Genomic DNA, 121,326 nt, shown 5'->3' with positions numbered 1-121,326 from the left:
TTGGTGGAGGTTACCGCCACCATTGAATGATTTAAACCTGCAAACAGGTTGCTGACACTTGTTTTGTGGGACTGTAGTTGTGTGTAGGCCTACATCAACGGGTTTTCAACCTAAGCAAACAAGCTCCCGTCCACTGGAGATCGTATGCTGATTGGTTGACAAGTGGGCCGGAACAAGGAAGAGTGTGACACTGCTCTGTGTGTTACCATGAACACGACTAGTGTGAACAAAAACGTTGAAGATCAAAATTATTTCAAACAATTATTACATATCAATGTGATCATGAAAAGGACAAGAAGGAGAATGATTCTAGTCCTGTTATTCAGAAATAGTCATGGCTAGCTTATAATTGAGTTACACTCAGGAGGTAGATGTACAGTAAGCTATATAACAAACATGCACAAAGCAGCTACAAAAGGGTTTCAAGTTTTGGTAATGGATTCCTAACAAGTCACTTTTCTCAGTCAGCAGCATTACTAGTATATTATTACAAGAATCATCACTCAGCGTGCATGAGCCCAATGTCAGACTCCTTCATTTACAGGAATATAGAACATGTTTGGGATATTAGTGTAAGTTAACTCATTAGAAAAAAAAACTACCAAGGTTAGCTGCTAATATTTAACAAAATACATGAAATAGCACAGGCGGGGGGGAAAGCGCTGACATCAGGATAATGAGTCGTAAGGGTGTGTGAGTGCATGAGTGGATAGCATGGTGTTGAATGCATTGCGTGACATGAAACAAAGATGCACGTGAAAGAAGAACTCCCAAAGGTCTGAGGAAAGGTTGGGTTTTATTGGGGAAATACTGGGCCGCTGCTTCTCCAATTAACCTGATGAATCTGCTCCACCCGTCTACTACAGCGGAAAACAGAACATTCAGACAAGTTAGGCAAGCAAGCAGTCATCGCACTGACAGCCGATGATGACGTACAACTGATAAGACTCATTATCCTAACCAACAAATAAAAAATTCAGAGAATAGTCCCTATTGCACATCAAAAAAATCCACATTTAATTTGGGTTTTTCTCTACCTGAAAGCCACCTCATGGATCTCTACCTCACTTCCTTGCTGTTTTTAGATTGCTCCCTGGAAGTCTCTTTCTGCCACAAAGCAAAACCTGCAGCAATTCCAGGATGCAGGGTTTCATAATCCATATCATTCACTTTACCTGATAGTAGCTGTAACATGATGGCTGACTGGTGACAGATATGGGATCATGAAACACAACAGAAAACTAGAAGATGGACCCAAAGTTGTTCTCCTCATTTGTCACAACACGGTTATTTTAACTGGATTGTGCCATGTTCATTATCTCCAGTAGTGACAGGATATTTAATAATTAAGCCTGCCCCAGTCAGCACTTTTCAGTGTCCATCTGTTTGGAATCTTAAGGGACACTTGGGAAATACATCATGCAAGTGGGCACCTGACTGCCAGTTGGGCTGCAGGTGTAGTGCCTGAGTCAGAAAGTATGCAGTCTACTTTTCACCCAATGATGGTGTAAAATCCAAAGCCATGATTAACCAAAAGGCACCAGACTTCATCTTAAGAGTGGTAAGTGCTTCTGCAGTACGTGTGAACGTCACGGTGGGATCTAAGGGAAACTTACAACATCAGGATCAGTGAACAGTGTGTGCAAACCACATTGCTATACATGGTACACTTATGTGACCTGTGATGTATTGTTTATTTAAGCAAATGGTGAAACATTCATACATCCTGTTCTCCAAGCTTTATGCCAATGGCAGTTGAACCATTGTCAGCAATAATCACTCTTCCTTTATAATAGTGAGGTTTTTCTTACATGCTGCAGCTGATTGGGTAATACCTCTGACGCACCCACCACACAGAATAAACCCTCCTCAAGTCCACACCCTTACACACTTTAAAGGAGCCATCCCTCATGTTCAAGGATTCAGCGGTTTTTGTTTTTCATTCCAGCGCATGTTTTCACATGAGGTGAAATTTTATTCTTCATTAAGGTCACATTAGTATTTGGGGGAGTGGGGCTGCATTGCAAAGTATCCTAATCTCCTTTGATAATTCCTAGTTTTGGAAGGGGCAACAGTGAAGATGTTGGTTTGGAGAAAATTGTAAAAAAAAAAAAATTATTTCAGAAATGGTAAATGGCCTGCATTTGTATAGCGCTTTTCTAGTCCATAGGACCCCAAAGCGCTTCACACTACATTCAGTCATCCACCCATTCACACACACATTCACACACTGGCGATAGCAAGCTACATTGTAGCCACAGCTGCCCTGGGGCGCACTGACAGAGGCGAGGCTGCCGGACATAGGCGCCACCAGGCCCTCTGACCACCACCAGTAGGCAAACATGGGGTTAGTATCTTGCCCAAGGATATTTGACATGCAGCCAGGATGCAGCCTGGGATCGAACCACCGACCTTCTGATTAGTGGCTGACCTGCTCTGCCACCTGAGCTACAGCCACCCCATATAAAGTTATAGTCTTTCAGCATATAATTAAAAAGCATAATTGTAAAATGTGTACTGCGTACTGTCTCAAAATTACCCTGAAGGTACTTGTATTAGTTTTAAAAAAGGTCGTTAGTTATTTGTTTCTAGTTGTTCTGCTGTACCGATTTGGAAGTGCTCTTTGAAGTCTTGAGCTAGTTTGGTTAAAATGTAACCAATATCAATAGGACAATCTCAGAAAATATTCAATTTGGAATGGGCCTTTTTTTAAAAAAAAGATAAGATGTTTTCCTGATATTATTGTCAAATAAATTATTTTAAAATTCCTGTTTTGCTGTGCATTTTTGTCCCAGCTTTTTTTTTTGAGAAATGGGATTGTAGATGTCCAAGGTCAAACAGGCTTTGAGAATATTATGTATTTCACACAGAAATAATTCTTCCCTACACAACACTGCACATGTGGTAAATGGTGCGAAGACAGAGAGAAAAAAGTAATTTGTCACTCATAACCTCCTAATGAGCTACATTATTTTCATCCCACACACCTATTTATACTCATATACCCAGATCAGCTCAGATTTGTTTCTGATGCTACTTTTGTTCCTTAAAGTGATTCTCCTCTGTGCTTCACTCTGGCATTTACTGGGCTGCTAGTATACCTTGTTTTAATGCTTTATAACAGCCATCATTCACCTCCAAGCCTGAATCAACTAATAATATAAAAATATCTCTGCGGCAAAAATGAACTTGAACTTTCTTTCCTAAATTTACCCCCAAAATAAGTCCTTTTCATCCCAACAACTTCATTCATGTTCTACCTTTCCTTAGTTCAGTTCAGGAAATCTTTATTAATGTAAAAGAAAATACAAAATCAAATTCCCGTCTTATTTTATATCGTCATTTAAGTGGGGGGCAAATGTATGTGTAAGGCGTGCTCTGCTTCTCCCCTGAAATCCACATTTATGGCTGTGACTATATTAACCACAGACACCGTGTTCACGGTGACTCAAGCAACTTTCAAGTCTCTGCATGTTGAATTTCAAAATGTACTGAGAGGAAGCCTGAAAGGAAGGTGAAGTATGTTCAGATATCTCTGGAAATCAGCCAGCAGAGTGCAAAACATGTAGAATATATACAAAATGGTTGATGAAGGACAGACTAGGGGAAGAAAAAACAGCATATATGTGTGGAAATTAATTTAGAAGCCGTGTTTTCTGGTGAACAAAGTACAGTGTGTTCTCTGCAGTTTTGCTGAATGCGACTTCCAAACTACGTCAGCATGTTAGGGACTTTGTGACCTTTTAACCAGAAAGGTGGAAGTTGTAGAGATTGGAGACCTAAGAAAGTGCATTTACATGAATAAGTGTTTGTGTGTGAGCATGTGTGCTTCTCTACTGAGGACTAGATTGTTATGATAAGCAAATTACAAGTTGTTGCCACATTACTGCTGGTTCCTCATATTTTAGGTCATTTGCTGGCTTAAAATAAAAGTACCATGTAATACAAACAGGGTGGTCTCCTGCACTTGACTGAGTGTGGTGAGTTTCTTTTAATCTCCTATAGAGCCGTGCATCATTAAAACACCATGAAATCCTCTGCAATAGGTCTTGGCTGCTGGGGGATTCCCATGATGCATTGAGTCTTCAGTCACCTTTTTCATTCACCAAGTGTTTATAGGGAGGTCCTTTTCCATTAGGTGGAGAGCAGCTAAAAAAATATAAATAAATGAACGGGTACGGGAGCCAAGAAGTTCAAAACTCATTTAGAAGATGCATTAAATAACATTGAGTTACAATATATGCACAGGTGCAGCAGTCTTGAAATGGATGTTCTAGCACCAACCATCACAGAAATCCCTCTTTTCACTGGTTGTGTCTCGCTGAAAAAGGCCTTCTTACTGCATACAACTCCTCCGCCATATCCGTCAACCGGTTCTACGGACAATTCCAGGGCCAGTCTCTTTGGAGTCTGTCTTTCTCGATCCCGTTGGTCTGCCGAAGCTCTGCAGTCATCATGCTTGTGCCAGTTGTGTACATGCTCCATGACTCCTCTCCTCTGACTGCTCTCACCTCCCTACTTTTATGCAGCGTGAGCAGGTCTGGAGAATTCCTTTGATAAGGTGTGGGTTGGAAGTAAAAAAATACTTCGAGATAAAAGCATGCAAAATATATTCAAACATGTATAAAACCATACTATAACACCAAACCAATAAAAGACAGAACAAAGCATTAAAACTACTTCTTCCCCAAAACACATACACGTCTGCATTTAATTATTAGTTATACTGGCTTTCTTCAGAGCATGTTTTTGTCCTGTCTTCCTCCCCTAACTCTACGCCTGGTTCTGCTGGAGGTGTCTTCCTGTTAAAAGGGAGTTTTTCCTTCCCACTGTGGCCAAAGCGCTTGCTCATAGAGGTCATCTGATGGTTGGGTTTTCTCTGTTTTCTTTGTATTATTGAAGGATGTTTACCTTACAATATAAAGCACCTCGAGGCGACTGCTGTTGTGATTCGGCACTATATGAATAAAACTGAATTGAATTGAACTCTTAGCATGTCCCTGCTGCAACTTGCAGTCTTTTACTGCAATCAAAGTTTTTATTATCTAATATGTGCATGATTGTTTCAAGAGATTGGATGCTGTATAAAATGTAAGAATATAATAGTCCTTGTTTATCATGTAGAAAGAGGAGCCCAAATGTTTTCCCCACATGTACTACAATTACTAAACTTTCTAGACATCGCCTCATCAGGCATTAAACATTAACCTGCCAGCTCCATGTTACAAATTTAGCATCTGGCATATCTGATTGCACTCATGTGAGAACAGAACAGGTAACTCTCTGGTAAGTTCACGCTGAATGAGCGCACGTCATGTGTCCTGCCCACTGTGTGCTGTACCCAGGCAGCACCCACTCCTAGACCAAATACAGTATTTTCAGTAGTTCTAACATATCTGAGGATGGCTCTTGTCACACACTACATGTCAACTTAACAATGATCAAGAAAATAATACCCAATTCAGAATACAGGCAACAGAATAGTCTGATCCTAAAGACATGTGGTGTTGGGGCCGGGCATTAAAATGGATGTTTTTAAACCTATTTACTGTCACAATATCTGAAACACTTTGGAATTCCTGACAAAAAGGCTAACATATAAGATACTGATTTTCCCTTTTCACTGATTTGATGAAGTAATACAGAAAGACAACTTGCACTGCCTTCTTGGTGAGACCCATCAACAAGTGCAGTTTTGTGAGGCTTTCTCCAAATCAGTGTCATACCAACAACTCCCTGATGCTCAGTCACAAATAGATGTTCAGTCTATCATGGCCTCTGGACAACAGGTTATGTGTATTCATGAAATCTGACTGTCTGATTGTGCAGTGAGAGCTAAGATAAAATAAAATAACATAAGAAAAGATAAGATAAGAAAACTTATAGTTTGTTTATCCCAGATTTGGGAAATTGTGAGACGCTATCTTTAGCTTTATCACCAATTAAACACCAGACTCTGGTACGGCAGTTGACTCAAGACAGACAAACAAGATGCAGCAGGAAAACACACACACACGTTTTGCTTTTCATTACAATTATAGAGATATATGTTCAATAATGTGCAGCTCAAAGACTATTTCAAAGGATTTCATACTGTTGGATGTCAGTCCTGATTCACACATATGCACAATCGTGGACATTAAGTCTGTTTGATCTGGTGACTGAATAGTATCTAACAAAGCATGCAATAGATTGTGGCCTGTCTACAGTTATCTGTATCACTCTTATCCAATGGATGATTGTGTCCCTAATCAATAGTTTGTGAGTCCCTGATGTGTAAAATATGAGGAGCATTTGCTTGCCTAGATCCCTCACCCAGAACAGGGAGATGAAGAAGTTGTGAATGTGTAAAAATAATATAAATAAGTCTGTAAAGATTACAGCAATACACATATACATTCAGGTATTTTTCTAACCTACACCTTCACCTAAATATTATATAAATGATTAGAAGAATTTAAAGTTGTTCACAATGATAAACATTAGGGCACATACCCCAAAACCTTCTAATTTTTTTAGAATCTTATCTTAGGTTTCTAACCGAGTTTATGCTTTCCATTGTTTGTTTGTTTTAAATAAAAATGCATTTAAAATATATATTTAAAAATACGCCTAATTTCTACGGTTTTATTCAGAAGCTCCTTTTCTAAATGACGCCCCAGTTATTTTTTTCCATCCCCTAATGAGAACTTACGGGCACGGCCGGGTCAGTGACCGCGCACGCTGCCTGTTTATCTGTATGAGAGGTCCTCGGGAGCGCGCCCCCCCTGGCCGAGGAAGGTGAGCGAGTGTCTGGAGGGGAGGACTCGGGAGCGCGACCAGCCGAGGGATCGATCGGATTAAACTCGATTTGAGTGAAATTAACACAAAGGAGAGAAGAGCAACGCACAGTAGTCGGCGAGGTCGCGGATGCGAGATACGCCGGAGAAATAATTCATGAAAAACACGAAACTTGAACTTTTTTCCCTCTGTTTATTTATATTTCAAACTGAAAAGGACCACCGTGGATTTTTTTCAAGCAAGCGGAGATACTAACCCTACTAACGAGGAGTTGATTTGATAAAGAGCCCGAAGTGACCGAGCTTGTTGGGTAAGCTAACAAATGTCCCTTTTCACTGAGTGCATTTAAGAAAAAATTCGAACAGATTTTGGCACAAGTGCAATGCTTCCATAATAACACAGGGTCCTGAATTAAAATCGTTTATATTCTTTCTGAATAGCAAGTTTTCCATACTTTTTCAGCACAATCGGACTCTTTAATCCGCCCAGTGAGTTGTGGTTTTTAGACCGACGAGCATTTCTTTCAGGGCAAACTCGCGGGGAAGGTTCTGTTTTAGACTGCAGGTTTATTTCGCATCTGTTTTATTTTTTTCTTTCAGTAGAAAGTCATTGAAGGTCCGTGTAGCTGCCATGCCGACATGCTAACAATAGCAAGTTTAGCTTTGCCACCCGCAGCATCGCTCACTCACACAGACGCACAACAGTCCCATTAGTTAGTTGAAAAGTGGAAAGAAAAATGTCCAGCACAACACTGAGAGCCTCGTAGTTTCTGAGTCAGTTCCTCAGACAACTTATCGTCCTGTGTAATATAAAACTTGAACTTAGTTCATTTTTAAAGTGTGTGTGTTAGCCCTGTTAGCTAATTGTGTTGAAGCTTCTAGGAGACACGAGGTGGCTCGAGCGTAGAGGTGAGTCACTAGCCGACTGAATGAGCGGAGCACCGAGGGAGATTCCCAGCGGAGAATACTTGGCAGAAATCTCCAAAAACGCCGCACACTGGCTCAATTGCACCATTTAACAATGAAAGTATAAATAATAGTTTGATTTCAATAGAATTGTAGTGTTTTGTGGTTAAGGGGACAGTGTTAAGAATGTGTAGTAGTCGGTAGTTTTATTGGACGAAAGGGACAGAGCAGTGGAGGAGAGGAGGGGGGAAGCTGTGAGGCCAGGCGGTCATTCCATACAACCGTGTTTTTCTTGTTGTTTTTACCATGCCTTGTGTTATCAAAACACTTTGGAATGTGCTGAAAAAATTGTCCTACTCGTGTACAGCTTTGGAGTGGCGGAGAAAGTATTTTACTTTAACAAAAAAAACGAGATGAGCGAATCGTTCCCTGGTCCGAAACGACGTGCGAAATACCGCTGATAGGCTAATTAGCTTTGCTAGCCGCTGGAGGTTGGCCCAGCGCTAGGACACAGAAGTTCAGCTAGCCTGCTAGCCAGCTCTCATCCTCATTGTGTACGGGCAAAGACCACTTATTAGCCCCACCGGGCTAGCTACTAACCTGCTCGAAACGGTTATCGATCAGTGCATAGCTCTTGGGCAAGGGAATTAACTTTGCTTCTTTTTTCACTTCACTTTTTGACGAGGTAAAAATGCAAAGTTACATTACAGATCCTCCTTAGGTCTTTCCGCCTTTCGGCTTTTGTTAGGAGCACTTGTTTGTTGTGTTACATTGTATCCGGCGACCGAAGTTTGGTTACACTTACGACTCCACTTGTTACTCGATGTGGAAGGGGGGAAAGGCAGTCCTAAACACCTGCCCTTGTAGTTCCACTGACACATCTTTACCATATACTAAAACCGTATTTTTTTCTTTGTACAGTCTTAACTTAATTGCGTGTGTTTCTTGCGCTATCCTGTTCTCTTTCCCCATTATGTGTTCTGTAATCGGCCAACTTGCATAATGGTCACCCTGCCGCTCTCACGCAACTCTGGCACTAAATCTCTGGAAAATAACCGAGCTTGGTCCCCCCTCAGAAACACGCGCTCGTTTTCTATTCGTTTTTACTTTGTGGTTTTAGTCAGTGCGACACATTTCAGTAGATTTGTGCTGGGTCTTTATGTTTTTTCCTCCCGTTTCCCATAGAGGCAGGAGCTGCTATACCCCCACCACTACCACCTTGTGTCTTTGAGCCAAGATGGCAGCTAGTCATGTTTAGCGGGCCACAGAGGGAGAGATAAGAGGCCCTGACCACACACACACACACACACAACAGATGCTCAGCACTATTTGGTCTCTCTCCCCTCTCTCTCACTGCCCTTTTTTGTGGTAAAATTTGAGCCCCCCTCCCAGCTGCAAGGCTGACTTAGTTTGCTAGAGACAGTTAGTCTTGGCTAACCTGAGACTTTTACATAAAGTTAGATTCCCCTCCCTTTGACAACGTGTGCAGAGGTGAATTTTTTAATTTTGCACATATTTAGATTGATTTACTAAAGTAGACACAATGGTTGCTATTTTTTTAGAGTAGCCCTTTCCCCCCGTTTAAATAGTTCTGACTTAAGTTTGAAGTATGTGGAAGTCATGCTGATTACCCTCGAGTTGTCTTAATTTTGGCTGGTGAGTGTGCATTATTCACTCAAAGAGCCAAATAATACAACCATTAACATTTGAAACTTCATGAAGCAAGTTGCCGGTAAATCTGTTTGTCGCGTTGTCATAAACTCTTTGTTCCACTAAAAACACAAAGCAGAATCTGCCCTCTTGTCTCATTTTTAACTCTAAAAGATGGGGATTCTGTGAGATTGAGGAGTTTTTCTGTTTCCTATTTTTGGTGGTGGTCCCAGCATGGCCACATCTAGGGAAATCCCTGCCACCTTACAGTGGGGCTAAGATTGGGGCATACACCACACATACAGTGAAATGCAATTTTAAGATAGCTCTGCTCAGAATGATGCAATCAAATTTCCGTGCTTATAGCTGTACACTGATGCTCATTGTCGCCATGTATGCCCTCCCCCATTATCTATATTCAGTGATTTTTAATGAACATCTGTCTGTGCAACTTTACCCTGATCCATTATTTTAACTTTGACACTTTCTTTGGAGCAGGTGCCCATCAGTTTGTCATGATTTTGAATAAGCCTACTCCCTGTTGTTGTGGTCTATGAATCATTAGTGTGGTCAGTGTTGGTTATCTGGACATTTCACTTTTGGTGTGCAGTCATCTGATGACCTTTTCACCAGCTCTTGCTACTTTCATGCTGTGAAGAATAGTTCAGATTAATATGGCTAAACTTACACAAGTGTACGCAAAAATGACAGATGAGGAGAAACTAAAGACAAACGAGAGGAGAAATCAGAAGTAAACTTGTTGGCATGTGGGAGAACACTGACATTTTTGTATTATGCTGGTTAAAGTGACATTTGTTAACATGTTGGGCCTTCCTCTCTCAGTTTAATGTACACATGATTATTGAGAGGATGGGAAATCTGGATGTAACAAGTTCATAATTTCTCAGCCTCATTTCTCAAAATGCTAAAAAGCAACTTTAATATCAAAGGCGCATTTTCACTTTCAGCATTGCACCTACTGCCCCGAAGTGATTTTTGTGTCTGACTTAATGCATTAGCACCCACTCTCTTGGTCTGTCGAAGTGTTGAAGTTATCTTACACACTCAGTGGGGTTAACAGTGCAAATAAAGTATTGACCACAAAAAGGAAGTGCTAGATTCTTGCCTGTGTTGCAATTAAATCTGAGTGCGAAGCAGAGTGACTTGTCTGGAGGGTGATCTTGATTTGGCACGTGGGGTGCTCTTCAGTGGTTAGGCTCTTTAAAAGCTCTGTAAATGCATTTTAGTGTGAACGTTCCTCCCTGTCTTGATTTGTGTTCACCTGCCTGCAGGTTGGCCAGGTGATCTATGAAGCTGCCTCTGCAGACTCACTCGTCCCACACTCACAGACTCCCATTGTAACCAGTAACTGGTTTATCTAAGCCTCTTTTCCACTAGTACTGCCTCGACTCTACTCGGTTTTTGGTTGTTTTCCACTTCAGTAGAGTACCACCTAACGTGGTCTATGCAGCTGAAAGTTCCAAGATGCCATTTGTCACATTTTCCGATCTACTCAGCTCACTTGGAACCCCAGCAAAGCAGGTACTAAAAAAGTACCTGGTACCAGGTAATACTACCAAATGGAAAACCACAATAGCTGACTAGGTACTAGTGAGAAAGGGCTCCTAGTGAACTGAAAATGTTTTAAGGGACTCACTGGAGAGGCAGCCGAATGACAGAAAGGACCAGGCCAGCTTGAAGGTAGGGAAACATCAGATAGCGTGGGCTTAGCTGGTTAGCAGCACCTGAACTTTAAAAACAGAATACTTCATAAATAAATTATAGTGAGATACAAAAACACAGATTTCAAACAGAAGATGGTGCAGAGAATAGTATCAAGTAGACCAGCATCATAAAAGATGTTTTAGTGGGAGATATGCAAGTCACTCCAGTTGGTCAGCACTTTCAGAATAAAATCAGTAGATAGTGGAAGCAGAAATTTGTCATTTGCCACCTTTAGTCCTGAGATAAGTTGTAATGCCCCAGCTGATGTTTTTCTGGACAGTAGTGTTAAATGGAATAATAATGAGAAATCAAAAAGAAAATTGTTACATTATTTTAAGAGAGCTGACTTGCAGTTAGTAAACAATGGGTCCTGAAACCTTCTAAAATGTTTCTTCTGGATTTTAACCTATGCTCGCAGGAGACGCTCCATGAGGAGCTAGTCTTTCTGTAAGTTTCAGTGAACAGCCTCCAGTTAAGCTCTATAGACACGCTGCGTAGTACAGATAACCTCTGGTTGAACTGTAACAAAAGAAAAATGTATACAATGTTTCTGATGTAGATATGATTTATAACTGAAGATAGGTTATCTTCACAACGTCTTTGTAGAAGTGGAGCTTACGAGAAAAATAACTTTTTCTCATGTATTAAAGAACAGCTGCTTGTTTATGGGAACGTCTGTGGCGTTAAGAGCTGATGCATTGCAGGCATTTTTGAAATCCATTTGAGGTCAGCGGAGGTTTCGCTGTAGTTATGTAGTTGAAAGTAATGATGAAAAGCACTCACTCTCTCTCACTGGACACACAAGCGCACATAAGATGGATGACACTGATTGCCCGGCCAAAACTGAACTGAGTGGATTGTCTGCAGGTTAGCTAGCAGCAGGTAATGCAGCGCACTGGACAATCTGGTGCTGAAAGGTTGCTGTTGGGTGTCTGAATCAGATTACTGTTGTTTGTTAGGGGGGCCATTTTGTCTCCTATCATCATGTGTCATAGATGGCACTTCTGTTAGTGGGGATGAGAAGTGGTGCTGTTGTTTGCCTCCATCTCTTTCATCTTCGCTATCTATTGCTCCACCTCCACCCCTCAGCCACCCACCCACTCCCTTTCTGCCCCCCTCTGCATAAGCCTACCTCCTTTTTTTTCTAGTCTTCTTTCTCACCCTTTGCATCTCTCTTTCTCACTCTCCATCTTTGCCTGGCTGTCTGTTTTCTCCCCCGCCCTCCGTCCAGCGCTCTCATTTCCAGCCAAAAGGTTAGCGGGGGTCTTTAGCACTGTGGTGACATTCAAAACTGAGTGTCATCACTGTGTCTACTGCTTTCTCTCATCCTTCCCTCTCACCTGTCTCTCCCTCTGCCCCCTCCTTCTCTTCTGCGCCTGCCTCCCCCATCCTCCTCCTGCAGCGAGGGCCTTCTGGACCAAGTGCTGTGCCTAGGAGAGAGGCTGGCATTAATACAGCTCTCAAGTGTTTGTGTGTGGGCTGTACGTGTGTTCTGTATGTGCTGGAGGAGACGGCCTGTCAAGTATGGGCCTTTTAGTCTGTTGTTGACCTCTGCTGCTGTATATACTTTTGGAATATCCCGTTTCCCCTCTTCAGCTCTTTGCTAACATGGGAAGAAAATAAGCAAAGCTAAATCCAAGGCCTTTCCACTGGTAATATGTGGGAGTTTTGTGTCATCAGCTGCTGATGAATCCTATTGCTGAAAAGCTCCGTCAGCGCCATGCAAAAATCTCATCAGTTTCCCGGCGCTTGCTGTGGTTTAATGGCACTCTTGTGGCATCCACGCATCCTTCTTGCTCATCTTCGATCACCATTTCTCCTCGGTGATTCACGTTGCTGATGAAAGATTAAGTGCTGCTTGCTTTTGGAATCAGCATCCAGTTAGGGAGATGGAATGAAAACAGGATGATGTTAACTACACGTGAAAGAGATTTCAACCAGTAAAGACACTTTCGTAAGAGGTACATAGATCTTTGTTTTTGGCAGATAATATTGGAATTTCCTGAACATGTAAATGACTGATCCTCCGTGAGCCTGGAGGTTTCTTCTTCTTAGAAGGGAGTTCTTCACTGTTGCAAAGTGCTGATCGTAGGACATCATCAGATTGTAGGAGTTCACCTTTTATATGTAGGGTCTTGAACTTTTATAAATATAGATTATAAACCACCCTGACACATTACTGTTGTTGACTAGTTCCATCTACTGTTGGAGTAGGAGTTGGAGTAGACTCTGGAAGTCTTAGCACCTGGGCAGGTGGGGCAAGAAGTGTAGCTATCCAGGCTCAGGGGATTTGGTTCAGACCTGGCTGTCCCATTGGTTGAAAAGGACATGTCGATAGCAGTGACTGACTGAGCAGCAGTGGGGGTTGCATTCTGGAGAGCCTGTTTATCATCAGTGTGTGAGCCTTCCTGTTTGCTCTTGCATAAAGGGATACCTAAGCATTTTGACTTTCATGGGGAATTCACCATGAAAGCCTTTCTTTGGAAGCCTGTGTATTCATGTTTTCTACAAAAATGAAAATCTAGACCGAGAGTCAGGAAAGTACTGCCTGTGATGTTCTTGTTGCTCAGAAGTATTTCCAAAGCTTCGTTTTTGTTTTTTTTTTGGTTTTTTTTTTTTGGTCTGAACAGGTATGACAAATCTCTCAACAGCCCCAAAACCACTGGTGGTTTTCTTTCAGCAAGCTGATCTGACTCCCTGCTACTGACAAATCCTGTAGTTTTTGAAAAGACTACTGCTTTTGAACACTTGCAGGGTTTTCCCCAAAGCCTGTAATAGTGGCAGTGTAACACTATGATAAGTCATTTGCATTACCAAGCTACAATTTCCCCCTCACCTGCAGCCGTTTGATCTCCGAACTTCATATCAGCTTATGCCTGCTGCTCTGACTTTCTGATCAAGATTCAAACAACACTGGAATATTCATATTAATGAAGTGGTTTGTTTTAGACACAGGGGACGCCTGTCTCCTTCGGCTCTGAATGCCTACAGCTACAGACTCTGAGGGGTGGTAGGGGAAATACCAGCATTAACTACAGCGCTCATCCTGAAAGCGTCGGTACATGTCGTCTGACTGGGCATTGTGACCTGCCTCCTGATCTGAACTCAATGTGGGTCAGATGCTACAAGTCAAATATTAGTTCAGCCTACTGTATGTATTAAGGTCAGATAAGACACTTAATCTGGTCCCAGTCTATGGCAGAAGTTTTGGAAACTCATTCATCCCTAGAGTTTTAGTACTGCAGAGGACAGGCTGTAGAGTACTTTTAGGAGCTGCAGAGATCTTTTAAAGATGCATCCCTCTGGCTTAATTTATAAATTTGAGACATTTGCTTTATAGGAAAAAAGATACTCCAATGACCTTATTGCATGTGAGGGCCTATCACAATTTAAACCAGCATAAGTCTTTCTTGATTTGCATAAGCTCTTTCCACAGATTCTAAATGCATTCTACAACCATATATATCCAGTGACCTTCTAAGTAGATGAGTGGAGGAAACCCGTCAGCTAAGCACAAATGAAACATTCAGGTTCTTAGGAAGCATTTCTCAGCAGTCTGTTGAAAAAGATTCAAGTCTTTGTCTAAACCTTTGTTCTTGGTTGTGTTTTCCTGTTTGTAGTAAGTGACACAAAGTGTAGAAAAGAAGACTGAGAATCAGTCTAGTCTATTTTGACATCCTACATTTGACATTTGGTTTTGATTTGCTTCACTCTGCTGTTGAGTTTTGATGACTAGAATCTACAGAATTTAGGAATGCCAGTTTCTGTTCAGAAGAAATGTTAACATATAATTACCAATGACTGATACTTGTTGTAAACAGTGTTTTGTACTCATGTAATGGAGTATTATCTCACTATCAGCTGAGATAATGCTAATCGCTAATTCCGCAGTGACACAGACAGAACAGCTTGTGTGTAGCGCTGTGCACGGGAACAGAGAGGAGGGAGCTGGGACGACACACTGTCAAGTTTATTTCCTAGCTCCAGCATGAAGAGAAAGTAATGCATGTAACAGATGGAGAACAAATCATACTTAACCTCATTTACATACACCAATGAATGATTGAGACTCGCCGAATCAGTGAGCACAAATGGATGGATATAAGCTGAACAGGTAAACCGGCACTGAGTCATAGCATTTGCCTGCTTCTTCAGTCCTGTTTTTTAACTTACAAAAATGTCTTTTTAATGCCTTAAAAGGGATTAACAGGAGCTTCAGGGCGATATATAAGGGTTGCAGGGTTAGGTACTTATTTGTTGCGAAGCCAGTACCGTGTTTGTCTCCACCCTTCAGCTCTTACTAGTGGTTGATGTTCATGACTCATAACAACACGTTGTAAGGAGTTCAAAGAGGTCGGTAGAGTTCTCGTTTCAGCAACATTACAGTATTAAACAGTTCTCATAAATGTTAACCTGGCTATTGATTATTTAATTCTCAAATCAGGAGAACCGTGTAAGATATGTTACCTAAATCAATGGTTGGAACTTTTGAGCTGACCATCAGTGTGATGGTTCCCCACCCTGGTAATGTGCTGGCAGAAACCCTGGTATTGGCAACAGATTGGTGTCTCGAAAAATTTGGAAGCTTCAGTTATAGCTTTGGTTTAAAGAACTCAAAAATCCTGTTTAGGCCCGAAAACCTACTAAACCCACTAGAATCTTTAAACTATTTGGCCAATATTTCTGGGCATATATGTGTCACTTTTTAAATAGGCTTGCTTAAACCAGTGATTTTCAGGGAGCATATAGCTTCACAAACCACATGACAGGTTCTTTAGCTCAGTGAGCACAGAGACATGCACTCTTTCTCTCTTAGCAGGTTCCTTGGCTACCCCCTGTGGCCTACTTCTTTCTCTCCCTCCCTCTCCTGTGTCTGTCTCTCAGCCTCTGTCTTCTGGGATCAGACTGAGAGCCGGCCAGTGGTTTTTCCTACCACATGGTAAAGGCAGGGAACAGATTGGATAAACACAGCCCTTTCCTGCTGACCCACCGCCACCACCCACCCCCTTCTCCAGTCTCTCTCACACACACAAACGCAAACCAACACACACAGTGTCCATTAACAAAGCAGCCGTGCGTAAAATAACCAGATTTTCTTTAGCTTCACTGCTTCTTTCTCTTTTCGCCTTGCTCTCTTGGCCCCCCTCATCGCCACCCCGTCAACCCCCACCTCCTCTTCTTTCTTCCTTCCTTCCGGCCCTCAAATCCCAGCCCCAAACACACGGCCATGCATCCCCTCACTTGAGCGTAATTACACACACAGCTAGCCAGCTCTTGCACGCTGTCCTCCATTTGGGAACAAAGGTATAAATTATAGTGGCTTAGATCCTGGTGGTAATGGGAGGTGGGTGGGTGCACACGTGTCCTGCAGATGAAGAGGGAGATCATTTGCTTTTTAAAAAAAAAAAAAAAAAATCCCCCCCACCCCGGAGGTGTTTAGTGAAGTTGCGCTTGCTAAGGCACTGGTGTAGTTTACTCTTTGGCTTGGTTTTATTTGTCTGTACCTGTCTGTGCCTCAGAGGAAACATGGTGTTGTTGACATGGCAGAGATTTCCTGTAGTAAAGCCTGGAGGCTACAGACAGTTTAGCTGCCAAACTGTCGACGGCACAGACAGAACTGTATTGAGCCACTGTTGGCTAATCTCCCTCCCTCACACCCCTCCTTCACCGCAGGCTGACGCTGCATGCACCAAGTGATTTGCAGTCATTTTGGTCAAGTGTAATAGATGTTAACAAATAAAAACCAGCAAGTGTCTATAATAGTGGAGAGGAAAAAGAGTAGAGGAAACCACTAAAATGAGGCCTGTGGATCGAGAAGGTGACAGCCCCATGCAAATCGTCAACATCTCGAGATTTCTCTGGAGTGTTTAAAATGACAACTTCAATAGGTGTTCAGAAATGTTTACAGAGCAGGAAAAAGGTGAGGTGTGCCTGCTGCCTGCGGGTTTTCATTCCAGCCCAGTTTACACCAGGTGACGTCACTCCCAAACATGCCTTCACACCGACGAGAAGAACATATCAGTTAGATCACCTGACGTGGGTGATTGTCTGCACTGAAAACTTGGAGACTTGTCACGCTGTGTTTTGTTAAATGGACAACAGATATATGATATGTGTAAAATGCTCAATATACAGAAATTGTAAAAAATAAAGTGGGCATTTCTGATTGGGCCTGGCTGCCAGTCTTTTCTTAGAGTTCCTGTTTGGGGTTGTTGTTAAATGAAAGCCCATCTCTAATGCATTACAGTGAAAGGCTGTGTAATGCCTCCGGCAGCCAGAGAAGGCCATTCAGTTGCACTAACTTGGCAGTGATATTCTGCGGTTTCGGCTTGGCTGAATGGGTGGCCTCAATAATTGTGGTTTGACAGAGCTGCACAGTCAGTGTGAATTCCTGAGCCTGGCTGGTGATTGCATGTGTATTTTTCAAGTTGGCTGAAACTCATGCATGTATAGTTGGTTAAAACTATACGTACACGAGCCTTTCAGTTGTGTTTTCAGGTGAGGTGGAGCTGGTAATTACGTTATTTGCCTCACAGGCCCGTGCACTCCTCTGACAGTGCCCGAACCAAACCCTTGTCATATTGCTTCTAGCTGTGTGTAAACTGGAGTGTCTGCTGCTTCAAGGTCAGTGTCTTGATACAGTATCTTAGGTTTTATTTTGGGACACGGTTTGCTTGGAGTTGCAACACAAAGAAATGCAAAGGAAAGGCCCTTTCTCTCCCATCCTGACCCTGTCTTAGCTGCCTCCAGTGCTTTCTTTACACTGCACAGAAATTACTAATAAAACCCAGCATTTGTGTGCTGTAGATCATTTTTCACACAAGTTCTCATATTTGACAATGAATTGTTTTAATGACGACTGTTAGATTTGTTGATTTTGTAATTGTCAGTATGGTGAAATTAATCAAACATTAGCCAATATATATAAAATTATAAATATATTTGCAGATAAACATCAGTTAATCTTGTGATAGTGGTAATCAGCCAGGCACATATCGGCTGATAGCGCATTTTGTTGTGCTCTTTTACGTCTCCTTCAGCATTTTATGTCATTTTGTAGATTTGACATTTATCCAAACGCGGTCGAGTTTATCCAGTTTTGATGCTGTTACGCCAGCACATCCTCCAACTCTATATATGAGCAATTAGTGACAGACTGGAGCTAAAATAACATATTTAAGCTGCTCAAAATAGATTTCTCCACTAGTTTCACTTGCCACTTTCTGCTCAGTATGTTTTGTAATTATATTACTCTTGTAATATAATTGATTGATATTCTGGATTTTTGCAGTGTCTTGTGACATGAAAGTGGATCACTTTCTTGTCGTCTTTTTTTCCCATGAAATCTGTTACTGACATTTAATAACATGACAGCAACTAAAAAGGATGTTTACCTTGTTCATCACCATCAATGTTTTTGACTAATGTTTTTCTCTAATACTGAAGTTTTGTTTATCTGAGTCATCCGCCTTCAAACTGACCCCTGTTGTTAAAACCTACATTGACTGTCACCTCTGAAAATGCTGATAACCATCAGTGTGGTGGTGTGAAGCCACATTAAGTGAGCATGAGCTTTCGGCTGTGTTAGTACCTTTCTTTTTTTATGTCACTGGATGGCTGAGTAAATTTGTTGGATAGGAGGTTGAAGTGCCTACCATACTGCCGATAGCACACAGACTACTTATCAACAGCTTGCCCTGCATCATAAAAATGAGAGGTCTATGTTGTTGTATGTGAGCTGCTAAGGATACTTGCTGTTGAGGGTCAAGCATGAAGGCTCATCACATGCCAAGATACTGATTTGCATAGCTGGGAAGGGACAAAGTGTTTGCTGCTTCATGCTAAACATTGACTGGTATGTATTCAGTTGGCTCAGATGACAGCTTGCTTGTTTGTTTTTATGGGGTTTTTGTTGTTGTTGTTTTTTTAAACGGATACATCTGTGGTGTTCAGTATGGATATATCTGAATTTCTACTTGGCTCCTCAGCATAAGTGTGGTACGGCAGGAGGAGCATAGGGGCCTAAAAGCCTCATCCTTTGATGAGATTTGGCATTTAAAGTGGCACACTGGTCGCTCACCTAATTCCCTGTGCAATGACAGCTGGGCCAAACTGTGCACGTGTTTTCATATATGTATGTCACTGTGTGATCTCTGCAAGAACTCAAGTTTGGGCTAAAACTGCAAAGAAAGTGGTACAGAAAGTTTAAATCAAGAGAACAAGGAGTTTGTCTTTTCCATGACTGAAGCAGGTTTCACAGAGGGATGAACAGATACGCTAGAGAGATGGAGGATGAAATAAAGAGCAAGACGAAGTGTATCCTGCTCCATCCACTCGTTGCAGACGAGTGTTATCTTGTGGGAGGCTAAGTTCTAAATGCCAGACAAGAAATGAGGAGGATGAGTGGAGCAAAGGAGCCTCGAGACACACACACACACGTGCAACTGCGCTGTTCTCTCACACACACATAGATGGCTCAAGTAAGTGCTTATATAGCTACATTTATTTAGTAATGTGGGATTCACTCATATGTAGAGTGTGTGTGACAGGAAATCAGTTACCCTCACACTAGTTTGCTGCAAAGGATGTGACATTACACTCAATTACTCTCACCTGAGACACAGACACAAGTAGAAAGCTTTCCTTCCTGTAGTGACTGAAATGCACTGCGTTTCCGAGCTGCTGTATTCTTGGTAATCTAGTAGCTGAACACAATTTTTTTTTTTCTTCTTCTAATGCAACACTTGATGTGCTGCTTTAAGAACACGCAGCACATTGGCCTTAGCTGCCATGCAATGTTTGAATGACTTATACAAAAGCAACTAGACATGGCATAATATCTTTTCCTTATTTTCTGTCATAGTGTTACATTGGTGGAGACTCATTTTAAACACGGACAATTTTTCAAAGGAGTTTAATCTATGTACAATTAATCCTAGTGAGTCAGATGCTTATGATTCACACTGCTCTACTCAGAGGAGATATCCTACTTTGGTCTTCTCAGGCACACAGCCCTGCCCCTCTTAAACTTGCGGTTTAAGAGGGGCAGCCAATCAAATGTTGACTTGAAGTGTACGAAGCTGTAGAGGTTGCTTCCCAAATATGAAATGAATAAGGATCATTTTGACCTGTGTATCATGCATAGCTAACGGTTCAAGAACAAAATTGGACACACAAATGTACGTTCACTCTCTGGTTATTGAGTTTGAAGTTTGAACCTGCTGAACTTCAGTGTGCACCAGCAGGCATGTCCATGTTTACTGTTTATAGTAATGCCCTACTGGAGCTAGCAAAAATATAGCTGACCGAGTGAAAAGCTTTTATAGGTGTTTCTACTTCTTTATGGAAACACATCTCAACCAGGGATCTTAAAAAGGGGCAAAGGGCGTGTCTGAGTTTTGTGCAAAGTTAGCAAATTCTACAAGAAAAGTGCTGTCAGCTTGACACAAACAGTATCAGATCTCCTTTATAGACCAAGGTCAGTGAATTCCCCATTTATCATTGGTCCTGTCCAGTATATGATACTGATAACTGATGTGTATTTAGAATCAAGTTTCCAAGTTCTTATTTGTAATCCAGAGGCCCTGTCTCAACACATGCATGTCAAATTTATTTTCATTCCTGTTCCCTCTGACTAACACTCTGCTGTGTAAGTCACAACTGTACAGTTTTGCCATTAGGACAACGTGCAGATATTTGGAGACTCCATCCAGGTGTGGCAGAATAAGTTGCGTTACTGGCAGAAGAGTGAAATAATTAATTCAGATGAATTGTTATCCTTGTAAATTAAATTCACATGTTCAGAAGTCTAAATTACCAATTAGTGATTTTTAATTGATGATTAAACTAGTTTTCAGGAACACGGGGAAAAAACACATTACATCAACCCTGCATGAAAAGTCAACTGTGCTTGAGACGAGCTTAAATGTGCTTATTTTATATATAGTTATAGAAATATATAGCTATAATTTCAGAAGAGGAGGAGACTCGGATTGTAAACAAACATGTTACTGTCTGTAAAGCCATTCAGGTGTTAGCAGCTCTCCTCCCTGCAATTCAGTCACTTAATACTAAAAACCAACTGACCAAGACTAACAGATTTCCTGCTTTACAGGACAGATATAGTATTTTTGTCACTGGCGACTGGCACTTTGTCAGAAATGGCTCCAGGTAAAGCAGTGAAAATGTTCTCAATATAAAGTTAAACTCTTGTTGACGAAACTACCACTAGTTTAAGTCTTGGATGCCTTTGCATTTTGCCGTAATAAGCTCTTTGTTCGTACAGGCAGCTTGTTTACGGCTCATAGGTATGGAGGAAAGGACTCTTAATGCTATTTACACAACAAGAGTGGATGCTCCCAGCTGGCATCTTGGAGTTTTGCAACAGAAAGGCTCAAGGCTTAGAGGAGAGCTTTTTCACTGTAGCGCTGTGTCATGCTAATGTCATGTTACTTAGTGAATGGCTTTAGTTTATAAGGGTATTGTCACCCAAAAAGCAGACATTAAAGAGTATGCAAAGAGACTTTGAGGAATCACATCTGGTTACAAATAACTTGTGCTTGTTAGTCTCAAACGTTAACTTTTAGATTCTTGAAACTTTTCAAACAAAAAAAGTCTTGGATTAGTTTAAAAGTATCACTTTGACTTCTGTGTTTTAACTGAGTAGAACGTGGTAGTTTTTACAGCATTCAGAGTTTCTGGCAATAGCAGATGGTGGGAGCAGTGAAAGGATGTTGGACCAATCAGTTCTAACAGTTTTATCCTCTCGAGTAAAGCTGAAGAGAAAACATCTGCCTGGTGACAGGAAGCAGCAGGCTTTATGTGAAGTGTGGTCATATTTTTGACAAAACAGTAGCAGAAGTGCTGCTTCTCTGCCATGCAGACTGCACCAAATGTAGGCCCAGCTCTGTGATAGGCACGTGAGCCAGTCCAGGATGCACCCCATGCTGTGATAGACCTCAGCAGGCTGTATGCTCAGACCTAGTTAGCCCGCAGTGAGAGGTGCTTCACTAAATCTGACGATTTGGAATGTCAGTTGCCTACTTTGATTATTTGTGTGGGCACGAGGAGTTTTACAGTGCCAAATATTTATTAAGAAGGAAAACTTGCTAATGCTTGTGTGCTACTTTACGTGAGTGGAAATAATGACACGTTTTATCCCCGATACCTGCCGAGCTCTATAATGAACCAATATGTGGGAGGGAGGAGTGGAGGAGGATAGAAATGGGGCGAAGGAGTTTGGGGGGGTGGGGAACTCTGTAGCGGCTGGCTGTTGGTTTTTGCAGCGCATAGAAGCAACAAGCAAACCTCCCCCAGTCCTCTCTATCTCCACTACACACACACACACACTTCAAGCATGCTCAGATCCACCTACCTCCATCCTCTCACTCACACTCACTCGCTTGTTACATTGGCCTCTAAGCTTCTCAGATTCCTAATTTTATCACACAAATAATGCTGAGTTCTTAGCAATAAGTTTCCCATACGCATTTTAATCTAGTTTTTTATACAGAGGGAAAGGGAAGCCCACAGGTAGCAGGTGGCTAATTCCCGTACCTTCAAACATCTGCCAGGACTGACTGGTTAGTTAGCCAGCTGAATGAGTTGCTGACTGAAAAGCTAACCACTGACTGACTGGTGTATGGGCAGGCTCTGTGGCCTGTTGGCTTGCTGTTTTCTGGCTGGCTGGATGGCAGCTGCTGCTGTTCAAACAGAGCTGCATCTGCTGGGTCCTTTGTTCTAACACACACACACACACACACACACACACACACACACACACACACACACACACACACACACACACACACTCTCTCTCAATGACTCCAAGTGTGTGTTGGAAAAGAAAGAAGTTCTTTGTTTAGTAAAAATGGAGGTGGGGGATGGTCTCTTGGGGGTGGGGTGATATAGAAAAGTTTGATTCAGTGGTTGCCTTTTAAAAAAAATAATTTTTAACATCTTCGTGTTTTACCTCACCGGATAAACAAATCTTTACGAGTGAGGCCATCATACCATAGTTAATAAAGATGGCAGTTCAGTTCTGCATGCAGAAGAAAAGCATTTTCTAAGAATGGAAAAAGAATCAAAATAAATTGTGTTCTTGGCTTTTACTCCTGAATTCAAAAAGCTACCTTTGTAGAAAATGTCCCTACAAGAAATGTCTAACTTTATACGATACCAACCACGGAGGAGAAAAAATGGTTTTCATGCTCATCTGATTACCCGTTGCTGATCAATACATCTTAGATGCTAGCTTAAACTAAACTGTGTTGTCTCTTTGTACAGGTGATCAGCACCATCAGTACTCCGGTTTATGATATGATTATGTTGTTGCGTGTCCATCAGCAAAAGTTACTGTAGTCTCAGGGGGTTGGGGTTGGGTTGTGTCCTTGGGCAAGACACTTCACCCTACCGCCTACTGGTGTAGGCGATATGGCAGCCTCGCTTCTGTCAGTCTGCCCCAGGGCAGCTGTGGCTACAACCGTAGCTTGCCTCCACCAGTGTGTGAATGCGAGAGTGAATGAATAGTGGCATTGTAAAGCGCTTTGGGTGCCTTGAAAAAGCGCTATATAAATCCTTTTTTTTTTTAATACATAAATCCAATCCATTATTATTATTATTATTATTATTATTATTATTATTAGTGTAACTAGCCTCTAAATCAGTTGCTTTTCCAGTGAGTCTCCACGTCCGTGTGTTGGACTGCAGCTGATGGCTGTACTCCTTGCTCTGCTCTCCACCCTCTGTGAGCTTGGTGTAGCTGAAAATGAACCAGCTCTCCACCTGTTGTAGGTTCTGCTTAGAGCTGCCCTGGAGCAGAGCAGAACAAGGGTTCGTTGACCAGCTGCAGCCTAATATAGTCTAGTTGGAGCAAACCAGATAAGATGCTCTCTAGGTGAGCTGCTGAAGGATGCTGGGGACTCTCACAGCTTTTTAGCAGTGACTAATCATTGGAAATAAGAGTGAGGAGGACTGAGTAATTGTGGATGAAGTCATTCACTCATATTCATCAAAAAATGATAAAACAACTTGCTGAATATAAAGTTAATATGAGAAACTGGTATATTATATTGTTACTGGCATATGGAGTCCTATACCTGTTAATAGTATCACACTACATGAGTAGATTAAGTTAGGTGGCTGTGGATTTACTATGTAAACACTTTATTAATACAGAACTATTGAAGACTAGTTCTGTATCAATTAACAAAGGCAGCATGTGACAGTTCATCGGGGGACTGTTAAAGTAATTTATTTTCATAGTGAAGCATCCAGGAGCTCTTTGCCCTTCTCTGAATACCTGCATTAATTCCACTGTTTCTTTTTCTCTTCCTGTCTCACCAGAAACCTTCATGAGGACCATGGTGGAAAGCTTCAAATTAGCAGCTATCTGATTAGCTTCTCACCGCACAACAAATCTCCCTCCATCCAGTCCCCGCCATCTGTGGGGCCTCCATCCAGTCATGGCGGACCCTGGGATGTTGAGCTTATTCGGGGACGACCCAGGGCTGTTCTCAGATGGGTTGGATGGTTTAGGAGACTGCTTTCCTCAGCAGTCGGTCCCAGGCCAGTCTGCTCCTCTTGCCCAGCAGACAAATTCCGCTCTGAACCATGAACACCAGGGAAGCAGGGGATACCACCAGGGGATGATGCATGGGAGTGGGCCTACCCCAGCACAGCCTAAATTGGGGCAAATGTACGACCATGGCCCGTATACAGGCTATGATCAAGCCGGCACCCCTGGAGGACGAATGATGGCTCAGAATGGCCCCAGCCAGGGTCCCCCAAATGTGAACACGGCTATGAATGGCATGACCTCCCACTACCACAGTAACCCAGCTAACGCTAGCAACCCCCACCATGGGTACCAGGGTGATACTGGAGGAGGAGGAGGAGGTGGGGGAGTTTGGGGCCAGCAGCAGCAGCAGACCAGACCAGCTTATCCACAGGCTCCAGCACAACCAGGGGCTACTCCCAACCAGATGGGAAGCTACCAAATGTCTCAAGGCAATTATGGTGGGATTCAAGGTCCACCCACATCTAATGCAGCCCGCATGAATCAACACTACCCTCCACAGAGCATGGCACCCCCTCCTGCTCAGGACACATCTCACTACTTGGGACATGTTGGAATCGGGGGTAACCAGATGAGACACCCTCAGCCTCAGGCACAATCCCAAGGCTATCCCAATATGGGACACACATCCCGATATCCACACTCCCCATCCAGACAGCCGCCGCACCCCCACCACCAACAAGGCATGGGAGGGTTTGGGGGTACTCAGTACTCTGGCTATCAGCCCCAGTATGGTGCCATAGGACCTGGGATGGGCCAGGCTCCTAATACTAATGTCAGTGCTAATGCCAGCCAGCCCATGGGATCAGGGCAGCTTGGCCAGAGGTTTAACCAGGGAACAGGCCCGGCAGCAGGGCAGCAGGGACAACGATACCCCCCTGGACCACCACACCAAGCCCATCAGACTCATTCTGCCCCAATGCAGCAGCAGGCAGGGCAGCAGAGCCAGCCTATGCACCCCCTAAACCACCCGCAAAATATGTCCCAACCCCAAAACCAAGCCCAGTCCCATCTTGCCCCCCCAGCTCAGGGAACCTACTCCTCTCCTTCATCCATGTCCCCAATGCGGGTTTTGGGAGCCCCGACCCCTCCTCCCGCCCAACAGGGCAGACCTCCTAGCACAGGGCTAGCTGGGCCCCCAGAGGTTGCAGGATACACAGCAATGCATTCTCCACCCAGTGCTATGGCCCATCCACAGAGGACTCCACAAACCCCGCTGCCTGCCCCACACCCTCAACACCAGCAACCCCATAGCATGGCCCCCAGTGCGGGGCAGATGTATCCTGGTATGGGGCCACAGCGTGGTGCACAAATGGGACCAAACAGGCCTCAGCTCCAGCAGCAGCAGGGTAAGCAGTGTTCTGTTCACGGGCTTCACTTTGATCCTTTATTGGCGATCAAGATCAGTTTCTTCAATTTACAAAAGGACAGAACTAGAAACTAAAGCCATCTCCATCATGGTTGTATTGGCTAAATACTGAGTAAAGCTTAAACAGGCACATGATTTGATGCCATGATACTTGAAATGTGACTTTTGTTTAAGAGAAATGATCAAAATATGGAAAAGTAAGAGTATGTCCACATCTGTTTGGGGGGGGGGCATCAAAGTGTTCAGATGAATTTCATTATCAAACACAGGGTAAAAAGGAATACTGCCTTGATTCCATCTAAATAGTTGACAAGGGTGACACGACGATAATGATTCTTTTTTTTGTTTGTTTGTTTTTTCCTTTTTTGTCCTGTTGCTTTATCCAGGGCACGAAGCCCCCGCAAGCCAGGGCGGAGACCAGCGTCTACTCCAGACCCAGCAGCAGGCCTCTCGAAGTGGGCAGCATATGCAGCCGGCACCCATGAGTTTTCAGGGACCGCCTGTTGGTCAACATGGAATCCCGGCTCCAAACCAGGGCCTTGGGCCACCCACTCAGAGCCCTCAGACGCAGCACACACACCTGCCCTCACACCCTCATCACTTGCAGAGCACGCCCCCTCCCCCCAACCAGGCCTCCCACCCGTGGGCACCTCCACCTTCTGCCTCCCACCCACTCTCCTCACCCCCTCTTACCCCACAGAAAGTGCCTCACATACAGGTGAGTCTCCGTCAAACAGACACTTTGATGTGGTAGCAAGGCTGAGTATGTGTGAGTGAGATCAAGACTATGTGCATTTGTTTTCATGTGTGGGTGTATTTTATGTGAATGTTTATTTTTCATGTGGGTGGGGGAATGTGTGTATTTGGAGTGTAAGGGAAGTGTGTATGTGTGTGCAGGAGTGTGTGTGTGTGTCTGTACATGACATTTGAGAACACAGCGGTGCATTGGGCACTGGCTCACTGGGGTTTTGTGTATGTTTGTTCATGTTTTTTTTTTTTTCCTTTTGTGTGTTCTGCTGCGGGCCTTGTGCACGGTGGTTGTGTTTCCGTGTGTGTGGTGGGGGGAGGGGGTATGGATTTTTGCAGCCGCTTATTTCCTGTGAGCTGCATATCCTGCGACACGCGTGCACACGCATGCACAGAGGCGCCACTAGCATAATTTCTCCTCCCCCTTGCTTCCACTATCCCCCTCCTCTGTAGAGGAAACCTCCCTTCCTGTCTCTCTCCTCCCAGTCTCCTCTCTTTCCGCTCTCCCTGTCTGTCTTACTATTTGTCCTCTCCTTTTCAGGGGTGCCATCATTAAGTTAATGTTGTGTAGCCGGATGTGCAGAGAGACAGTTTGGACAACAGGGAGACCGTGAGGATGGGGTGTGATTAAGTGATTTGGAGTGAGAGAAAAAAAACATTAAGAGGAAAGAAGTGAAAAACCGAAAGAAAATCTCAAGTGAAGGGAGGACAGGAATGGTGGGAAGACATTCTCAGTGGCGACCAGCACGTTTGTGGGTTTGAGTGCCGCCTGCCACCATTGCTGCCTGCGTCACGTGTCCTCGCCTTCCATTAGCTTGTTTTGTTGCTCAAAGCCCCCTTTCTCCACTGACCCATTCACACACAATAGCAGCCCTATGGACATACACACCCAAAGATCCAGTCCCCATTTTCTCTTCCACCCCCACGCCTCCCCACCTCCCCACTTCCAAGCCTACATCGCTGTGTTCAGTGGTTGACATTTCAGCCGTCACACTTAATTTATCCAGCACTCCTGACCTACATGCCAGGTTGACTGGTGAGCCTTGCTCCTCACTGGGGCATGCACTGCATGTGCCGTTCTGCCATTCTGGCTCTAGCTGCAGGCCCAGCAGCCCCCGTCATTACACACACACCAACGGTGCTCTGGAACGGAATAGTGAATGTGCCTTGAGAAATGGGATAGCCTAACTAGAGGAGTTAGAGTAGCGTGTGCATGTGGCCCGGGAAGCAAGGTTTCTGTGCGCCTCATGATGCACTTGTTAGAAAGAGCCCCACACACAGACACACACACCAAGCTGGTCAGTCAGTCATGATGACTGCATGTCTGGTACTCTAAGCTCCATCTGTTCACTAAGCATGGTTATTACACATGCACGCACACATGCACGCGTGCCTTCGTCAGCAGCTCAAGGTCAAAGCTCTGGCAGAGTGCTGGGGTGTGACCTTTATTCTACATCTCACGCACACTATGTTGTGTGCAGCACTCTAGTTGACATATAACGCGCCTGTCTTACCCCTCCCCCTGCTCTGCTATACATCTAGCTTACTGGGGTTCTGTAGCTTTGAGGAAATGCTGCTTTGATATGAAGACGCCGGGTGCTCGTTTTTTCGAAGTTCGGCGAATGAAAATATTCTGCAGCTGACTGCTTACTCAACACACGAGCACAGTTCATTTTTCATTGATTTTTCTCTTGGTAAAGTTGAAATTTATCCCATCTGAACTGTCTGTCTATAATAATAGATGGATGCTGGGATGGACACTTGTCTTCTGGATTCACTGGACACACAAAGTCAAACTAAGTGAAAATGATCAATGGAGATTGACAGCAGATAGTATGACTTTGTACTTGTTACATATATATATGTCTATACAAGTTATAGGCATATATACTTTATAACAACATAGACATGTTAGAGGTTAAGGAAAAAAGTGTTTTGTTCTAGTACCTCTTCGGGCAGTACAGTTGTTCCTGATATCTCCTCATTGGTGCTTTGATTATGTTGTTGGATAGCACTGCCTTACATGACAGTCCAAAGTCTCCTAAAGCTGTTTATCTGTGTTATACTGGTGACTGAGAAGGCCACAGTATGATTCACATCCTTTTATACTCATAAAACCAGTGAGTCAGTGAGCCCTTGTGCTATAGGTGGGAAACCGGTTCCATCAGGATAGAAATTTGTTTGTATTGAATCTTCTCTCTAAAAAGAACATGTTCCCCATCTTACACATAAAGTGTCAACAAAAGCAAGCAAAGTTTATGTTATTAGAATAATATAACAAAGTGGTGTGCAGTATTTATCCCCTCAGCATATGGCTCACTTGACCTTTGCTTAAGTTGTCAAACTCAGGACTATGTTTTAAGTGTAAGCATCCAGGTTTTCTTGCATTATATTTTAAACTGAAATTTCCAGATCACCAGTGTTCATATCTGTGAAAGAAATGCACCATTTTTCTTTTTTAAGGAATTTCTGGTGTTAAAAATTCCTTAAACCTCCTAAAACCCAAACTCTTCCACGGCATGCATTTTTAATTTCTTTGATATTTGGGCTGATTGGGACCTGATGAATGTAAAAACAAAGAATTACTAATTTATTTTTTATTTTTTTTACCTAATTTTTGTTTCTGAGAAAAATGAGAGCCACTTATGAGGATAGTCGTTTAAAATTTCGATAGAACAGTAGCAGTATAATGTCCTCGTAAGTGGATATCAGGCCCTTGTAGAGCAAAATTGAGTATTTTGGTCTAAATAACCCAAAATGTGATATCCACATATGTGGACGCCAGGTCCTAGGAGGTTAAGAAGCATGTGTCCTTTTAGAGGCATTGACACCATCTTAGCCACAGTCACCTTGTCCCAAAAGGTGACAATTCAGGCTGAGAGTTGCTAACATTTGCAAATTTTTACATTATAGTCTAGTGCAGGGGTGGGCAATCTCAGTCCACGAGGGCCGGTGTCCCTGCAGGTTTTAGATCTCACCTTGGGGTCAACACACAGAACTTCAGGACATGTTGAGGAGCTAATTTAGCCATTTAAATCGGCTGTGTTGGTTCGAGGACACATCTAAAACCTGCAGGGACACCAGTCCTCGTGGACTGAGATTGCCCACCCCTGGTCTAGTGACTGCCATTGATCTAACCAATTAGATATGATTAGGGCTGGGCTATATGGCCTAAAATCCATATTGTGGTATAATTTGAAACATGCTCCGGTGCGCCTTATGTATGAATTCTGGTTGTGCTTACTGACCTTGAACCGATTTTATGTGGTGCACGGCGCTCAAAAATCTGTCAAAATGTTTTAGTATGACTTTGGTAAGCTACGAAGCCGCACCGCTTGATGGATTGTTGGAGCATTACGGCTACTGTAGTCAGGAGCCTCGCGGAGTAATCTGGGTGCAAAACTCCGTCTGCTTCAGGTCCTAAAGTGAAACGATCACTGTGGCATCACTGAGAGTTAAAAACTGCCTAAATTCGTTCATCTTTAATAAAATGATCAGTGTTGCTGCTTTACCAGGTTTAACAATTAAGTTTAACATCCAGACATCCATGAAAACAGAATTTATTAAATTTAACCGAGTTAATAGTTAGCAGGAAGTTAGCTCGCTAGTTTCCACCTGAACATGACATACCATGTTCTGACCAGTGTTGGTCAAGTTACTTGAAAAAAGTAATCAGTAACTAATTACTGATTACTTTCCCAAAAAAGTAATCCCGTTACTTTACTGATTACTTATTTTCAAAAGTAATTAATTACTTAGTTACTTTTAAAAACACGATTTACAACCTGAATAGGTGATAAAGCGATAGATCTTTCAACCCAATTCTACTTTTTCTGCATAATCCATCATACAAAATGTAATCAAATGGAAAAGTCTCTCTTTTTTTTTTTTAAACTTGTTTTATCAGTTTTAATCTTTTAACTTTATGCGTCAAGCAAAAATTAAATTATATGCACCATTCTCTGACTTGAAGAAATTAGTTTAACATTTAAACCTATTTTCTGCACGTTCCAGCACATAAAATAAAATATTTTTTGTGTTTACACTCAGTCTTTCAAATAGATGCAAGTAAAACACAGCAGAAAGTAAATAAAATCAAAGACTAGCAGTCCTCTTGCTCTATTTTCACCTGTAAAGCAGGAGTGGGGTAGGTGGAGGTGTGCTCTAGTGCAGGTGTGGCGCAGCGGTCAGTGGAAGAATCCGCGAGTTTCTCTGTGAATTTCCCATTACGACGTTGCGCACTCGGAGCTTGTTTAGGGGGTTTTTTTTTTTTGGGGGGGGGGGGGGGGGGTTCGGAGTAAAAATAAGTTTTCTTCCCACACACAACGGACACTAATGTTTTTGTCACTTTTTATGGAATCAAACTCCAAGTAAGGTCAGTACTTCCACGCTTTAAACGCTGCATGCTCATATATGATCCATTGTTGATCTGCAGACAGCTGTTGTCACGAACGTCGCACTCGCTTACGTCACTGTCGTGAGACATTCTCGCAAAAAAATCACGGTTTTAGTAACGCAGTAACGCAGCATTCCTACGGGAAAGTAACGGTAATCTAATTACCATTTTTGCAATAGTAATCCCTTACTTTACTCGTTACTTGAAAAAAGTAAACAGATTACAGTAACGCGTTACTGCCCATCTCTGGTTCTGACTGAGAGATTTCTGAAAAATTCAAACGTACAGCTCTGCTATCACTTCCAACATGAATGAAGACCGAAAATAAAGAGCAGTGACTTTTGTAGGGTTACTGAAGTTGGACTAGCTGGTATATAATGATGTGCTACGTAATCGCTAGCGACACAGCTATGTTAGCATAAGCTGAAGGATGAACGCTAACTTTTTTCCACTTGATAAAAGTTAACGTGAGGGTTCCCGATGGTTAGGGACAAATGCAATCGCATGGCAGGATGCTGTAAAAGGACCAAACTTCAGTCAGGAGAATAACTGAGATAATCCATCCATAATACGAGGTTAGTCATTCATATACTGCAACAACATGGGAATAGAGCAGCTGCCAGAGAATTCAACATTAGTCAGTGGTACGGAAGTAGAGGAAGCGCAGTTTTCGGCTTTCCTCATATTCCAGAACATGCTTTTCTCTTCACTATTACTGTCGCCCGACATAATTTGCAGATGATATTGCTTGCAGCTGCTGCAATGCTTTCGACCAAAACGGGCGCAGCTTGATGACACCATCAACATGCGCTATCGCGGTGGAGCGGTATAGTCTAAATCTCTACCATTGGCCAAATTCATATTGTTTCTACCATATACCGTTTATACCGCCCAATCCTAGATATGATATAGAGATATAGATACAGATATAATTAGAATGTGAATCCTTTCTCCCCTTTTTAACCAGTTGGGCCGATTCTCTTGAGTTAATCAGGTGAATCTGGGATTTGTTCAGAAATTTACATTTTAATAAAGATTCTCAGATTCTAAAAAGTTAACCTCATACCCAGTACATTAAGCTTACGCAACCATTTCTGTGTGAGAACTAACTGATCAAAGCTTGTGCTTCAATGTTGCTCTAATAATTATCAGAATATAATCACTGTGATTAAATTTTGATCTTGTAATTTCTGTTTTATACCATAGTCACAAAACGTGACAAATGTTGGACACTGTTCAGTTTTCTTCTGATATTTTGACTTATTACTGACGAGTTGTCAATGAGGTCAATTAGAACAAAGTTGGCTTAATGGAGAATGAGCTTAAACTGTTTTAGATGGAGGATAAATGGAGGGGCTGCACCACATCCCAGGATATTATAACCGATTTTCCAGGATTCTTTCAGTTGTTAATCAAATGTGTAGTCTGCCACAGTGTGATAAAGATTTTGAACTGTGAATCAAGAAGTGCAGCTTTAGTGGAGTCAAACAATAAAAACATGGAGCAAGATGTGAGCGTAATAGGTGTATATTAAGTGCTTCTGCCTGGTTGATTTAACCATGGCACTATTCTCTCCTCTCACTCACCTTCATCCTCACACTCTCCCCTCCTGTCCTCCCCTCTGTTCGCTGAGAGCTGACACTTGACGCTCTTCACCTACTGAATCTGTTACATTAGCCATGCAGCTCTTCTGTTGGTGGTCTTTTAAGGATTTTCCCCCCTTTTATGAAATCCAATTATTGGGTATGATATTACAATCTGTTTTGGAAGTGAATGGAGATCATGTCTCAGAAAAGAACAATAAAACGTTCCATTGTTGATGGAAACACTGGATTTAAACCAGTACCTGTGGAAATGGCAGATGAATTCACCCTGCAGAACGCCAAACCTGACGCAGCACTCGAACATGTGTGTTTGTGTACACACTGTGTGTGTCTCCATTGTCATTCCTGTGATTGATTATCTAGGAAGCTTGGCAGGAGGACAGATTTATCTCTTGGCACCACATCCCCCCTCGCCATCTCTCCCTCTTTCTCTCGATCCCTCACTCCCCTCCTGTTTGTGTGCCTAAAAGGCTCAGTTTACGTGTGTGTCAGCAGGTGTTTGTGTGCATGTGTGTAGAGGTTTGTGTGATGTGACCTTGCAGTAGTTAGGTGTGTGTGTGTGTGTGTGTGTGTGTGTGTGTGTGTGTGTGTGTGTGTGTCCGCACACACATATTTGCATTCTCCTGATGGAAGTGGACTTGCAGTGATAGCAAGCGCTTCCTCCTCCAAGTGAACAAGCTGTGTGTGTGCGCTGCTGAGGCATTTTGCTGTAAACTTGCTGATGCTCATACACTTCATTGAAACACACACAACTGCACACATGTGTTACACATGCACGCACAAACACACACTCTCAAAGGCTTGGTCTCTTGCTCTCATATGACACACACACACACGCTCCCTCGCTGCGCCTTTTTGAAGTATGGAGATAATTTATTCGTGTCATGATGCCTGATTTCCCATCTGCTACTGGGACCCTGAGCAGCTGGAGGGAGAGAAAGGGGGGAGGGATGGAAGAGAGAGAGGGAGAAAGAGGAGAGGCAGTTGGAAAGGCTCCCAACAGCTGGTAACCAGTTTCCTGTCACAGAAAGCTTACTTGGGAGCAAAGAAGTGGTGGTGGTGGTGGAGGGGAGAAGGAGCAAGGAGATGGGATTTAGTCTGCTGGAGACAGGAGGAAAGATGAAGTGTCAGCCAGTTTGTTTACTAAGGTTAGGCTGCTGGAGTCGAGGCAGGAGGGGGCGGAAGCTGCAGCAACAGGGAGTTGAAGGGAGGGAGGAGGTGGCAGCCGTGTTCATGGATGGATGATTGAGTCCCTTCTCCCCCTCTGCTCTGGTCTGCCATTACTGACAGATTCATACCCCACCCTGCAGAATTTATATCAGTATTGATTGACAGGTGAACCAGCAGTGAAGCCAGTCCGCATTTGAGATTATTCGTTTTAGAGTTTAAATGATTAGTAGATTTATAATCAGTAATCCAAAAATAATAAATTGGTTTGTTTTTTTTGGGTTTTTTTTGTTTTTTTCGCCTGTCCCATTTGGTTCTTTAGCCATCAGAATTGTTGTCTGAAGACCAACAAGGATACCCAATGGATTTACTTTGCCAAATGGATCATCGTGGCATTGCCGTATTGGTCCATTTGGTCGATCTTTGTTTTTATTATTTATTATATTTTATTTTCAGATGTTACAGACGGGACAGACATGAGTGAGGGATAGGAAAGGGAGAAAGAAAGAGGAAGGAAAGGAAAAACAGAAGGGGAGAGGGACAGTAAGAAAGGGGGGGAGAAAAAAAAATAAAAATCTCCTGGATCACCTGTTGAGAGAAGAATAGAAAACAAGCAAAAAAAGACAAAAAAAAAAGAAACAAAGCAACATACTAAACACAACACCATCGCATTAATCTAGCTAAGTGTAAACAGCAGTAAATACTAAATATTCAATGTTGTTGTGCAGCACGCAGGACAGATGTGCTTCGAAGTAGCAGCCAAGAAAGGTGTAATTTGGGTCTACGAGCAGTGAACACCCGTGTGCATACCTGTGTGGATCAGCGCGCTTGTATTCCAAAGGTTTCTCCGTGTAACGATCTGCTAGGGAGTGTGGGGGGGCCACAGCCCCGTCCTCCAGGGTGTGAAGCAGGTATGGAGGAGATCAAAACTCCAGACATCCAGAGGCCCCCAGAACACAAGAGACCATGGAAGACCAACAGAGGGGCAGCCGCGCCACTGTCCCAGTAAGAGCTGAGGAGAGTCCCAGATGAGGGTTCACTCAGCAGCCGCGGAGCAGAAGCCAGGGGGAGTTGCAGTGATGCGCCCGTGAGCTCCGCCGGCCGCCAGCTGTGCCTGAGTGACCGAGCCCCAAGCCGAGAGGCCGGGGGCACCCCACCCCCGAAGGGGCCCGAGCGAGCCCCAGGCTCCAGGCCCCGATAAGCGGCCGCCAAGGAGTGAGCCGGTGTGTACCTGGACGCCCACCCCCAGACACAAAGAACCACCAACGCACCGACACCTGAGGGAGTCCACCACTGGCAGGGGAAGTGGTGGTGGGTGGAGATAGGCCTCCAAACCTTGGAGGGCCTGAGGTGTCCCCAGAGAGGTGGCGTCTGATACCCAACCTGACATATAGACACAGACATGCAGGCACACAAAGACACAAACATCCATTCCCACCCTCATGCTCTCATATGCACTCACTCCACACTCAACCAACGTGGAGACAGACATAAAGAGACGCTGTACACACAATCACACTCCCCAAGCGTACTCTACAAACCGGGTCTAGGTACCCTTGCCCCTGGAGGGGGGAACTGCACCCAGACCCAGGTGGTGTTACCCTTTTCCCTGCGGTGGGGAGAGGCAGACCACCCCGACTCCGTAGCAGCAGGGAGGCCCCACACTCCAGACCGCAGTCGGACGGCCAACTCCACCTAGCCCTCCCGCTCCAGCAGGCCACAGAGAATGGGGGTGGGAAAAGACTCCAAACCTCCCTCCACCCGCTCATTGTAGTGTTGATGCATGTGTGTTCTAAGGTGCAATTAAAACCCAGGAGGGCATGGAGCTACCTGCCAAGGAGCAGCAGGTAAGCGCATAGTCCCTCCTGATAGCCCTCAATGTCTAAGTGTATTTAAAATTGAGAGGTGGGCAACGACGCCAGGGGTGGGGTGTACACCCTGATGGTAATTTGGACTCCGTGATTGTGCCCACCCCCAAGATCCTATATGTATGTGTAGTGAGAGTGTGAATAATGTGAATGTCTAAGTTGTGGAATAAAATTGAGGCAGAGGCAGCCAGAAGGGGACAGAGGGGGGGGTAGCCTCCTCTGCACCCTGGTGACATACCCCTACTCCAAGGCCCTGCATGTGTGGGTGGTTGTGGTGGAGCGGGAAGAGAGAGGCAGCTGGAGATGGGGAGGGAAGGAAGGGAGGGGCAGGTAACCCCTCCCTGGGGCCAGCTCCCCCGCTGACCCCAGTAGGCACTCCCACACTCCGCGACCCGCCAGGGAAAGGGGGCCCAGGCCCATCTAGACCGGATGGGTTAATTAAACTGATAAGGTTGATTAACCACCGAGGTCATTTTAAACAAAAAAACAAAAATTCTTTCATTTGAGAATTTACAATTTTATATTTGTCTGCAGGCAGAACACGATCATATGGTAGAGTAATCAGTGTTTGAGCCCCAGTTTTTTTGTTTTTGTTTTTCTGCTTCTGTGGTATATTTATGCTGTAGTTAGATTTTAACTCTGAAACTCTGCACTGATGTGGTACACCTTTTTGTTATTGGCCTGTTCAGGTACTCCTGTGTATTTCTGGGTACTTTTTTGCCACAGTTTTTGAATGAATCAGTGAGAAAATAATAATCATAGCCTCAATAAAAGATCCCTCACATGTCAGCAAATTGAGATTGTTGGAATAAATGGTAAATTGTTATATAGCGCTTTTCTTCTCTCCTGGAGCATTCGAAGCGCTTTATTGCCTCATTCACACAAACACTTTGTTCTATTAAGTGCTTCCTATCTGTCAATCACAGACATTCTTACTCCGATGGATGTATTGGAGAGCAACTTGGAGTTGGTATCTTGACAATAATGTTTGGCATGCAGACTGGAGCAGCCAGGGATTGAACCACCAACCTTCCTAATCAGTAGATGAACTGCTCTACTTCCTGAGAGCATCCCAATATATGTAAATATATTTGAGGGAATGACCAGAGGTAGGGAGAGCAAGCGTAAGACCTCAGCAGAGAACAGGCATCAATAATAACTGATAAGACACTAAACTAGATGCAGCATGAAAGCGGAAGACTGGGTGGAGGTGGACTGTAAAGCTGCTTGTAGATGCACAGAAAATGGGGCCCTGCTAAGGCAACATGAATGGCGCACACTATATAACATTGCATACATCTTGTTTGCATTGAGATCAGCTGATCTCCTGGCAGCGGCTTTGCACCATTCCTGGACTGTCTACATTAATGCTATGTTCAGTTTCTCTGTAATTTGTTATAGTAAATGTATGTATTATTCTCTCAGTGCCTCTAATTTTCAATTGACGAGTAACTTGCATGTCTTTCTCCTTCCTGTTAGCATTCCCCCACGGACCCGTCAGGTGACGTTTTGATGGCGGTTCCTGACAGGCCAACAGTTGGTGCCGGTGCCCCCGGTCAGCCTATCAGCACAGAGAAGCCCAACGACCAGGAGACCAAGCCAAAAAAGAAGAAGAAGAAGAAGGCAAAAGTAGTGGATGGAGAGGAAGAAGGTACAGGGAAGAAAGCGGGAGAAGGACGCGAGGAAGACGTAAAGTCTGAATTTCCAGGAACAGGAAGTGATGGTGGTGAACACATTACTGGCACAGAACTTTTAGAGGGAAGTTCACCACCGGTGGAAGAGAAGAAAAAACGGAAAAAGAAACCAAAGGAGAAGACTGAGGGCAAAGAGCCCAAGACCCCGAAGACGCCCAAAACACCCAAGACCCCCAAAGAGCCCAAGGAGAAGAAGGCCAAGAGCTCCACACCCAAGCCCAAGACTCCCAAAAAAACCAGGTAGGACTAATGCACTATTACGGTCACTGTGTGTGTCATAGTTGGTGTTGAGTGGGACGTCACTGTAGTAAACCAGATTAAAGTGTCAGGTAACAGGTGAAAGGGCTTATTTCTCATCAGCTGTAAAGAGCTCATGTCCAGAGCGTCCCAACGGTGCATTTGGCACCATTAACCACTAAGTGGAACTGTGAAGATTTCAGTTCCACATGAAAACAGAAGCAGATCAATTTGAGGAGGGTAGCTCGGGCAGTCTCGGGTCATGTGGGTAACATTTCAAGTGCTGAAGTTCAGCATGCTGGAGATATCTCGATTTTAATGTCAAATGCTGAAGCTGTCTTGAGTGTAGATGCAATGCACAAAAATAGTATGTGCAGATACAGACAGACATCTCTAGGCCCATCATGGGCAAGCACGGGGAACCAAAAGGGTCACAACTCCTGAGCAGTGAGCCGCTGCACCCTGTGTACAAGTGTGAGTTAGTGATCAAAGGCCTGCTAATGGGCACATCTGAGGATCAGTTGCATTTACCGCTAATATTAAAACAGAGTCAGGCTTCGTTTTTAAACAAAGAGAAGAGCCAAGAACTCGTTTTTGGTTTTTAGTCGAAAGTCTCTGAAGAACAACACGAATAACATTTTTGTTAATGTTATTAATAAAAATTAAACTGCCACCGTTTTTAACATTCAGTATTACACATTTAATTCTGGAGGAAGAGTGAGGGCCTGTTTAAACTTCCTGTACAAGGTTATAGATGAGTAACTTCCAGCACCTATCAGCGATTGCCGATATCACCTTCAGTTCACTTTGTTTACTCTGTAGTCTTATCCCTGCCTTTTCACACCCTTCCTCTCTCATTTATCACATCCCCTTTTTCACTTTCCCTAAGAAATACACGTTTAAACAGCTGTTTTTCTGAATCGGTGGCTACTCTTTCCCTTGGTTTCTTCCAGTCAGTCAGAGAGCCTTCCTGGGCAAGAAGAGCTCAGGGTGTTTGCGTATGAGAGTATCAGCAGCGGTTTCATTGTGAAGGTGGAAACTCGATCGGTCTGAGGAATGTGTCAGGATGGCCCCCCATTTCTCTCTCCTTCTTCCGTAGTCCGTGGCCCATCTCTCTTTCCTCTTGGAGTCTTTTATCCCAAGGAAGAGGGAGGGCCAAAGCAGCAAGTGGGGTCAACACTGGGGGAGGTGTGTGTGCATGCACCGGCCACTGGAAAAGAGTTTGGGCATGTGGAAAGAGGGGGGAGGCAGCTGGAGCGAGTGTGTGTGTAATGTGGGGGTGGTGGGCAGTGTGTGTGTGTGTGTGTGTGTGTGTGTGTGTGTGTGTGTGTGTGTGTGTGTGTGTGTGTGTGTGTGTGTGTGTGTGGGCGAATGCATGTGTTGGGGGAGGGGCCATTGCTAATCTTTGTGGCAGAAAATTGCGTCTAATGGTAATGAAGGCCATGCTGCTGACCAATCCACACCCTGAGCTCAACACTGTGTGAGTGTGAGGGCAGTGGGAAATGTGGGGGTGAGGAGTCCATTCTCAACTCTGTGTGTGTGTGTGTGTGTGTGTGTGTGTGTGTGTGTGTGTGTTGGTAAACTAGCTCTTATCTGTTGTCAGGCTTTCCTCCATCTTGAGTGGCGGCCTGGAGCTCCCAGGTTAATTTAGCATAATAATGGCTGCTGGCCATTCACTGCTGCTCTAAAATGGTGGACCTCTGCAATCACCCAACTATCTTCTGTTTTATTCTTTCTTCTCGTTTCCCTTCTCCTCCCTCCAGTCCCACCCCTTCCTGACAAAGAGGAGTGTATCCTTTCATCTTTTCCTCTTCACTGCCCTCCCCTTGTTCCCCCTTCCTTTGTCTTTCTAATTTAAGCCGAGGACTGAGGAGTGAAGTTTTGAGCACATGAGCAAGGCAACAGTAAATCTCCATATTTTGAGAAGAAGTTTGTCATTGCTTTCATTAAGTTGAGCTCTTCACAAGTCATGGTTTCTTGCAAACCATGACTTGTGAACATGGTTTTTGCAACTCAAAGTGTCTATTAGAAAATTTGTATTATGAGTTCCTGAAAGAAATGGGTCTTGCTGACTAGATGCTGGTCCTGTAGGTGCTTTTCCGAAAGCAAGCACTTCTTCCTTTGGTCTGAAAAGAATGATACCTTCATTTGCATGTTACCTTTATGCAGTTATTACCCAACTCCTACTGCATTTCTTATCAGTGAAATACATCTTGTACATGTATTTTTTCCGGTGCTTGTATATGTCGTCCTTCTGCTGCGTCTAAGGCTATACGAGAAGACTTGTGGGCGCATGCTGCCCCCTTCAGTTATCAAAGACTGGCTGATACAGCGGTATGAGGCAGCGTATTTAAAAAATAAAAAGTAAAAATAGTACCTTTTGTTTTACGGATTGAAAGGTATTGTAAGCATTAGTTCTGGTGACATCCCTAGAATCCTTCAAATATAATTTTGCGCCACCTGAGTGGTAAGCTAAGGTTAGCCAGCTCGCTGCCAGCTGTGGATAAAATCATATCTACAATTATCTAATCACCTGGGGCTTGCTGGCTTGCTGTCAGTTGTTTTGAAATTAAAAAAAGTTAATGCTATGAGTTAACTGTCACTAGTTACCCACAGCAAAATGTAACTAGCCATCTGGGGTGGGTGAGTGGGCCGTCAGTGGATTGATCCTCATCAGTCAGATTGAACTGAGTGTGAGTGGATTTGAAGAATGAGACTTGTACAAGAAAGAGCTTTGAGTGCTTAAATTGAGTGGAAAAGCAATATATACCACTCCATTTACCATTCACCTAACCATATCTTGTCTGCTAAAGTTATCTCCAGCAAAACTGCCTGCCTGTTTATTTCAACAGACGTATTATAATTTTTAACAATCAGTAAATTATTTAATGATGAGGAGCAAAGATGTGTAACAAGGCTTTCTGTAGTAGTTATTGGATCAGCCAGCTGGCTGTAATGTAAGTATATAGCTTGTATTGATTGTCACTGAGGAGTTTTACACTGGTCTCTCACTTGTTGTATCACAGTTGTATCTATATGACAAGTAGATACAACTGTGCAACATACCATTAATTTTAATGGTATGTTTTTAATTGCATTCTAATCTTAAGGCTTTTATAAATTTGAGCTTTCATTTTTTTTTGTGTGTTGTCTTTTTCAAGGGGCTGGAATTCCTTTCTAAACCTGATGAAATGTACCCATTAGTGCTAAACTTTTTGATCTAAAGCCAACTTTGACAAGGCTCTGCAAGGCCACTAGCACATATGTTCCGTTACATTTTGGGGGGATTTATGTGAGATTTCCACCAGTGGGTAGAGAAATAATCTTCAAAGCTCAAGGGTTTTTCTTGTGGCCCATACCATACTACAGTATGTTTTCTCTCTGCTGTGTGTATTTGCATCTCCTTACGAACAAATAAACCACCACAGGAGCAGACTGAAGTCTTTGCTTAATCAGTGTAACCAAGATGTTCCGCTGTGCTGTTTAACCCTTTGAACACAAGTGGTTTTCATTTGGTTCTTGCTCTTTTATTTACAGGTTTGTGGCATTGTCACAAGCTGTGCCTATACGTTAGGCTCATGATGCTTGCCAGCATCTTACATTGATGGATAGATACTCGGTTGTAAGCTAAATTGAGTTTAGTTAGGCAAGTTTTATCCTGTATTAGATGATTGCAGTACCTGTTGACACAAGTTTTTTTTTTTTTTTTTTTTTGCTGGATATCTTGATGGTTATTCAGTTTTTAACACCGGAGAGCATGAATAAGTTCCTCCAATTGCAGCTGTTTTGCTTGAAAAGGTTAAAAATTTGCCCCACAAATTTGTGCAGGCCAACTGGATCCTAATGAGCAGACAAAATAAATGAAAATTGAAGATGGTCTCAGCTGTTCAGGACGGTCTGAGTGTGTGCTTATGTGAGCGAAGCCGGGAGAATCAGGTGGTTTACTCGTCCAGTCAGCTCACTCCTCTCCTTTGACCTTGCCTTGTCTCTCCATCCTCTTTTTCCCTTGCTCGCATGCGCTCCCTCTCTGAGGAAGTACATCTATAAATAACACAGCTCTCAGCGCCACACCCTTCCCTCGATGTGTGTGCATATATGCGTGTACGTGTGCATGCACAAGGGTGATTTGTTTGCTGTACACACAAAGAAGGCAGACATGCATGCAGACACCTTGTGTGCAAATACAGCACTTTCTGAACACACACAGAAGCGTATGTGCATTGCCTTCTGGACTTTTTGTGTGGATCTGTGTATGGGGGTTCAGTGGTATGACTCATCACAGCAGCAGGTGTCTGTTCCACTCCGCCCTTCTTCTTCGGTTTCGTTTTGTATCCCAATATTTTACTCCACTGCTCGGCTTCCTGTCTTTCCTTTATCCCGGTCTGAAAGGAGCATATTAGCTCCTCACTGACACACACAGCAGGTTACTTCAGTGAAGGTGTGCATAAGTAAATTACCACATTATTTACAAAAACAAAACCCTAACAGTGTTTTACGTTACTTTTATTAAGTAAACCTAAAATGATGGACGACATTGCAGTCTATTAATGTAATCTTCAGGTGACTACAATTTGTGCAGTGTTGTAAGCATAGATGGGGCTGATGAACTTGGTTAGGCCAAGTTTGAATGTGAACTCTTCAGTGATAATCTGTTGTGAATCATGCCCAAAACAAGGGTGGTTGTTGCCATTTGTTCCCATGTTTTGTCTCCATTGGCCCATGGTAACGGCACATCATACAAACAAGTCTGCTGCCACAACTACTTCTTTGTTGCAATCCCAAACAATTTGTTTTATATTGTATTTTCCTTCTTTGTTTTTGTTTTTTTGTTTGTTTTCTTTTTGTTTTCAGCAAATTAACAGTGTAATTTCATGCTTCATTCTTATCGGTTAGCCAGTAGACACAGCTCATAGCAGCAGTCCCATTGTGAGATTTGTGGCACTGTTGGTCTTATCACAGGCTGTCGTTGGTGGAGCCCTGACCAAATACATCACCACAGTTCTTTCATGTTGGTTTTATTTGCTTTGGGGGGGGGGGGGGAAGCATACATTTTGTATAAAAATATATTCCACATTATGGGGACAACAAAACCATTGTGGGTGCCTGAAATGGAAATTAAAAAAAATGAGGAAAGTGGTAAATGAAAACAGAATTGATATTGTTGGCTTAAAAATTACTCAAATAACTCAAAAAAACAAACAAACCCCTAGATAAAATATTGGAAGTGCCTGAAGTTCTAGTCTTTGTTACTTCCAGACGGATGTGAGGCTTTCCGATTCATATTTGACTTGTAATGTCTCTTCTGAATATCCTGAACGTTTCCCCTGATGAATGGCCTCCATATTGTAATAATTGAAGATACTAACTTTCATAACTAATAAAACACATTTCAAACAAAATGAACTAAAAACCACTTTTGCAACTAACTGCGCTAATACCGAAGTGAAAACAAAAACTAAAAAACAAATACAAAACTATTAATAACTGCCCTCGGTTTCAGTGTCAGATCTAATTATTGCTCACTTGAGGCTTCAAAATGCCAAAGCCTAGATTACACTCTGTTGTGGAAATGGACAGCTGGAGGCCTGATGGCCATGTATTCCTTCCTGTTATACTTTGTTTTGGATTTTTGTTTTTTGTTTTTTTGGAGTCTGCGTACTTGGTGCGTTGCAACGTCCTCTTGCTAACCAGTGAATGACGTAACCGTAGCTGCGTGAATCTTTTATGTTAGGTTTATGCTGTAATAGGTGGCTTAGGTCAAGTTCCTTAAAGAGATGAGTTGATAACAGAGTGTCTTGTTTGCAGCCAGCGGGAGCAGGCAGGGATATAGAAGCAAGAAAAGAATCTACACTATCTTACAAGATTTGTTTGACTCATTTATTCCTTTTTAGGAACTTGATGGGTTTTGTTCATGTAAACACAGTTGTAGCGATGTCATAATGCATTCAAGTATATGCTTGCACCACAGGCATACTGGAATAGTAGAGTACACTATATTCTAAAGTCACATTTTCAGGTAAACATTTGTTTCAAGCAAAAGTTGCTTTAGCCCTTTTATAAAGTAAATGTTGATATATATATTCTTTGCTAATTAAACTGGACAGAAAATCAGATCTTTAGAAGAGTGTTGAAACGATGAAAGACGATGGATTGAGCATGAAAAGCTGCAGAGAGGTGAGGGTGCGATTAAGAAGTGGGGCCGTGACGAAGCTAGGAGGAAGAGAGAGAAGGCAGCCAAGTGGAGAAGTGTGTTTGTGTGCGTGCTTGTGTGTGTGGCCAGATGGCTCCAGCGTGTGGCGACCAGCCAGAGGAACAGGTGCAGGTCACATGACCAGCCGTTACCACGGAGATGGTGATTGCTCTTGGCGTGAGGATGAAAGGAGAAGGGCCCCAGGGACAGAGAGGGGGTGAGAGATGTAGAGGGAGGGTGAGTGAGCGAGCAGGAGGGAAGGAGGGAGAGAGGCACCAAGCAGGAAAGGGGACGAGCGACACAGGCACAGAGCAGAGAAAGGAGATCGGCCATACACTACAGGCAGCAACACAAATGGTTATGTTCTGTTTCATAGTAGGTTAGTTAGTGGAACAAATTGCTGTTGCCTGATGGCCTGACATAACTTTTACTCTGAAATAAATCAACATGTTGTAAAGTGGAGTGTAAAGCTTGGTTTAGATAGTCAGTTTGATTGTGGATCCAGTTCCATGTTTGCAAATTAGCTGGATTTGCTAATCCCCGCTGCCAGCTAATCACTTATGAAACCTTTTAACAGTACTTTTTTTGTCTTTTATCAACATGCAGTGTCCTTAGCCTTCAAATTTTTGCCAGCATTGACTTTTTATTTAAAATCATGGATTCCATCTGTAGCCAGTTATTTCAAAAGTAACTTTTATGTAACAACATATTTTAAAAAAAACAACTATCCACTGCAAAGTTCTCTTTGCAGGCAGGTGTCAGCCACTTTGTCATAGAATACCATTGTACATTTCCATTGCTGCAGATTGTAACTTGTGGGTCAAGTCTTCCAGTAACTGTTAATTGAAGCTTTATGCAGTATTTCTGATTGTTTGCTCTATATAAGCCATGTAGTGTCTCAAAGGTGAGGTCTCAAGTGGAGTGATGAAAGCAATCTAAGAAGATAACGTTGTTCACTCTGTGTTTATCGTGAAAAGTATAAAATTATGCACCTACCAAGAATCAGGTGATCCTGATCCTGTTTGAAACAAGTATGAATGATACCTCCTAGGTTTCTAGCAAATAAAGTTGCTGTAGTTTTGTTTGTTTGTTTTTTCGGACTGTTTCAAAACCCACAAATATTCAACCCTAAGTCAGTCGTGGGACCATTTTCCTTCCAAAGTACTACTGAAGACCTAAATTATTGCTTGCAATTTTCATGCAAAAATAAATGGCACACTCTTGCTGCCTACAAATTAGGTTTTTTTGTAATATATGATGGATTCAGATGAAACTAGGTTTTCTCACAACTGATGCACAAAATGCAGAATGATGCAGAAGCCTGGCGAGCGGCAAAAAGTTGAAAATACTTTGACCCTGTGCTCAAAGTATTGTTAGATCATGTTGGAGTTACACTACCAAACTTATGTGTGTGTTGTGTTACAGACATTTGTTCATAGTTTCATATGCCCAAACAGTATTTCAACTTTGAGTGTTGTCTCACTTTTAGACTTTTCTCCCATTCAATAAACTAGTAAAGTAGTTGCCAGGAAAACACCATCACTGGGTAGTGTACAACAATGTTTATTACACAGCTTCAAAGTATTTCCAACTTTGTGTCACTCAACAGCCATTTGCATCAGTGTGCGTCTTTGCATTTTATCAACTATGAGGAGAAAATGCATTTTGTTTTCATCTGAACCCTTCATTAGGATTCCACAGTGGGTGTAAAAGTGAAATCTGTGGTGATGCTTTAGGTTACATTAACACGAAAACTATGTGATCATGACCAGAGTTGCTTTGTGTTTCTGAGTGTTTTTGGTGCGCACAGCTGTAAAAAGTAAGGTGTGATACTGTTTTCTCAGTATTCTGTCATCTGATTTTTAGATTGCAGGTGCAGAGTAGTTAAAGGCTAATAAGCTCGGACTGGTTTGAAAGATTGGGCTTTTCGTTGTCAGATTTTCAGAATACATCTAGTTTTGAAACTGAAACCCAGAAAGGAAAAAATTAACATTTGAAAATTAACTAGTCAGTAGTGTGATCCCTGCCTCAGCATGACCTCTCCATTGTTGTACAAGGTCTCTGTACCTGCTAAAATAAAACAGTTTACTGGGCTCAGCTCAACAGCCTCCAGGCTCTGTTGAAGAAAGGACAACTTTTTGGGGGTGTTGGATGGGATTCCCGCATATCTTATGTGAATTCATAGTCTTTGGCACTTTAGAGATGAATGGTTCAGACAGAGGTGTCACTCAACCTGCATCGTACAAACATCTGCCGTTTGGAAGGGGTAGAAATGCGAGGCTGCGTGCCAGACAGAAGAAGGATGCCGAGTGTCCTCTCACCTCTGTGGTGTGAATGCACACAAGCTCTCAGACAGAGCCAGCTCCTCTTTCTTTCCATGCCATAGATTGGAAGAAGCCTGGGGTCCCCTCAGCCCCTCCCCCTTCCTCTCACAGGCCTTGCTCTCCCCCTCCCTCTCTCTTTCTGTCTGCCTGTCTCTCTCTCCCTCCCTCCCTCCTTTTGGGTCTTTCTTTCTGCCCTCCACCCCACCCCCTCTCTTTCTTGCTCCCTCTCTCCCTGTGCCTCCATGCAGTCTTTCATCACATTAACCCCCTGTGTGCCAGAGCCTGAGGCACACTAATGATTTCTAAATGGGTAAATCAAACATGGCGATTGCCTTGGGACAGACAAGGGCGCGCACATGTAAAAGAGGTAGTACTTTGAATAATGGCTTTATTTTGTGGTTAGACACTTTTTTCTTTTTTTTTGATGAGCTCATTCTAACTTGGGTTTTTTCTCTCTCTCTCTTCTTTCCATTGTATCCTGTAACAGTAAAAAAGTGGAGTCAGAGGGTGGGGCCAGTGCTGCTAAGAAGGATTCAAAGAGAAAGAGAGAGTTCTCGGTCAACGATGATGCTGAGGTGAAGTCTCCACCTCTGTCTCCACCCGAGGAAGAGGATGATGATGGCGTACAGGTATGAAAAGGAAAGCTGTCGTAGAAAGTTTTGCAATGCCATAAAAGCAGGACTAAAACACATGTACAGAGTAATTTAAAAAAGCAGGAGGTCATGAAAACCTTTGCAGATCTGTGTCACGGCCTGTAGAGATAGACGGCACTGAGCCAGCAGGCGTCTGCTGTTTGTGTTGTAAACCAGCCATGTTGACAGACCAAGCAGATAAGCCCTCCTGTCAAGTTGACATCATGCATCATCAGCAACTTTTCAGCTGCTGCATTCATTTTCTTTTTTCTTTTTTTTTTTAATTTTACATTTCAAGTGTGGTGTAGTTTCTCTACCAGGCTGCAGAGAATAGTTGAAAATATACTTTTAAGTACTGGTTTAGAATTTGGAACGCGTCCATGAACCCATAAACAGATTCATGAAATTATGTGCAGATATAATTATGTGGATCTTGAAGAGAGTAGCATCTGGCTATTAGCTGTATGAAGAGTTGTAGCTCTAATTCAAACAGGAAAGCACTTTAGCAGCTGTATGTCCCCTTAAACATGTCCTCTCCAGGCTGCTACCCTAGTTTGTTTTCGCACTCTTATGTTGAAACATTCTGAGCCCCTTGAATTGTAAAGGTTTTGGTTTTTTAAATATGGATAACATGCTGGGCGATATGGTACAGAATAGTGAATAATAAATAATAATGCCTGGTGAATGATGACGTACAGCCCTTCATTTTCCGCTTACCAGTGCAGATTTGGTAGGATATTATATTCATCCCAAAAGTTGGGATAGCAGCCTAAATGCAGCCAGTAAACGCATACAACAACAATGAAATCTGTGTTATATATCTAAGAAAGTAGAATAGAATTAAATTAGTGAAGTAGAAAAATATTCTGCACAATAAATAATAAATTAAAAGACTAAAAAGAACCACAATAAAATGCTAAATAAAAATGTAATAAATGTACAAAGCAAAATCGAATCAAAAAATGACACTAAAACAAAACGGCTGGATAAAATAAGTAAAATAGGTGAAGTCCCCACCTGTCTCCACCTGAGGAAGAGGAGTAAATATAGTAGAACCACTACAGCAAGTGGCAGTGAAGTGGCTCACTTTGTACAGCATGTAGTAAAGTGTAGTGAAGCATAGAAAAAGGAGGAAATATACAATACAATGAGTGTCATCAGAATTTTTAAGTTAATTTGCTGTACAGTTAGTGGAAGGAGGAAGGCAAAAATCACTGAGATCTCGCAGATGACTAAGGCTACACACTGCAGGCGAAAGTGCATCAAATCCGACTTTGCTATGACAGTTTGAACAGCACAAATCCAATATTTTCAAATCTGACCTGGGTCACTTTCGTATGTGTTACTGAATCCGATACATACTGATGTTTTCGAAAGTGACTGCTGTTTTTTTGCTCTTTTACGTCACTGACATAAGACAGATGCCAATTATCAGCACCGGAGAAGACAAACAAGAAAGCATGGTGGCCATTGTTAAAGCACGGGCTCTCTTTTTTCTCAGTGTCCTTTCTCTAATTAATTTGTCAAAATTCTGTCGGTTACGACTGTGCAGAAATTGATAGACTGCTGCAACAACACCTACTAGCTCTGTAGCCGCCATTTTTTTCTTCCGTAAACACGCTTTGTGTGTGACGTCTTCTTTTGCGCATGTGGGCTGCTTTGAGAGCCGTGAACCGTTCACCCTAGAGCGCGTTTACGGTCACATTTTATTTGTAGTGTGAACAAACAGACAAAAATAAATCAGATTTGATCAAAAATAGCATTAAGACGTCCAGTGTGAACGTAGCCTAAATGTTCTTACTCTCCCTCTGTTTATCAGAAGCGTCGGTCTAGCCGTCAGGTGAAGAGGAAGAGGTACACAGAGGATCTGGAGTTCAGGATCTCTGAAGACGATGACAGCGGAGACGACTCGCCATCGCCAAAGTCTCCATCGTCCTCATCGCAGCAACAGGTGCAGCCAAGATTTCAGTTTTTGGTTTGTCTTCAGTGAACCACTTGTCAGAAGCTAAATGACGCGATTGAATGATGCTGTTTGTCATATTTGCCCGTTTGGAATAACATGTGTAAGGCTGCATTTGAACATTGATGTACTGAAATGTGGAACGAAGCTGGCAAGAGACACATGAAGTGAAATCATTGTAATCAAGTTGTTGACAATGTCCATGTACTTATGTTACCATAAGTGGAGTGATGAATATATTAAGAGTGAGCTTTGCATTCATCTCGAATCATTTGATTGGTTTGCAGCTAGTTCAACAACTACAGCAAATATAGGAAGTAAACGTTGTTGAAGCAGGCAGTTAGGAGGAAATGCATCCAAATTGACAACGCTTTGCTGTCAGCTTCCTTCATGTTGTGTTGGATTGCAACCAGTGCACTTCTGCTAACATGTGGTGTAGTAAACGCACAGCATTGAACATAACAGATTGGCCTGATGTAACTAATACCCGAGCTAGATTTTTATTATTTTTTTAAATCCAGATCAGACCAGTATCCAATCCAGACATCACATGAAACAATCCAGCACGGTGAATGAATTTGCTTGTTCTGTGTTTCCAGGATGTGGCTGAAGCTGAAGGACCAGTTGTAGAGAAGATCATGGGCATGCGCACCTCCAAAAAACAAGTGAGCTGCACAGATCCACACCCTAATGACACTAACACAATACACAGATCCACAGGGTGGCCAGAGTCGTGGTTTGCGTCATGTGATTAGCCTTCCCACAGTTGACATAAGCACATTACACATACATACGTTGCTTATGCAGCATGTTTTCACTTGGAAAGCAGATTCCTTATATTTCAGCATGTGTATGCTCTGAGCTCTGTGTGCGCCTGCGATTGACTGTGTGTAGGTGTCGGCCTTGCTTTGTTTTCTACGCCTTGTCTAAAGAGAGATCATCCCTGAGCCAACACAAGCGCACACACACAATCGCCAGCCAACTCTCCTTTGCTAGCCAGCTGCCAATGGGTTATCCCCCCCACCCCCTCGCCCACCACCACAACACACTCCCGTGCACAAGCACACTCACACCACTCTTTTTCTCTTGCAGCTCTGTTCAGAGTTGACCTCGGGCTTGGCACACAGCCAAAACCGCAATACTAGCTACACCAGACGCCAAACTAGCGTTTCCTCAGGCAGGGTGTGTGTGTGATTGATGATTCATGGCATTACAGTAGTAGTAGCATGGTAGAGGGTGTGTGTGCAGTAGTAATGGTGAATGAAAGTGGACAGCCTTGCTTGAAAGAGCTACTGTTTTGGTATTTCCCCTTTTTATGCATTTATGAAACAAAATGCTCAGTCACACAGATTTTAGCAGTTGAATTTGTTCAAGTATTTCCTGTTAAAACCCATTAAAACTTCTTCAACAGCCTTATTTATTTTTGATCAGCATGTTGTAGCCAAAATGTTAAATAGGTGCAAGGCTGCTTACACATTACATGAAGGGCACCCCTTTCTCTCAGTTTGAGACAGTTTACTGTTGAATGACGTGTCAGAGTGAAACTCACGTGCAGGCTCCTTCACTACTTCGACCACATGTTGTATAATAATGTTGAGCCACTTCTGCAGCTGCTGTATTTGCTGTGATTATGATCCCTTTTTTGTATTGTTTTTCTTTTCAGCGGGAGTCGGGGGAGGAAGTGGAGGTGGAGGAGTTCTACGTCAAGTTCAAGGGCTTGTGAGTAGTAGCTTGGCTTTTTTTTGGTTTTTTTGCTCTTTTTCTTTCACATCAGAGCTGCCTCGTTCTTCTTTTTTCTATTTATTTAAAGACCTATTTCAGTGAACACAGGGACATTTTTAAGTATGTGATCCAGATCCTCTCTCACATTATTAACAAAACTGGTGCAGTTGCATCCTATCACAATGATAAGCACATGGAATGCTTTTCATTCATTAGATACCTGTGTCATTTCTGTCTCTTGCTGTGTGAAATGTAAAAATGCATTTTACAAAAACAATTTAAAGTTGCTTGTTCTCTAAGCAAATTTGACCCCAACATGCAAATAATGTAGTTTTCAGTCCCCCCAGCATTTAACATAAATAAAGTGTGCTTAATTCCTGATTCGCTTCAGCTTTGATTTTAGCACCTGGCAGTTTAAAGAATTAACCCTCCTTTGGACAGGGATACAACTAATACTGGATCAATTATTTTCTCAATAATAATTAAGTCTATGATATGCCGGAAACAATACATTTTTCATGAGTTTGGAGAGCTTCTACTGTCTGATTCAGAGTCCGAAATACTTTGAGCTCACAGCCATAGAAGGCAAGGAGAGCTGATATATGTAGACATTGAAGTAGATTTAATTTGGATGTTTGGGGGACACATCTGCACAAAAACACTGGTGTCAAATCGGAGGTGATGGACTTTACCAGACTTTTGACTAAGCAGTCCAGAACAGAGATACAAATGTCTTTAATCCGTGAGACACAGTTTCTGTAAGAAGTACTCTAGCTGATAGACTTGGAGATCTCCCTACGACAGCACATACGATTTTCTTCCTCTAGTTTATAGCATCCAATTCTTTGAAATGACTGATGTGAAATTTATTTTGTGCTTCTCAGTTCATACCTCCACTGTCGCTGGGCTGACCTGGAGGAACTAGAAAAGGACAAGAGGATACACCAGAAGGTCAAGAGGTTTAAGGCCAAGCAACAACTCAACACCTTTATAACTGAGGTAAGACCAAAACGCTGCACCACAAACCAGACCTTCTGCTGCATGGAAGTAACCACTCACAAGGAGTGCTTCTGAATGGAATGTGTCAAGAAATGTTGCTGGCTATAAAATTGTTTTCCCCCCCCCCCAGAGTTTTGCTTTATACAGACACTGACTTGAGTTTCATATAGAGCTGTTAAATAGAAAAGCTGGGTAGATAAAACTAAGAACACATTTCATACAGAGGAGTTTACTCTGCAAGGCCTCATTATTTCATATTCAGTGTATCTTAAAACTCCACTTCTTTTCTCTGCAGATGGATGATGAGCCTTTTAACCCTGACTATGTGGAGGTGGACCGTGTCCTGGACGTTTCAGAGAGCACAGATGAAAATGGAGAGGTGCTTTGATCTCTTTCATTGGGCTTGAGCCTCTCTTTTTTTTCTCTACACCCACACTCACCAAAGCGCCCTGTGTTTTATGTGTGCAGACGGTGACCTTATATCTGGTGAAGTGGTGCAGTCTGCCTTATGAAGACTCCACCTGGGAGCTGAAGGCCGACATCGACCAGTCCAAGATAGACGAATTTGAGCGTATCGGAGCACGCACGCCCAACACTAAGAGAGTGGTGAGTGGCTGTGCTTTGGGTGCTGTCTGTCTCCTAGTCTCCTCCTTATAGGCGTGTTCGTGTGTATTGGCCTGCTGTCTGCTCCTTCCTCTTCCAGATTTACAGCTCCCTTAACTGCTCTCCACAGGGCCACGTTTTTGCGGTCTTACACACTCGCACACATACGCCCTGCTCTTGTGGCCAAGCCAAACCACTAACAGTGTGTTTAATGCTGAACAGAAGCAGCTGACTGGCTGTGGTCTCTCCTTCCATCACTCTTTCCTCAGCCTGCATCCATCTATTTTAACTCCTGCCTACTGTTTCTCCTTAAGGGCCGTGCTCGTAATGCTCCATCATATAGTGGCAGCATTGGGAGGCAGTTTTTAGCCTCATTTGCAGTGTGGACCAAGGGCCTTTTCCCCAGAGGATGAATTCCATCAATTTAGTTGGTCAAAAAATCCTTAATAACCCAACATCAGTTTCATTTGTAATATGTGGTTTAAAAAGTGAGGCATCCTAAGGCTGCTGACAGAAACCATGTGTGAAAGATATAACCCTTTCATTTATTAGAATGGATCCAGTCTGTCAGTGCAGCGGGGTACTAACACTGGGGTTTTTTTTGTTTTTTTTTGTCAGCAAGGTCTCCTGCCAAAAAACCCTGGGTCATCTAGCCAAAAAGTTGAATTAGGTTAAACTTTTCCTGCAATGTGACTTTGTCCTGCGAGCTAATCAAACACGTGTACAGCTCACTCGCTAAAATACCTGCCACCAATGGCTACAACCAGTTGTAAAGTTCTGTATTAAAAGCTGTGCAGTATTATCACATTAATTTGTCCAAGTGTGCATCCTGGATTGTATTTCATTGTCTCAACAGCACGGTGCTGCTAATGCCTTTAGCTAATTTGGGACTGAAACTTTACTTACCCAGAAAGGGGCGCTGTTTAGTGTAAACACAACTGAAATCAGGGTGTTATGTAACAGAAAACAAACACTGAATGTATTAAAAGAAAAGAAAAGCTTGTCATGCTCATGACCAGTTGTCATGTTTTCCGTACTGGCTGGCTCCTGTCTGGCCATCCCTGTTCTTTGGCTGGATTAAAGGATCTCCACCTGCAGTTGGATGCCTTCTAACATCTTGTCATCAGTGAGCCCAAGGGTCCGTGCAGACGTCCGCATACCTGTAGGCGTTTTTGTTTTTTCCATGACCAGCCATACTTGTTCATGGAGACTGCCAAGTAGCAGACTTGAGTAGATTACCAAGAAGTAAAACTGGAATGACTACTCTGCCGTCGTGTCTCCATCTACCTACACAATACAAGCAATGCTCAACTCCACCATTTTGGACTGTAGTTGTCATTCTGTTCTGAAGATGCTCTGCATAACTTCAAGACTGCAAAACAGAACAAGGGGCAGTATTGCCTTCAGTAGTTCTGGAGTTACACTCCCAGGACGAAGACTCACAGGAGAGGCAGTTGGGGTTCAGTTATTTGCCGCAAAGGGTTTGGGCGAAAAAAGTGTTTGCAAAGGAAAACTTGTGAAGGGTGAAAGCTTTTAGTGAGCAAAAGCACCCAGAGCAACACACATAATCCTAACCCCTCAAACACACAAACAGTATCTGCATCTTTATGAAACACTGCAGTCATTAACACTGACTGTTTTTTAATAACCCTATCTGTTTTATTGTTGTGTCCAGGATCGGCCTCCTGCAGCTGACTGGAAAAAGCTGGAGGGCTCCAGGGAATACAGGAACGGCAACGCACTCAGGGAATACCAGCTAGAAGGCCTCAACTGGCTAACTTTCAACTGGTACAACTCGTAAGTCACCATTAATTGCATTTTCTTTGAATTAGTCTCCTAACTGCTTCTGTCAGTCTGCACATGTGATATCACCTTACTTAATATTCTTAAGTGGGCATTAAAGTGAATATTAAATAGCCCTGTGGTGCACTGCTGTTTAAGCCTTCCCATTGGCGTCATCATCTGTGCCTGAAATCACACCGCCAAAGTGTTCAGGAAGGCAGCTCGACACAAATGGAATTGAAATGACTGTTTTAAACTGGAGCTGTTGTGTTCTTCATATTTTTCTGTGGTGCTCAATTCAGGGTTGTTGTTTTTTAATATAGCGCCAAATCACAGCAACAGTTCCCTCAAGGCACTTTATACTTTTAAGCTAAAGAGTTCTCAGAACTCTACAGTGTTCTGGAGAAAACCCCGACAAACAATCCCCTATTAGCGAGCGTTTTGCGGTGCTGAGATAGAAGAACTCCCCTCCAGCAGAACCAGGCTCAGGGAGAGGCAGCAATGAGCAGTTGGTTAGGTCAAAGAGAAGAAGAGAGAGAGCATAGGGAGACAGATGATCACATCAGTGTATGCACACATAATCCCTGTCAGGTGAAAGCTTAGCCTCCAAACTGGTCAGGAAGTTCTGTTCGACACAGTTTTTCCTACTCTAGGCCCTGCACTCGGAAAGAGTAGTTATCTCTAATATGGAGGTCACAGGCACATCAAGAAGGGGAAAAACTGAGGGGCTGGATCAAAGACCAGTATAGCATAAAAGTTGATTATTGTGAGCTGTAGAGCACAAGAATAAATACTTTGAGCTAGAAATAAGCAGATCTCCTTTAGACCTCTGTTGTGCTTTTATGTGCACCAATGTGAATAATTGTCATTTCAGTCAAATCCAACAGGAGAGCTAACACCCAAATATTTTCCAGCTTTTTTTGTCATTAGAACACTGATTTGGAAAACAGATTTTCCAAAGGGGTGAAGCAATGTAATAAGCAAAGAGCTTATGGAAGACTGTTTAAGAAATTTGTGGTCAGTGTGCGCAAATACAGGTGATATAAAAGGCGTCTGTCTGCCTTTGTCCCCCCACAGACGTAACTGTATCTTGGCTGATGAGATGGGTCTGGGGAAGACCATCCAGTCGATTACATTCCTCTATGAGATTTACATGAAGGGCATTGAAGGGCCGTTTCTGGTCATTGCACCGCTCTCCACCATTCCCAACTGGGAGAGAGAGTTCAGAACCTGGACTGAGCTCAACGTGGTGGTCTACCATGGCAGTCAGGCCAGCCGGAAGACCATCCAGGCCTATGAGATGTACTACAGAGATGCACAGGTGAGAGGGAATTAAACATTTAAATATCAAATACCTTTTCCCCTTTAATACATTTGCCTTGTACTATAAAGCAAACCTATTCAAACATATTCGGGGTATCCTCCTGAGCTGGATAAATGTTCACACACAGCTAGTTATCTATTCAATAAGTTATCCCCGGGTTTCCTCTGGGTTTGACATTAGGGGTGCAATTAACAGCATCATACCAGTAACAATTATGGAGACGTGTACTAGTAATAGAGTTGCTTATGTTTACCTTTAAATCTTTAAATCCTGCTTCATAGTATAGGCTTTAAAGTCAAATATTTCATTACGCAGCTAACATATTTGTGACCGCTTGTATGAGGAAAAATGAGAAGGATCATAGAGGTGTAGATTAGGGAGGCAGAAACAGGATGCTGCTGTGTGAGAAGGTCTCTAGGTCTGAACACCACCTCAGCTAGCTGGGGATGGACAGCGCTCCTCTGCTGCATAAGCTCTTTTAGTCCTCTAGCTTTAAGCCGGAAACTGTAAGCTCTTTTTGTGCAATGCTGCTAACAGCTTTTAGTGTAACCTGTGTCACAGCAAGCCTGCGAAGCAGCATTTTAGTGTGCTTGCCTAGCTTCTTGTTCATAATCCAGACTGGGGTAATCCTCAAGGTCGTGCGGAGCCTATCTGCTTTCTCACATGCACCAAATGCTTGGGACTTTTCCAGGTAGATCTTTACAGATTATGATAGCAAGAGGAGGTTTTGGGGCGTTTGACCTGGTTTGAATTAAAAGCTGCATAACAACTAGAAATACTCAAGAAACAACACCGAAACCAGATGCTCAGGTGAAGACATCAGAGCGTTAATGTCCAGACTTTTTCTGTTTCAAAGTCTGTCTTTGACTCGCGTTTGCAACAAATGGTGACTGTTTTGTTGACCTTCATGCTTTTCCTCTCTTTTTTTAATCACTTCTCCAGGGTAAAATAATAAAGGGAGTGTATCGGTTCCATGCGGTGATAACAACTTTCGAGATGATTCTGGCTGACTGTCCAGAGCTGCGCAGCATCCCGTGGCGCTGTGTGGTGATAGATGAAGCCCACCGTCTCAAAAACCGAAACTGCAAACTACTGGAGGGACTCAAAATGATGGACATGGTGAGTGGCAGATGTATGTGGTTGTAATTTTCTTTGATTCACAGGACCAAAGGACAAATGTGATTTTCTTCAGTGGGTTAAAGCTCTGTCAACATTTCCTGCTTGCATTTTTAGAAACTCTAAATCTTTCTTCACCGTCTCTCTAGGAGCACAAAGTTCTGTTGACAGGAACTCCTCTCCAGAATACTGTGGAGGAGCTCTTCAGCTTACTGAACTTTCTGGAGCCGGAGAGATTCCCATCTGAACAAACATTCATGACTGAATTTGGAGACCTTAAGACTGAAGAACAGGTAACGGGGATACTCTGCTGTAGGACGACTTTTCATGTTTGCTGAATTCTCACTGCAGTGACATGTCCTTTGTGTATATCAGGTTCAAAAACTGCAGGGCATTCTGAAGCCCATGATGCTCAGAAGACTGAAGGAGGATGTGGAAAAGAACCTGGCCCCGAAGGAGGAGACCATAATTGAGGTAGAACCCTTTTACCAGAACAGCAGTGATTCTGCAGTTGCTAAACAAAGCAAATATAATAAAAGGGGGGGAAACATTAAGCCCACTTCAGTCCTGGCAACACTGGAGTTTGGAATTAAAATGATTTGAATAAATGACTTTTTGTTTTGTTAGGTGGAGCTTACCAACATCCAGAAGAAATACTATCGGGCCATTCTGGAGAAGAACTTCTCTTTCCTGTCCAAAGGAGGGGCTGGAGGGGCTGGAGGCGGAGGAGCCAGTGTCCCCAACCTCCTCAACACCATGATGGAATTGAGGAAATGCTGCAACCACCCTTACCTCATTAATGGTACATACTCAGCTCCCCAAAATGAAAGAATGACTTTGTAATTCTCAATGTTTGTAACTGTAAACTTGTTTGTTGCACAGGAGCGGAAGAAAAAATCATTGAGGAGTTCAGGGACTCCCATAGTTGTGGGGCAGATATGCCAGACATGGCCCTCCAAGCCATGATTCAGGCTGCCGGAAAGCTGGTGCTCATTGACAAGCTGCTTCCCAAACTCAAAGCTGGCGGTCACAGAGTCCTGGTGTTCAGTCAGATGGTCCGCTGTCTGGACATCCTGGAGGACTACCTCATCCAGAAACGGTGAGAAGTTTGCGGAAGTTAAATATCAAGTTTTTGTCAGCATGGTTGTATCCAATACTCGATTTACCCAAAAGTAACTCACTGAACTAATTGCGGATGCTCGTGTTAAACATGACTAAAGTGTCAGATGATAAGGTTCGACTGCTCTAAGCACTCGTGTCATGCAGATATCTCTAACTTAATGAACTCGAGTACAGACATCTCGCTTTGACTCGTACTGGAATGCTCACATGTGCAGTGAAATGCAGACCGAGAAACAAAATGGAGCGTCACTTTTCAACATCAGCTTTCGGCAGAGCAGAACAAAGAGAGGATCTGCATTCCATCAGGTTTATTTTAGCTGCGATGAGCCATTAAAATATGGTCAGACTGGCATTGCAGGCCGCTTGAGACAACTTCTGCTTCTGCTACAAAACTTGTACTGCTGTGTGCAATTCCACTTTAACTGTAATTGTGACCGGTTGTCTTGCTCCGTGTCCAGATATCCATATGAACGTATAGATGGTAGAGTTCGTGGTAACCTGCGGCAGGCAGCCATCGACCGCTTCTCTAGACCAGACTCGGATCGTTTTGTCTTCCTGCTGTGCACGAGAGCTGGAGGACTCGGCATCAACTTGACTGCAGCAGATACCTGCATTATCTTTGACTCTGACTGGAATCCCCAGAATGACCTCCAGGTACACCCCCACCCCCGATGTGTGCTCTGAAATAAATCTGCGCTGCATCTTCAATCATCTCCAAATGAATAGTGTCCTTGAGAATCAACAGAAAAAAGCAGAAATGTGTTTACAACTCTAAATGCGTCTTCTTCCAGGCCCAGGCAAGGTGTCATCGTATTGGCCAGTCCAAGTCTGTCAAGATCTACCGCCTAATCACCAGGAACAGTTATGAGAGGGAGATGTTTGACAAGGCCAGCCTGAAGCTGGGACTTGACAAGGCCGTTCTCCAGAGCATGAGTGGACGAGAGAATGCCAACAGCGGGGTGAGACCTCACACCAGCGGATATATCCACACATAACAGCATCAGTCCACTTTAAAGTTCATCCTTCAGATTATCATATCCTTCTTCTTTGGGTTAAGCACCTGACCCTTTAGAAAGAGAGAGGAAATAAATATTTTCCGTCATTGTCCAGGTCCAGCAGTTGTCAAAGAAAGAAATCGAGGACCTGCTGAGAAAGGGAGCGTACGGAGCTCTTATGGACGAGGAAGACGAAGGCTCAAAATTCTGCGAGGAAGACATTGACCAGATCCTCCAGAGACGAACGCACACCATCACCATTGAGTCCGAGGGCAAGGGCTCCACTTTTGCTAAGGTGACAAAAAAAATTACAGTGAGGGCGGGGGGGGGAAAGAATCTGTATATGAAAAATAAATCGCTAACAAGTGTTCCTCTGTCTGCAGGCTAGTTTTGTTGCAACAGGCAACCGAACAGACATTTCCCTGGAGGATCCAGACTTCTGGCAGAAATGGGCAAAGAAGGCTGAGCTAGACTTGGATGCCATCAATGGACGGGTACTACACACATGTGGCAAACACAAGTACCTGGCGTCTAACACACCACACAGGAACATGCAGTGTAGCCATAAATCCACAGAGAACCGTCACACCATGTATCTAAATACTTCACAAAGTTGAGGACACAAAGCTCTGGGCTGAGTTCTGTTATTTAAAGGGGGTTACAATAGTTATTGGTAGTTAAATAATGTGAGACGGCTGGAGAGTGAGACAGTCGGGACAGAAGGGAGGTACAGAGAGGGGGGAGAGAGATTAATATTGACAGTTGGGAATCTCCTCTCTTCCTTAATTACCCATGTTTCCCTGCTCGTGTGTGTGTGTGTGTGTGTGTGTGTGTGTGTGTGTGTGTGTGTGTGTGTGTGTGTTTGAGCGAGAGAGAGTAAGCTGCTTAGCTCCACTTAACAGAGCACAGATGCCTGGAGGGTACAGAGATATCACTTAGGCTCGTGCTCACACATACACGCACAGAGACACAACCTCCGTCACATTCTTGCACACACACACACACACTGAGCGCTCTGCTAACTGGCAGCTTTATATTCCTGCGTTCCTTCGCTCTCTATATCATTGGCCTTTTTTTTTTTTTTTATTACACCCCCTTCCCCCTCGTGTGCGTTTCTCCCTCCTGACGACTTCTTCTCCGTGCTCCCTTACTGCCTCTCTTGTGGAGGACCCTCCACTGGAACACTTAATCCAGCTCTACGAGCATGAATACAGGCCTCTCCCCTGGGATTTCTTATTGTACCGTGTTAAAATGGAAATGACTGCAGCTCTGTGATAATTGTGGAACTAACTACTGCCCTGTTTGTGCATATTAATGGGATTGCAAGTGGGTGGGGGTGGTTCAAATTAATTGAACAAAAATGTAATTCATTAGACAACATAATTAATGCCAGTTTATGTTTGAGCTAGGCAGCAAATTTCTCAGTATCATGTATGAAACGTGGGGCCAAATATCCAATTATTCAGATTTGGTTCAGGGGGATGCCATGTATTCAGGAATTGGAGAAGTCAGAATATACACGAAATGTACAAATGGGGCCATTTTCATGGGAATAAAGCAGACAGTGCTCTTCATATTTCAGGCCAGCTGTAACTGAACATAGGTTTTTAATAAAGTGACAAAAATTATTCAAACAAAACTCTTTTGTCTCCAGAACACGCTGGTTATCGACACACCCAGAGTGAGGAAGCAGACACGGCACTTCAGCAGCGTCAAAGAGGAAGAGATGCTGGAGTTCTCAGAGTTGGAGAGCGATGAAGATGAGCCCAGCAAACCCTCATCCAAACCACGGCGGCCCCAAGACAAAACGCAGGGCTACCCTCGATCAGAGTGCTTCAGAGTGGAGAAGAACCTGCTGGTCTATGGGTCTGTCACATCTTCATGTTTCTTGTTGACTAAGTTCAATGGTAGCTGCTCTTTAGCGTTCTGTTAGCGCTCCCTGCTACACTGCTTTCACATAAATATGTAGTGGACCTTGGCACTCCCCTTGATCTAAAACAAACAGCTTTAGCTTTTGGGTCCAAGTTTTTAGCAGCAACTAGTAGATTGCATATCCCTCTCTCTGTGACAGGAAATTGTAAAAAAAAAAAAAAAAAAAAGAACAATAACCAGGTTATTGTGGAGTATTGCTGAAAATAAATGGCTGGATGTAGGCTGTGTCAGCATAAACTGAGGCATAACCACATCTTGCATAGGGAAGGGAATAAGGGCTGCTTGAGTATACACTGCTGTGCAAACTAACCTTATCTTACGTGTGCGGTATTAAACAAGGCATAAAGTACCACACATGTCAGCAACATTTTAAATATGATTTGATGATGGTAGCTGTGGTTCATGAGGCAGAGCAGGTTGTCTGGTAATGCACATGGAGTGGAGAAGACAGAAATCAGTGAAGTCAAGGCCATTGGATCTGCTAATCAGTGCCACAAACAACCATGCACATACCAAACATTCTTATTCTGCTGCACACAGTGTCCTGTGTTCACTCAACTTTAACCTCGACTGTATTCAACAACGGTCTGTAAAGTCACATATATGAGAGCAGAATACTACACAGTGAGACTGACATACTTACCATGGAGACTGATTATCTGGCAAGCCCTTCCATTTTCATGCCTGACTTGAATAGTCAGTGTGTGTGTGTGTGTGTGTGTGTGTGTGTGTGTGTGTGTGTGTGTGTGTGCATGCATGCAATGAACAGTGGTGCTAGTGAGATGTCAGCGTTGTTATTGTTACAGTCTAGTCTCGTGGCCTGAGGCTGTAGGACACACAAACACACTGTCTGACTGGGCCAGTCGTCTCTGCTCGCCGCTCTGTTGTCTTTTCCCATCATCCGTCTCTCTCGCTCGTTGTCACCCACCATTTTCCCTCTTTTTTTAAAAGGCTTCAGATGTAGGCTGGTGCACATGGTTCATTGAATATTGGGAAGCAGCAGCAGTGGAAAAATTTTTTTCAGTTGAGAATAAGAGTCTGAGCATTCCCGGCCACCACATCAGCCATTAGGTTGGTTCCACTGTGGAAGTGGGGGGAGATACACTGTGGTCCATGAAAACACTGTGATGTCTGCGTTACACTAGTTGGATGCCAGTAATGGTTAAGTAAGCAGAATGGTAGGAGGTACAGCATAACGGGAACCCAGCAGTCATTTGTGTGTGTTATGCTCAAATGGGAACCTTATAATTACTGCACTAAGCCCTGGGGGGGCAAAATTGAGGTCTCAATGGCTACAAGCTGCTTTTTGAGGGTTAAACCGTAGTGTTTGAATGAGGTTAGTGTAACACATTTGGGATGGTTAGGGTAAGGGGCTAGTGAAAATATGTCAACGAGTGCCTCCGCAGGGATAGTGGCTGTGTGACTGACAGAAGCGTGTTGAGGACTTGTCTGTACGTTGAATTCATGATGGATCGTGGGAGCCACAGAATAGTGTAGCACTTAATTATGAACGGTTTGAGTTTTAGTAAAAAACAAATGAAATAAAATTAAAATTCAACAAATGAACGTATTTATTTGCACTTAAATTTCTGACCAAATAAAAGTACCATTTTAAAAACGCTCAAGTTTCAATCAGTATTTTTTCATCCCATTGTTGGTGGGAGGGGTTGGTCTCCCCCAGAATACCTGCTCCCACATCCAAGAAGTCAAGTTCATTTTCACAGAGCAATAGTGATGTCTGCATTTAAACTAATGTTGGCCATTAAATATTGCATATGAAAGACTGGCATAGATACTGACAGAGTGGTGGCATTCATATTTCCCTTCAATGTCTCCAGTTGGGGTAGATGGAGCGACATTCTGGCTCACGGCCGCTTCAAGCGCCCGCTGAAGGAGAGCGATGTGGAAACAATCTGCAGAGCCCTCCTGGCCTACTGTCTGTTACATTACCGTGGAGATGAAAACATCAAAAGTTTCATCTGGGACCTGATCACTCCGAGCGAAGATGGGACCACAAGGACGCTTACCAACCACTCTGGTAACACACGCCTTACTCTCAGCCCTGATTGCACTAAATATACACTGTAGGCAGTTTTAGGGCCTGCTCGGTGGTTACTCGAGCGCCCTGAGAATTCCGGGTCTGGGGAAGGAGAAGGAAAAAGAGAGGCCAAGAACAACAAGTGGAAACAAACAGACTGCAGTTGCAAAATGCTGTCATGTTTTCTGTATGAAACTGTGCTGACTTGTTAACAATGTATCATAAAAGTTGAGAGGTCGTTATTTGTAGACGCCCCTGACTATTGCCTCACCATCTTCTGTCTTTCCCTTTAGGTCTCTCAACCCCTGTGCCCAGGGGCAGGAAGGGCAAAAAGGGGAAGCCCCAGGCCCCACCTCCACAGACTCCGCGTGCTGATTGGCTGGCTAGCTGTAATCCTGACCACTTACTGCAAGAGGATAGCTACAAGAGACACCTGAAACATCATTGTAACAAGTTAGTCCGTTTTTATGCTTGTCACATGACAACTTTCCACATCATATCCTGTGTTATGATGTTGACAGACACAATCTTTGTGGCGTGTCGGCTAGTCATGCACCTCTTGATTTTTGTAAGTTGATGGCACGGCCGTCGCTGCTGGGTTGAAGACACAAGTGTACGATGTGGCAAATGTTTGAAAACTAGAGTTTGTGGAAAGAACTTTGGGGGGGGGAAAAAAACACTGCTGCTCCTGATCAGTGCGTATGACGCAAAATGGTCAGAGCAGCAGCACCTATTGTTTAGGAGAATAGTGCAGAGGCTATAAATGGCTGCATCTATGCGATAATGAAGCGACCCCTGCGGAGGGTGTATTGGCACTTCCCAGACATCTAAAGGCACGTGGCACATCAGGGCAGCTAGTGGCCAACTTATGTTGCCAGCAGCACGAAGGCATTGTTGTGGGTAATGTTCATTTAGATGGAAAGTTAGTGGATGGTACTGTGGCTTTAAAAACAAAATGAAGATGAAAAACAAAACTTTAACGGATGTAGCAGTCTCATGACTTCCCTGTCGCACACACACTGAGTCATTTGTGTGTGGTCAGCTCTCTCTCCTGTTGTCAGGGAGATATGCTTCCTTGGCCTCACGATTCAATTCCAAGGGTTTTTTTTTTTTTTTTTTTTGTCTACAGGGGAAGTTTGTGTGTGCATGTGCATGTGTGTGTTTTTCTGGCTGCATGCCAGGCCAGGTGCTAGGCAGGCAGACCTGTTGGAAGTGGGTGAAAGACACACATAAACACAGACACGCACACATACACACACTTGGGGGTGATTATGTGGTGCCATCTGCTAGGCTGGAGCACAGCGTTGTGTGGCTAATCAGACCTGGCACATTGATGGATGAGCACACACAGCCTGCCAACAAACACACACACTCTGCAACTTGTGATGCCATTGATGCACAAACACACAGACATGCTGCAGAATGAGTTGCAAATGACTGTCTTCATACACCAACCCCCCCCCCCCCCCCCTCACCACACACACACACTCACACACACTCTTCGCTGCCTCTCCAAACTTTGCGTTAACTCCCCTTTCAGCATTCCTCAGTCCTTTCAATCCATCTCCTCTCTGCACCAACCAACCTAACCTGGCTGTCCTCCCCTTGTGTCCTGCTCCAAACATCCTTACTGGCATTAAATCCTGGTGACAAATCTTGTGACAAATGTTTACAGTGAGCCAGATCTCCCAGATAGCAGCATTTCCAGTGTCAGGAGATCAAATCTGATTCACAGTGTTTGGCTAAACTGATTCATGTTACATGTTAAGGCGTTCAAAGCTAATTATCATACGGAACACGTTTCATTCTTTTCCAGAGATGACCATAATTATTTTGTCCTTAGTGGTAGCAAATGCATAGGAACTATATTTTATATTGAAACATTTGAATTGTATTTTCAAAAGAGAGAACATTGTAACGCAAAATGTGAACCATACTAAATCTCTTAAAAGATCCTTTATTTAATACCAGTTAACTACAGAAGATGATTCAGTTTAATTTCTTGATCTTATATGACATTGTCTTGTTCTTGTTTGTCACATATTTATTGCTTCTTTTCTAGGGTTTACATTATTTTTGTATCTGAAGCCTCATGTTCAGGAAAAACAAGCAATTTGAAAATGTCATGGGAAACTGAGGCATTGTGATGACATTTAATATGGTTGTTAATGGCTATTTAAAGTTTTGAAAATAAATCACTATCAGGCCAACTGAGTGTTGAGGTGATGGCTTTTTACTAGAAAATAGCACACAACAAAATGTATCTTCATCCATGCTCGGTTGGTGATGCACTTTTGGTGCACGCTGTCTTGGCTGCAGTGCTGTCTGTGCATTTAAATCCTCATTTTAAAGCTTTGTAGGCACATTGTCAATGCTGCCATGTATGTATTAGCTTAATGAAACCTCGCTAGCCACCATTTGGCAGATGTGCCATTCTATAATGATCCTTCACTTCACAGACCATCCAAAAATCTGCTGCCGTTTTAACTTGTTTAAAGAGTTTTTTGTTTTTTAAGTACTTACCATCTCATCTTTTGATAAACAAGCTTTTGTTGCCTCTCCACCTCTGATTAATGCCTGGATCCTATGTTTGCTTTCAGAGCTTGGGTTCACAGTGTCATTCACATCATATCATTGCATTGGGAGACTAGGAATATTGGTTGTTTATAACGGTCACTGGTGCCTCTGTTTGTTTTCCTTTAAAACTGAAGAAGCATTTGGATCCAGAAATCCCATCAAACACTTGAATAATGGAAAAAGCAATTAATAGAGGGTTTGAAAATGTTGCCTCATTACGAGTTTTTTTTTTTTTTTTTTCTCCACCAGTACATCACAAAGCCTCATTGCTAACTCTGTCCTCCTCGTCCTCAGGGTCCTGCTGAGAGTGAGAATGCTGTATTATCTGCGACAGGAAGTCATAGGTGACCAGGCTGAGCGCATCCTGGAAGGTGCAGACTCCAGGTCAGTAGACTTTCTCAGTGCTATTTTCTAATTCTTCACTTTATTGGACAATATCTTTACACACTACAGAAGACTGATTTGCACGCACAAATCTTTGTTTTGTGTCTTTTGTTGCTCTCACGAGCCCGTTCTAAACTATTTTGGCATTGTAAATAGTCTCTCAAAAGTTCAGGGATCTTGAGCCTGATCCGTGATCAAATTTAATTAAAATGCTGTAATTGACATAAAAGACACACCCAAGGCCCTCTGCCTTTGTGAAATCTTGCTTTTCCTGCATTTTCTCATGAGGATGTTGGATGCGAGTCAAAGGAAATAAACACAATAAATACCCTGTGCATGAGAGTATTATTCCTAGAAGAACTTTGAGAGGAATGGAGAGGCTTCAAGTATTGGATGCATTATGAAAGTGAGATGAGAGGCGGATATTTATATGAACTTGTGATGAATTATTACTCAAGTATATTTCAGGCTGTTCTAGTGGCCTCTTTGGCAGGGTTCTTTCTATTCTGACAGACACAACACTCAGTTACTTTATCAGGGGACCGGTCCTTTTATCACACTTTGACCCATTTAGAAGTTTTTTGACAAGCTGTTGCCTATTATGATTTGGCACAAGGCCTCATGGTGCAGAGGTGTGGATGTGAAGGTTAGATATGCTGCTCACCTCAGCAGTCGGCTTCATCTTACTCTGACAGCTCCTTCATGGCTTCCTCCTTTCTTTTCTGTCATACTACCCTTTCCTTGCCATCTGTCCATCCCTGCCTTTTTCTGAAGTGCACTTTAGTCTCTCATCAGCTCCCATCCCCCTTCCATCACGCTGCCACCCAGATGTGAATGCATTTATAATGTGGAACACATGCACTCCATGTTGATCTCTCTCACCCCCTCTTCTCTGTCCCTCCCCCTTCAGTGGCTACTGTGACTACCGTGTGTGTGTGTGTGTTTGTGTGTATCAGCGCGTGCCAGACGTGAGCATACGGGGTGCCATCGTGCCAACATATGCCAGGGGGATTTAGCATGCCAGTCTTGGTGTGTGTGTGTGTGTGTGTGTGTGTGTTGCCAAGGCTGGGAATGCTGCTGTTTGCAGAGATAAGGGACCATTTCCCCAGGTTTTTTTTGTTTGTTTTTTTTTTATATCCTCCTGTCATGCTCTGTCTTTCTGCTCCATTGTGTATTGTACCCTTTTCTCTCTGTAACTAGCTGGAAACGCCATTTTCTTTCCATAATGGATGCATTTTATTTATTTATTTTTTGTTTTGGCGCTACAACATAGAAGAGCTAAGAGTAATTGAAAGTATTCAGCTTATTTACAGGCATGGACAAACCAGATGTCTCAGTCTGGTTGGGGGGGAAATGGATTTAACCCACCCCGCCTCCCTCGCATGGTCTAAGGCTGAGTTTAGGCACCGTGATGGTAGCATCAGTATGTTGTTGTTCAGTTGTATCAGGGTATCTTAGTTGAGTAAAATGAACCTACATACAGCTTTACTGTGTTTTAATGCCTGCTTACAGCTGATCGAGCTTCAATGGTCTATCGTCTCAACCTCAGCCTTTTTCTCATGCTCTGTTTAAAATTGAAATAAAGATTGATTCAGTACCAGATCAAACTAAGCCTGCAGAGTTTATTTAGTTGACATTGTTTATCTCTGCCACAGTGTTTTGGACATCTGGATCCCCCAGCCGTTTCATGCTGAGGTGCCGGCTGACTGGTGGGACAGTGAAGCTGACAAATCCCTGCTCATCGGCGTCTTCAAACACGGTAGCTTTTTTTCACGTTGCCTATACACACAGATCCACACCCTCCAACATGGCAGCCATGAGACTCTCAGATAACATGTCAGCACCTACAGACAAACTCCTGCTGCATCCAGGCACAGTGAGCATCACAGAAGCACACACGCGCATGCACGCACACAAACAAACACTACTGTCGAAAGTATTCGTCCCTCCCACTTCTGCTGCCACCAGTTGACTGGTGTTGCTATAGTGATAGCTGTACGCAGCTGGCCGGCTTGGTGTGCTGTTGGGAGTGTGATTGATGGCTACTTTCGCTACTGACTGTGTGTGTGTGTGTGTGTGTGTGTGTGTGTGTGTGTGTGTGTGTGTGTGTGTGTGTGTGTGTGTGTGTGTGTGCGCGCGTCTGCATGCTCTGTCTTAGTCTAGTTTTAGAGTTTCAATAAGAAAACCTCAGTTAACTGTGGAACTGGTTGTTTAGTGCATCATTAATTGACCAGTGGGCCAATGTTAGGTGCAGACTGCGTGTGTGAGTGTCAGAGACTGACGGGGAAGAGTTAAGCGTGTGTGCACGTTGTGGATGGAGACCCTCATTCATATTAATTTGGCATAATTCTCATAATTTTTCCATCATTGCCACCTTCTATGATTCAATTAGGACACTCACACACAGGAATACAAAAGGGCTCACCCGTAGTTAATCATAATCCTCATTCACTCAGGAGGGCCTTCGGGGGGGGGGGATATAAAACACACACAGGTTTGTATGCAGACACAGATTGTGCCACACAAGACAATGTTACACATATGCACAGAAAGAGTGATAGCCTATAAAGACCCCAATGATTAAGTTTGGCTGCGGGCACAGAGGTGTGTGTGTGACAGAGATTGGGAACAATGTGTGACATCTCTCCTAATTGAAATGTGGTGGAAAGAGAAGGAATAAGGGATAAGCGAAGAGGTGGTGCGGTTGTTACTGCAAGCCTCCTCTTCATGCTCCTCCCTCCCTCCCACCCTCCACCCCACTCTTCTGTATTTTCCTCTCATTCCTTCCATTTTTCTCACCCGTCTTTCTCTCTCCTTCCTGATGTGTCTCGGTAGGATCTGCACATTCTAATCTGTTCTGCCTGAACGCTCCTAACGGACAAACACGCACAGTTTCTCACACTCACTAGCTCACTTTCACAGACTCCACGACACACACACACACACACACACACACACACATACACACACTCTCTTCTCTCCTTCTCCTTTCCATCCCTCCTTGCTCCCCCCCCCCCCCCCGTTCCCCCTCTGACACAAATGAGCACCTGCAGGCTCACTTGGATAAGCACACACACACGGGCAGAACATGGGCAAGTGTACACACTCAGAAACATGCACACACGGACACACAGACTGTCTTGTCAGCAGCTGGCTCCTGGGGTCTGCCCTTCTGCTGCTGTTTTTGTCTATTCCTTCATTTAATATGAAGTGTGTGTGGGGGGCATTCTGCCTGTTTAGTATTGAGCTAGAAAGCACAACTTCTCTCTCACCCACCCTTGTAGGAGTTTGCCCGTAGCTGGGTGTGTCTTGAAGGGAAAACCTTTTAGTTATTCTTTTCCAGTTTTGACTATTCTAATCTCTATCCTCCCACACCTGCAGGCGTCGATTTCTGGTGTCTGTATTTCTCATGCCTTTCTCTTCCTCTTCAGGCTATGAGAAGTACAACTCAATGCGTGCTGACCCCGCCCTGTGTTTCTTGGAGCGAGTGGGCATGCCAGACGCCAAAGCCATTGCTGCTGAGCAGAGGGGCTCTGACATGATGGCAGATGGTGTTGAGGGGTAAGAAAGCAGGCTTCACTGACCAGCAGCTCTTTACTCTCCTGTCCTTGTAGTATTGTCTGTTTTAGTCCCCATCTCTGTGTTTCATTAGTCACATTGTAATGCCCTTTGAAGTTTGTCCAATTTCCCACTCTGTTGTAACACTTAAGCTTCAAGTGGTGCTCAGAACTCCTGCACGGCCTGGAATGATCTGATTTAAAGTGACAAAGGAATGAATCCGTCTTCCAGAAGGTGAATTTCTAAGTTTTCCCTGTGACTTTCAACAGTGAGGATGAGGATCCCGAATACAAGCCGCTGCGGATGCCCTTTAAAGACGACATGGATGACTTCACCAACTCTCCACTTGATGACAAAGATGAGGGTGTAGAGGGAGAGAATGAAGGTAAACTCCATACAGACAAAGAGCGGAAGGGGTGAAAGGTGGCTTTAACGCACCTACCGATTAATTTAGTAGGTTCCCATCAGTTTATCGCAGGGGTGATTCTAGGATCAGAGCTTTGGGGGTGCTGAGCACCCAGAGAGCTGCCCATCCAGGCAAGGTAAACTTTACTCGTCACAATGAGACTTCTTCCCCATCTCTGTCAGTCCCTGCATCCTTAAATGTCTCCAGTTGTCCCGAGTTCCCTCTGACTGTCTCCTTGATGCATTTAAACCCCTGTTCCTCCCTGTTCTCATCGTCTGTTGTCTTCATCTCCATTATCAGTCATCATAATTTTACCCTCTAGTTAGTACCTTGGGTTCAATATCGGCACATATGACAAAATAACCAGTTTCTCTCATTACATTTCAAACAGGACAGTGGTAACAACAGCAGGCTACGGACAATGTTAAGTTTTAGATTTTAAATAGGCTGTATACATTTCAATGGGAGCAACAGGACGGTCAAATGTCGCTGATTTTACTACAGAGCAGGACGAATTGTAGGGTAGCAAACATCGTCGGGAAACATGTTTTCAACACTGCAGGTTACCTGGTGTAATGTTTTTCAGCTAAAAAGAAACATGGTCTGACTCCTACCTAACTATATAAAGAGTAACTGAAGGTTAAATGCAGCTAATATGTCCTGTTTTAAGGCAGGCACGTACACCTCCGCTCCGCTGCATCTCAGCCACTATCGCTCTGGCAGCAACAGCGCTAGAGCCAGAGCAGGGGAGAGGCAAGCTGGAACAAACTATTTTGGGAGGGAGGAGGGGTTATCTATACTTTTGTTGTTAAAATGTTCCATCTCAATTCAGTACTGTATGCTTTTTATACTTTTAGTAGTGTGTCCCAAAAACAGCAAATATTGTCAAAAAAAGTAAGAACTCTTTGGGGGTGCTTTGATTAATTTTGCTGAAGCACCCCCAAAAATGGGCTAAAATCGCTCCTGGTTTATCGTAAGATCAGTTGACTTAAACCCTGTGGATCGTTTAATGGCGTTAATCTTCTTCCTCTTACCTTTTCACACATAAAAGCAGGTTGAAAAACCTAAAAAAATGCTTCTTTTTTTCTAATGAATTAATGTCCAGAAAGATCGGAGGCGAGCAAAAATTGTTACTGTCCAAAAGTAGTTTTTGACAAAGTGCTGACTGACTGAAACCATTTGTCATGTGGTTTAATTACAAAAAATGAATTTTCAAATGAAGCCGTATTTTATTGGAATAATCTATATTATTGTAGGGTTTTCACCTTACAGTCTAAAGTGCCTCGAGGGAACTGTTGGTGCTATTTAAATAAAACTGAACTGACTTGAATTCTCATGTGTCTTATGAGCGTTGAAGCACCACCTCAATTCATCCTCTGTGTTTTAATTCCCCCTCATTTAACTCGACTTCATTCTGATTTGCTGCCTCTCCGGAGTAAAACGTTGCTGATATCACACATCCAAAAGTAGAAAAAAAAACAAGTGCATAGCAGACTGAAGCCTGAGCTTTTGGCTCACAGGGATTACTTGTACAAACTTTAACCATGTTCATTGAGACAGAATATTTATGACTGCAAAAAAAAGATATAAAGCACAGTGAGCTGCCATTACTGACTATTTATGGTACGCTTTGCCAGAAGCAGCACAGTATAGAACAACTATTCAGACGCTGAGATCATTTCTTCTCTCCGGTAGCAAAATCAGATGAAAACAGTCAGAGGGCTCCTGCTTCCAATGAGCGCCTCTACTGGCCAGCAGCCTCAGCTCTGACAGCTCGTCTGCGCCGCCTCATCACCGCCTACCAGCGCTCCAACCGGAGAGAGCAGCTTCGCCAGGAGGCACTCAACCGACCTGATGGCCGGCGACGAAGACGCAGGGAGTTCCTGCCTTCAGTTGGTATGGTTACTGAAACGGGAGGAGCAGCACCTTACATCCAAGATGGCGCAGGGATGTTCATGGCAGAAGGAAGCCCATATTTGGCTAAAGGAAGTGCTTATTTTGTCAAAGGTGGACAGTTTATGCCAGAGGCATCTCCAGTGTTGAACGCCAGCTCCCTGGTGTCTGAGGGAGCAATGTGCTACAAGGAAAGAAGACAGAGGTAGCGTTTCATTTATTAGCAAGTTATTATTTATTGAATGCTTCTATGTTTAAAGAGACAGTGACTCCCTAACAACAGCCCCCAGTAATTTTCTTTACATTTCTTTTTCAGATGGACGCGTCGTGAAGAGGCCGACTTCTATCGCGTTGTTTCAACCTTTGGAGTCGTTTTTGATACCAAACGTCAGAAATTTGATTGGACGCAGTTCAGAGCCTTTGCTCGACTGGACAAGAAAACAGACGAGAGTTTGGAGAAGTACTACTATTCATTCATCGCCATGTGTAAACGGGTCTGCAGAATGCAAGTCAAGACTGAAACAGGTAAGGTGGACTTATGGACACGTTTCTTGAGATTGTTTAAACTTGAGTGATGTTTATTTTCCTAATTCTTGTTTGCCTTATTTGTCGTCAGAACTTCCAGACCCGACTCTGATCATTGACCCCATAACAGAGGAGCGTGCCTCTCGGACCCTCTACCGCATCGAGCTTCTCCGCCGCATCCGAGAGCAGGTCCTCCCTCACCCTCAGCTCTCTGAACGCCTCAAGCTCTGTCAGCCTTCCCCAGACCTTCCAGAGTGGTGGGAGTGTGGCCGCCACGACCGGGACCTCCTCCTGGGTGCTTCGAAACATGGTGTGAGCCGCACAGATTATCACATCTTGAACGACCCAACCTTGGCCTTCCTGGAGGCCCACCAACGCTTTACCAGCCAGCGAGGAGCCAACGTTAGCATAGGAGCCTCATTAGAGATCACCAAAGCTGGGATGGGAGGGGCAGAAAGTACCTCTGCTCCGCTCCTAACCCCTGCGGAACTGGCAAGTGCCACAGCTGCTGCCAAAATTGCTGTCAATGCAACAAAAGAGGAGGAGGTGGAAGAGAAGGCTGTAAAGATGGAGGACGAGAAAGCAGAAATGGTGGTCGAAATGGAGGAAGGGGATGCCAACAACATTCCGTGTGCTAAAATTGAAACTCCCGATGAACAGAAGGAACATGAGGGAGAGATCAGAGAAGATAAAGATGAGACCGCTGCATCACAAAGTAAGGAGATCAAGAAAGAAGAAGAGGTCCAGCCAAAAGCAGAAAACGAAGAGGAAGAAGTGCACAAAGAAGAGCAAAGTGGTGAAGAAGAGAAGCTAACCAATGACCAGGACAAAGACCTGACAGAAGAGACAAACGGCACACTCGGTGACCAGAAGGACACACTCGCTGAACTCCAACACTCCTCTCCTAAAGTGCAACCAGCTCAAAAGACTGCAGAGGAGGAAGATGGAGAAGAAAAGGAGAACCCAGAGTCTCCTAAATCTCCAAAGTCTGCTGACACAGAGAAAAGCCCAGAGGAGGAAGAGGAGGAGAGGCTAGATGAAGATGACAAATCGGAGAAGTCTTCTCAGGCTGAAGGTATGAGTGAAGGCCGAGTTAGTGATCTGAGCAGGGATAATGTTGAACCATGAGTTCTTCGCCTCATCTCTGATAAAACAAATCTAACTGTAGCTTGCACAAATTTCTCTCATTTCACTTTTGTGTGTTATGACCCTTTTGCTACTGACTTTATTTGCCCTGGTTGTCAGTCACTGTTATTGCTGGGCCTACACTCGGTCACAGGCTCATTAAAACCCTGACGAGTCATGAGGGGAAACACCAGAAATAGGCCCGAGTTCCAGGGGCGAGAGGGAAAAATGAGTTTAGCTCCCTCGATAACAATTCAGAATGTCTTTTTAATTAAGGCTTGTAGCATGACTTTCCTTCTCTCGACACAGTGAGTGCTGCGTCAGAGCAGAAGAACTTTGACGAGGAGAGCATCGCATCTCTGAGCACCTCGGCCCGGGATGAAACCAGAGACGGCTTCTGCCCCGACGACCTGCCTGAAACCTCTGCATTGCAGGCTTTACAGGACCGAGCCTTTGGCTTCTCATTCTGGCCTAAGGTGAGTCTCAAATACTAGCCAGCGGATACAAACAACGGAGGCTGGAATTACAATATAGTAATTTCTCACATGTTAAAGTGAACAGATTATTCGACTACAGCAGCTTTTCCTGACTCACCTTTTACGATCCAGTTTAACTTTCTGCTCCAAGTTTTTAAAGCAGACCCTTTTCTGATTGGCCACTCCTTGGCATATTAGGCATATCTATACCCATGACGTCACATACCCAGTCTCCTTTAATTTCAGGAATTTCGATTTCTAAAGCAGTAATTCTGTCAGCACATGAATCACATCATGCACACAACACAGTAGCTCTGCTTTCTTTCTTTGCTTGGCTTGGCTGTTCCTATGCAGCCACAGTACTTAAACTCAACCCTTTGTATAAACATTCCACATTAAGTCTGAACTGTTAAGATTTGTCAAAAAAAATTTTTAATGTGCCCCCTCTTTTTTTTTTTTTTCTTTTTCTATTTATATATATATTACTTTTTTTTTTCATCATTAATCTTCCCATAATGAACTGAACTGTCCTCCAACTGAAACTGGACCTTGTAAAAACCTACAACTTAAAGTTTGAGGAATTCTTTATGCTATGTACTGATAGTTTTTAGGCCAAGAAATAATCAGAACCAGCCCTACATGAACTGCTTACCAGAAGGAGGATTATGCCTTTTGATCTACTGCAAGGCTTTTAATATGAAACATCTGTGCGGGAAGTGTTTACTTGACAGTAGCTCAGCAGCAATTGTAAAAACAGCGAGTGATTGGAAAGAATTACAGAAGAGAGTTTTCTGTTAGATTGATTTTTCCCCAAAATGTGCTGAAATATACTTTAGAAAACTGAAACATAGTCTGATTCTCAAGCAAAACCGTGGTTCTGAGAGATTTACAGTACGCAGGAAATGAAGCTGACAAAGGAACTGACAGAATGATCCATCACCTCACCCGGTTCTCTCTTCCACTCAGGATCGAGTGATGATCAACAGGATGGATAACATCTGCGAGGCCGTCCTGAAGGGCAAGTGGCCTGTCAACAGACGCCACGTATTCGACTTCCCTGGCAACCTCCTGCCAGGGCACGGCTCCTCAGCAACAACAGCGGCTGCAGCCATGGCGACCGAGAGCCCGCTCCAGAGGCGGAGCCTGGCTGAGCTGACAATGGCCGGCATCCATACACCATTTAGTGGGAGTGAAGATAAAACACTATCACCTCAGGTTCATGTGAGTGTTTGCACACATGTACACTAAACAAGTTCAACAAATGACGTTACCCATTAATAGTATTCTCAGTTTACCATCATCATGTTTTTGGAAATGACGACACTGTGCCGAGCTCATATGTGAAATGCAGTCTTGGAACAGAAGGAGGACTGAGTGCTGACCTATTATTGCAGGAGGAGACTCTGAGCCTGACGGTGCCTCGACAGAGAAGGAGGAGGAGGAAAAAGATTGAGATTGAGGCAGAGAGGGCAGCCAAGAGACGTAACCTGATGGAAATGGTGGCACAGCTGAGAGAGAGCCATGCTGCTGCCGAGTCCCAGAGCCAGGCTATAGACCTCACCAAGGTGCTCACTAACACGTTCAGTCTAGTTACTAGCTCTTAACGATTGAGTCTTACTGTTGTTAAACTAAATCACTTCAGTTTTGGCGGGCTACACAGTTGAGCTCAGTCAGCAGTCTTAGCACATCAGCTTGTCTCAGTTCCAGCCTACATCAGCTGATGAAGTCAGCAGCATTTCCTCTGTGTATGATGTTACACGCCTGCTGTATTTGGCCTCTTTAGCTTTTGTGTGCTACTACAGAGCCATAAAAATTACTTCAGAAGGAATGCCAGTCCTATTTTAACTGAACTGGTCCTGACAGAATTACAGATTTTGTATTAATGTTTAAAGTGTAAAAGTTGATGCATTACAACTGATCTGATCTGATCTTCAGGGTATGCCCCATCACCACAAGGCCTCTCCCTCACTGACCAGCTTCTCCAGTGCCCTGGTGACAAACTCCTCCCTCAAGGCGCAGATGGATTTGCTTCAGCAAGGCCCAGCGACTGGACACAGAGCCAACGGTTCGCTGGAGGCTGACCTGCCTGTCATTAAGAGGAGGCGTGGCCGCAGGAAAAATGTGGAGGGTTTGGAGCTGCTGTTCATGGGCAACAGACGAACAGAAGGGGTATGTAGGAGGGCAAATGTGGTCATTTGTGTCATGCACACAGATGTGATCCTTGTACAGATTGTCAAGGTAATCTTTCCTTCTGCGTCATTTTTTCAGGATCATGCAGATGGGCCAAAGGTCTCAGGTGTGGAGGGGCTTCAGGATGCTTCACGTGTCCACAAACCCCGCAATGTCTCTGAGCAGAGCCCCAGTGCAAGATCTCTCGCCTCAGGCAATCTGGAGGAAGAAGAGACGGCGGTTTCCAACAAAGAGCTCGGCGAATGGCTGAGGCAGCACCCAACGTACACCATGGATATGCCTGGCTTCACACCAGTAAGTCCTCTTGTTTTTTCTGCATTTTTATTTGATAATTACTGTGGATTAAAGCTCAAGCGAGATTATCACTTGATGGATGTTGTGCTGCGACTTGTGGACGCGTTTCTTAAATGTGCCCTGTGTTGTTTTCTTTGTGTTACAGAAGAATGAGGACTTGCTGCTGTCTCCGTTCTCTAAGCCTAAGCAGAAGCGCCATCGTTGTCGAAACCCCAACAAGATAGACATCAACACACTGACGGGGGATGAGAGAGTGCCTGTGGTCAACAGAAGGAATGGACGCAAGGTAAGCTAACACTGCCGCACTATCACTGCCTCTCCAAGATCGTCTCTTTGTTTCAGAAAAATGACATTTTCAACACCAACCTCACTTCATTTTCCTGTTTTCTAGATGGGCGGAGCCATGGCTCCTCCAATGAAAGAGCTTCCCAGGTGGTTGCTGGAGAACCCAGAGTTTTCGATTGCTCCTGATTGGACAGATATTGTCAAACAGTCGGTGAGTAACGAAGGCACAACCTACACTTGGTGATAATGTAGTTAACTGAAGTTTTTACTTTAAAAAAAAAATCCCTGTCTACACAGGGTTTCCTCCCTGAAGCGATGTTTGACCGCCTTCTGACCGGCCCTGTAGTCAGAGAGGAGGGCGTCCGCCGTCGGGGGCGTCGCCCCAAATCTGAGATCGCCAAGGCAGCTGCTGCTGCGCAGGCAGCTGCTGCAGCTCAGGCTGCACAGGCTTCACTGGCCACGGCTGCTTCATCAGCAGGTACGAACCAACCAACCGTCTGGCATGTGGATCAGGCAGGAGTGTGTCTCAGTAGACTGTGTGTTTGAACCCTCACTTACTCTGTGTCTGTGTCTGCAGGAGGCATCAACCCTTTGCTGTTGAACAGTCTGTTTGGAGGGATGGACCTGTCTTCTCTCCAGAGCCTTCAGTCTCTCCAGTTGGCTGCAGGTCTGATGGCCTTCCCTCCTCCCACAGACCCCAAACAGGCCGCTGCCAATGCCGCCGCCGCTTCCATGCTGCCTCTCATGCTGCCCGGCATGGGAGGCCTTCCCAACATGGCCACCGCCCTACCCAACATGTTCAGCCTCGGCGGGCTCTTTGGTGGTAACCTGGCAACAGCCACAGCCGCTGCCCCAGCTCCACCCAACTCCACAGCCACCACCACAGCAGGCAAAACGAACGGAACAGCCGAAGGAGAAGGAGGAGACTGTGGCGAAACGGCAACAACAAAGAGGAAGAGGGAGGGAGAGGAGAGAGACGAAGCAGAAAACCGCAATGAGGCGGGAGAGGACGAGGAGGCAGCTGAGGGAAACGATGAAGGAGTGAAGAAGGCAAAGAGGAAGAAGATGGAGAAAGAGGATGGGGCAGAGAAAACTGAGGCATCCCTCAGCGAAGACGCCGTGGCGCCTCAGATCCCAGCTGCCGATTCGTCAGCAGAGGCAACCATCAACGGTGACGCTGCCACCCTGCTGGCTGCGGCTGGCATGTCTGCTAACACCCTGGCATTCAACCCCTTTCTTCTCTCCACCATGGCCCCTGGTCTCCTCTACCCGTCTATGTTCCTACCTCCAGGCCTTGGAGGGCTCAGCCTACCGGGCTTCCCCACCGCCTCCAACCTTGCTGAACTACAGAATGCAATGGCTGGAGCGCTGGGGGGCAGTGCTGGGACTCCAAATGTCCTAAGAGACCAAGAGAAGGAGGACAAGAAGGCAGATCTGAAAGCGGCAGCAGAAGAGGAGGAAGAAGAGGAAGAGGATGAAGAGGGAGGAGGAGAGAGTGACTTAGCTGAGGAGAAGGAGGGGGAGATGAGAAGTGAGGCTGATTATTCAGCTTTAGAGGATGGAGGGATGGGCGAGGAGGAGGAAGAGGCGGCGGCAGAGGAAGCAGCAGCATCTTCACAGAAGGACAAGAGTGACTGAACTAAAATACAAAACTGACTGGCCTTGGACATTTCTTCACCTCCTCCACCCACCACGTTTACACGCCTCCACCAGAAATATCCAAACTATTATAAATTCTTTTTTTTTTTCTTTGCATTGTTGTTGATGATTTACTTTCACTTTGTTGTTTTTTTGGCCAGTTATATTTCCTATGCGTCAGAGAGAACGAGGTTTGTGCGTGTTAAGTTAAATCTTTCTGATCGATAGTGTAGTCAGGGAAAATCCTCACAGCCGCTCGCCGAGTGCTCGGCTGCTCTTCAAAGACTGTTTCTTTTTGTTTGGTTGGCCTGTGTGCGCACACTGTGAACGGTGCACCCACGCTTCCCTCCCACAATCCCTCAAACAAGACTTCACAAGGGTTCCAGTAGTACTACTATTATTATTATTATTATTATTATTATTGTTATTATTATTATTGCTGCTTTCAGCTCTCAAATGTCTTTTTTTCTTTGCCTCCTCCTTTTTTCCTTTGTTTTTTCGTCTGGACTGTTTTGTTGTTGTCGGCAGCATCTCATTAAAACGAGAAGCATCCCCTGCCAACACTTTTTCCAGCGTTTAAGGGGTGTACTGCGAAGTTGGAAGAGCCTAAAGCCAGAAACTACACTGTTTTAGGAAGTCTGACACAGAATATTCAGTCAGTGAGATTCTTTTAATTATTTTGCATTGGTGTCAAAACCTTAATGCAGATTTATCATGTTTAAATTGATTGGTTTGAGGTTTATCATCTCTAATGTGTAGCCATCACCTGAGTGGTAGAATAACTACTTAACTGACTGTACATTAAGACGGATCACATTTTTGATCACTCACACAGCCTTAAGCAGAAAGGGTCATGGAAGAGTTGAACCGTCTCATTCAGGGTTTGAGGTTGCTTTGCAGTGCACCCCCGTGAGCTCAAAAGAAAAGGAAAACAGCATTACAGCTAACCCGACTGTCTGTCTGACAAAGCTGCTGCAAAAGGAATTGTGGGTAATGGAGTTGAGCTGTTCTGAGTAAGAACAGATTTTAAGTTCTCACATATCAGACCAGGTAGATGTGGAGGAGGAAACAAAACCAGACTGGCCTAAAGGAAGAAGAAGGAAAAAAGAAAAAAGCTCAGTCTCACACACTGACTTCCACAACACACACATCCAACACGTACTTGATCATTAGCTGCACACGCTCTTTCAGGTGTCCACCACTACACACTCACACTAACCCCTTTCTCTGTCATGTGACTGTTTCTGGGAGGACTGTTTCTCTTTGAGTGTACGTGTGTGTGCTTGTGTGCACACTGAACCAATACTGTTAAACCCAGTCCCACACTGAATACCAGTCTCCGGTCTTTCCATTGCCACATCTCAAAACCTTCCTCCCGCTTCAAGGCGCCTGGTTTTGGCTCAGGGGGTGACGAGCGGGCTGGGTCTGACACCAATCAGGTTTTCTGATTGGTCCACTTCGAGCTGCTTAATCCAGGCGTCCTCATTTGGGAGGCTTCTGTAAATGGATTTTAGAGAAGTGGTCTACAACGGGATGCGATGCTTCAGGTTTATTCTTTAAAGGGGGGCAGCATGTTATAAATGCTTTGTTTTTGTTCTCTTCACCTCCTCCCAGTAGTTCCAGGCCAAGTGCTGCTCCCTGGCGACCTTCACTTTAAAGACTGTTGCTTTAGTCACACACTGACACCAGGCCTGGCCAACGCAGGACTGAGACACATTTTTCAGCAGAGTTGGAAAATTGCATTTTCTATATGAAGTTCAACTCTTCTCACTGAGTATGTTTGAAATACTTGAAAAAGCGCAAGCGGTGCTTGATTTTCCGTTCCCCCCCTGAGGCCAGTTCAAGTGTCTGATATGAATCAAGTGCTGCGAGTGGTTCAGATAAATTTGAGAGTACATTCAAAGACACACACTGTGGCCAGGTCTTGTTTTTTTTTTTTTGTTTTTTTTTATATTAAACATTTGCTCTCACAGCCAGCCCAGCAGATGCAGAGAGAGGGAAGTGGGTTAGAGGTGAGGGGAACACCTTCCCCATCAAAGATCCCCGTTCTCCTCTCTAACGCTGAGACAGCAATAACCAAGGCAGCTTTTGAATGTTCCAGCATCACTCTCCCAACACACACACACACACACACACACACACACACACAAGTGTCGTATGAATAGAAAAACAAAACTAAAACTGTAAATGATGACAAATAAGTACTGCAATCAATTTTGTCTCACGCTGTTCCTGTTGATGCACTGGTGTTAAAGAGTTAAAATAATCAGGTACCTTTATTACTTAGCTACTTTTCTTGAAAAAAGGACTTTTTGTTACTTTTAGCCAGCAAGCTGAAGAGCATTACCTCAATTCTTATCTAGCCTTGAAGTTTACAGACATACCATGTAAATGTTTTTTCCTCTTTTTTTTTTTTTTTAATTTTTTTTTTTTTTTTTTTTTGGTGTGTGTCTTTTGTTTTTTGTTTTTATTTCTTTTGTTTTTTGAGACATCATGTATGATGAATTGTAGCTATGATGCTTTTAATAAAAGTGAATCATGATATTCGCCTAGGAAACCAATCCTCAGCCTGTGTCTCATCATTTGCCTCCCTGCACTTGAATAAATGTTCAGGGTTTTTTTTTTGTTTGTTTCTTTTCTTTTTCTTTTTTTTGTCTTTTATAAGAGCTTGTGTGAAGAAACTAATCTCTGGGAGTCATTACAGGAAGTTTTGTTTTTCCTTTACAAATGTTAAAAGCTATAGTGTTGACCTTTGAGTAAAATTAAAGTTGGTACCAAAAAAGGGCCTCACTTATAAAAAGTTAGACATGTTTTTGTTTTTTGAGGACTTAAATGAAAGCTGAAGGGACCAAAATATAAGATTAAAGTTTGTGGGGTTTCTTGGTTTTTTAAATGGGACTCTTGTGAACACGCCACCAGACTGAGGACCTGTCCAGGGTGTGCCTGGCCCGACAGCTGGTGTAGGCTCCAGTCCAGTGACCACGGATTGGTTAAATGTAAGAAGATGGATGTGAAAGCCACTATAGTAGACTCACAGAAAATTAGCGCTTTAATAAAAGTCCTGATTTCTAGCACATAAAGTTGAATCTAAAGTAGAATTCCCTTTGCAAAACTGATTGATGCTACTGAGATCATCATCCATCCAGCTGCAGCCTTTGGCCTTTTTTGTCAAACTAAGGCCCGGTGAGCAATTCTCATTTTGATCTCATCTCACCATAATTTTATCATCTGCTCAACTCTAACCGTTGCAGCTGATGCTAATTCTCTGACCAGCAGACTGCTTGGATATTAGATGAAATATACATACAGTACCATGAGTGTGAATACAGTTTGTACAGTGTGTCACTAAAGCCTTAGAAACCTCTTAGTTGCCCCTAGAGGATCCAGTGGTCATTACACACGAGTGGAACAGATCAGAGAGGTCAGACCTTTGGTTGGATGAAGATGCTGGGATCATACAGGAGTGTGAGTGCAGAGTGTGACACCATAAATGAGGAAAATACTAAAAGTTTAACATTTCAGGTCAAGTGGAGGTGAAATAAAGGAACAGGAAACTCTAGCTGTGTGTCTGGGTGTGTGTACCACTCCGGCCAGGCATCAAAAATGGCCTCTCTCCCACTGGAGCTGCTGACAAAACACAAACCGACAGCAAGACCCAACTGTCTCCCTCTGTGCGTGTGTGTGTGTCTGTGTTTCAGTTAATGGACAATAACATGTAATGTTTTGGCTGTTCTTTTTCATGCTGTGAAATTAGGCATTTATTACTACACTGCATTTCAGTTCTCTCTTATGGTGATAGCACAGCTAAAGCACAATGTGTTTAATAAAGTCAAATAAATGCTAATACGGTTAAAAGCTCTCCGGCCATCAGTTGCAGGTCTGCTTTAACCCTTTTCTACTAAATTTCCTACTAAATTCAACTCATATAAATGTACCGCAGTTTTTTGACAAAAGTAAAACCACTTATTAGTGGTATTGTACTATCCAGAGAGGGTAAACCATATGTTTTTGCTCTCGCCTAAATACAGAGATGAGAGGAGAAATAATGTCTGTCTCCTGAATCCAAACTGGGAGCTGGTTCCACAGAAGAGGAGCCTGAAAGCATCAACTACAGCTGCCTGTGTTGACACACCCGTTGATGAAAGCATCTTTAATTGAAAGCCTTAAAAAATCTAATTGGATTAGTTATTTAAAAAAACACACACACAACCAGTCATGAAAGCTAAACTATCCACAGCAGCTGTTCATACTATGCCGTAAATACACTATTTAATGCTGTTAAACTGGAGATTTTGACATGAGGGTCTGTGGGGATTGAATGGCTTTTGGAGCCAGCCTCAAGTGGCCACGAGTAGAAACTACAGTTTTTTCACTTTTCAGCCACTTGATTAAAATTTTAGCGACAATATGATTTTTGATGTGACCTTTACGGTAAACATCAGTACTTCCATACCAATATCTCAGAGTTAATACTGACATAATCAAAATCACTCATGCAATTCTTTAAAAAGTTGTCCAGACTGGATTGAATGAAAGTCAACAGGATATCATCACATTTTTAGTTAAGCAAACATAAGTGTGTAAGCGAGGGTGTGTTTACTCTAGCAGAGGGTAGAGAGAGGTGGGTCTCTCACTTGCTCTCCTCTCTCTCTGTGTGACAGACGTCTGGCTTAATCGCCTTGCAGGAGGAAGTGGGACGTGAAATCCACCAGCCGTCCCATGCCCCCTGCCCCTCTCACACACACACTGAATTACCAACTCAGCATGCAGTCTTGTCTTCTTTCCTCATTTCTCCTTCCAGGAAATCGGGGGGAAGTGTTTTATTTTCTGTCCACTTACTGAAGGTCATTGTTAAAATATGAAAATTATCAAGCAGGGTTTTAAGATAAAAATAAAGTCTTTTGATGCATGTGGCATGTACTCTACTGTATACATATATCACATTTCAAGCTTTGATGAAATAACTTTACTTGCTGCTTTCTGACTCTGCTTCTTTACATTATCAATAAACACAACAACTGAGGAAATCCCCACTTTAAGCAGTGATTTCAGAGGGATCTACAGCCTGAAGCAGCTCTGCTGTCATTGTGGCTCTGTCTCAATTTATATCACTTGTCATTGTCTTGCCAGGTTCTGCTCTGCCAGCAAATTTCCTGTGAATTTGCCCAGATTACCGAATATCCGTCTAACATACTGCGCAACATGCTAGTCATAATCCAGATATCAAATCAGGAGGGAAAAGCGAAACAAAAACAAGACAAAAAATGTTCTTTTCTTTTTTTTTATGTTAGGATGTAGGATCGAGGGTTGTTGGAGGGCGAGAGGTGATGTCTCCATATGTGGACACCAGGTCCTAGGAGGTTAAGGTGAATGGCTGGTTTCTCTCCTGTCCACAAAATGCTTAACCAGAATGTAGGGAAAAATATATTTAATGCGCATGCAGTAGAATTTCAGCAACATCCACAATCACGTAAAGTCTGTGCTCGGACCGTTGTCATGGTTGTAGCCGGGTATTGTGTACAGCAACCGTGGAGAATAAAAGATGAAGCTGAAAAGCATGAAAATGTGGACGGGTCTGCCATGTGATGATTACAGTCTGAGATTTTTTTCTTGTTCAGCTCTGTACAAGAAATGAATTTAGATTTTTGCATAAAATTGCAAAATCCACAAAAGCGAAGTGAGGACAAGTAGATGGTGTGCTTCCATTTCAGTTTTTCTCAAAGTGATGGAAGAGAAAAAAACAAGGAAACAAGCAAAAACTCAATAGAGACAATATTAATAGAGGCAAGGTGAGGTTTAAAATTGAACTCCACGTGCTTACTGTACTCAGTTAAAGGATGAATCCTTCGCTCTCCCCAACCGGTTGGGGAGCCTGGGGAGCCCTCCCTGAGCCTGGTTCTGACGGAGGTTTTTTCCTGTTAAAAGGGAGTTTTTCCTTCCCACTATCGCCAAAGTGCTTGCTCATAGGGGGTCATATGATTGTTGGGTTTTTCTCTGTATCTACTGTTGTAGGATCCACCTTACAACATAAAGCACCTTGAGGCGACTGTTGTTGTGATTTGGCGCTGTATAGATAAAACTGAGTTGAATTGAAAGTCAAAGCTCTTGTTTGCACAGCTGGCAACCCCAAAGCAATAATTTTAAAGAAAAAGTTCCTACTTTGTCCTTCTTCAGCTTAATACTTTCTATCACGTAGGACTTTCCTTTTTGTGTTGTGAAGCAGTGAAAACTAAAAACATTTTGAAATGTTAGAGAAGAAGCATTTCTGAAAAGCACGACACTCTGAAGATCCAGAAATGATCCAGTTTGATTCAGCTCTACAGATTCCATTTCTGTGAAGCCCACGATGCAAAACTAACTGACTATTCATTATCTAAGAGAAAAAAAGATCAAAGTTTGTCATTGGGGTATTGTGACCATTATATGCTGATTTTACACTTGAAAGTTTACCCGAAAAGATCCTTTTCGGGTAAACTTTTTTTTTTCCACTGAATTGTCAAAAAGGATATCAATAGATGTTCCTCTAAGTCAGACGCATTACTCTGACAGATTTTGCTGTTGAAACTGATACTGATGCTCAAAAATATAGAAAGAAATCACTGAATAAGATATTGTGTGTGAGGGGTATGGTGAGAACACTTCTCAGATTTGACTGATCTTACGGACTGACACTGTTTAATTTCCAATTTCAAAGAAGTGGGGGATAGTGAGCATTTAAAACCAGCATTGTCATCAATTTTATACTACTAAAAGTAAATAAAGTAAAAAAAATCAGAACAAATACACTTGAGAAGCCACGGACTGGAAGCTTCCTGTCCTGGCCCTTTTATTTTTCTTACTCTTTCATGTGTGAGTGTGCCCTGTCCAGATGAATCTCTCTCCACTCGGCTGGATGTGTCACTTCCTGCTCTCTGCGGTTGTCATGGAGAGGCCAGGCCTCCAGCGATAAAGAGCCATCTGCCGTCAGCATGACCACCTACAGCCCAACCGCCATCACAGCAACCGTGATTGATAGCCCCCAGAGAGTGACAGAGTGAGTGGAGAGAGGATAAGATAAAAAGGGAGGAGAGAGAAGTGAGGAAGGCAGGGAGGAGGGGGAGAAAAGAAGTGGAAGACAGAGTGGGTGTGAGAGAGGAGGAGAGAGAAGAAAAAGAGGGAGAAGGAGGAGGATAGAGAAAGAGACAGGTCCAGATGTCCCCCTGTTTGCTCTGGGGTATTAAGTTTCTCTCTCTCTGTTTCCAAGGGAGACAAATGGCTGAAACGTGACATTGGGAGCCAGTGCATCAATTGCCCGTGCACACACACACACACACACACACACACACACACACACACACACACACACACACACACACACACACACACACACACAGATGACTGTATGTATCTTTGTGAGGACACTCATTGACATTATTCCTTTTTGCTGCTACTAACCCTAAAACCTAACCATGTGCACAGCCCTAACAATAACCTAATTCTAACCTTAGTCACCAAACCAAGTCTGAACCAAAATGTCCTTGCTCTGATGGTCGAAAACTCAAACTGGTCCTTGTGCAAACACACAGACACATGCATGGAGAACAAAGGTGTGCATCGAACCTCACTTCCTCCTCGTGTCTGTGTCTGACATAATGACAGTTTTGTGCAACAAATATGTTTTTCTGAGTTCTAAAATGTTTCTGTCAAAAAATTAATGTTTCCCGATTGATCCATCCATTTTCTTCCACTTATGAAATTCAGAGTCGTGAGTTGGCTGGAGTCTATCCCAGTCAGAGGGGAAGAGAAAGGGTCCAGCTCGGACAAGTTGCCAGTCTATTGCTGGGATAACACAGGGACAACATTATTGATGCAGCAAATTTACAGCAAATTCAGAATAATCAATTAACTACTTGATTTGGATTTTGTAGCTGTTTGTGGTCATGGACCAAATTTGAAGGCAGGGTGAGTGGGGTGTAACTGAGCAAGCGTCCCAGATTTTAAGCCCTATGGGAGTGTCGCCACAAGGGTCGTGGGCCCCCTGTTGATCCTCTTCCTGATCACACGAGCCATGGTGTAAAAACGGTTGTGGGTCACAATCAACCAAGAGTTGGTGCCCACTCACATCCTGGGCCATTTGACCTCAGTAAATCACATGATAAGGTGGGGCTCTTGGGGACACTCCCATAGGGCTTAAAATCTGGGACTCCACCAATTGCTCTTAGAACTGAAGAAGCTGAAACGTCTTCAAGGAAACTTAAAGAAGTCCAGACGCTTTTCTTTCCAAGCTCCTTAGACAATGAAGAGACCCATGGGAGGCCCCGGGGCAGACCCAGGACACGCTGGAGAGATTATATCTCTCGGCTGGCCTGGGAATGCCTTGGTGTTCCCCCGGATAAGCTGGAGGAGGTGGCTGGGGAGAGAGAGGCCTGGGCTTCTCTGCTTAGGCTGCTGCCCCCGCGACCTGGCACTGGATGAAGTGGAAGAAAATGGATGGATGGATGAGTTGAATTGAATACTGGAAGGAAGGGTTAGTTTGTGTTGTAGGAGACCCCGGGATAGACCCAGAGCTTGCTAGAAGAATTATATAGCTCATCTGGCATTCCCCAGGAGGAACTGAGGTCCTCTCCTCTCCAATGTCAATCAACTGAAGAGTTGCTGAGAAACTTCATTCTGATGGAGGGTGAAGGACCACTGTAATTTCTGAGTAGTGCTCATAACTTGGATAAAAGTGTGTTCACTACAGTGAGATTTGTATTACATTTGTAGATTTTTGAGTAGCTGGTTATCAAATAAAGGTGATAAAGGTGATAAAAATTAGAGACGCGTATGGATGATGCGTCTGACACCAGAGCTTAGGGCTTACATTTCACACAGCAGTCTCGTTATTCTACTTTGTGCTCTAATTTGATCCAGTTCAGGAGTTTTGTGTCCGATTGAGAAATTCCCGTAAATGGACTGGTAAGACGAGCAGCCAAACCAGTGTGAAACAGCTGAATGCTTTCCTGTAAACATTCATCTGGCTGCATTACCACAATTTTTTACTGTGACGACCTTCAGCTGTCTGCGGTGACTCATGACCATTTCAGCAGTATTATCTAATAATTCATTTTAGATGAAAACAGAACAATGTTTAATGTCTCCTCATCACAACTAAATCTGTTATATATATGTAACTGTATCTGTGTGTGTATCTCAAAGAGACCAGTTTGATTAATTCCTCATGTATTTCTGAGTCTGGTCTCATTCCGTTCCATTCAGTTCATCTCCTCATCTGAATCAATAGAGATATGAGTCAGCCCTGTGTGGTCTGCAGCGGAATACAAGATTCTCACTGGGCCGGTGTCTGTGTGTGTGTGTGTGCATGTGTGTGTGTGTGTGTGCATGTGTGTGTGTGTGTGCGCGCACACACATGTTTGATCACCACAAACTGGAGAAATATGACCCAGAGTGTCTGGGGTCCATCCATTTCAAGCAGTGGCTGCTGATGGCACCATGTCAATCTGTCACTTAATAACTCTGAGGTCATCACTTACCTCATCCTGACATCAAGTATCAATTGGCTGAAAGAGGGGTGATGGACTGATGAAAGAGTACACAGGTGGAAGGATGGACAGATGGATGGATGGATAGCCATCTGAAGGTGGAGGTAATCTCATTCATATAATTTGGTCATTACATATAACTTCATCAGTGCTGCAGTTCAATCGATAATTACGAAGGCAAAGCATTAAATGTGACATTGAAGGCACGTGAGATGTAGTTTTCATTACTATGCTGACTTACACATTCACTATACTTAACTACAACAACACAGAATAATTGCATAACAATGACTGTTGTTTTACAAGTACAGACTGATGTAGCTAACGTGACCTTACCTCAAAATCACTCCACATATTTGGAAGTAGGTGAAGTGCTATAGCATGGTTAGTAAGCTGCATCCATAAGCTGTAATGATGCAACACACACAGAAACATCAGAAACATACTAATTAGTGCTGAGTGATAAAGTACTAGAATTTCGCTCACAAAGACTGAAGCACAAACTACTTCACAGCAGGCCATATCATTTTTCAGACACAGAACAATGTGTCTGCATATTATAGCTATGTACTGTCACAAGGGGGCAGTGTTGAAAATATGTGGACCGATCGATAATGTGCACTATTATTGTTTCTGCTGTTGTTAGTTCTTTAAGCTTTGCCCTTACTTTGGAGAAAACAGTTGTAAAAGGCAAAAATAACAACAACAACAAAACAACTTCTTTTGTGGGGATAAAATTTTAAAGGACGTTCAACTATCCACAGGTACCATTGACTGTGCTTCTATGTGCTTTGTTGTTTTAAGGAGTTTTTGCTTTTCATAGTCCCTTACCTGTTCAAGCCAGCTTTTTAATGAGTCAGTAAATCTCTGGGCATTGGTGGCTGAAATGGGAACAGACACGTAATGCAGGTAATATACATACATTTTCTACACAGGTTTGCATCAGACTAGGGGAGCTGGAGTCCAGTACAATAGACAATGCAGAACTGAGAGAGTTGAAGGATCGGCTCTTCCCCAGAACTGTTTTCTAATATAAAGAGTCAGTGTTTGTTTGTTTTTTGTTTTTTTTACTGGGATCCAGTATGACAGCATCATACACACTGATTTGAGTGTCACTGATCCATGTATATGGGCTGTGTGTGTGCCGGTTCTCCTGCTCTCTCTTTTAGCTCACTGACTAACGACCTACACCCACTTCACCCTCCAACCATGTGTCCCCTCCCCCTCACCCCAGGACTGACTGAAGAAAATGGAGGAGGAACAGATCAGGCACAGATCTGTGGATCATCAACATCACTGAGCACACATACCAAGGAGGGAGGGGCTCTGAGGTCATCACGAAGGCTACATGTTATCAGTCAGCTGGAAATGTATACAGCTCTATGAAATTTCTTTCTTTCTCCCTCCCTGCCTCGCTCATTTCCTGGAGCTTAAATCAATCCCAGCATGCACTGACAGGCAGGAAGGCCACTGTTCAGGCACACAGAGCTAACACAGATAGACATGTATCTCTGGAGAAATTAGCATCTGCAGTCCACCTGATGTTGTTTAACTCATTAAGATGGACAGATTCTGCATTGGATAACAAAAAAGAAAAGAAAAAAGCGCACTGCCTGTCATTTTAAGGCAAATGCTTTGTATAAATGCTTCATTTTCAATGTTTTTTTCAGATTGGTCACAGTGTACAGCAGGTTTTACTCCTTATGTTTAATAGCTCATTTGCATAATGGCAGGAGATCATACTGAAAAAAGAGGAACTTAGGAGGCAGTGGTCCTATCATAAAACTAAGGCCCTGTCATAAAACAACACAAAGATATGTTAATGTGGGCTCATCAACCTGAATTTCAAAGGATAGGGTTACTCAAAAGATAATTACTCTAGGTTTGCCATTTTGGTTTTATTTGTGTGCTATACCCTCAGTACTGACGAGCTAGCTGACTAAAATAGAAAATGAATGCTGGATGAGTTCAATTTAGCTGCATAGTTCCTAAACCAAAAAAGCTCAAAACAGCTGTTTGAAACAGATGATATCATATTATATACTAAGATTAAGTGTTGTGATGAAGTTTAAAGGGATTCAATGATTGTAAAGTAACAGAATTGTAAAGGTTACTAATGACCCGCTTATGACCTCCGACAGTAAACTCACCTCTTTGCTTGTCCTTGTAGACCTACGTTCAGCATTTAATACCACTGACCATAATATTTTACTACAGAGATTAGAACACACCATAGGTATTAAAGGAATTGTGCTACATAGATTAAATCATATATTTCTAATAGTAAATGAGGAGTATTGTTTACACAGAGAAGTTAGTCAGTGTGTTCCACAGGGTTCTGTGCTTGAACCAATTCTATTTACATTAAACATGCTTCCCTTATGCAATATTATTAGATGGCACATGCTATGCAGATGACGCCCATCTTTATCTATTCATTGATGACACACACCAATTACTTATACTACAGGCATGTCCTAAAGACATTACGGCCTAGATGACCTCTAATTTCTTTTTCCAAAATCAGAAACATTTGGGGTTATTCTATTCAGCCCTAAAAATTTTAGAAACATGGTGTCAAACATGGTGACCTTGGCTTCAGCAACACAGTTTTCTTTTCTTTTTTTGGTTTTTGGGTTTGTTTGTTGTTGTTGTTGTTTTTACCAGGATATGTCCCTCAGTGTGCATATTAGTGATGTTGAAAAACTAGTTCACACATTTATTACTTCAAGGCTGGACTACTGTAAATACTGTAAATCATCGTTATCAGGTTGTTCTATATTTCCACGTATTTCTCCCATATTAGCTTCTCTTCACTGGTTCCTGTTCAGAATTTAACTTAAAATCCTGTCTCTCATACACAAAATATTGAATAGTCAGGTCCCATCTTTTCTTAAAGACCCCATAGTACCATATCAAACTGAAAGAGCTCTTTGCTCTTAGATTCAGGCTTGCTTGTGGCTCCTAGGATATTTAAAAATAGAATAAAGCCTTCTTCTCTGGAACCAGCTCTCAGTTGTGATTCAGGAGACAGACAGGCTTTCTACTTTTAAGATTAGGTCTTAAAAATTTCCTTTTTGATATTGCTTAAACTTAGGACTGAATCAGGTAAACCCTCCCTGCTCAATCCATTAGGGGTTTCCCATGATTGGATTGAGCATTTCTTCTTCACGCCTATTTCACTCTCCATGTGTTTATGCAGCACAACTGCATATAATCATTATATATTAGTATTTCATTTTAAACTCTGGGGCTGCCTCCCACGTGTATCTTTTATCCTATCTCCCTTCCATTTTTCTCTTTCCCCTCACACCCAACCAGTCATGTCAGATGACTGCCCTCCCTGTGCCTGGTTCTACTGGCAATTCCTTCCTGTTAAAAGGGAGTTTTTCCTTCCCACTGTAGCCAACTTGCTCATAGAGGGTCATGTGATTGTTGGGGTGTCTTTCTAATATTTTAGGGCCATTACCCTACAACATGAAGTTCTTCGAGGTGACTGTTGTTAGACTGTCACCTCAGAGGTGAAAGGGCACTATATAAATAAAAATTTGATTTAACAGAAAAGTTAGTAAGAGAAAATGATCATAAACAACTACTCAAGTTGTGACATGAAACTGGAAGTCTAGATTATACATCTATAAATTTTTGACAATATTTATTGTCTATATCATACACTATATTGCCAAAAGTATTCACTTACCCACCCAAATCGTTGAAATCAGGTCTTGACCGCAAAATCAGGCGCCTAGGCATGCTTCTATGAACATTTGTCAAAGAATAGGCCACTCTCAGGGGGACTATGCTGTAGAAGCTGAGCTTCATTCACCTATTGTGAGTAGCACATTCTTTAAAATGAAAAAGTAACGCCTCTGACAAAGTAGTGATGTCCTGAAGTTCTTTCAACATTGTCCAGACACCATGTGTAAAAAGGCTGAGGTTACATACTGTGGAACATCAGTTAGCGTTCCTTCTGACTCAAGAAAGCAAATAGAATTGCACCTTCAAATTTGCATGATGTATTACTCTTTTTTTTAAAGTTCGTCACTGGTCACTGGATTGCTTCTAATACTGCATTTGTAGACTTCATGTTGATACACAGTGAACATTTTCCCAAATCCAAAGGGTAAAAGGGTACACTTTATGTTCAAGGCTGAACCAGTTTGCTTCCAAATGTAGCTTTTTGAAAAAAAAAAATTTAATGCTCGTTTTTGGACATATAGCAAAATGTTGTTGATACAGCCAGACTGTCAGAGGCTTAAATTATAATATTTTGAGAAAACTGAGCATACAAATGCTATAACAAAAAGAAGAATGAAGCAAACATTTATTGATATCAAATGACATTAGATATTGCTACAGTTTTAGAGAGTGCTGTGGTCTTCATGTGTAACTGGCAGGAAAAACATCACTAGACAAGAAATTGATAAACACATTTGTAGAATCCTGATTTTATACTAAAATGAACTACATTTGACAGTGCTGAAGTTACAAGTCGTGGTTTAAAGCTAAATAAAGTGTAAGAGTCTGATGGGTGAGTGATGAAATGATAAAGTAAGTCCGGTTAACGAACAGCCCATAGAGCGTCAATATGGCTAACAGAGTTGCCACATTAGCTGAACGCCTCCTGTAGAGTTCATCAAAGCAGCACCTGGATTAAAGCTACGTTCACCATCTGCACTGGGCAACAGTTGTCTAATGAACTCATCCTGGATACGCTCACTCATACTGTAAGTCTATCCCTCTCTATTCTTCTTCATAAATACACACGCTTATATGCATCCACTGCATCCATCATGCAATGAAGGCTCTGTTATGACACACATTAGGAGATCCTTAATGAGATGCAGACAAAAAGAATGACTCGTACATTTGAGTAGTCTAGTAAAATATCGTTTTGAGTTTAAGGTTTTCCACTGCAGACAGTGACTGGTGCCTGCGGGACTTGGCTCACAGTGACCTCTACCGGACGACATTAAAACTGCATTTAATATTAACGGTATTTTCTTTCCCTCTCACTGATATGGGTTAGTAACATGAGATTCTACACTTTTGCTAATCATTTTTATATCATCACTGTAACCGCAGAGTAATGCAAAAATGAAAAAAAAAAATTGTGGAGCTGAAAGACTGAGCTAAAATTTATGACCCTGAAATTGGTGGACATTTAGCGTTGTGTCATCACAATTATTTCTGCATTTGCCTTATGGATGGCTGCATTCCCTACAGAAATAATTAATTTGGAAAGATCTCTGGCTTCCCATTTTAGAACTTGTGCCTCAGTTTCTCTGTCCCTGTCTTCCTCTGTGCATGTCACCCAGAAATCAATCTCAGTACACCATGTTAAAGGATCAAATTCCTAAAATACATTTGGAGAGGAGAAGCGGCTTCCTGAAGGAGACATAACCAAGACTGCACAGGGCATTTGCAGTGTTTTTACCTGTGACTCATGAAAGAGGTGTGACACACTGGCCGGGTTTTACAAATAATGATGGGAGGATGACTCAATTAAAAAAAAAAAACTAAAAAAAACAACTAGTGCTTTTTATTAATAAGTTGCTTTAATTTTTTAAAACTCAAATCAGATAGTATGTATGTACCCCTAAAGACAGAGGTTGAACACTGTAGCTCTTGACATCTGAGACCATAAATACATAAATAGACTGTAAGAAAACCGTGGATAGATGATGTGGCTGTGCAATACATTATACTTAACCAACATTGCTTTAAAGTGAAGCTCAAAGGCAACAAATTGATTGATTGATTGATCATACTTTATTCATCCCGAGGGAAATTGGGTTAAGACTGCCAGCCGTGCCAGCGCCATCTTACCCTTCCGACCATACATACATTACACAAACATCAGATGGGGAAGACAGGTCAGAGGGGTGTAACATGAAAAATGCACAACATGAGGAAAGATAAGGAGAAAAAATAACTTCCCCCCCCCAGACTGAGCTCCAACAGGGAGATCAGTTTGAGAACAGAAAAAAACACCTCTGCACATAGCACATGAAAACTCTTAATACACCAAAGAAACACATGGCAAGCAACAGGGATGGGTAAAGGGTGAGAGACAGCCAGTGTAGACAGTGCATCCGGGCCTGCAGCATAAACGCTGGTCTCCTTGATCCACCGTTAGCATCGGAGGGGAATAAGCATTGAAGGCGTTTGGAGGGGGAGGGGGGATGAGTGTATATCTGCATTTGTATATATATATGTGTCTGTGTGCGTGTGTGTGTATGTGTCCAGAGTTCAGCTGAGACAGTGTCCTTCGCCCTGCCAGGCTTAGTAAACAGTCTTCCAGCCAACCCAGGTGGCCTTGCATAGAATGGGAAGAACAGTCTAAACACAGTCCATTATCAGGGTGTTGCTGTTCAGCTCCACCCTTGAGACCGCAGCTGGCGCCAAAGGGAAGCCTCATTTTGTGGAATGATTGGGAGGGACTAAGATATTTGGTAAGTTTATTAAGGGTATCCAGGCCTGTGATGCTTTAATTCAGCCCATTATTCTTCAAATCTGTCATTTCCCAATCCTTAGGATAGGAAAAAGTTTTTGTCCCTTTGAATTTCTTAGGTTTTCCATATTTTTAACACTTAAACATTTCAGATCATCAAACAAATTTTAATATTAGGCAATGATGACCAGAATAAATACAAAATGCACTTTTTAAAACATAATTTTATTGTTTAATTCTTAAGGGAAAAAGCTCACAAGGGCAGAGAGAACCATGGGCTCAAGAACTTGTGGTCATTAGCCTCCTCTGCAGGAGTCCAACCCTGAACCACACTCATGTTTTACAGTCTGAGTCGCATCATAGATGCTATTATACCCAGCTGCCGTAAGATTGTCTGGAAGTGGAAGTGTCTGCATCCCAACTAAAATTAACTGAGGCAGCAGAAAAATGCAGCCACTTGAGGAGAAGCATATTTCCAACCCAAGAAAAGACCTGCTGCCTTTGCGTTAGCAAGCTTTATATCAAGGTTCGAGTGAGCGGCTGGTGTTGTTTTTAGTAAGACCAAGGTATTATCCCTACCACCACATCAACCTTATGATTGTGCCATAGATCCTTTCCCGGGTACCCCTTTGCCACCTAGCTGGCTTTACAACCTGTCTCGACGGGAAAGAGAGGCCATGGAAAACTATATTCAGGAATCACTGGCAGCCGGCATCATCCACCGCTCTTGTTCACAGATGCAGGTTCTTTTTTCGTGTCCAAGATGCTTAGCATGCTCATTCCATATCCAGTGTGTGCATCCAGTGTGGGTGTCCAGTGTGTTTACCCACACTGGATCCAGTGTGGATACTAGATGTCCACACTGCCAGACGCAAAGGCCGAGCTGCTTGGCCTATGCGTCTGGTGGGGCCTTGACCAGGGTGCCGTGTATATATGTTTGCTACAAAGTCACTGTGGTGTTTCAGTTGCACTGTCTCCTCACGGGGTGTCTTAAAGAATATGTAACAGAATGGAGAGAGAGTCTCGATATGATAGAGAACGTATGGTTACTCTGTAACCTTGGTTCTCTGAGTGAGTGACTATCTCTCCAGCTTCAGGCCGCTCAGAGACATGTTTCGATCAAACTATCACTGGTTTCACATCTGAACAGCTGTTTTATGCTTAAGCTGTAGGGCGTGGCTGAAGCTGGGCCATGCCCTGCTATGATTCCAGCTCGTGCTCAGCTAACCTCTAAAAATACTCATGGTCAGCCCAGCTAGTTGCAAGAATACCACACAATCCTCAATATCAGAGGCACGTTACAGCAGTTCTTCCCAGTCCTTTCTCCAAACACATCACGTCTTTACAAAGTTGTGCACTGGAAATGTGTAAGCTTCAGGCTCAGTCAACACTCTCCTAGCGTGGACAACCTGTGGCCAGATGGGCCACTTTCTGCTGGTCCTCTTGTGGCACGCCTCCCAAAGAAGAGCTGTCTCTTTTGCCTCCCAAATGGCTCTTAGTTTATTATCATCTGTAGCCTCATATTTTAGCTTTACTTGGCAAATATGAATGCTTTATGTGCTGATAAACACTTTTTCATATATGGTTTTTTTTATAAGAAGCCCTATAATTTCCTAATTCTGTGTATTTCTTCTGTTACAAAAGCAGGCATTCTTACTCTTGTTTAATATTGTAATCAAACTTTTAATTTTAATTTAACACAAAGACAAAACACTGCAAACAAACACACAGAACAGAAACAGAACCAAACTCGGTAGCCAAACAGTATGTCCTCAGTGCAGGCTTACATTCAAAAAACTGACATGCCTCAGCTTGGATGGGCTGATTTGGTTTCTTCTCTTATGTATCTGCTTCTTCTTTAAACGGGAGCCACATGCTGCTTCGTTTACGGGTGTCAGTCATATTTATGTGTTTTTGCGATGCACTCGCACCCTCTTCCTCTCCGCTGTCCTCCGTTTCACTTACTGACTGAGGGGGTAGTGAGGTGCGTAGCGATCCTGAAATATTGATATTTCCATTACCAGCGTTTCATGTTGCAGGATCAATGAAATATCAATATCTAATAATTTCATTAGATTTTTTAAAAAATGTTTTTTTTTCTTTTAATCATAAATATGACATACAGACAAAAGTAAACTCGGCAATCAGGGCTTTGGGGGTGCTGAGCACCAGAAGAGCTGCCCAGCCAAGGAAGATAAACTTTACTTGTCACAATGAGACTTCTTCCCCATCTCTGTCAGTCCCTGCATCCCTAAATGTCTCCAGTTGTCCCGAGTTCTCTGACTGTCTCCTTGGTGCATTTAAACCCCTGTTCCTCCCTGTCCTCGTCGACTGTTATCTTCGTCTCCGTTATCAGTCATCATAATTTTACCATCTCTGTGCAAGTCTGCAAACTTCTTTATTAAATAATAAGATTCTTAAATTCATCAAGTCTCAAAACATGAGATCACTGTTTTGTACATTTTAACACAATTTAATAAGCATATGCTTCAGCCAATACCTTTTGATTAGCCTTGTCTCGGTTTCTTGCTTTGTGGTAGATCTTTATTCTGTTTTCACTGAAAAAAAATTTCTAATCCCCACATTTGCGAAAGAAAAGCAACAGTTTTTTTAAAAGTATGTATCAAAACCATCCAATCTGACAAAGGTTATTTAAATGCTGCAAAAGAAGAATGGATTAGAATAAAAAAAAAAACATATCCTAACCTTAATTACTGGGGGAGAATAATGAATGAATGCTCACAGTGAGTAAAAAGTAAACTGAGTGCATTTTTTTGGACAGAGATTCACTTTTAAAGTGTATATATAATATAATACAGATACATAAAAAAACACACTCCAAAAATAGAAGAGTCCTTGAAATGTACAAAATATTAATTTTAAAAAAATTATAAAAATGGAGACAACTGTGCCTATGGTACAATGTATGAAAAGATCTTTACTGCAGATACTACTAATATGGCTCTGCAGATTTTTTCTTTTATTTAGCTCACCTTGAGGTTGGCAAATCTAGCACTGTTTGGTGGTCAACTCTCTCAAGCAGTTTAACAGTTTCTGTTTTGCCCGTCACTATTCCCTGTCTGTTTTCTTACCTGATTCTTCCTGACCTTGTACTTTCCCCTCTCCCTCTTTGGACTGACAATCATACACAAATAGATTGTATTAGATGAAAAAAGTTAAATTAATATGAAAAAAATACTATTGAAATCACTAATATAAAAGTCCCCTCTCAGTGTACTTTCAACCAACAGGCAAATAACCAAACACAAGAACATCTAATAAAAGATATAAATACTGAAACACTGATCCAACATTATCCTTTATTGACGGATAATTTGATCTTACACTTTTAACTGAATGAAAAAACTTCCTCATATCCATTATGAACCTGGCTGTCTCTCTGAACACACACACACAACAGGAGTTATAAGGCTAATGGGAATGCAGTCAGTTAGCTGGTAAGTACCTTGGGTTTAATATCGGCACATATGACAGAATAACCGGCATCTCTCATTCCTTTTCAGACAGGACAGTGGTAACAACAGCAGGCAACAGACACTTTTAAGTTTTAATAGGCTGTATACATTTCAATGGGAGCAACAGGACGGTCAAATGTCGCTTATTTTACTACAGAGCAGGACGAATTGTAGGGTAGCAAACATCGTCGGAAAACACGTTTTCAACACAGCAGGTTACCGGGTGTAATATTTTTCAGCTAAAAAGAAACATGGTCTGACTCCTGCCTAACTATATAAAGAGTAACTGAAGGTTAAATGCAGCTAATATGTCCTGTTTTAAGGCAGGCACGTACACCTCCGCTCCGCTGCATCTCAGCGACTATCGGTCTGGCACAAAGGGCACCAGAGCCAGAGTAGGGGCGAGGCGAGCTGGAACAAACCATTTTGGGAGAGGGGTATCTATACTTTTGTTGTTAAAATATTACATCTCAACCAAGTACTGTATGCTTTCTATATTTTTTGCAGTGTATCACACACACACACACACACACACACACACAAAAGACAATATCCTGTACCAAATATTGTCAAAAAAGTAAGAAATCTTCGGGGGTGCTTTGATTCATTTTGGGCACCCCCAAAAATGGGCTAAAACGCCCCTGCTGCCAACACAACAAACCTCATAAAAAAGAATTGGAGAGCCGGCTCTCACTGGTGGGAGTTTGCTCTTCTGATTCACTACAAAGCTGTTAATAGTGACACATCACTATTAACCACTTGTTTCCCAAACCAGAAGACCAAAAAGTAGCCTGATGGTTCTCGACTATTCATGTTTAAATGAACTGGTACCAATATTGCACTTTTCTACCCATACTGTGCACTCAACAGTCACTACACTACTACTCTAAGGTGTACATCACTTCTCTCTCTCACACACACACACAAAGCAGGAACAACTGGGGGCTCAGTATCATGCTCAAAGATACTTTAGAACCTGCTCTAGCTCCTGAGTCACAGCTACTCCATGTATGGAAACAAATATTCATGAGATAATACTAAATGGAAATACAATTGAAGACAATTAGTTGAGAGTCAGAATGCCAAGGGACTCCGGTGGAATTTCACCCATTTAAAGCAGAAATTTCTTGGATGGTCTGTACCTCACAGCAGGTTGCGTTATTTCTGATTAATCCAAGCACCAAAAGGCTATAAACACAACAGAGGTAAAGCTCTGAGCCTTGTTCTGCTGGAGGTGTCTTCATATTAAAAATAATTTTGTTTTCTATTTTAAATGAGACTGTAGGCAGAACAAATGATGTTCCTTGGAGGTGCAGCGTTTTTTCTCTGCAAGTGTGGTAAGAAGAGAATAGCCAAAAGAGGGAAAAGCTGAGAGAAAGAAGTGAGAGCAGAGAGAAGTGAACAGAGTGAGAGACGTTTATTATAGATAAGGTACAGATGAGAGCAGAGGCCTGAAACTACCCAGACATACACAAACACAATTTTACTTGAGCTGGTTGGTAGAAAAGACGTGTTTAATTTGTGCTAATCTGAATCTTATCACAAAAGAAACTGAACTCAGGTAGAAAATTTACAAGAATCATCTAAAAACGGTCTAAAAATAAACTCTGCAGCTGGAAACAAGATCGAGAGGTGAGAGAAATAAAACCAACTTATGAGGCGACCTCAGCTGAAACAGTGACAAGTTTTGTGCGTCTCACTTTGATAAATAACCACGGACTGTCAAAGAGAACTGAAAGACAAGGTTTGCTTCTTTTTAAAATTAACAAGACATTTTTTCCAAACATAGGTTTACAACAAAAGATTGGCAATCATTACCAATACACATGTTGTTTAAAAACACAACAGTAAAATCAAACTAAAGGCACATGTACTTAGGTCCCGATGGGTTATCCTAATATCAAGAGACCAGAATGACATGTTGAACCCTTGTTTAAACAGATAGCATTAGCAAGAATCCTGTGCATGTGAGTGTGTGCATCCACTTACGGCTGCTTTTCCAATGACTAAGATGGGATTTAAACAGGAAACAGATGGCATCACCTTTGTATCCTTAATATGATTACAATGAGTCGATACATTCTATGTTGTGCTGTGAAGGACATTTCAGGGACATACATGTCCGAAACAAGCATAATTCACTTCAAACGATGACTATCATTCCTACAAATCTTTTTAAAATCATATAGAAAAAAGGTACAATAGACTTTCTAATGTTCTTTAAATGTAGAAACAATTTCCAAAATGATTGTTCAGAGACAGGATAACCAGCAAGAAAGTATGCAAGTGAAGGAAAAAAAAACAGAAATGGTGAAATTCTGACACAATGACTCTTGTGCATTAAGTGTTAAAAACTGTTGTTACACTTGGTGTTTAAACTACATTTTAAAATGACTGGGTGTAGGTAAAGAAACCCCCTCTAAGTAACGAGTGCTTCTAATGTAATACTGGTCATATTTACATTTCTTTCGACTCCTGTATGCCCACTGCTAGATTTCTTTTTCCCTTGAACATGTCATACTTTGGCAATGAACTACATGAGATTTGAAGAAGCGGAACAGTCCAGAAAACATCTTAAAATAACAGACAACCAAAGAGGAGCAGAGACGATGTAAATGGCTTTCAGAACAATGCCAGCCTGATGTTTAAACTGGTATCTGCTGAAAGAGTAGGTGGTTCAGAAAGGAATACATAGAGAAGTGACTCAGACTTCAAAGATAAATTCAGGGAGAGGTCAACTCTGACAGACAGTTCAACACGAAATAAACCACAGACCGCACTTTAAATGAAAACTACCAGTCTGTACTGCTCTAAAGAGGATCTCAACACCAGGTTAGATTTGAAGTCTTTTTCACCTGTAACCCTGGTAAACAAAGATAACACATTCAGCTGGTGTTTAGTTGCTCTTTAACATGTTGTACGGATCAAAGCAGAACTGCCTCTGGGCTGAGACTGAGGTAAGCACTGCTTCTACTGGTTGAGAAAATATATTGTAGTGAAATTCTGATTTTCTCATTTTTTTCACTGAAAACTATTCCAAGGAAATTTTCAAAAAGGGGACCACTGACAGTGACTTGTTGGCTTGTCACAGATCTGAATGTGACAAGGATTTGGATTAGATGGTAGACTTTGAAAAGGAGACTTTCAGATGGTGATTTCCTCCCATGTCGTAGTTGTGAAGATCCATCAGGGCTTGGATCCCTTCCTCAACTGATGACATCTGGATCAAAGCCATCTTACGGTCTCTTAATCGGGAAACAAAGAAAAGTTGAATGTCACAGGGAGCAAGAAAAACATGTTCACTCATGTTCACTTCTTCTTTAACATTACAACTGCCAGAATTTGATAATTTGATTATTTCATTACAGGCTGCAATGTTCAAATATATATTAGAATGTTTTAATAAATCAATCAATAAACAGTTGGAGCTCAGGCTGCTGAGCTCTGGATTTCACTGCTCTGTACAGCCACCAGGTTCTCCATGTGTTCTCTCACACACTCCACCTTCTTTAACGCGCTCTGACACGACTTAGCATCCCACCCACGACCTTTCAATCCCGGAGTAACTATTCATCTTTTATCAATCCATCACATCCAGCTAGCTCTGCCTCATGTCATAGCAATATGCACATCAAAATGTGTGTAAACAATATGTGTTACTAGGCAACCCAACATGTTCTGTTCTTGTTATTCATTAATTTCTATGGGAACAAAATGATGTCCCATTTGATGAAAAAACCCATTATAGGAATGGTTTGGGAATATGAAATGATAGTGTTTTAATTTGACCACAGTTACATAATTTAAAAAATTCCAAAGGGTCAAAATGATCCCCTTGTGGTTCTAGTGTTCTTTTGTAAGTTACCCCAGTGAATTGCATGCTACTTATCTAAAGTGTTTCAAAGTTTACTGCTTTTAACTTAAAGTAGAACGAATACCACTTATAGTGTCTTAAATAACTTCATCCTGAAAGGTTACTTACTGGAAAAACTTGAAGGCCTTCACAGTCCCTCCACTGTTGGAGAACAGAAGACGCAGGTCATCCTCTCCTACCCCATCACTAAACAGGAAAACAGCAACTGTTATAACCTTGAAGCAAAGAATTATACACTGAACAAAAATATAAATGCAACACCTTTGTTACTGCTCCCATTTCCCATGGGATGGACGTAGAGACCTAAAATTCATTCCAGATACACAATATAACCATCCCTCCCAAACAGTGGTCACAAGTCAGTCCAAATGTGTGGTAGTGGGCACATCTGCTATATTAAGATAATCCATCCCACCTCACAGGTGTGCCACATCAGGATGCTGATCTGACATCATGAGTAGTGCACAGGTGTACCTCAGACTGCCCACAACAAAAGGCCACCCTGGAATGTGCAGTTTTTTGCGCTATTGGGGGTCTGGGGACCCAGAACCGGTCAGTATCTGGTGTGACCACCATTTGCCTCATGCAGTGCAACACATTGTCGCATGGAGTCTATCAGATTGTCAATTGTGGCCTGTGGAATGTTGGTCCACTCCACTTCAATGGCTGTGCGAGGTTGTTGGATATTCGTGGGAACTGGTACACGCTGTCGTATACGCCGGTCAAGCACATCCCGAACATGCTCAATGGGTGACATGTCCGGTGAGTATACTGGCCATGCAAGAACTGGGACATTCTCAGCTGCCATCTGCCCTGAACAATGTGAACCATGATTCATCCGTGAAGCGCACACCTCTCCAACGTGCCAGACGCCATCGAATGTGAGCATTTGCCCACACAAGTCTGTTACGGCGACGAGCTGGAGTCAGGTCAAGACCCCGATGAGGACGACGGGCATGCAGTTGAGCGTCCCTGAGACGGTTTCTGACAGTTTGTGCAGAAATTGTTTGGTTGTGCAAACCAATTGTTCCAGCAGCTGTCTGGGTGGCTGGTCTCAGACGATCTTGGAGGTGAACCTGCTGGATGTGGAGGTCCTGGGCTGGTGTGGTTACACGAGGTCTGCGGTTGTGAGGCCGGTTGGATGTGCTGCCATATTCTCTGAAACGCCTGTGGAGACGGCTTATGGTTGAGAAATGAACATTCAATGCACGGGCGACAGATCTGGTTGACATTCCTGCTGTCAGCATGCCAATTGCACGCTCCCTCATTGCTTGTGGCATCTGTGGCATTTTGCTGTGAGACAAAACTGCACATTCCAGGGTGGCCTTTTGTTGTGGGCAGTCTGAGGTACACCTGTGCACTACTCATGATGTCAGATCAGCATCCTGATGTGGCACACCTGTGAGGTGGGATGGATTATTTCAATATAGCAGATGTGCCCACTACCACACATTTGGACTGATTTGTGACCACTGTTTGGGAGGGATGGTTATATTGTGTATCTGGAATGAATTTTAGGTCTCTACGTCCATCCCATGGGGAATGGGAGCAAAAACAAAAGTGTTGCGTTTATATTTTTGTTCAGTGTAAATAATACAATGTGTCCGTGGCTATTTTACCGAATGTTGGAGAGGTGAAGCGTTGCTGAGGGTGGAAAGATGTTCTGGAAGTTTTTCGATCCTGGCTTCTTAAAGCGATGGAGTGGTGAGCCAGAAAAATCTGTGTATTGAAAACAAAATATCCACATCTTGACAAAAACACCTGCTAAAAAGTTTTGCTAATAATTCAATAACCAAATCTAGAAACTACAAACATTTTTAGACTCATGGACTAGGTCAGGGGTCGGCAACCTGTGGCTCCGGAGCCGCATGCGGCTCTTTAGTCCTTATACTGCGGCTCCGCGTGGTTTGGGAAAATAAATTAGAAGTATTTAGCTGAAGTGTGATTTATTTATGTTAGTTCTTTTTTAACTTGTAGTTCTAAATTGGAAGATTATTGTGATATTGAAATATAAAAATAAAATTATATTCTATTATTTTTTCATTGCTCAAAATAAGCGTCACACTCGTGGAAGCCGGTGTACCCGCCAAAACGCCGTGCATTTATCGAGACTTTCAACCCCAGGTAGGCCAATTATGGATCTTCGGATCCACATTATGTCAGCAGCTGTTCTCCACCGTGAACTACGTTAAAAACAAACACCGCTCACGCCTCACAGACGACAGCTTACAGTCCTGCGTAAAGATGAAAGTCCCATTGTAAACATACCACGGCAGACCCGACGATGTTTCCATGAACATGCTTTTCAGCATCTCTTTATTGACCACTTTTCACACACGGTTGCTGTACGCATACAGACGGCTGTAGCTTTTCAGCTCACAGCCCGACACATAATAACACAACAGCATAGATAGCACCCGTCTGTGCTATCTATGCGGGTACCGCTCAGGTGCGTCGCCTGCCCTGCAGCGGCGCTGCGGACCACGCCCCGCCACACACATTAACCAGGTAAAATACATATTTAGGCAGAATTTAACAAATATCTATTTTTCATTTTTCAGCAGCATAGTGCTTTTTTACAATTATTTTTTAAAAGTCAGGTCAAAGCTCCAAAAGCTCCAAAAGCCCAAAGGCGATATAACAGTTTTTGTTTGCTACATGGATCATTTTAGTTCAGCTGGGTGTCTTTCCTTTTGTTATATTTCTTTAAGAGTTCAAAATGTGTTAATTGCATAAATAAAATGTAATTTTCTCTGTAGCACTTCAAGGATTTCATAAGCAACATACCTTAGTTGTTCACACAAAGCATAAAGGTAAAAACAGTATATACAGTGTTATCTTTATTTTAGATGTCAAAAAGTATTTGCGGCTCCCAGTGTTTTCTTTAGCGTGGAAATGGCTCTTTCGGTGTTAAAGGTTGCTGACCCCTGGACTAGGTGAACAATCTTTGAATATGGCATCTGGTTCTCCCAAGCAGGACAGCGCTGCCATTAAGACAGAGAAAAAACTTTCTAGCATCTTAAATTACCTTTATTACATATTGTTTTATGCACTTATGTAACTAGATCAGGCCACAGCTGTTTTTCATCAAATAACAGTTGTTTCAATGTTCTTTATTTAAAATAATGAAGTTGGCGATAGAAGTGTAACATCCAAAGGGGCAAAGTGAGCAAACTTTTTTTTTTAAGTCAAGTCTCTCCTTTGACACACAATCATCTTTTTGGTATGCCACACAAATTTTGGTAAAGTCAAACATGTGGATCATAAATAACGAGATTTCCATACAGGATTTGTTGGAGTGTAGTGAAGGAAAACACACAGAGCGTTGGGCTGCAGTGGCGACACCTGTAGGGAGCAGCTATTCTTGATGCAGGGCTTGACACCAGCTATTTTTTAAAAGTCAGGTCTGCAGCTTTGGAGTAAGGCTGCAGTTATCACTTATTTTAGTAATCAAGTATTTCATTGATTATTCCATCGATAAATTGGATAAGAAATACTTTTGTCTCATTAATGAGCAATAATAAATATTCAAAGGTGCAAAAACAAAAGTTTTAGAAATTGTAGTGTTTTAAGTTAGTACACTGTTAAAAAATTAAAACAGAATGGCTGTCTCCAGCCTTCAGCCAGTTGTCTAATTTAAACACCAAATTGGATTACATTAACAGTTCATCTGCATGTTTCATTTTAACTTCTGTATATTTCAGTACAACCTTTGTAGCTTTACTGCAGATTTTTCACTGTGTAAAAAGTGGCAGTGGATGCGAGCAGCTGCAAAGTTTGCTTTTCTTCACATCAGAGTTTGTTAAACAGGTGGTTTGATGAAGGTAAGTACCAGCTGTTTCCAGTAAAGGTTTTAATGATGATTACAGGAAAAACTGCTACTATTTTGGACAAGCCATTATACTGTGGCCTCCCGTGGCTGGGTTAATCCTTTGATACACAACAAGCAACATGAAAGATACTGCCTTGTTGCCTTCCAGGATCATCTTACCTTTAGTTAATAGTTGGTCATCCAGTCCTTCTCTGGGCAAAGCCACAGTCTGGTGTTTGGACAGTGTCACTCTCATCACTTTACCAAACACCTTCTGACCATTCAGGTGACTCATGGCTACAGGTGAGAAATGCAAACCAAGAGGAAAAAAAAAAAACTTGAAATCTGACAAATGTTGAGAATATGAAATTTTGTGATGCAGTGATTTTGATGATTACTGTACTGTAATCATCAAAATCACTACTCGAGTGACTTTGTACATGCAAAATCTTTCATTTTCTTCATATCAATGAGAATCTTTAACAGAACATTTTTTTCAGTGAAATAATAAATAAATACATTTTTCCTAAAGAGTTCTTCAAAATATGTCAACTAGTGGAACTGGCAAGTTTTCACATTAAGCCTGAAACAGTGATTGTAAAAATACAAGCATCATGCCTTAAATGATCTCAAACTTACCAAGTTGAGCCTGGTTGCCATCTGACAGCTGAATCAGAGCGCTGTCCTTTTTGTTGTAGAGTATCTTTACCCTTTGCACATCACCATAGACCCCTGAAGGTACAGAAAGAAAGAGCGAGAGAGAACGAGCGCGAGCGAGAGAGGGAGATCGATAGGAGAGAAAGAGAGCAGGGGAGAAGAGAAAGAAGACAGATAGAGCAGGAGAGATGGAGCCGACGAAGATAAAAAAAGGAGAAGTGTGAAGGATGGAAGGAATAAAGTTAGTGCTAGAAAGACAAATGAAAAAGATGGAATCTTCCCATTTGACTTCAACTTTAAAGTCAATAAAATGCCTCTGTGAACCTGAGTAGTTTTATATCATGACTGTGAACCAATGAGAAAATCGTGGTTGAGCTTTAGCAATGACACCTGATTGATTATTGAGCAGTGTATGCAGGACTCACAAATCCAGCCTAATAATGCAATTCAAAATGGAAAACTAGACACGGACATGGTCAAAAATACACGTCATTAAACAAATATAGAGTAAACTAAGTCAGGAACATGACTTAGTTAGAACTCAGAACGACTGATATCTTTTCAGTGATTTTGAATGGAGATATTTTGAACCGTGGACATCTTGGAGTTGCAAAAACTAAAAACTAGTTTATATGAGTGTAAAGGCAAGAAACTCTCGTGCTACTCGACAGTCCAATGTGACCTTTGTGACACAACTTATTTAGAGGATTGATTGGCTGCAAAATCCAACTGCAAACTGACTGCACTTGTTTAAAACAAAATCTAGGAAAAGAAGGATAGAAAGAAAAGTAGCGCAAGAATGAGTCTTAATGAGTACACAGGACTGTCGTGATCAACCTGATTATCAGTAAGGAAGGAAAAAATAAAAAACCACTAAAAGACACATGGTAGCCAAGGCACAAGGAGAAAGACAGCAGAAATCTGCAGGGATGCAATACTTTCTGCTGTGGTCTTTGCTAATAAACTTGAGAGTGGAACAAATATTTATTTTGCCATTTCATCTAAAACAAATTTTATCTCATTTGTGGTCGCTGTGGTGCTCTAACAACGCTTCTATTACTTCTACTGGCTGTAAAACCTTTCAGCACTCACTTTTACAATGAAGCAGTTGAATTACATTTTCACAGGCAGATGTTCAATGTATTTAAAGGTTAGTCCTAAAACAATAGTCAGGTGTTCATATCAACACTGAAACAGGTTCCTAGTCATTAAATAATCCCTTTCCTAATGCACTTTTAGGGTACAGTTTTAAAATTATAAGAAGAAGAAAAAAATTAGGGTGATTAATGCAAATACTGGTTCAAGCACTGGCTGGCTGGGGCTTGTTCTCCCTGTACCTGCATGGATTTCCACTAAAAAAAAATCCTGCTTCCTCCCACAGTCCAAAGACATGCATGTTAGATTAACTGGTGATTCTAAATGGCCATGGACATTAAAAAAACATTTTCTCTTGTTTTTACTGGTCTGTGTGTGCTGTGGTACGAGAAACATGCAAAACTAAAGATATATCATAAACTGTTAAGCTCAGTCTGAAACCTTGTCAATGCCAGCTACACGTACAGAAGCTGCTCAGCCATGGAAAACCATGCTGTGAAGCTCCTGGTGGACAGTTTTTGTGTTGATGTTAATGGCAGAGGATGTTTGGGTCAGCAGAGCATTAGTGACCCCTCTCTGTACCTTTACTTTACTTTTACGATTTGAATTATTGCAACATCACCATTTTATTTTTGTACCATGCTCCAATTCAATGAGTTCTTCCACAAATTGCAGACTGCATGGCTAGATGTATAATTTTATACTCCTGTGGCAAAGAGTCAAAACACACCTAAATTTTAAGATTCCCCATACTTTTGTCCATATACCATACATTTTTTCCATGCTCAGTATGAACAATTAAAAGCTCTCTCAGTGTTCACAGAGACACCCGACTATTGACTTGAAAAAATTCTTAAGTTGAAGAAAATATGGTGCAGTATTTTAGATACATATATGCAGTTGACAGTTTGGCTTTTTCGTCTTTCTGCAATTGTACATGTAAAAAGAAAACACCAACAACAAAAAACAAAACAGAAACTTGTCTTTTGACTGAAGGCCTGCTACACCAACTGTGGACCAGGCAGAGTTCTTATGCGTTATAGGGTATATATGTAAGTGGTTTTGGTGTCTTGAGTTTAGAGATAAGCTGACCGAATGGACAATCTGTCAGACTCACTGCACTTTTAATGTGGTGACAGAAGTATATTTGAACTCTTGAGTACACAATATAATAGAGAAAGGCTTGGAAATACAGGAAGATACAGAAGTCCACGACATCACTGAAGAAAGTGAACAAAACTTGATTAACAGAGAGAGATATACAGATAGAATAGTAGAGGTTGAACATACCGAAGAGGGTAAAGAGACTTTGAGGCGTGACCATCTTTAGAGAGAGAGACCGCAGAGCAGAGGACAGGAAGAGGAGGAGCAGAGGAGGAGGAAGAGGAGAGACGAAGGTAGAAATCAGACCGCCCAGCGTTGGACGAGGGGTGGTGGTTTCCATGATGGTGAGGGGTGGAGCAAAGATGAAGGCCATGGGGGAGTGGGATTTTCGGAGAGGAGGTGGGTCAAAATGGCAAAACCAAATTGGTTTTAGATCAGAGTGAGAAAAGTGAAGAGTAAAAAGTGAGAAAGGAGGCAAAATAATTCAGGGCAAATGTAGATGATTGGTTAAGAGAAGTGTGCGGCAGTAAAGAATGGATGGCCACATGGAGAGAAAATAAATGTGTGAAGGGGGAGCAGAGGAGGGAAAAAAGGAGGCAGGGAAAGGAGAAAGGAGGAGAGGAGGACAAAAACCAAAGCAGAGGTCAGTAAACAGAGCATCAGTGGAATATCAACGGAGTCTGATTGATTGCTGGCTGGATTTCAAACACACAGTCCAGTTTTGTTTACACACATATGCAAACATTTCTTTCGGAATGCATTTAACAGCGAAGAAAACAAAACAAAACAATGGAAGGCAGGTAGAATAATAAACAAAAAAACAAAGAGTGAGTGGAAGAGTGAGCAGCAGGACACATCAAACCAAAAGGACACAGTACCATGAAGCAGATGGCTGGAGGCATCGAGCACCACAAGAACCACCATCCATGTCTGGCAGATCAAACTGACAAGTGTGGAGGAGCTTTATACAAACAATGGAGCTAGACCACTTAAATGCAAAGCAATAAATTATTCATTCAAACATTACTAGGGATGCACCAATCCAAGGCAATAACACCTGTAATATACCTGCTAATACGGAGTACCGATCCAATAGTCCGCTAGTACTAAAATACAAAGCTGTTTCCATCCCTCTGAGGAGGAGATTCGGAATCATTGTTTGTAAAAGCAAACTACAATGAAAGAATGCATTTGTGTCATTTAAGCTCAGTGTGACACTACTGTGATGTCATTAATGGTCACACTGGTTTCTCATTGGCCCGCTGTCACTGATACCTAATATAGCTTTCAGAGTCATGACTGGCATTGGGTCGGCGCATTCCCATGTACGGCAATTTAAAACCAGGACGATCTAAAAAGCTATTCATAAAAGAACATGTATTCATTTTACAAATTTCATCCTATTTAAAAAAAAAAAAATCTAACATTTCAAATAAGTCCTTGTGTCATCACTATAAGTAGTCCAACCCTGGAACAAGATCCTCTGTGTTAACAGAGGCCATTGCCAAAACAAGGGTGTCAGTTTGTCACATTTTACTACTACCAAAATTAGTCGAAAAATTTTAGAATGTTCAAGATGGATGAAAGCTTTTTTTAAAGTTTTGCTCATTGTCTGGGACTTCTTTTACTATGAAAACTGGAAACTCAAGTCTACTGTGTTAAGACAGCTAAAATCCATCCATACATTTGATGACAGAGTTGAGAAAGAATGAGCAAGTGACTGAAAAACATCACTTGGGTTCAACACTTACAATATGAAGAATGGCCACACCACACCCAAACACTACTTAACAAATGGACTGTATTGAGCAGACTCCCAAGTGTATGTGGAAGTTGCTGCTCTCAAGCGGATTGGTCACCAGAGAAAACTGTGTGGTCTTATGAAACGGTCAGGATACAGCTCCTGCACTAAGGGTAGAAGTGTGAAACCACTATTTTACTAAGAAGTCCATTTCAATACAGAGAGGGACAAAGACAGACAGAGAGAGAAGAAAAGAGAAGGAGTTTGATAGAGAGATGGAACACAGAAAAAGATAACAGGTACAGAAGATACTGGAAAAACAGATGACAGAATAGTTGCACATTTACACTTAGAAAATTAACAAAAACTTGAAAGACTAAATAGAATGCTATGATAAAAAATATACAAGTATGCAGGTGTTTATTACAGAGAAACCTCTCACCATCTGACAGACACAATGGGATCAAACATGAAGTAGTTGAAAATATTTTAAGACAGTAAAATTTAGGACTTGTGATGGGTCTTGGAGAACAAAATCAATCTGGAGATTCATCTCTCTCTCACACAGACACAAAAACACACATATACAGACACACACACCCTCACACCACTCCCTAACAGTCATTCCTGAATCTGAGAAAGTTCTTGAAAACAAGATAAATTGGCCAATCCACACTAAAGGCCAATCCACACTGGACAATTTAACTGGGGAAAAAAGTTTTGGTGCTAAGTGAAGAAAACCCTGAAACAGCTTAGGGGTCAAGACGATGTATTATACTTTAGCTAAGTGGAGGAAGATATGGGAAAAATTTAGCACACAAAAGACATAGCACACATCCAACCACAGCCTACACAGGAATTTACACTACTACCAACCTCAGCAGCATCCAACAATTCAAATAAGTGCATTTTACAGAACTTAAAAATATTACTTTAACATTATGCACATGGTTTGTGTACCTCTTCATTTAGGTTGGATGCCAACAGGACCCCTGACACTCCTGATCCTGATAGAGCAACGCGACCTGCAGCTGCTGCTGCCGCTGCTGCCGCACTCAGAGGGCTGATGGCTCCTGTTCGGAAAGCACAAGAGAAGGCACATCTCAGAATTAGACACTAAACTACAAAAACTAGAAACACCAACACACTTGTTTATTGTCAGCTAACTGCATGAAGCATTGGCAGGGCTATTATTTTTAATCAGTTTAACAGATTCTAAATGAAAGAACTACTGTGATCTGAAATGCGAAATATGTAACAATTCCTCAAATGTGATAAAGAAAAAAAGACATGAAAAGAAATCAAAATGGACAACCTAACCAATTCAGGGTAGGGTCTGACATGATTGAGGTTATTGGTGGTATGACAATTGCCATTTAACTTTAGCTATCTCAACTTTAAAAAAAAAAAAAAAAGGAGTACTTGTTGGCACTACAGAAATGAAAGGGAACGGTCACCAAAGTGAACATTACCTGCACTATACCATTTAACATTTTTGCTTCTTCTCTATAGAGGTAAACCACATAGAGAAGCAGGGCTTCCAGTAGAAAAGCTGTTAGCCCCATAACCTTCAAAAGTCAACATCATTCATACAGCAAAGAATGATCAAGGCTGCTGTAATCTGTAAATGGGGAACATATGTGGATGGATAACAGCTAAACAGTTAAAACTACAGTAAATAATATAAGTTATTATTGAGTTGTTTGTTTGTTTTTTTAATTAACCTTTAAAGCTTTTTCCAAGTTGCTTTTATTTCATACCCAATAAAAATATGCTAGTGGATACAGGTAACAGCTGTAACTGTACAGCTGGGGGAAGGTGTAGCTGTCGACAACAATGAAGCACACATAACATTTCCCCCCCCCAAATCTCACTGCATTCAACCAACAGGGCCATTTGAATCAACACAGATTTACACTCTCAACAAAGACCCCTCATTTTAAAACATGGGGAAGAAAAACAACCATGAGCAGTTTTCACACATCTGACTGAATATTATTTCTATTTTTTTTTTTTTTACAAAAATCAACAGCCATAACATACAACCTGCATTTAAACCATTTCAGTGTTTTGGTGAACAGAACAAGTTAATCTACAAAGAGAAATTCTTCAAGACTTCAAAACGCAGCAATCTTTAAATCTCTGAAACTCTCAGTATTGCTATTAAATTAAGCTGAAAAAGCACAGTTTAAACAGTTCAGCTAATTTAACACAACCTATACATATATTTAAATATTAAAAATAAGATTAAAAAAGCTCATAAAAATAGTTCAGGTTAATCAATGCCAGCACATTATTGGGAAAAAACATTTATTATGTGATGAACTATAATAATACAGGGGACTGCAAAGAACCCAAGTGTTTACAAGATGGTAAACAGCAGTTTCTTAAGGCCACTATTTGCCTCATTTATATATTTAGTTCCAAAATCAACCGACCTATTTCGTAACCACTATTCTTTTATAGTAATCATAGCTGGACATGACAGGAGACAGGGCAGCAGTAACAGAGGCAGAGTCATGGAAAAACAAAAATAAGAAAAAAAAAAGTATAGGTACCTCCACCCTGGGAGAGGGAGAGAGAAGATGAGTAACCTCCTCCACTAGAGTAGGAAGCTAGTGCTCCAGATGGGGTACCTACAAGACAATAACAGCTAGATTTATACCACACAACACTTAGCTAACCTAGCACCAAAGAGTACAAATATCACAAAAATCCATACTGGCCTAAATAACAGTATTATATTTAATGAGTTATTACAGTCAATAAGTAAATATTTATCGAAAACTACTCAGATAGTGCATGTCAGATACTGCATCGTCACCAGATTAGAAGAGACAAAATTAACATTAAAAAAAGAACTCTGTGCTTAAATGAGATCTAAGATATATCAGCATTACAGCACGGCTGCAATACACCAGCAACCTGTAAGCTGACACCTCACAAAAAGAGGAACAGAGATGATTTATGTACAAGTAGAAAGACCAGAGACAAGTTACGGACATCCAAAAGTCAGTATACAAATGGTGTCATTTGCTATGAATAACGTGTACTTGTCTAAGAGAAAGAAACTTGCTTCTCAAATAAAATGTAACAAACTGACCCACAGCTACAACCTGATGGAAATAAATGCAAGTAAGATCTCTTTTGCTTCAAAGATGGAAGATACTTCTCTATGTCTACAGTTTAATTTGTAGCTACTACAACAAACTTGTAATCTTGTAATGTAAGCTTGTAAGAATTTGTGTCGTTTTCCGCAACTATATTTGGCAACAAGCATTATGCTTCCCAACCATAAGCAGTTCGTTGAGATGACCCGGTGCACCTACTGTACTGACCCAGAAGACGCATATTTAGGAAGCCTGTGAGAAAAATAAGCTTTCAATATCCTGTATAAACAGCAAAATGACTAATGTGCACTACACTGCAAAAAGCTGGGTCTGTTTGAAAGTCACACTCTTGATTGGTTGATCAATTCAAATACTTGCCCCTTCCTAATACACAATACAGTAACAAGGTGTTAAAGTTGATTGTTTTGCAGAATATATTCAGAGTGATTAATGAATAACATTAATGTAAAAGGGAAGAGCACAAGGGCAGTAGAAACGAACACCAAGTTTATGAAGACAATAACACGAAAAGTTGCTTTTGTGTCTGATACTGCATAAATTGCAAAAGTATGAAGTATTGCACATTTCTAACTGACTCCCATGCACCATCAACGACTTGTGCAATATATTTCTTTGTAACGGTTTCGTGCTAGACTTTATCAGGCTAAAGAGGACAACTCATAATATTACCCAGAAACTTTAAACACCTCAGACCAGACCCTAGCACCAAGTCAGTTTTACTTATGGGATATTGATCTGGTCAGGTAAATAGCAAAGGGCAAGGCTAATCAGGTACAGCTGCTTTGGTGTTAATGAAAGTAACAACAGGTGCACTAGTGGGGCAACAATGTGACAAGAACGGTTTACAAGTAGGGACCACTGACAAGTTTTCCTCTTTATCTTTTCTAATGTTTTTTAACTAGTTTTGCATTTTGCTATTATCAGTGTCTCTACTGGTAGCGAGACGCTACCAGCGATACCTAGCCCCTACAGAGATTGGACAGGTATTCCAACTCCTCCAGTATGGCACATCGATACGTGCCACGGCCAGAAGGTTTCTTAGTGTCCGATGTCTCCCAGGACAGTCTCGGGAGATTCCAAGACACAGATGGGAGACAGAAATCTTGCCCAACACAATGACCTCCAGGAGACCAGTAGTGTAAATTTCCAAACTGACCAAACAAGAGAAACAGACTTCACAAGGGTGGCTTAGGGTCCAGTGTTCTCTAGTGGGCCCTGGACTCACTGCCTGGCACTGTGGAGCCCGACTGGCATTTGCCACAGAATACCAGAATTGGCAGGTCAACCACTTGCGCACTGTGTTTTTCAGAGATTAGAAAAAGCAGGTTCATCATGAGCACATGTGAACGATCTGAAAGGGTCTGGAGAATCCAATGAGAACTTTATGCTTCCAGTTGGATGGTCATAATTGTCTGGGGAGGCATACACATGAAGGGACCCACACATGTCTGCCAGATCATTTATTCACTTTAATTTTCAAAGTTAATTTTAAATGCATCCCTCTGTAGGTCAAACAATCTATTTACTTGCATTTATTGGCCTTTATTGATTGATTATTATAATGACTAACTGCATTCTTTATTCTCTATTCTTAAATACACAAACAAATACAGAGCGGAAAGGATTACGACATATTCAGTGTAACTGTAATAATGTGTCGGTAAACTGGCTTCAAATTCACTTCCTTAAATTGACCCATGACTGGCAAAAGAATTTCTTTGTGGATGTGTTCCATCTAAAGCAAAAAAATGGAGTTATGAACGTGACAGTACAGGGTTATGGATAAATGGAGGGACAGATAAGTTGATGTTTGATAGATGGATTCAGGAGGTAGTCTATTTACCCAGTAAAGAATGATCCTTGTTGGTTGACTCTCCATCTCCTGTAGGAAGATCAGGCCTGGTGTAATCTCGACTCTTATCATTGTTGTATTTGACGTTAACGTTGACCAGTTTACTGAAGTCTATCCGCAGAGTACAGCATGAGTTATAGATGTTCTGTCCATCCAAAGACTGAAGTAAAAGGAACAAAAGAGAAATAAAAGCTTGTACAATAGTCTCCAAAAGTTGATTCTGTTCATGCAGTCAATGTTGTGGTATCAAATACTGAAATTTTTTTAAGATGTCAGACGAAATCAATAGAGCAAAGCACTTCCTAACTCATATTTTGAGGTCAGTACCAGATTATTATTTTTATTAATAACAACAACAACAATAACAACAACGACAATGTTGTACAACTGTATTTTGGTACATAGATGGCGACAGATAGAAAGACAGATCTAAAGCCTACAGAGATATACTTTAATAACCCTGGAGAAAAGAAAGTGTTAGACACTGTTGCTACTCTGTCAGCATGTAGTGGCTCAACACATTAAGCATTGTTTTTTCTGGTTTTGTCAGCCATTTATGCATCTGCCTGCATACTTTATTTGCGCTTCTACAACAATGGGAAGGCAAAGACCTATTGCAGTGTAACTAGGAAGGATTCAGGGCTATCTGATCCAGCCCTTACTATATGCTTTATCGAAATTAAAGTTTTAAGCCTAATCTTAAAAGTAGAGAGGATGTCTGGCTCCTCAATTAAAACTGGAAGCTGGTTCCACAGAACCAAGAATCCTGGAATCTGCTTCCCATTCTAATTCGAAATAAGTAAGTCTGCATTCTGAGTGTTAGCTCCAGTTTGTGTATTTGTGGCCCCACCAGTTTAGCTTGCTGTGCATTGACGGGGTCACTGAACTGCAGAAGAGCCTGGAATTGGTTGTTCTTGGTGAAGGTTATAATCTTCATTACGGTCCCAAACTTACTGAAGATCTGAGAAGAGGAAAAGAAAAGAAAAGAAAAAAAAACAAACAAACACCATAAAACCATGAGCAGCAAACTTAAACTGAGTAAGGTTCACAATTTTTTCTTTTTTTTAAATGTATTTTGAGGTCTTTTTACCCCTTAATTTTAATGATGGACAGTGGAGACAAGAGACGAAAGCTGGGAGAAAAACCACGTGCAAAATGTACAGTAAATGGCCTCGAGGCAGATCAAACCCAGGATTCTGTATTAAGGCTATATATAGGTCACATGCTCAACCCAGTGAGCTAAACCAGTGTCCCACCAATTAGATTTGTTATGATAACAGTTTCAAACTATATAGACAAATGACTAGTGAGCAAAAACTTTTGAAAAGTCTTATGGGGATGATGTGGGGATGCACCGATTCATTTTTTTCCAGATAACATCCAATACGTTGGCTGCGGACATCTGCCAATGCTGAGTATGATGCGATACCAGTTTTAAATTAAGTCGCTATCCTGCCTACATAGTGCTACCAATTACAGTCACAGTAATTAATGCTTTTTCTTCTCACAGACACTTGAAGTGTGGCACTGCTAAAGATCTGGAGGCAAATAATATGAGTGAGTTGACAACATCATGTTATGTTACCATAATAAAAGCTTCCCATGAAGTGTTAAACCAAACCAATGTCCTTCACTCTGGGACCTGATGTAATGCCTCTACGAAAGAATATAATAGGAGTGAAAGTGAACGAGGGAGACAAAGTGAGAAAAAGCAAAGTTGTGTCATCCTATGTTTTCAGTCATGTCAGGTCACTCTAACCACAGTTTACAGTTGAGCAAGAAAACTTTGTTGGCAATGAGAAATGCATCCAAACTGCTGCTGCTTTGTATAACTGAGGTTAGCTTTATGCTACCTTAGCTCTGCAGCTAGCTGTTGGATAGCACACAAACACAGAATTGAAAGGAAGGACTCAAACTATAGATCAGTCCATTGTCATGACATCTTGTAAAGCGCTTTGAGTGCTCAGTAGAAAAGCGCTATATAAGAACCAGTCCATTTACCATTTTTACCATCCAGTTTTGGGGTCAGTACTGGATATCTGATCGAAATATCGGATATATGCACCCTTAGTTTATTTCTGTGCTCTTTTTCTGACCTGTAGTCCAAACATCAGAAAATACCAGACTGTGAATACCAAACATAATGCCAAATTTAGTATTCATGTTTTACCTGTTGTAGAACATCTAATGTGACAGGATAAAACATGTTGTCAATGATAATTCGCAGGACAGGGCTGGGGGGTGGAGTTAAGTCCAAAACTCCTGGGTCAGAGGACGGAGAGCTTCCATCCTGAACTGCTGACACTGCCTGCAGTACTGCCTGGGCCCTCTGAATGGAAAGAGAAAAGACACAACAATATAAGGTGATTTAAGATTAATTCATCGAGGACTGGGTGAAGGACAGTCTTTAGTGTACAAATACAAATAAATAAATCCATCTACCTGGTTAAGAGCAGAGTCTGTTTTCAGTTCCTTATGGTTGGAATACTGGATGAAGACTGGAGTATTTCTGACCTGAATACAATACAAATCCACATATTAGTTACTAAGAATTAAAGCAACAGCGGAAAACATTAATGCTTATAGAAAAGGTTGTACTTCAGACCTGTGGTGTGACAGCTGTGTAGTAGTTCACCATAGTTACAGCAGCTTCCTCTGTGCCCAACTCAAGAAAAGCCTGGAAAGGTACACCATGTTCAACTTTTGAAGAATGATAATGCTACAGTTGAGGTGACAAAAAATCCAGGAAAAAATTAACACAAATGGCTAATTTCACAGAGCATCAATAACACCAATGAAAGCCCCCGGGGAACAGACACAGTCTCACTGAATTTAATGAACTAGTAAGTCCACCTGTATTCATAACTGGCCAGACGCTCATTCAATATAGGAATGAATTTTTGGGGGGGAAATAAACTCTGCTCACCTTATGTTAGTAATGGCTTTCCGTGACTAAAATAATGTGAGAGCTTTTTTTTCTAAATTTGCTGTATTTGAATAGAATAGAATAGAATTCAACTTTATTGTCATTGCACATGCACATGCAAATATTAGCATATTTTGATAGAGAAACGTAACTGTTACAAGAGTACTCGCTAGGAAAGTTTTGTCCTTTCAACATTTGCTTTTGGGGGTAAAGTGATAACTAGCATTATCTTCTTTTGCAGTTTACAATGTAAAATCATCTATTTACAGTATTCAGTTCTTGGATTCTGACAAATCACACCACTGCTGTTGTGACACCTTTGGAATAAGGGAGCGGCTGAAAATAGCCTTTTTTCCTTGCATTAGGCCCAGTGCATAATAGTTAATTTCCCATTCTGTGTAAAAGTTGAATGTTTTATTTTCCATCCTAGCACTAGCCGAAACGAGAATATTTCACTGTAGCTCACCTGGTTTTTCCCCTTTAGCATCAGTATATTGGTGACCTTTCCAAAGGGCAGCCCCAGAGCGATGACTTCAGTCTCTGACACCTCATTGGGAAGTTTTCTGATGTGGAGGACTCTGGAGGGAGGTGATTCGTCCAGGCGTTGTTTCTTACTGTCACTGCCATTCGCTGCATATGCACATATAGACAAACATTAAGGATCAATAGCTTTTCATATCAAACCACACAGTTTGGGTCATGTTATTGGGCATACTTGTTCACTGACACATTTTCAAGGATCACTGTAACAAAGAAGTAAGAACAGAACTATTATGAACTTGTAATGTGAAATCATGACTTGACAGAGAAAAGAAATATTGGGAACCGTTAGCACTGAATTTATCTTTTAGGTCACGTATCATATGCACGTAAAACACTTTTTAAGGAGGTGCTTGTGGGTTCCATTCAAGCTACAACTGAACTCACCAGTCATAGAGTTGGGGCTGCTACCGTACATGTTGAGCTCATCTGAGCCTCTCTAGTAAAACAAGCAAAAAAAGAAAAAAAGTTAAAATTTCTATGTTCAACAAAATCTGAAAGGTATACAAAGAAAAATCTAAAAGATCATGTCAAACAGTCAGGGAATACATAATTGTTAAGAGTAGAGGGAAAAAAAACCAAAACTCAGCAGTACAACTTACTTTCACACCAACCGCAACATCACTGCCAAAAACAAATGGGAAAAGAGATTAAGGATAAACTGCAAATCTCGTGAGCACTGAAACAATGTAATTGTTCTCATAATTAAAACCAAAATTGAAGTATTGCTTAGTAAAATTGGAAATGATTATGTTGCTGGTGAGAATTTAACTTGTGTTCATTTATTACTGTCGATACTTTGGAGCTCTGATGACTGCACAGATACAACTATCAATGCAGTCTGTAAAACAACTGATTTTCTTATTTCAGAGCTTTAAGTAGAAACTGTACCGTCTAGGCGAGTAACAAAAATGACAAAGTATATGTCGTTTTGGTGCCAATATTCCCTTAAATCATATTACTACTCGAAGAAAAACAATACAGATCACATTTGTTCTGTTTCAACACACCCACCAACTTTACAGCCTGCTTTGAATATGGCCATATTTACTAAACTGATATACGTTCCTCTTACACACCTTTCGTTTATCCATTTTCTTTCCAAATGTACAGTCCGAGCAGTATGAGCACCTGATACTGATGCTAAAGTGTTTTAAAACAAACCTAAATCCAAAAAACCGCCTTTATTTATTGCATTATTTTGCATATAGTTAACTGCACAAACCGTTGTGCGACGCACTCTCACAGTGAAATAATAATATATATTTTTTTAAACCCTTAATGTACAATACCCCGACAGAGGTGAGTGTAGCATACATTATTCCAGACAAAGGAGCCTGCTTTCAGTTAATGCGCGAGCAGCTCCAACTGTCAAGTCATGTCGGCTTTGACATGATTCATTAACGCCGGGTTAACTAATCGCTTATTAAAATTGTAATAACTGACAGTAATAGTCGCCAATGCCATGAAACCACTTACATTGATTCCACTGTTACCGGCAGCTTTGTTAATGTAGCAAGCAAACGTTCAATTTTATTTTACACACAAAACAATGCATTATTACGTCGAAACGCATAAGTGTCTTAATCTAACTAGGTTGTTAACACGAGGCATTACCATTACGTTAGAAAAAGACACATAAAACATACTGCTGAATAATGCTCCCCACACAATCAAGACATTTCAGTAATACATTTCGTGACGTTAGCTAGCTAACGTCGTGCACTTCGCTTTATACAGCTTCACGATTTGCAGGGGAGCTAACATTTAGCCTGTGTCAAACCGAGCAGGGGAAATGCTTTATTCTGAATACGGCCCACGCATAGCTGTGGAGGGCACACCCAAAAGCACCAGCTGCAACATAAATACATTTACCCGTCCATTGCAGCTCTTTGTCCTCTTCTGTCTGTTGATATTTCTGTACTCTTCGATGCGGACACTCTAAGCAAAATGGGCGTTCTTCTTCTTCTTCCTCTTCGTGTCTTTTAAGGGTGAACAACAGTAACATCAGGTGCTTTACTGCCAACCTTTGCTGAGGAGGGGAAAGGGAGATCGACTGTAGAATTTTAGAGGCTGCTTGAAGCTGGCTCCAAAAGCAAATGAATCTCTACAGACTCATATGCTTGAATTATATTTATGTTAAAATCCCTGCGTAGGATAAAACATCAAATCATGAGCAAATAATTTCATTTCACAGACACACTGCCACTTGCACACGGAACAACCCAGTCCTGCAGAAGTCTACAACATGCTTGTGAGAGTGTCTGCTTGGTGAGCACTGCAGCAGACTCCAGCTCTAACAGGCAGCTATGCTCTTAATGCTGAATTCCGGTGGTAAATTGGTGTAATTTTTGACAATGATATGAATATATGCCCCTGTGCACCTGCAAAAAGGCCCAGCACTGACCAGGTGTCAGAGGTGAGCATCGCCTTCACATCATAATCAGTCAGATCCTTTACAGTGGAATGGATAGGGATATAAATTACAGAAATGACTATGTCTGTTTGTGAAGCTACTTGTGGATCATATTGTACTGTGTTCTCTTGACAGACATAGCTCCTACTTGAACGTTTGTTTTGTCTTCCTGAACAGACAGACACAAGCATATATTAGGGATGTCTTTTTTAAAACAAACAAACAAACAAACAAACAAACATCAGAACTAATAAATCTGCTATATATGGGATGATTTCTGAAAAATTACCAGAGCACAGCAGGATGATGAGGCGAACTGTTTGTTTTGGGGGTTTTTTGTTAAAAAGTAAAGCTGAAAGAAAAAGAGTGTGCTAGCAGGACATAGTGAAAAATAGTCAATTTCAGCTTCTAGGGTGAGATGAATTTCCCACGGACCACCAGAGTGGCAAGGTCAAAGACTCATAAAAAACATTTAAATGTGCAGATTTATAGCGAAGAACAAGCGCTTTTCTAAAATATCTAAAATGTATTTTATACAACCCCAGTTTCATGAAGTGAATGAAATCTTTTAAATGAATATTGTTCTTAGTCTAGTTAACGATCATGTTAAAATATTTTTTAAGGGTGATAAGGGACTAATATTAGTAAGAGAACAAAGCACATTTCCTAGTGCAAAAAAGAGGAAATCTAAAAAAAAAAAAAAAAGTGTTTCCCAAAATAGTGATTTTTAGCTTCTTGAATTGATGAGGAAAAGGTGACAATGTTTTTCCTGAATTTAATGCTACATTTTAAAAAGAAACTAACCAAATACTCAAGGGAAATATTTTCAAACCATTTCAAAGGTTGTTTCAAAATGTTTCAGCAACAAAAAGCTTCCAGCCTAACTAAACTCAGCCACGGAATTCTTACCGTTCACAGAA

The 121,326-nt window shown here is 42.3% G+C and overlaps 2 protein-coding genes across 6 annotated transcripts; one reads left to right on the top strand and one right to left on the bottom strand.

Annotated features, from left to right (window-relative positions):
- The first annotated feature begins 6,758 nt into the window (after positions 1-6,758).
- chd7 (chromodomain helicase DNA binding protein 7) lies at positions 6,759-78,360 on the top strand. Of its 2 annotated transcripts, XM_026150874.2 has the most exons (42): positions 6,759-7,090; positions 24,405-25,985; positions 26,392-26,723; positions 37,267-37,721; positions 46,720-46,861; positions 48,684-48,815; positions 49,424-49,489; positions 50,488-50,543; positions 51,431-51,545; positions 51,841-51,924; positions 52,014-52,151; positions 53,824-53,945; positions 55,008-55,251; positions 56,197-56,373; positions 56,520-56,663; positions 56,746-56,844; positions 56,998-57,172; positions 57,253-57,469; positions 57,951-58,146; positions 58,284-58,451; positions 58,603-58,782; positions 58,871-58,981; positions 60,142-60,353; positions 62,258-62,457; positions 62,751-62,910; positions 65,329-65,418; positions 67,074-67,177; positions 68,850-68,979; positions 69,246-69,361; positions 71,078-71,278; positions 71,390-71,480; positions 71,592-71,800; positions 71,892-72,875; positions 73,235-73,401; positions 74,368-74,622; positions 74,796-74,966; positions 75,337-75,570; positions 75,670-75,885; positions 76,031-76,171; positions 76,277-76,381; positions 76,468-76,648; positions 76,748-78,360. In XM_026150874.2, the coding sequence occupies exons 2-42, from the start codon at positions 24,524-24,526 to the stop codon at positions 77,806-77,808; spliced, it is 9,843 nt and encodes a 3,280-aa protein (XP_026006659.2). In that variant the 5' UTR covers positions 6,759-7,090; positions 24,405-24,523; the 3' UTR covers positions 77,809-78,360. The 2 variants fall into 2 exon arrangements, with proteins under 2 accessions (XP_026006659.2, XP_026006657.2); XM_026150872.2 differs by having other exon boundaries at positions 71,078-71,480.
- A 20,297-nt stretch (positions 78,361-98,657) lies between these two features.
- LOC113010442 (polypyrimidine tract-binding protein 2-like) lies at positions 98,658-119,991 on the bottom strand. 4 transcript variants are annotated; one of them, XM_080293022.1, is made up of 17 exons: positions 119,866-119,991; positions 118,593-118,614; positions 118,378-118,429; positions 117,917-118,080; positions 117,130-117,243; positions 116,967-117,038; positions 116,695-116,853; positions 115,375-115,485; positions 114,516-114,684; positions 112,100-112,177; positions 110,502-110,614; positions 107,987-108,020; positions 105,584-105,676; positions 105,125-105,241; positions 102,753-102,852; positions 101,242-101,319; positions 98,658-100,504 (listed from the first exon to the last, which is right to left on the bottom strand). In XM_080293022.1, the coding sequence occupies exons 1-17, from the start codon at positions 119,871-119,873 to the stop codon at positions 100,375-100,377; spliced, it is 1,614 nt and encodes a 537-aa protein (XP_080149148.1). In that variant the 5' UTR covers positions 119,874-119,991; the 3' UTR covers positions 98,658-100,374. The 4 variants fall into 4 exon arrangements, with proteins under 4 accessions (XP_080149148.1, XP_026005269.1, XP_080149149.1 ...); XM_026149484.2 differs by having other exon boundaries at positions 117,130-117,201; positions 119,866-119,990; XM_080293023.1 differs by lacking the exon at positions 112,100-112,177.
- Between the last annotated feature and the right edge of the window lie 1,335 nt (positions 119,992-121,326).

This window comes from Astatotilapia calliptera, chromosome 18, assembly GCF_964374335.1.
Source record: "Astatotilapia calliptera chromosome 18, fAstCal68.1, whole genome shotgun sequence".
Taxonomy (NCBI): domain Eukaryota; kingdom Metazoa; phylum Chordata; class Actinopteri; order Cichliformes; family Cichlidae; genus Astatotilapia; species Astatotilapia calliptera.
The sequence above is the reverse complement of the archived record's forward strand: the minus strand, read 5'-3'. Positions and strand labels throughout refer to the sequence as shown.

What these genes read in the sequence shown, in the direction of transcription:
- chd7 (XM_026150872.2), top strand. Translation starts at nt 24,524, where the DNA reads ATGGCGGACCCTGGGATGTTGAGCTTATTCGGGGACGACCCAGGGCTG. An exon ending in ACCTTAAGACTGAAGAACAG is followed by an intron (nt 56,664 to 56,745) that starts GTAACGGGGATA and finishes TGTGTATATCAG; the next exon opens with GTTCAAAAACTGCAGGGCAT. An exon ending in GACTACCTCATCCAGAAACG is followed by an intron (nt 57,470 to 57,950) that starts GTGAGAAGTTTG and finishes CTCCGTGTCCAG; the next exon opens with ATATCCATATGAACGTATAG.
- LOC113010442 (XM_080293022.1), bottom strand. An exon ending in ACACAGCTGTCACACCACAG is followed by an intron (nt 117,039 to 117,129) that starts GTCTGAAGTACA and finishes TATTGTATTCAG; the next exon opens with GTCAGAAATACTCCAGTCTT. An exon ending in ATGCACAGCAAGCTAAACTG is followed by an intron (nt 114,685 to 115,374) that starts GTGGGGCCACAA and finishes CTTTTACTTCAG; the next exon opens with TCTTTGGATGGACAGAACAT.